This window comes from Pan troglodytes, chromosome 7, assembly GCF_028858775.2.
Source record: "Pan troglodytes isolate AG18354 chromosome 7, NHGRI_mPanTro3-v2.0_pri, whole genome shotgun sequence".
Lineage (NCBI taxonomy): Eukaryota > Metazoa > Chordata > Mammalia > Primates > Hominidae > Pan > Pan troglodytes.
In genome coordinates this window covers 51,550,427-51,686,575 of record NC_072405.2, presented here as the reverse complement: position 1 = coordinate 51,686,575, position 136,149 = coordinate 51,550,427, and the positions used below count along the sequence as shown (strand labels likewise).

General features: G+C 38.7%; 1 protein-coding gene, 2 non-coding genes and 1 pseudogene across 3 annotated transcripts; 1 reads left to right on the top strand and 3 right to left on the bottom strand.

Moving 5' to 3' along the window:
• Positions 1–10,171: 10,171 nt before the first annotated feature.
• On the bottom strand, positions 10,172–10,384 carry LOC112204332 (small nucleolar RNA U3). Its single transcript, XR_002937893.2, has one exon. It is a non-coding gene; the product is annotated as a small nucleolar RNA U3 (small nucleolar RNA).
• Positions 10,385–24,468: 14,084 nt separating this feature from the next.
• Positions 24,469–96,228, bottom strand: POTEA (POTE ankyrin domain family member A). Its single transcript, XM_001140309.6, has 14 exons — positions 95,489–96,228; positions 91,127–91,241; positions 90,802–90,975; positions 87,677–87,783; positions 86,179–86,316; positions 83,518–83,588; positions 72,148–72,218; positions 70,719–70,763; positions 69,493–69,659; positions 46,163–46,193; positions 45,744–45,885; positions 31,030–31,243; positions 26,841–26,964; positions 24,469–25,058 (listed from the first exon to the last, which is right to left on the bottom strand). The coding sequence occupies exons 1-14, from the start codon at positions 95,785–95,787 to the stop codon at positions 24,690–24,692; spliced, it is 2,067 nt and encodes a 688-aa protein (XP_001140309.5). The 5' UTR covers positions 95,788–96,228; the 3' UTR covers positions 24,469–24,689.
• On the bottom strand, positions 84,807–84,913 carry LOC112204243 (U6 spliceosomal RNA). Its single transcript, XR_002937820.2, has one exon. It is a non-coding gene; the product is annotated as a U6 spliceosomal RNA (small nuclear RNA).
• Positions 96,229–116,197: 19,969 nt separating the features above from the next.
• Positions 116,198–118,065, top strand: LOC472752 (AFG3-like protein 2; annotated as a pseudogene).
• Positions 118,066–136,149: the final 18,084 nt, after the last annotated feature.

The window sequence follows — 136,149 nt, the reverse complement described above, 5'->3', positions numbered from 1 at the left end:
AAAAAAAGCCTAAGCAAAAATAACATAGATGAAGGCACCCTATTACCTGATTTCAAATTACACTACAAGGCTGTAGTAACCAAAACAGCATGATGACGGTACAGAATTATACCCACAGGATAATGGAACACACCAGGGCCCTCATATGTACATATGTATAGAAAAAACAATCTATATAACTTGTCCTAAAATAAATTAAACAGCCACATGTAGAAGAATAAAACTGAATCCCTATACCCACCATATACAAAAATTAACAGAAAATGGATTAAAGACTTAAATTTAAGACTTGAAACTATAAAAATTCTAAAAGAAAACCTAAAAAAACCTCTTCAAGACATTGGCCTATGCAAAGAATTTATAACTAAGTCAATGCAACAACAGTAAAAAATACACAAATGGGATTATATTAAACAAAGAGCTTCTGCACAGCAAAAAAAATAATTACCACAGCAAACAGACTACCTGAACAATGGGAGAAAATACTTGCAAATTATGCATTTGACAAAGAAGTAATATCTAATATCTATAGGGAACTTAACAACAACAACAAAAAACATTAAAAAGTAGGCAAAGGACATAATCAGATATTTATCAAAAGATGACATACAAGTGGGCAGCAAGCTTATGAAAAGATGCTCATCACTAATCTTCAGAGAAGTGCAAATTTAAGCTGCAGTAAGATATCATCTTAACACCAGTTTGAATGGCTATTTTTAAAATGTAAAAAGAAAAAAAAAAAGTTGGTGAGGATCCAGAAAAAAGTGAATGCATAAACAGTATTGTTTGCAATGTAAATTAGTATCACCTAGTTGGAATCAGCTTCAGTTAAGGGGGGAAGGTTGCAGAATCCAAGGTTCTTCTCTTGCAGATGAAGCCTCTAGATAGCAGGTTTCAGAGAAAATAGATATGAATATCTCTTACCAGAGGTGTCAGACTCTCTGGAGAGACCTAGTGAGGGAGGGAGATTCTTTAGAGAATGCAAATTTCCCCAAGAGACAGACATGCAGGGCCATTTCAAAATATGTCAAAGTAATATATTTTGGCTTACAATACTTTTTCTTTTAGGGCCTGTTATTTGTCACGTGAAATTATACCACAGTCAGGTTGGAGTTGGTCTTATTGTTACAGAGTCTGTTATGTCAGTTATAATTGTAATGTTAATACTGTTTACTCGGGCCTCAACTCCAAGGATAGAAGGGTACAATGAGGCATGTCTATCCTCACTTCCCATCATGGCCTGAGCTAGTGTTTCAGGTTTGTTTGGTCCTCCTTGGCTGAGAGGTCCACTCAGTCAGTTGGGGAACTTAGAATTTTATTTGTGGTTTATATCCTGCTCTTTCTGGCAAATATTTGCAAGGCAACATCAATAGTCAAACTTTGGCTGGGCTTAGTGGCTCACACCTGCAATCCCAACACTTTGGGAGGCTGAGGCAGGTGGATCTCTTGAGACCAGGAGTTCAAGACCAGCCTGGCCAACATGGCAAAACACTGTCTCTACAAAACACACAAGAATTAGCCAGGTGTGGTGGTGGGCATCTGTAATCACAGCTACTTGGGAGGCTGACGCAGGAGAAATGTTGGAACCCGGGAAGCTGAGGTTGTAGGGAGTCAAGATCATGCCACTGCACTCCAGCCTGAGCAACAGAGCAAGACTCTGTCCCAGAAAAACAAACAAACAAAAAAGTCAAAGTTTAATTTTGTCCCTGTTGTCAGGGTGGTGCAGCTCCCTGCCCTGGAATCATTCTGTTCCTTGGTGGGGCTGCTATGACCAACAGACTTAAAGCCAAAAGGCTTATAGCCAGTTTAAATGTTTGAGGGCTAAACTCTAATTTTATCTTGTCCAAATTCCTATCTAAAGGGTCTGGGGAGTCATGTCCTACAAAACATAAATTCCCATCAGAAGGGTTTTATTTAAACTTGTATGTCATGACTTATTTTCCAACCTGACTCTAGCATAACATTATGAGACAAGGAAGAAAATCAAAATATTTTATCCCAAAACATATTTCTTTGCCATATCTTGAAACGGCCCTGCAAAGCTGTTATTTGTAGGGGAGAATTTACATCTGTAAAGAATCTCTATTAATATAGCTGGATCATTTTCTTCCAGACCCCCCCCCCCAAACGTAAAGAGATTAACTAAATCTGAATAGAAAACATTTGTCATCTATTGTCTCTAAGGGCAGGGCAGCCACTATAAGACTTCAAAAGAAATTTGGTCTCCACAACCTTTATCTTAACCTGAATATTCCCTTTCTATGAATCCCAGGTCTTTAGACAAACTCCACCAATTCTCAACCAGAACATTTTAAATTCACCTATACCTATGGTTTTATAAAATAGAAAAAGTTAGGCCCCCCAGGCTATGGTGCAGTGAGCAGGGTTGCTAGGAACACTAAGGGAAAGGAAGCCCAGAAGCCTGACATGCCTCCAAAAGGGTATCCTCAGACTTCTGGCCTCTGTGTGTGTGTGTGTGTGTGAACTAGTTGTAGAAATGGTAAAAATCAGTCTCCTCTGCAAAGTTTTAAATAATGAAAACAAGGATATGTGTGACTAGTCTTAAACTATGGCAAACCTGGTGTACTTTGTGCTACCAATTGGTCTGTGGGGGTACCATTGGATAGAATGCAGGACTAGGACCCCCAAAAGCTCGAAGTTCAAGCCAGCCCAGCAAACTGGTCATTTACAAACTTTGCTGCAGGTCCCTGAAACATTTAAAAAAAGATAAATAAATAAATATATAAATAAAGATGAGGTTTCCCTCTCATCTAGTTTTATGTCCTTGGGAGCTTGACCTTGTTACCACATGGTAGTACTTTCCTTGGTCTCCACCAACTGGAGGGCAGGAATTTTAGAGTTCATGTCATAGTTCTAAAAATTATCTTGAGCAGTTAAAAGCCTCTGCAAGTTCAAAATCTGCTGCTCTAGGCTCCTTCTGGGAAGAACAATGGAAACTACCCAATACTGTGGCTTAGTGGCTAAGGTTTTGCCTTTTTACAACGGCAACCTGGTTTCAATTCTTGGCTCAGGGAATCAGTCCATTCTGGTTTGATATCTGTGTGACCTTTGCCATTTATTGATTCTCTTTCTCTCCATAAACAACTTCTGACATCCATCTTGAATTTTTCTTTCTCCGAGCTATTTTTGGAGATTTTAGATTTTGTAAAAATTGCTTACTACCTCTTTGAAAATACCTCATCACTCGTGGTTAAGTCATAACCTTAGTTATGACTTATTGGTTTCACCTGGGAGATTAATTTTGTAAAAGTTCAAAAGCCAGAAATATTGGCTGTTTGGCCTAGGTAAAGTCAGGTAATAAGAGATTTAAAATGATTTTTTTAAAGAGCACTATAGTTAAAAGTCAGCTTAATTAAAATAGGATATCAAAGATATAGGTGTATTTAAAAGTCCTTCATGATTTTTTCTCTTCTTGGATCTCTTTTTTCTCTTCAGTCAACTCAATTGTTTTTCTCCATTTTGGCTTGCCAAACTTGATGCATGTATGAGAGGACATAAGATTAATTTCTAACAGCCTGGGACTCCTTGGGAAAAACAGAGGAGGCACCACAGACCCCATTTTGGGAAAAACCTGTTTTCCTCATGAAATCCCAGGAATTGAAAGCAGATAGATTCCTCACAAAGTCTAAGGCTAAATATATTTTTGGGGGATGGCAAATGGCAGCTATGGGGGGATATTCAGCTCTTTGCACATCTCAACCAGAGAAGCACGTTCTCGGTTACCTAGAAAGTATGGCAATGTCCCCCCACCACTGAGAAATAAGGCTCCCATAGGGATGGGCTGATCACAAAATGAACTAATTGGCTTTCTATTGCTCTGCAACAAAATGCATGGTAAGGATCATTGAACTGTCCTGCTCCATAGCATTTCTCTTTGGGGATCCAGTATAAAATGGGACCCTAAATTTTTGGGGATCTGTTTTGCCTTTCAGTTGTGCCTGTTTATTAGGTCCTAGAAACTGCATATTTTCCTAGCCTTCTTCCTCAGGGGACTCCACCCTGAAGCTAGTAATCCAACTAAGAAACTTAAAAACTGGCAAATGAAAAGTCTTACAACTACTGGGTCTACTTCTGTGTATGTGTTGTGTGTGATGTTTATAAATAAAAAAGCTCTAATTGGCTTAAAAACAATGAGTGCTTAAATCAAATTTTTTTCAGAGAAATAAAAACTGTAATGCCTTTTAGTTCACATGACTTTAGTAAGCTTTGAAAATAAAGATAGCTTTAAAGTTTATTGGTAAAATAAAGACATTTGGTCTGAATTAGGCAGATCAGATATTAGGTCTGTAAAATGCTTTAAAGTAATAAACTGCTTCCTTGAGTTTTAAAATCTGTTCAGTTTACCTGCTCTGGAGCCATTAGATTCTAGGTAATGCCTGGGGACATGTGGAGTTAGCCATGCCCCTGGCTATGCTTGAAAGGGTCAGACTTTATCTGCACTTCTGTCTGGTGTCCTAGGCTCCACACCTAGTACATAATTAAAGTCACTTACTTGCCAGATTATTCACCAAAAATAAAAATTGCTAAGGGTTAACATTGTAACATGTAATTCAGACTACTGAAAAAAGTTATCTATGGAAGCTGTGTGAGGAAAGTGAAATGTGCTTTCAGTAAAAGATTATAAGAAGGCATTAAAATGTAAATTTTTGCCTAGTTTAGAGGGTTAAAGGATTGTTTTAATTTAGATAAAATAAAGCTAAAGGTTTGAGCAAGTTGTGGAAGGTTTGTGAAAAAAATAATCTTGTAAGAGAAATACTGTGTGTGAACATATTGGTTAAATTTAAAGGAGTATTATTCAGCTTTTCCATAAATTGAACATTGGAATGAAATCACAACAGGGTTTTCTTAGAGCACTCATCTGCTCTTTAATGCAAATTTGTAAAACATTATCAGAAGTTTTTGAGAATCTCACCTTATGGTCAAACTGATAAAGACTGGATAAATTTGTCTATAAGGTTTTACTAAAAATTGGAGTTGACTTTAATAGTACACTAATGCAAGGGTGAAATTTGGCTTTCTCTTTTGAATAAGATTTTCATGTAATACTAAAGGATAATAAAAGATGTCTTTTTCCCCTCCAAATAAACTACAGGAAAAAGAGGGGAAAGACACAGGTTGCTTGAAAAGCTAAGTCATCTATCAATGAGTAAGGGCTTTTGCCTTTAAACATTTTTTGAGTTATCATTTTGGCTAAATGAATGACTTATTGTGATCTGGAATTCCATTTTATAATATCAAGTGTTTTATACCTTTAATATATTTTATGGGCTTCCCAAAATCAAATTTCAGTTTCAAAATTAAGTCTTTTTGACTTCTAACTTTGGGATGCTACAGAGGGCCCTGAAGAATTCAAAACAGGGGTAAACAGGATTATTTGACATATTAAGTTACATGGGAAATGCTGTCAAAATAAGAAATGTTTAACCTTATTCAGGTTATATTCTAATGAATGTAAATATATGTTCCAAAATTATATGGAATTTCTAAAATTCTAATATGTATAAACATATGCTATCAATTATAATTATGGTTATCATGATAAATTGTAGACCACAGAAATAACCAAATTTTCCTGTTAATTGGGTAACTATGACTATTTAACATCATTTCCACAGTTAATTGCTTAATACTGATGCAGTTTCTGAAAACTTCACAAGCCCAAAATGTCCCAGAATATGGTGTCTTTTGGGAGATTCCTGAAAGGATGGAAAGACCCTGAAAAGAGCTCTTGAATACAGATTTCTGGAAATTTTATAATCATATCATTTGGACTGTGTCAGAGTTCCTGGAACTTTAATGAAAAGACTTACTTGTTTTTAAAAGTAGAACGAAAATTAACTGAATACCAACAAAACACATTGTCAGACTTTCATGCTAAATTAACCAATACTGAAATTGTTTAAATACACAGTTTGAATGAATGCCTTGGTCTAAGTCAAATTACCTATGACAACCCTTCAGTTGTTACTGCTATAAACCTAAATTGGAGAAACAACTGGAATTCAAGACTACATAAGTTCAATGTTAAGCATGGACTCATGGAGAACCAGGACAGCTGCCTTATCCTTCCTGAGTCCATCCTTAAAGCTTTCATTATTAAAATTTCTGCATTCCATGACTTATCATAGAAAAGATAAAATGATCCAAGTTAAATATGTATTGGTGTGGTGAATTCTAAATTGCTAAAATAGTTTATGACCAATGTTTGGTTTGTCAAACTCATATTCCTGGAAGGACAATGAAAGCTTCAGATACAATCCACTACCTGATGGGCCATTTAAACATTTATAAAGGGATTTCATTGAATTATCATTTTCAGTGCGTGTTTTCTGGTTGTATTAAAGCTTTCCCATGCAAGAGAGCTGATGTTATAACAGATTATTATGCCACAGTGTATTTTCACCAGGTAAAAAAAGGTTTTTTATGATTCACTGAGATCAACACCTCTTCATAATCTAGAGCCTATAGATTGGATCTTCTGAGAACATCAGAGAAAGACTGCCCTTGACATCCACACTACAGAAAAGCTTTGGAACCTTGAACTCTGGGTTCATAATCTTACAACTAAGAAGGGTCCCTCCACAGTCTTGAAACTGTACACCCACTATAACCCTTAAGGTAAAGCTAACCAGAAAAGTTTCTCCCCAGAAGATGGCAAACTTGATGTGAACAACGGATAAAGACGGCTCTACTAACATTAGATTTTGAATATTTTTTTCCCTTGCTTATGCCTTTATGAACAATAGATGTGAAAGGGGGGGTCTGTTGTGCACACTCATGGGATATACTTTGGTGATAGATTTTGTAGCCAGTCTTATACATATACAACTTTATAACTTGAAAGCTTGTTTGGAAGTTCTACCAGGGGAGTGCAGCTACTCGTATACCCTTGACCAAAGAATGGTGCTCCTCTAACAGAGATGGTCATCCTCTTGGACTGAGCATGCAGCTTCAGGAGGGATGCACAGAGAGTGGTGAGGGAGGAAGGGAAAGTGTGCCTGGCCAGCCAGATCAGCCAAATCAACCCTGGAGATCAACTGAGTGACAGATGTCACAGCCAGATTACCCTCACATCTGGATAACCTTATTCTTTGATGGAAGATAGAGGCCAAATGTGAGAAATTTTAATGGTACGTATGTTGCCTCATAATCAGTCAGAAACAGAATATTTGTTCACTCCTCTTAACCTACATCATGGGTTTAAGAGAGCATTGGGAGGAGGCCTTCACTCTTCTAGAAGGGCATCATTTTCTCCATGGTTTGAAGTACAAGAGGGAATGATTACAAATGTATCCCTAATGATAGGTGTTATAGCAGATTCTACTGTAAAGGCTAAAGTTACACAACAGACTTTATCTTGGGAAAGTTATGCTCAATGATAGAATTGCTCTAGATTACTTACTGGATAAACAGAGAAATTATCTGTGCAGCTGCTGGCATGTGTGGCCTACAGAGAAATACATCACACCAGGTATTATATGGATTTGTAGAGTTTTAATGAAGAGACTGCTTAGTTAATCGAGCAGACTCTTTAGCTCATTCTTTTGATTTTCAGTGGTTTGGTTTATGAGGACACTAAGTAAGGAACTACTCCAAAATCTTGTTATTATCTTTCTGCTAGTAATAATAGTCTTCCTGGTACACTGTATTCTCTTTAAAATTTTGAATGTTTCCATGCAGCCATCTCTGGAATGTCAAATGATCTCTCTTCAACTGGAATGACAAGAGCTGAAACAAAATATGTGTGACCATGAGGACACTGTAACCTATAAATGGCATGCTGAGACCAGAAATCCAAAGTGATGGCAACTAAGAGTGGCACTCAGACCCTAAGTTTTGGTCACAGTCTAAATCACCTAAATGAGAACCTGACCAAAAGGGAAGAATTTTTAAACAAAGTTATGAGACGCCATTTTTTTGGACTCAGCTCATGCATCAGGCCTCAACAGACCAAACCAAACCAAAACTGAGTCACTCATCACATAAACTAAGACTTTAAGGAAACACACAGATCCTAGAATGGACCAGGTTTTGTTTTTTTCTCATATAAAAAGGATGTTCCAGCATAAGGAGGTACCCTCTACTATAACCCTTACAAAAATAAAAATAAAATAAAATAATCCCAAGTCCTTGTTCCCACCTTACAAAACCAACTGTTCCCACCTTACAAAACCCACTTCCCAGTGGGTTTCAAGACCAAGTAAGTACATACTAATAGTGACATCAATGACTAAATTTTTGTCAGTCTCTCAAAATTGAGAAGATGACCAAAGAGGGAAATTGTTAAGTTTAACCTAAAGCTGCCTCCCTACAAATGTTAAGTTTGGCCTAAAGGTTTAGGCCAAAGATTTCCCTGCCCTTGAACTATAACAAGTAAACTTGTAAACAGACTGTAGCCTACATTTGTGCCAATCACTGAGATTTGGCTAATCAAATGTAGAAACCATGTTCAAATAAAGCAAACATTGAACTGTAACCAATCCAGGTGTTTCTGTACCTCATTTCAATTTTTTGTATATCACTTTCCTTTTTCTGTCCATAAACCTTCTTCCACCACACAGCTTCACTGAGTCTCTGAGTCTACTCTGGCTCAGGAGGCAGACCAATTTGCAAATTATTTATTGCTCAATATTCTTTGAAGTTTAATTTGGCTGAAGTTTTTCTTATAACAACTTCTGTGTGTTGAGCTAGCATAATTTTGGTTTTAGTTACAAACTATAGAAATTAGTTATGTGAAACACAAACATTTTATTAAAACCATTTAAGTTAAGGAATTTAGACACTTCTGTTATTCCACAAAGTTTTTTGGTGTGTGGTCTTTTTAGTAATTTGTACTAAGATCGCTGATTTAAAACAGCTTTCTATATGTATCTGTAAAAATTTCATAACTTGGAGCACTCTACCCAGGAGGCTTTGTCACTTAAGTATCTTAATATCCTGTAAGTAATTCTTTTTTAATTTTATGGAGAGTAGGTAATTCTTTATAGTTAGGATGAATGGAAAGAACCCAGGAGGCAAAGTTTCTTATTTTGTCAGCTGTTTAGTCATGTGTGCCTGTCCTTTATTTGAAGGGGCTAAACTGATTTTATCTCTCAAAACTGGCCCTTACAGTTCCACATGCTCAATTTTTCTACATGAGTGCCTGCACCTGTAAGAAAAGGTGTTTATATCATTTTAGCAGTGGTACGTTAGCAATAAAAATAGATTGGGCCCAGTGAGATTTAAAATAGTTTTAAATTTTGGAAATACCACATAGAAAGAGAAAAGTAAGTTTTGTTGTTTTACCCAATTTTATAAGCTACATATAGAATTGGCATTTTTTTGGACAGTCTTGCTCTGTCACCCAGGCTGGAATGCAGTGGCAGGATCTCAGCTCTCTGCAACTTCCGCCTCCCAGGTTCAAGTGATCCTCCTCTCTATGCCCCCCAAGTATCTGGAGCTACACGCGTGTGCCACTGCACCTAGCTAATTTTTGTATTTTTAGTAGAGACAAGGTTTTACCACATTGGACAGGCTGGTTTCAAACACCTGGCCTCAATTAGTCCACCTGCCTTGGCCTCCCAAAGTGCTGGGATTACAAATGTGAGCCACCGCACCTGGCCCAGAATTAAAAATGTTTAAACACAAAGGACATAAGCCCTGCCTAGCTCTGACAATGACAGAAAAAAAAACCCACAGGTAGCTAAACATTTAAATTATCTAGTTTTAAGGCATAGAACAAATTATATTAAAATAGAGGAAAATGATTTAGTATTTATGTCTTTGTATACAGGCCTAGCACAGTATCACATGAAAGTATATATATAGAGAGAGAGACAGAGAGAGAGAGAGAGAGAGAGACAGGGTCTCACTTTGTCACCCAAGCTGGAGTGCAGTGGCACCATCTCCACTCACTGCAGCCTCAACCTCCTGGGCTAAAGCAATCCTACCACCTTGGCCTCCCAAGTAGCTGGGACTACAGGTATATTCCAACACACCCAGCTACTTTAAATTTTTTGTAGAGACGGGGTTTTGCCATGTTGCCCACAGGCTGATCTTGAACTCCTGAGCTCAAGTGATCCGCTTGCCTTGGTCTCCCAAAGTGCTGGGATTAAAGGTGTGAACCACCATGCCCAGCCTGGATTTTTTTTTAATTTTTTTAATTTAAAAAACCACTCTGACTGCATCCACTCCCTCTTACACTCCTAGAGGAAGTGATGCATTGCCATCAATGGCAAATGGTAGTTGCGTCAAAGCAATGCCAAAAGCGGGCTTCCCGTTCAGGAGAGAATGCTGCATCTCCTCGTGGTTTCTGGTGCTCAACACATTCAGAGAAACTTCTCTAGTAACAAACTATAGAAATGACCCATGAAAGTATAGCATTAGCAAGTTGTTTTGACTCTCATCTTCTCCCAGGTTTGAAGGTGGGGCTTTCATTAACTAGAATTTGGTGCCAGATATCAGCATTGATGTTTAAGATTCAGCAGGAGCCAGTGCTACCTTTTAGATGAGATAGAAGTACTCAGGAGTCAAAGCCCTGCAACTTAACAGCAAAAAGGTTAATTTACACTATTTGATAAAGACCCTTTTCAATGGCGCTGGAGGAGTCTCTCAGCTGATGCCCAATCGTCAGCCTGGAGAGGGTGATACTGGAGTTTATGACTTAACTGGAAGCTGTAAGAAGATTTTATGACCTTGCAGTGGTTAATTTTTATAGTTTTGATAAGCCACCAGCTACAAGTCTAAGTCAGAGACTTTATTCAGTATTTGATATTTGAGGCTGTTTGTCAAAAGATATTAGAAAACTCAAAATGTTTGATTACAACAGAATCACGGGCCATTATAAAATAATAGTTCTTCATTTAACCAGAGTGAAATGAAAAGATCTTAACAGCAATATAGGAAGTTACGTGGATGTAAGGCCCTTAACCCTGTTAAAGTTTAGTTTTGTAATAATTTTTAAAAACTAATTAAAACAACACAGGAATTATCTTAAAGTGTTTGTTGATTAGTTAACAATAAAAGAAAAAAGTAACCTTCTTCAGTGACTGTTTCTCCTTTATGGGAAGCCTATTTGGACAACCTGACAGTCAAACCTGATGAAAAGAAAACGTGAACTAGTCAGATACAGAAAGAGTATGCCCAGTGTAACATGCAAACACTATATCATAGAAGTCTTGAGCAGAATATGTGACTCTTAGCCACAGCATGGGAAGTTGCCTAATTATATTGAACACTTTGGACATATGTTGGACTGAAAAAAACAATACCCCAAAATGAAACCTTCAGAAGCACCCTCAGAAATAAAACTTTTTATTTGGCTTTCTCCTGTCCTTGTGTTCCTCAGTTCCAGTTTCCCTCAAGCCTGGCCATAGAAACTAGAATCTTCATTTTCCAGTTGGGCCCTAGAATCTGTAACTTTTTGTTCAGAGCCAGCCATAAAACTTTTAAAGTATTAATCTAATTTTTTCTTCAAATTTCTGTCTAAGAACTGGCCATAAAGAACTTATCTGACCTTCCTTGTTGTACTATAGGTTATAGGTGCCCCATAGCTAAAAGGAAGAAATGCTAACTCAGAAAGGTTTAGAAGAATCTAGACAGACAGGCCTTCTTGGATATTCCCTCAAAGTCCACTAGAACTACATTATAAACTTTTTTTCAAGCATATTGTTTACAAGGCTGTCCATAATTTGTTGAAACTAAACAATGAAAAATAGACAATTTCTCCTATATATTGGGCCTCTATTTTGAAAACTTTCATGTATATATTCAGAAACAAATCTGCCTGTCCTCTCTTTAATCAATTGGTCTTTTCTGAGTTGATTTTTAAGCTAACCTTCAGAGGGCTCAAGGCCCATAAACATATTAAGAAAAGCCAACAGTGTAGAATTAACTTATACTGGAGGAAAACATTGCCTTAAAAAAAAAAAAAACTTTTCAAGATAAAACATTTCATCATCAGGCCATAACAACAGATTTAGAATTGGAGGAAGGAAAAAAAATGCTACTGGAGTCAAGAAAAGTTGAAGAAGAGAGTTACTATCCCAGGTTTCTCAAAGGGAGAATAAGCTTAGTAAGCTGGAAGCAATGGGGTTCAGCAAAAATTAAACTTTTGAGATATTCATCTGAGAAACCTTTTAGAAACAGATTATAGAATTAAACATTAAAAAATCTTACAATTTCATTAAATTAATGCTTAAAAACATCTTGTGGTTCTAATCAATTTTTTTGTTTTCTTCTAGTGTATTTTAAAAATCAAAGCTTAATTTTTCAGAAAGGCTATTATGAATAATTTTCCTTCCATTCTAGCCAACTGAATCACACACAAAATTCTTAAAAGCATTTTCTTTTTAATGAAGCGCATTATTACACAGACCAATTATAACATGCTTAGACTTTCTGTTTTGTCCTAAACATCCTCTTTCTTAAATAACCAGCCATTTTGTTTTAGGATAAAAATCTACCATACAATTTTTTATACAAAATTATTTTCCTTGTAATCATTCCTTTTTTTTTTTTTTTTTTTTGAGATAGAGTCTTACACTGTCACCTGAGCTGGAGTGCAATGGTGCAATCTCGGCTCACTGAAACCTCCACCTTCTGGGTTCATGTGAGTCTCCTGCCTCAGCCTCCCAAGTTGCTGGGATTACAGGTGCACACCACCACACCCAGCTAATTTTTGTATTTTTAGTAGAGACGAGATTTCACTATGTTGGACAGACTGGTCTCAAACTCCTGATCTTGTCTGCCCACGTTGGCCTCCCAAAGTGCTGTGATAACAGGCATAAGCCACCGTGCCCAGCATCTTTGTGGTATTTCTTAATGAATGTATCTCTTTATAATCTCTTTATAACTTTCTTTAAATCTCTCTGTCACTTACAGGTTCCCTTTACGTTGTTTCATAAGGAATCCTTCAATAATCTTTGAATTGGACAACAATTATTTTCATTTTGTTTCTTATCATTTCTTTATTTCATTTTTATTTCTCACAATTTTTCTTTTTTCATCAGAATAAAACTTATTTTGGCACACTTTATATGTAAAATCACATATTAACTAAAATTTTGATTTTTGGTAATAAATTTTTTGTGAAAACCTAAGAAGTAAGAAATCTTTATTGTCACATCAGCATTTTATAGATGAGGACTATCTTATAATTATTTTGAAAATGTTTCCTATAATATGGTTTAAAAATTGATAATGATCCAGACATCTAATATCTATTATTTGATTTAATATAATGTTAAGATTTAACTTATATGACAAGTTCATTTATAAGCTTTTATTCTATTACATTTACCTAACTTATTATTAATAGTTTTTTTTACTGATAACTCTGGATTGAGCTGTTTTCATTAAATCAACAATATTAAATATTTATCAAAAATTACATGAACAAAAATTGTTTGGGGCTGGGTTTATAGTTTGTAACTTTGTGGCAAATTTTGACATATTATAGTAGCTAGAAGATATAAAGTAAAACCACTTGACCAGAAAATAAAAAAAAGAAAAAAGGAAAAAAACCACTGGACCAATACATCTAAACAATAATGTATGCCAACAATTGTGAAGACATCTTGAAGTTTCTTTTTAACCAAAACTTGAAAAAGTATTTGGGAATAAGTTTCTAATTTCTAATTTCTGATACAATATTTAAGAACTTTTTAAAAAGCCAATTAGAGCCTTTTCACATATTTTTGGTATTCAAACATTACATGCATAATTCATATAAATATTTAGACATATAGACACACAGAAGTAGATCTTAGGGATTCAAAAGATTTTTCATTTGCCAGTTTTTCCTCTCCACTTTAGAACATTCATCTTTTGATTACTTGTTCCCTACTGTAAACAGTTATTAGTGAGGCAATTCTAAATTTGCATTTTTAAAGAGATGACTCATGTGAAACAAGATGGAGGATTTATATTTTACTAAAGCCAAAAAAAAAAAATGGTGTAAAAGTTCAGTTAAGATGGCCAAGGAAAGCAGACACACTTAAATGTGATTTCCTTGAAGATTTTTAAAAATTGGCTTACTGGCTTTAGGCTGGAGCCTTTTAAGAAACAGGGCCAAGGAAGCATGCAGCTTCTAGGGCCTAACATGAAGGCACAGCTGTAAGGCAGAACTGATATTCAAAAATCAAGTATTTGATTTTTACATAAAATCCTCAGGCCCTGAAAAGAGGAAAACATTATGGGATGAGACAATGCCATGTTTTTAACATGCATTTCACTACATTTCCCCTGAGGTTGGTAGCCAAGAAAAGCCAATTAGCCCATTCAATAATCAGCTCATATCCCATGGTAGTCTCACTATTCAGTGGAGCATTGGGATGTTTCCATGCCTTCCAGGCAGCCAAAGGCATACAAATATCTCTTCCGATAGCCAGCCCTAAAAACATATCTCCTACCTAGCTATTACACACACCAAGGTCAAAAACTTTCTCATTATGCAAAGTGATTTTTGAAACCCTCAAAAGTCATTAAGATCCAGTAATGCAATTTAAAAAGTGAGCAGTTCAAGAGCTGCAAAAAAACTTGTCTGTTTACAACTCTTGGGATTTGATAAACAAAATCTGTGATTTCAGTGATTTGGAGAAAAAGAAGTCTGATGCCCTTTCTGTTTTAAGCAATCCCCAGTTATCAGAAATTATTTTACATCTTTTATGTGGGCATCAAGGGTGGCAAGAGAAAAAAAGGACAGGCATAAGTCAAATAAAGAGACAGAATTCAGTTGACTGAGAACAAAAACAAATATTCCTCAAAAAACAAGATCCGAAGAGAGAAAGGCCTTTTAGATACACACAAACACAAAAAAATTTATAGGTTAAAAAATATAATGTGTAAACATATTTCTAACATATATATGTACATTTATGTTTATATATAAATATGTCATATATTTATATATTTCTGACATATATGTAATTATAAATATAAATTTACATATATATCAAAGTTGCTTTTAATTAAGCTTTTAATCATGGAGCTCTTAGAAAAAACTTTTGAATCTCTTACTAACACACCATAACTCAGACAAACTGCTGTTATTTTTAAAGTAACACAAATACCAAACCAGAAAGCACTAGACAGGAACCAAACTCAAGTTGCTGTAGTGAATACGGTAGAATCTTAGCATTGGGTAGCCACCACTGCTCCTTCAGTTTGCCCATGGCTAACAAAAGATGGCCTTGTTATGTAGATGAAAACTCTTAGGTTAAAAAAAAAAAATGTTTTACAACATCATTTTTGCTAACTGGAACTTTTTTTTTTTTTTTTTTTTTTTGCAGCTACAAAAGATTTGGCCAATTCAGATGCCTTGTTCCCCACAATTTGGAACTTTCCTTTGGATTTGACCAAGTCAGGAAGAGACGACCATACTTGATGAGAGAAAAGTAAAACAACAATAATAAAACACCAAATGTAAACAAACAAGAACATTTAAGCAAAACAAACAAATGCACAATCCATATGATTAGTGACTGTTCTAACGGTAAGGAGAAATAAAAACCAGCTGATTGGTAATCTTAACTTTTAATCATTAAGGAAAATTTTTAAGACAAAATTCTAATTCAGCTACTTACTTGGAAATATGGCTCAGGCTGATGATGGCTCTCTACCATCTTACAAGAAGGAAAAATCTCACACTCACCCTCCCTGTCAGAAGCACGCTGAAACTCAAGAAAGGATGTGCCTATTCTCCATCATCATGGAAGCAGGAAAACATGCCTTCTTATTGGAAATGAGTAAAACTTCAGAAAAAAAGTCGTACAGCAAAATCAACCTTGGATCTCAACCAAATTTTGGAAGATTAAGGACTCTCTGGAGGGGAGAAACTCCCCAACCTCAGCAAATTATCCTATCGTTTCCAGCAATACAGATAGCTCAGGTTGGCTAGGCGCGGTGGCTCATGCCTGTAATCCCAGCACTTTGGAAGGCCAAGGCGGGTGGTTGATTTGAGGTGAGAAGACCAGCCTGGCCAACATGGTGAAACCCAGTCTCTAACTGTAATTGTGTTCCTTTTGCCTCAGATAGATCCTTTTGTAGTACACAAACCATATTGTCCATTTGTTCAATTTCTACTGTAAGTTGCTCATAGTGGCTATTTTCATCCACATATACACAAAACAAATATGCACTGAGTTCCTACAATGGGGAACACAGTCTACTGAGCTCTGCAGATAAAACAAACAGTAACTCTGCTCTTGTTTAGCTGTAAGTGTAGTGAAGAACAAATACAAAGAAGTGAAATTACAACTTCAGATAGATGCTGCAAGAAAACAGTTCTATGATCACACAGGATTTGATCTATACTGGGCTCAGGAAGATTTCCCTGGGGAAGAGATGGCTACACTGAGAAATGAAGGGTGAGAAGGAAGCTGTTAAGTAAAGGGGGTAGAAAAGCATTCTAGCTAGTCTATGTCATGTGCTGAAGCTCTGCAGCAGTCTGCTTCTGGCCATGATGGAGCAGCAGATACTGAGTTACCTTCTCACCTGAAACAAAACCAAAAAAGACAAAATACATAATACCACAATTTTCAAGAACAAGGATTTCAGGTAATGAAGACAATGATCCTTGTAAGATAGGAAACAAGTGAAATAAGCCTTACAAACACCCTAGCTCCCTGACTTGACAAAGTTTCCAGGCCATGACAATGGAAGAAAAAAAAACTGAGGTAGAGTCTACCAAAAACTGAGGTAGAGCCCACCAGATTCCCTGAGTTTGAACAATGAAGCCGAGAGTCTCAAAAAACCAAGGCAGACAGAAATCACAGAATACTTGAAAGGAGACAGCAGTAAAGGGAAAGAACACTGGAGATCTGCAAAAACACCCTCTTGGGTATTTATTTAGCAGAATAATGAATAGTACATTTGTCCTAGGAAACTACTTGAAACCAGGGGGAAAAAATCCTTTAAAAATTGTAAGAAACAGTGCCTGTTGCTCACAACCTACCAGGAAGAGTGTCCATTCCTCTGAATGATACTGAAAAAACTCAAGACTTCACAGGGTAAAGAATAGAGTTATCAGAAACACCTTGATTCAGGAGTGGAAAATTAGACCAAATCATAAAGCAAGACCAGAAAGATCAAGTTGTTTATAAGTCAACTGTGTCCCCAAATAAATCTCAAGTAGAGACACGGAAGATATTTTTTGAAAGAAAATTACACTAGTAGGAATTCAAATTAAAATGTCAGGACTGGGCCAGATATGGTGGCTCATGCCTGTAATCCCAGCATTTTGGGAGGCTGAGGCAGGTGAATCACTTCAGGTCAGGAGTTTAAGACCAGCCTGGCCAACACAGTGAAACCCCATCTCTACTAAAAATACAAAGAAATTAGCTGGGCATCATGGCAGGCACCTGTAACCCCAGCTACTCAGGAGGCCGAGGCAGGAGAAGGAATGGCTTGAACCTGGGAGGCAGAGGTTGCAGTGAGAGGTGATCGAGTCATTGCACTCCAGCCTGGGCAATGGAGTCAGACTTTGTTTCAAAAAACAAACAAACAAAAAAACAAAGTCATGACTGAAAACGACACTGGGTGGAAGCAAATACTGACTAGATACCAAGAAAGAGAAGATTCATAAATTTGAGACATCAGAGAATTATGCGAAAACTCTAAGCAATAATATACGTGTCCCCAAAGAGGGAGGAAGAGACAATGACAAAACATAAAGAGAAAATGAACAGAAACTTTCTAAACTTAATGAAAACTATAATTCCACAAATCCAGGAAGAATCTGGCTGGGAGAGAGGAAATGAACGTAGTAATGAATAGTAATTCTGATTTTCTTATGCCATATGTGATATGATATAATATTGTCTGAAAGTGAACTGTGATAAGTTAAAATCATACAGTACAAATTGTAATGCAACCACGAAGATAGCAAAAAAAAAAAATTAGAGCCAAAAAGCCAAAAAATGAGAGATGAAACTAAACCATAAAAGTTACATAACTAATTGAAAGGAAACCAGAAAGAGAAGGGAACAAAGAATAGCTGGGACTAATGAAAATCAAACAGCATGATGACAGATAAACTTAACTATTAATATATCAATAATCACATTATAAATGAAACGGGCCTAACAACCTAAATTAAAACACAGATTGTCAAACTATGTAGAAAGCAAGATCCTACTCCATGCTACCTATAAGAAACACACTTTAAATGTAAAGACACAAATTAGTTAAAAGGAAGAAAAAATATATCCCATAATAACCAGCCCTAAAAATATATCTCCTACTTAGCTATTACACACTCCAAGGTCAAAAACTTTCTCACTGTGCAAAGTGATTCTTGAAACCCTCAAAAGCCATTAAGGGCCGGGTGCGGTGGCTCACGCCTGTAATCCCAGCACTTTGGGAGCCCGAGGCGGGCAGATCACAAGGTCAGGAGATCGAGACCATCCTGGCTAACACGGCGAAACCCCGCCTCTACTAAAAATACAAAAAATTAGCCGGGCACGGTGGTGGGCACCTGTAGTCCCAGCTACTCGGGAGGCTAAGGCAGGAGAATGGCGTAAACCCGGGAGGTGGAGCTTGCAGTGAGCCAAGATAGGCCACTGCAGTCCGCCTGAGTGAAAGAGCGAGACTCCGTCTCAAAAAAAAAAAAAGAAAAAAGCCATTAAGATCCAATAATGCAATTTAAAAAGTGAGCAGTTTAAGAGCTGCAAAAAAACTTGTCTGTTTACAACTATTGGGATTTTAGAAACAAAAACAGTGATTCCTTGCAAAAAGAAGTCTGGTGCCCTTTCTGTTTTAAGCAATCCCCAGTTATCAGAAATTACTTTACGTCTTTTATGTGGGCATTAAGGGTAGCAAGAAAAAGAAAGGACAGACATACGTAAAATGGAGAGATAGAATTCAGTTGACTGAGAACAAAATCAAATGTTTCTCAAAAAAAAATCCAAAAAGAGAAAGGCCTTTTAGATTCACACAAATACAAAAAATATATATAACAAATTATAAACATATTTCTAACATAAATATGTGTATATATATGTTTATATATAAATATGTCATATATTTATATATTTTTGACATATATGTAATTATATTTAAATATAATTTTACATATATATAATATCTGCTTTTAATGAAGCTTTTTATCATGGAGCTCTTAAAAAAAATCATTTGAATCTCTTACTACAGCCTCATAGCTAGGACAAACTGCTGGTATTTTAAAAGTAACACAAATACCAAACCAGAAAGAACTAGACTTAGGAAACAAACTCAGGTTGCTGTAGTAAACATTGTTTGGGCAGAATCTTAGCACTGGGTGGCCACCACTGCTTCTTCAATTTGCTCTTGGCTGGCAAAAGATGGCCTGGTTATGTACATGAAACCTCTTAAGAAAAAAAATTTTTTTTTAATTTTTTCTAAGTTTTATAAAAATTATTTCTAACTGGATTTTTTTTTTTTTTTTTTTTTTTTTTTTTTTTTTGCAGCTACAGGAGTTTTGGCCTATTCAGATGCCTTGTTCCCCACAATTTGGAACATTCCTTTGGATTTGACCAAGTCAGGAAGAGATGATCATACTTGATGGGAGAAAAGTAAAACAACAACAATAAACCCCAAACATATACAAACAAAAACCGTTAAGCAAAACAAACAAATGCACAATTCATATGATTACTGGCTGTTCTAATGGCAAGGAGAAATTAAAACCAGCTGGTTGGTAATCTTAACTTTTAGTCATTAAGGAAAATTTTTAAGACAAATCTCTACTTCAGCTACTTACCTGGAAAAAGTCTCAGGCTGATGATCACTCTCTATCATTTTAGAAGCAGGAAAACATTCACACTCACCTTCCCTGCAAGCTGAAACTTAAGAAAGGAGGTGCCTGCTCTCCATCATCATGGAAGCAGGAAAACTTGCATTCCTTGTTGGAAATAAGTAAAACTTCAGAAAAGGAGTTGTACAGTAAAATCAACCTTAGATCTCAACCAAATTTTGGAAGATCAGGGACTCTCTAGAGGGGAGAAACTTCTCAACCTCAGCAAATTATCCTATTGGTTTCAGCAATAAAGATAGCTCAGATTGGCCGGGCACAGTGGCCCATGCCTGTAATCCCAGCACTTTGGGAGGACAAGGTGGGTGGTTCACTTGAGGTCAGGAGTTCAAGACCAGTCTGCCCAACATGGTGAAACCCGGTCTCTATTAAAACTATAAAAATTAGCCGAGTGTGGTGGCATGCACCTGTAATCCCAGCTACATGGGAGGCTGATGAAGGAGAATTGCTTGAGCCTGGGAGGCGGAGGTTGCAGTGAGCAGAGATCATGCCACCACACTCCAGCCTGGGTGACAGAGTGAGACTCCTTCTTAAAAGTAAAAACAAAAAACAACAACAAAAAAAGACAGCCCAGGTTGGTATCAACCAATAATGAGATTTATCAAAGGTCAGGGCCACCTTTGTAATGTTCTTCTCTGTCTTGATAAATATTTATTGGTATAAAGTCTGTTTTGTCAGAAACTAGATTGCAACACCTGCTTTTTTCTGTTTTCTATTTGTTTGAAAGATTTTTCTGCATTCCTTTATTTTGAGCCTGTGTGTGGCACTGCATGTGAGATGGGTCTCTTGAAGACAGCATACTCAAACTGGTCTTGGTTCTTTATCCACCTTGCCCCCCTATGTCTTTCAGTTGTAGCATTTAGCCCATTTACATTTAAGTTTAGTAATAATATATGTGGATTTGATCCTGTCATCATGCTGTTAGCTGGTTATTTTGCAGATTTGTGTATGTGGTTGCTTTTTAGCATCACTGGTCTGTGCACTTCAGTGGGCTTTTGTAGTGGCTGGTAATGGTCTTTTCTTTCCATATTTAGCGCTTCCTTCAGGAGCTCTTGTAAGGCAGATCTGGTGGTAATTAACTCCCTCAGCATTTGCTTGTCTGAAAAGAATCTTATTTCTCCCTCACTTATGACACTTAGTTTAGCTGGACATGAAATTCTGGATTGGAATTTCTTTTCTTTAAGAAGTTGAATATCTCTTCTGGCTTGTAAGGTTTCAGCTGAGAGATCCACTGTTTGTCTGATGGGATTCCCTTTGTAGGTGACCTCACCTTTTTTCCTAGCTGCCTTTAACATTTTTTCTTTCATTTTGACCTTGGATGTCTTTCTCGTGGCATATCTAACTGAGGTTCTCTGGATTTCCTTAATTTGAATGTTGGCCTGTCTGGCTAGGTTGGGGACATTCTCATGAATGACATTCTGAAATATGTTTTCCAAGTTGGTTCCATTCTCCTCATCTCTTTCAGGTACACTAATCAGTCATAGATTTGGTCACTTTACATAATCCCATATTTCTCAGAGGTTTTGTTAATTCTTTTTCATTCTTTTTCCCCCGTTCTTGTCTCCCTGTTTTATTTCAGAAAGCCAGTTTTCAAGCTCTGAGATTCTTTCCTCTGCTTGGTCTATTCTGCTAGGTGGTCTTGCACATGAGATGGGGCTGGTCTAACCTCAGCACTCCTTAGTCAGCTTGCCTCTCCCAGGGCCCCAGCCTGGCCACACCTGCTTACAGGGCACTCTCGGGTGCCCACACACACTACAAGAATTTTCATAATGCAATCACACATAATCACCATGTGATTTCATTATGAAAATTCTTCTAGTGTGCTTTTCAGCTCTATCAGGTCGGTTATGTTCTTCTTTATACTGGCTATTTTGTCTGTTATCTCCTGCAATGTTTGCAGTGATTTTTAGCTTCCTTGCATTGGATTACAACATACTTCTCTCACTCAGTGAACTTTGTTCCTACTCATATTCTGAATTCTACTTGTATCATTTCAGACATCTTAGCCTCAGCCCAGTTCCAAACACTTGCTGGAGAGTTGATGCAGTCATTTGGAGGAAAGAAGACACGCTGACTTTTTGAGTTTTCAGTGTTCTTGCACAGATTCTTTCTCATCTTTGTGGGCTTATCCACCTTCAACCATTGCGGTTGCTGACCTTTGGACAGAGTACTTTTCTTTTATCACATTTGATGACCTTGAGGGTTTGATTGTGGTGTAAGGTGGATTCAGCCAACTGGCTTTGTTTCTGGAGGATTTTAGGGAGCCAGTGTTCAGCTCCCAATTCCTGGACTGTGTGCTTTAACTCTGAGGAAATTGTACTGGGCCCCAACTTTGTTCTCTGGCTCCTCGAGGTTTGGGGTCCACTGCACTGAGGGGACCAAAGTGCGGCAACTGCAGCAGAGTGCTAGTGGATGCAAAAGTGCCTGCCTCCCTGTGGGCATTCACCCAGTGGTGGAGGCAAGACAGCTAGGGTGGGGACCAGGGGGCCCCTGCTGACTGTGTGTGCTGTTGCACTGGAGATAGTGTTGGTTTGGGGTGGGGTGCTGGCCAGCACGGGTCTAGGTGCCTTCTCTGTGCCCCCCAAGCAACAGTGGTCCCTCAGGATATAAGAGGGTCCCTTTTCCTCTCTGCAGCATTAGGTCAAGGGTGAGGTGCTGGTGGGGGTGGGGGATTTTTGGCTCTGTGCCTGCCAGGGCTCCATCTTCAATGGCAGTTGGTGTGGGTTGGGGTGTGTGATGCACTCCCGTGTGCTGGTAGGGCAAGTACAGCAAAACCCACCCATGTAAACACACACCAGCAAAGGGATGTAGGAAGTTTGCATATAAAGAGCTGCAGTATGTAGAGGCAATATGCAGGCTGGTCCATGGCTGTAGGGGCCACCTTGCTGCAACCCTCCATTGGTCAGACATGGTCCACTGGCATAGAAGCTATGGTGTGAGCACCCGAGAGTGCCCTGTAAGCAGGTGTGGCCAGGCTGGGGCCCTGGGAGAGGCAAGCAGACTAAGGAGTGCTGAGGTCAGACCAGCCCCATCTCATATGCAAGACTTCCCAGCAGAGATCAGGTCTCAGAGGAGAACTCTCTCAAAACTAAAGCCCCAACACAGCACAGCTGCTCTACAAAAATGTGGCCAGACTTCTTTTTTAAGCAAGTCCCTTTTTTTTTAAGAGGGGAACTCTCAGACCTGATCTCTGCTGGGCAATCTTGCACATAAGATGTGGCTGGTCTGACCTCAGCACTCCTAAAGTGCTGGGGTAAAGTGTCTCATAAGAGCAAATGGTGCCTAGAGAGATAGCTGTCCCTGCCCTTTGGGCTCCACATCAGCTGGCTTGCTGCTCTACCACTTGGCTTTTCTCCTAGGGGCTCCACCCCAGAGAGATGTGAGTTAGCAATCACTTAGTGCGATCAGCCCAGGATGGAGTGTCTGTGCTGTGGGCCCAAGCCAGCGTTCCCTGTCGGGTGATGAGCAGTGGAGAGTGTGTGGGACCCATGGGAGATGGACTGGCTTGCTCACTGGGTCAACTGCAACTTGTTGGACATGTCAATACAGCACTTAAAGTCTTTGCTCCCTTGATATTCCAGGGTAGCAAGGACAGTTCCACTGCAGGGGCAGTGGCATAGAGGATTTCAGTTGCTCCTGGAAGCTCTGTCCAGGGAATTGCTGAGTTGCTACTGGCTTGGTAGCTCCAGTGGGGTGCTGGCTAGAGACCCAGGATGGGAAGACCTGCCCATCAAGAAGATATGGAAACTGGCACCCACGTAACAGTCTGGCCACTTTTCCGTAGGGGGGCTGTGGTATGCTGGGGGTCCACTCCAGTCCCTAATTGCCTCATATTTTCCAGTGCCTGAAGGTATCACCAATGAAGGCTGTGAAAAGGCAAAGATGATAGCCTGCCCCTTCCTCTGGGAGTGCTGTACCACTGAGGTACAAACTTGTTGCCAATCTGAACACACCCGTAGGAGGTGGCTGGAGGCAAGTGGAAAAAAGTCTTGCATAATCAGGAGGAACAAGAACAGGGACTTGCTTAAAATGTAGGTCTGGCCACTTTTTGGTAGAGCAGCTGTGCTATGCTGGGGGTTCACTTCAGCTCCTCATCACCTCAGACACTCTGAAGCCCTAAGGCTGAAATGGCTGAGTTGCCCAAACAGCAAAGATGACAATCTGGTCCTCCCCCTGGGAGCTCTGACTCAGGAAGGCCTGAAACCTGTCAGCCAGAGAACAGCACTGAAGGTAGCCAAAGACCCTGGTTGAAAGACTCCACTCAGTGATAACAAATGTGGTCGGGGACTGACTTAAAAAAGAGTCTGGTCACATTTTCATAGGGCAGCTGTGCTGTGCTGAGGTACCACTTCCACCCCCGGTCAGCTTGGGCTCTCCAAAGTCTGCAGGCCTGAATGGCTAGTCGCCCAAATAGCAAAGGTGGTGACCCACCCCTCTCTCTGGGTGCTCTGTCCCAGGGGGGATTTAAATCTCTGTTGGCCAGGGAACACTGGTGGGGGTAGCTGGAGGCCTCAGCTGGGAGGTCCTTTCCAGTGAGGAGAAACAGGATCAGGGGCCTGCTTACAGAAGCAGTCTGGCCATGATTTGATAAAGCAGCTGTGCTGTGCTGCAGGATGTCTTCTTCCCCTGGTGGGTTTGTACTGTCCAAAGCCTGCAGGCTGGAATGACTAAGTTGCCGAAAAAGGAAAGATGGTGGCCTGCCCCATCTTTTCTCTCAGAGTTTATCTTGTGTGATGGACCTTAATTTTCAGGCTGTTAATTTTACTGTTAGCATTAGAGTTGCTCAGAAAGAATCTCACTGTTATCTTTTAGGTTAGATATATGAGAATTCATTGTCTCCTGTAAATAAACCTGTTCATGTCTTGTTCTCTGGAAAGAAGTCTCTTTCTGCTACCTGACTTCAGTCACAATCATGTAGAGCAGTAGCCAGTCTAAAATGACATGATTGAATTTCCATTTCCAGTGTTTCATTGTTGTGTCTTACATTCTGCAGTTCAGAACTGAGCATTTTATTCTCAGTTGTCAAAATGCTAAGCTGTCCACTGTACTGAACTACTGCTTTTGTTAGTGCTTCCTCATTCAATTGTATAGCCTTTAGAAGATTATCATTCTTTTCTTTCACACTTTTAATGTCCTCCAGATATTTCTTTTCCCTTAGCTGGTTCTGATGTTTTATTGTGTCTAGTTCTATTCTTAGCATGGCAATTTCTTCCTGCATCATGCTATTTTCATGCAAGAGTTCTTTTTCTTCCTTATGGCTAAGAGAAATCTGAGTAAACAAAGGGAAATTTTAGTTAGCACTCAATAGAGGGACATATCATAATTTCTTCTGAAATTAAAGAGTAACCTGTATGTTTGTATAATGAAAGAATTCCCATAGTGGATATTTACCTAAAAACAAGTTGGACAAAACTTCAAACCTAATAGAGTGTAAATTCCACAAATTTAAATATTTATTTAAAGATTATGAAAATTAAATCACTGGAGGATTTTTAAGAAACTCAGAATTGTAAATGCATTTCTCTGAATTACAAAAAAAAACCCAGAGGCATAAAATATAAGATTAATACATTTGACTATATTTTTTAAATTGGGTTTACACTCTGATATCTCACCTGTAAACCATACCATTGTAGGAGCCTTAGCTATACATATGTTAGGGCAGAAGCAATTTCTCAAAATTCTTTAAGTTACTTTTTCTGAAGAATGTTTTATCAATATTCTACTTTTCTAATATGTTATAGTCAGTTATGAGAATTACATTTATTCATAACTGTTAAATCTAAACATTGTACCCTTCTACATTGTACACATCTGCATCTAAGCATTGCACCTCTATGTACGACACTGAACTCATTTAAGATCACAATTCTTAAAAGAAGTTAAAAAAATATATATGCAGCTGATTGCAGTGGCTAACACCTATAATACCAGCACTTTGGGAGGCCAAGGCAGGCAGATCACAAGGTCAGGAGTTTGAGACCAGCCTGGCCAACATAGTGAAACCCTGTCTCTACTAAAAATACAAAAAATTAGCCAGGTATGGTGTTGTGCACCTGTAATCCAAGCTACTTGGGAGTCTGAGGCAGGAGAATCGAGTGAACCAGGGAGGCAAAGGTTGCAGTGAGTCGAGATCGTGCCATTGCACTCCAGCCCAGGCAACAGTGCGAGACTCCGTCTCAAAAATATATACATATTTTTGAATATATACATATATATTCAAATATACACATATGTATATATACAAGATGCAGGATTTTCTCCAGGTCTTCTGATGCTACTTCTAGTGATCCTCCACAAAATCACAGTTACTTCTGTGGTGTAAATATATAAATACAAAAGAAGCCTTTTATTTCAAAATATGAACGGTAGCATAAAACTTATAGAGCTTTTCTTAGAAATCATGAGATTATTTGCCATTGCAATAACTTATTTCTTCTTTATAATGTTTGAAACAGTAATAAGTGTGAAATAGAGGAAAATATACTGAACTCTTTCTCTGGGAACAAAATACTTATCAATAAATTATCACTCAATGTATATCATGCATGTCATTGTTTTCAAAGCTCTTTGCATTGAAATGAGAAACTACTTGGAGCAAACTGTTACTGTCCTCAAAAGTAAGGATAATGATATCCACAATATGGCCTCTGACCCAGCTATACATTTCCTACTTTCTTAGCAGTGAAAATAATAAACTGACTTCTCTATTAATATTTTTAAAAGATGAACTAATGTCCAAAAACTGGAAAATCTGTTGTTAGCAAAACTTATTTTTGATATTGGAAAGATCATCAATTCTTATGAAAAAATCAAATGCTTCTTTGGATTTAGGCCATTGTGAATGTCACTACTCAACTGTTGCAGGCAAACGGAGTTGAATTAAGAACATGGCTTTATCATGTACATATATAGACACGTGATAAAGGATATATACATATATACATATATATGTGATTTAAAAATCCTTTATACTTTCTGAAATATATAGTTGTTTTTTTAAATACATACATTTTATATAAAAGCATTTGAAAATGACTAAAGAAAATACCTCAAAATTCATTTTTTTTTCGGCCACTTCTATCTGCTTCTGTTTAGTAGTCAGAATCTCATCTTGTAATAGTCTAGCATTCTGTTCCTTGGAAAGTTGCTTCTGGGTATCATTTTGTTCTTCACTAGAAGAAATTTTAATTTTCATGAGATACTGGAGGTATCCCTAAAATGATTTACAGGCCAAGGTGGCATCATCAGATATCATTCACACAATGTATATCTGCAGATTAATCCAAGAAAAGGCAAAGGGGTCTCACATCTGTTAAGCCAGCTGTCCCCAACCATGTTGGCACCAGGGACTGGTTTTGTGGAAGGTAATTTTTCCACAGACCTGAGGTGGGGGGATGCTTCCAGGATTATTCAAGCACATTACATTTATTCTGCACTTTATTTCTACTATTATTAATAATGAAATAATTCTATAACTCACCATAATGTAGAATCAGTGGGGGCCCTGAGCTTGTTTTCCTGCTATTGTATGGTCTCATCTGGGGGTGACAGGAGACAGTGACAGATCATAAGGCATTAGATTCTCATAAGGAGTGAACAACCTAGATCCCCTGCATGAGCAACTTACAACAGGGTTCAGGTCACACTCCTATGACAATCTAGTGCCACCACTGATCTGACAGGAGGAGGAGCTCAGGTGGTAATGTGAGTGATGGAGAGGGACTGCAAACAGATGAAGCTTCACTTGCTCACCTGCCACTAACCTCCTGCTGTGTGGCCCAGTTTCTAACAGACCAGGGACTGGTACTGGTCCTTGGCCTGGGGATTGGGAACCCCTGTGTTAACCCATAATTTTCATGTGTATTTTTTGGAAACATTTTTAACTTATATTCTTGATTCCTATGTATTTTATAAGCAACTTAGACATTCTTTTGAACAAGACAGGGTCTAATATTTTGTTTTTAACATATATGTTTTTATTATACATATAATATATTACATGTTTTTATTATACATATATGTATTTAACATATAATAAAATTAATTCAAGGTGAATTAATTTTATCTGTTTATGAGACAGAGATGTGAAATAAACTAATCGTGAATCACTTTCCATTTTACTTTTATTTCATGCATATTAAGAATAAAACTGGGAAGTCCCAGGCAGAGCAATTGGGCAAGAGAAATAAAGGGCATCCAAATTTAAAAGAGGAAGTCAAGCTATCTCTTCACCAATGATATGATCTTATACCTAGAAAACCCCAAAGACTCTTACAAAACACTCCTAGATTTGATAAATGAATTCAGTAAAGTCTCAGAGGTTACAAAATAAATGAATACCAATCAGTGGCACAACTATACACCAAATACAACCAAGCTGAGAGTCATATCAAGAACCCAATCTCTTTTACAATGGCTGCAAAAGTGTAAAATACCTAGGAATATACTTAATGAAGGAGGTGAGTGATCTATATAAGGATAACTGGAAAACACTACTGAAGAAAATAATAGATGACACAGACAAATCAAAATACATCCTATGTTCATGGACTGAAAGAATTGATATTGTGAAAAATGACCATAGTACCCAAAGCAGTCTAGAGATTTGATACAATTCCTATGAAAGTACCAATGTCATTCTTCACAGAATTATAGAAAAAAGTTGACATTTATGTAGAACCACAAAAGAGCCTGAATAACAACAGACGTACCAAGCAAAAGGAACAAACATGTTGGCGTCGCATTATCTGACTTCATATTATGCTCTAAAGCCACAGTAACAAAAACAGCACCATACTGGTATAAAAGTAGATACATAGATCAATGAAACAAAATAGACAATTCAGAAATAAAGCCACTTACAACCAAATGATCTCTGAGAAAGGATACAAAAACATACACTGGAGAAAGTACACATTATTCAATAAATGGCGCTAGGAAAAAAAGATAGCCACATGTAGAAGAATGAAACTGGATCTCTATCTCTTATCATATACAAAAATTAATTCAAGATGGATTAAAGGCCTAAAACTAAGACCTGAAAACATTGACCTAGGTGAAGAATTTATGATGAAGACCCTAAAAGCAAATGCAACAAAAATGAAAATAAATAAATAAGACCTAATTAAACTAAAAAGTTTCAGCTTCAGCACCGCAAATTGATAATCATAAGAGTAACCAACAACCTAAAGAATGGGAAAAATATTTGCAAATTATGAATCTGTCAAAGGACTAATATCCATAACCTACAAGAAACTCAAACAGATCAGCAGGAAAAATACAAATGATTCCATTAAAAAGTGTGCACATGACATGAATAGACATTTCTCAAAAGACGATGAGCAAATGCTGAACAAGCATATAAAAACATGCTAAATATCACTAATCATCAGGGAAACGTAAAATAAAACAACAATGAGATATCACCTCACTGCAGCCATAATGGCCACTATTAAAAATCAAAAGACAACAGACGTTGGTGTGGATGTGGTGAAAAGAGAACAGTTATACACTGCTGATGGGAATGCAAGTTAGTACAAAATCTGTGGAGACTCTCAAAGAACTAAAAGTAGATCCTACCATTGTATCCAGCATTCTCATTTCTGGATATCTACAAAAGAAATCGTACTCTCAAAAAAACACCTTCATACGTATGTTTGCTGCAGCACAATTACAACATGAAAACATATGGAATCAATCAGTGTCCATTGACTGATGAATGGCATAAAGAAAATGTGATATATATACACATATATGTGTGTAAGTCCATATATCTATGTGTGTATATATATACATATATACATACATCTACATATACATACATGTATATATATGTATATATATACACACACACACACACACACCACAGAATACTACTCAGCCATAAAGAAGAATGAAATAATGTTTTTTCCAGCAAATTGGATGGAGCTAGAGGCCATTATTCTAAGTGAAGTAACTCAGGAATGGAACGACAAATACCACATGTTCTCATTTATAAGTGGGAGCTATGCTAGGGTATGTAAAGGCAGGTAGAGTGGTATAATGACATTGGAGACTCAGAAGAAGGAAGGGGAGAAGAAAAGTGAGCAATAAAACTACCTACTGGGTGATGGGTACACTAAAATCCCAGACTTCACCACTATAAAACTGATCCATGTAACCAAAAACCACTTGTACCCCTAAAGCTATTGAAATAAAAATAAATCAATTTAAACAGAGAGTTAAAAAAAGAATAAAACTGTATAAAGTTTCTAAAAAGTATTCTGGTTTGAGACAAATGGCCATTTCATGCTCTGTTGGTTGAACTGTAAATTAATGCAAATATTCTTTTTTTAATTTTAATTTTAATTTCCAGAGTACATGGGCAGAATGTGCAGGCTTGTTACATAGGTAAACATGTGCCACAGTGGTTTGCTGCACCTATCAACCCATCACCTAGGTATTAAGCTCAGCATGCATTCAATACAAATATTCTTGAGGACAATTTAGAAATATTGATCCAAGGCCTTTTTGAAAAACTTTCTATATTTTAACCCAAAAATTCTATATTGAAGACTTTATACAAAGTAAATAATTAGAAATGCAGAAAATGATTTATATAAAAGATATTCTGGGCTGGGCGTGATGGCTCACTCCTATAATCCCAATGCTTTGGGAGGCCAAGGCAGGAGGACTGTTGGAGGTCAGGAGTTGGAGATCAGACTGGGCAAGATAGTGAGACCTTGTCTCAATGAAAAATTTCAAAAGTTGGCCAGTCATGGGGGCGTGTGCCTACAGTCTGAGCTGCTTAGGAATTTGAGGCAAGAGGATCCCTTGACCCCAAAAGTTCAAAGTTGTAGTAAGCTATGTTTGCACCAGTGCACTGCAGCCTCAGTGACAGAGCAAAATTCCAATAATAATAATCATAATAATAATGATAATAATAGTAATAATAAAAAGTATTTCTTGCAGCATTAATTCTAATACAAAAGAATCGAAAACCCCGAATTCTGTTTGTTAAATAATGAGATTTCTATATGGTAAACTTCTCAATAGCCATTAAAATCACAATTTAAAAGCATATGCAATAAATAAAAGAAACACAGTTAAGAATTTGTTGTATTATTTCCAAGATTTTCATACTCCATAAGACCAAGACGTTTTCTCCCATTAAGCCCCAGAAAGTCAGCAATCACAATTCTCACATATATATTTAGAATAAAGAGTTAAAATATTTCTCTAAAACTAGAATGTCATACCTCGAACTGTAGCATTCTTGCTCACATTCACCTTTCTGATGAGCTAACTGTAATTGTGTTTCTTTTGCCTCAGATAGCTCTTTTTGTAGTACATGAACCACATTTTCCATTTGTTCAATTTCTACTGTAAGTTGCTCATAGTGGCTATTTTTGAGTTCTAGTAAGTGTTCATCTGAAATAACTGCATTCTGGATTTTTGATAGGCTAGCAGAATCTGCATCGGGGGGAAACAAGGTGGAAATAAAATATATGAGTAGTTTTTGGATATAAAGTCCCGTGCATTTTAACCTTCACCCATCCATACACCAAACAAATATGCACTGAGTTCCTACCATGGGGAACAGAGTCTACTGAGCTCTGCAGATAAAACAAACAGTAACTCTGCTCTTGTTTAGCTTTAGGTGTAGTGAAGAAAAAATACAAAGAAGTGAAATTACAAATTCAGATAGATGCTGCAAGAAAACAGCTCTATGATCACACAGGACTTGATCTATACTGGGCTCAGGAAGATTTCCCTGGGGAAGAGAGGGCTACACTGAGAAATGAAGGGTGAGAAGGAAGCTGTTAAGTAAAGGGGGTAGAAAAGCATTCTAGCTAGTCTATGTCATGTACTGAAGCTCTGCTGCAGTCTGCTTCTGGCCACGATGGAGCAGCAGATACTGATTTACCTTCTCACCTGAAACAAAACCAAAAAAGACAAAATACATAATACCACGATTTTCAAGAACAAGGATTTCAGGTAATGAAGACAATGATCCCTGTAAGATAGGAAACAAGAGAAATAAGCCTTACAAACACCCCAGCCCCCTGACTTGACAAAGTTTCCAGGCCATGACAATTGAAGGAAAAAAAACTGAGGTAGAGTCTACCAAAAACTGAGGTAGAGCCCCAGATTCTCTGAGTTCAAACAATGAAGCTGAGAATCTCAAAAAACCAAGGCAGACAGAAATCACAGAATACTTGAAAGGAGACAGCAGTAAAGGGAAAGAACACTGGAGATCTGCAAAAACACCCTCTTGGGTATTTATTTAGCAGAATAATGAACAGTATATTTGTCCTAGGAAACTACTTGAGACCAGGGGGAAAAAATCCTTAAAAAATTGTAAGAAACAGTGCCTGTTGCTCACAGTGTACCAGGAAGAGTGTCCATTCCTCTGAATGATACTGAAAAAACTCAAGACTTCACAGGGCAAAGAATAGAGTTATCAGAAACACCTTGATTCAGGAGTGGAAAATTAGACCAAATCAAAAAACAAACCAGAAAGATCAAGTTGTTTATAAGTCAACTGTGTCCCCAAATAAATCTCAAGTAGAGACATGGAAGATATTTTTTGAAAGAAAATTACACTAGTAGGAATTCAAATTAAAATGTCAGGACTGGGCCAGATATGGTGGCTCATACCTGTAATCCCAGCATTTTGGGAGGCCGAGGCAGGTGGATCACTTGAGGTCAGGAGTTCGAGACCAGCCTGGCCAACATGGTGAAATCCCATCTCTACTAAAAATACAAAGAAATTAGCTGGGCATCATGGCAGGCACCTGTAACCCCAGCTACTCGGGAGGCTGAGGCAGGAGAATGGCTTGAACCCGGGAGGCAGAGGATGCAGTGAGAGGTGATCGAGCCATTGCTCTCCAGCCTGGGCAATGGAGTCAGACTTTGTTTCAAAAAACAAACAAACAAACAAAAAGTCAAGACTGAAAAGGACACTGGGTGGAAGTAAATACAGACTAGATACCACAAAAGAGAAGATTCATAAATTTGGGACATCAGAGAATTATGCAAAAACTTTAAGCAATAATATACATGTCCCCAAAGAGGGAGGGAGAGACAATAACAAAACATAAAGAGAAAATGAACAGAAACTTTCTAAACTTAATGAAAACCATAATTCCACAAATCCAGGAAGAATCTGGCTGGGAGAGAGGAAATGAAAGCATACTATTCTGATTTTCTTATGCCATATGTGATATGATACAATATTGTCTGAAAATGAACTGTGATATGTTAAAATCATACAGTACAAATTGTAATGCAACCATTAAGATAGCAAAAAAAAAAAAAAATTAGAGCGAATAAGCCAAAAAATGAAAGATAAAACTAAACCATAAAAGTTACATAACTAATTGAAAGGAAATTAGAAAAAGAAGGGAACAAAGAATAGCTGGGACTAATGAAAATCAAACAGCATGATGACAGATAAACTTAAATATTAATATATCAATAATCACATTATAAATGAAATGGGTCTAATAACCTAAATTAAAAGACAAATTGTCAAACTGTATAAAAAGCAAGATCCTATTCCATGCTACCTATAAGAAACACACTTTAAATATAAAGACACAAATTGCTTAAAAGGAAGAAAACTATATCCCATGCAAACAGATGACAAAAGAAATCTAATCAGGAATCGTTATATTAATACTAAAGTAGATTTCACAACAAAAAATATTACTAGTTATAAACAACAACATTTCAGAATGATAAAATATTTAGTTATTCAAGAACACATAATCTTAAATGTTTATGTACCTTGTAACATAACGGCTTTGAAATATGAGCTAAAAACTGATAGAAGAAATTGACAAATTCACAGGTATAGTGTGAGATTTCAATATTGCGTACTGAATACATGATAAAACAAGGAGGCAGAAAATCAGCAAGACAAGAGTAGACTTGAAGAACACTATGCTTCTCAAGTACCCTTGGGACACTTAGCAAAACAGACCACATTCTAGGCCATACAATAAATCTTCATGAAAGTATTAAGTCAAAAGTATTTAAGTCATACAAAGTATGGTCCCTGACCACAAAAGAATAAAATTAGAAATCAGTAACAAAATAGCTCATCAAAATACTCAAAAATTTGGAAACAAAGTAACACATATCTAAATAATCCTAGGCAAAGTGGTGACACAAAGAGAAATTGGAAACTATTTTGAACTGAATAAAAATGAAAATACTACATGTTAGACTTTGTGGAATATAGCTACAACAGTTCCTAAATGAAAAGTTAGCACTGAATGTCTATACTGGAAGACATTCAGATCAATAGCCTTGACTTCTATCTTAAGAAAGTAAAAAAGGTCTGGACACAGTGGCTCATGCCTATAATCCCAGCACTTTCGGTGGCCTAGGTGGGTGGGTCATGAAGTCAGGAGTTCGAGTCCACCCTGGCCAATATGGTGAAACCCCATCTCTACTAAAAATACAAAAATTAGCTGGGTGCAGTGGTGCACACCTGTAGTCCTAGCTACTTAGGAGGCTGAGGCATGAGAATTGCTTGAATCCAGAGGCAGAGGTTGCAGTGAGCTGAAATCACACCACTGCACTCCAGGCTAGATGACAGAATGAGACTCTGTCTCAAAAACAAACAAACAAAAAAAAAAAGTAAGTAAAAAAGAAGAAGCTACAAAAAAAGAGAGAGCAAATTAAACCCAACAGAAGCAGAGAAAATAATAAACATCAGAACATAGTGTGAACATTTTTGTCCTCCCAAAACTCATATGCTGAAACTTAATCACAGAGGTGACGTTATTAGAAACTGCAGCTTTGTGGAGGCGATAGCTCATGGAATCCAAGCCCTAATGAATGGGATTAGTGCCCTTCTTATATAAGAGACCCCAGAAAGCCCATTCACCCCTTCTGCCATATGAAGCACACAGGGGAAATAAAGGAACATAGAAATCAGGAATTTGTCCCTCACCAGACACTGAATCTTCTGGCACCTTGATCTTGGACTTTGCAGCCTTTAGGAATGTATGAAATCAGTTTCTGTTGTTTATAAGCTACCAAGTCTATGGTATTTTGTGATAGCAGGCCAAACCGATGATGACATCAAAGATGAAACAGGAGAACAATAGGGAAAATCAATAAAACCAAATACTTTGAGGTCATCAGTGGAAGTGATAAACCTTGACCTAGCCAGGCTGATCATAAAAAAGAGAACAAATTACTAACTTCAGAGATAATTAATGTAACATTTTTATACATTCTACAGATATTAAAAGAATAGCAAGATAATAGTGTAAGCTTTATGTAACTAACCATTACAACTTAGATTAAGTGGGCACATTCCTTAAAAAATGAAAATTACCAAAGCTCAATCAAGAAGAAATAGATAATCCAAATCACCCTATATCTATCAAAGAAAATAAAGTTGAGAAACCTCCAGGCCCAGATAGCTATGCTAGTGAATTCTATCAAACAGTTTAGGCAGATGTAATATAATTTTACACAACCTCTCTCCCAAATAATAAAGAGGAGAAATACAACACAACTCATTCTATAATGCTAGCATTACCCTGAACCAAACAATGATATTACAAAAAAGAAAACTCCCTCATAAACATTGACAAAAAATTTCACAAATTTCTGAATCAACCAAGATACCTTGCAATAGGTGAGTGAACAACCTCTGGTACAGTTACACAATGAACCATTATTCAGTTCTAAACAGAAATGAGCTATCAGGTCATGAGAAGACATGATGGAAACATAAATGCATATTACTAAGTGAAAGATGCCAATCTGAAGGCTATGCACTGTATGATTTCAGCTATATGACATTGTAGAAAGGGCAAAACTATGGATACAGTAAAAAGATCAGTGGTTACCTGTGGTTGAGGAGGGCAGGAAAGGGCAGATAGGTGAAACACAAATAAATTTTAGAGCAGTAAAATTACTTTGTACAATACTATAATGATGAATATTGGTCCTTTCCAAATCTACAGAATGTACAACACCAAGAGTGCACACTAATAGAAACTATGAAATCTGGATGATTATGACATGCCATTTTGGTTCATCAGTCATATCAACTGTACCACTATAGTGAGAGATAGTGATAATGGGGGAAGCTATGCATGTCTGTGGACAGGAAGCACAGACAATCTCTGTACCTTACTTTCAATGTTGCTGTGAACCTAAAACTACATTTACACAGTCTTTTAAGATTTTCTAAACAGAATTTTGGCAAACTGAATACAAATAAATATAGGGTCTCATTTTTTTGCCCAGGTTGGTCTCAAATTCCAGCTTCAAGCAATCCTCCTGCCTTGACCTCCCAAAGTACTAAAATTACAAGCATGAGCCACCGTGTCTGGCCCCAATGATATACTTTTTAAAAGCCTACATCCTAAGAAAATAAGTTTTATTCTAAAATGAAAGGTTGGTTTAACATTAAAATATCAGTTATTCACCCCATTAAAAAACTAAAGGAGAAGAACCTTATGATTATCTCAGTAAATAAAGACATTTGATAAAATTCAACTTCATTCTTGATTTAAAAAGAAAAAAAAAACTCAGCAACCTGAGAATACAAATGAACTTCATCAGCATGATACAAAGCATCTATAATAAACCTACAGTTAATGTGTATCATGATGACAAACTGAATGCTTTCCCCATATCAGGAATGACACAATAATGCCTGCTTTCAACACTTTAGTAAGCATTGTGCTAAAGATTCTAGCCAGTGCTGTCAGACAAGAAAAATAAATAAAAGTTATCCAGGTTGGAAAGAAGAAGTAAAACTGTCTTTATTCACAACCATGATCACATAATAGGGGCAGATAAACTACAGTCTCTGGGCCAGCTTCTGGCTTTTGTAAATAAAGTTTTATTGGAACACAGCTGAGTTTATTAATGTAGGTATCCTCCCTGACTGCTCTCATACTACAATGGCAGAGTTGACTAGCTGCAACAGAGACTGCTTTGCCACAAGTCTAAAAGACTTCCTATCCATAGTAAGAAAGTAGTTTGAGAATGAAAAGATTTGATAATCTTTGTTGTATGTATAAAATCTGATCAAATCTACCAAAAAAGCTACTAGAACTAATAAGTAAGTCTAAGTTTAGCAAGGAGGGAGGATACAAAAATCAACATACAAAAATCAGCTGTATTCCTATATCCTAGCAGTAAACAATCAACTAGAAATTTTTTTAAATGTCATTTATAACTTCATTAAAAAATGAGATACAGATGAATCTGATAAAATAAGGAAACACCAAGGCTGGGCACAGTGGCTCATGCCTGTAATCCCAGCATTTTGGGAAGCCAAGCCAGGAGGATTACTTGAGTTCAGGAATTTAAGACCACTCTGGACAAAATGGTGAAACCCCATCTCTACTAAAAATACAAAACTTAGCTGGGTGCAGTGGCTCATGCCTATAATCCCAGTTACTTAGGAGGCTGAGGCAGGAGAATCATTTGAACCCAGGAGGCAGAGGTTGCGGTAGGCCAAGATCGAGGCACCACAATCCAGCCTGGAGTGAAACTGTCTCAAAAAGAAAGGAAACCCATATTTTAAAACGTATAAAATATTACTGAGAAAATTAAATTTGACCTATATAAATAGAAACCATTTCACAGGAGTCAAAAAATGCACTCTCATTAAAATGTCAATCTTCCCCCAATTAATGTATAGATTCATCACAAACTCAGTGTAATTTCCAGCACAGCAGGTTTCAAAAAAAATTAACTATCTGGGAGAGGGGTGGAGCCAAGATGGCCAAATAGGAACAGCTCCAGTATACAGCTCCCAACGTGAGACATGCAGAAGATGGGTGATTTCTGCATTTCCAACTGAGGTACTGGGTTCATCCCACAGAGGAGTGCTGGACAGTGGGTGCAGCACACTATGCGTGAGGCAAAGCAGGGTGAGGCATCACCTCACTGGGAGGCACAAGGGGTCAGGGAGTTCCCTTTCCTAGTGAAAGAAAGGGGTGACAGATGGCACCTGGAAAATCAGGTCACTCCCACCCTAATACTTTGCATTTCCAATGGGCTTAACAAATGGCACACCAGGAGATTATACCCCACACCTGGCTGAGAGGGTCCTATGCCCACGGAGCCTCACTCATTGCTAGCACAGCAGTCTGAGATCAAACTGCAAGGCAGCAGTGAGGCTGGGGGAGGGGCACCCACCATTGCTCAGGCTTCAGTAGGTAAACAAAGCTGCCAGGAAGTTCTAACTCAGTGGAGCCCACCACAGCTCAAGCAGGCCTGCTTGCCTCTGTAGGCTCCGCCTCTGGGGGCATGGCACAGACTAACAAGAGGCAGCAGTAGCCTCTGCAGACTTAAAAGTCCGTGTCTGACAGCTTTGAAGAGAATAGTGGTTCTCCCAGCACACAGCTTGAGATCTGAGAATGGGCAGACTGCCTCCTCAAGTGGGTCCCAGACTGCTGAGTAGCCTAACTGGGAGGCACCCCCAGTAGGGGCAGACTGACACCTCACATGGCTGGGTACTCCTCTGAGACAAAACTTCCAGAGGAACGATCAGGCAGCAGCATTTGCTGTTCACCAATATTCGCTGTTCTGCAGCCACTGCTGCTGATACCCAGGCAAAGAGGGTCTGGAGTGGACCTCCAGTAAACTCCAACAGACCTGCAGCTGGGGGTTCTAACTGTTAGAAGGAAAACTAACAAACAGAAAGGACATCCACACCAAAACCCCATCTGTATGTCACCATCATCAAAGACCAAAGGTAGATAAAACCACAAAGATGGGGAAAAAAGAGAGCAGAAAAACTGGAAACTCTAAAAATCAGAGCTCCTCTCCTCTTCCAGAGGAACACAGCTCCTCACTAGCAATGGAACAAAGCTGGACGGAGAATGACTGTGACGAGTTGAGAGAAGAACGCTTCAGAAGATCAAACTATTCTGAGCTAAAGGAGGAAGTTGGAACCAATGGCAAAGAAGTTAAAAATCTTGAAAAACAATTAGATGAATGGCTAACTAGAATAACCAGTGAAGAGAAGTCCTTAAAGGACCTGACGGAGCTGAAACCCAAGGCATGAGAACTATGTGACAAATGCACAAGCCTCAGTAGCCAATGTGATCAACTGGCAGAAAGGGTATCAGCAATGGAAGACAAAATGAATGAAATGAAGTGAGAAGAGAAGTTCAGAGAAAAAAGAATAAAAAGAAATGAACAAAGCCTTCAAGAAATATGGGACTATGTGAAAAGACCAAAACTACGTCTGATTGGTGTACCTGAAAGTGATGGGAAGAATGGAACCAAGTTGGAAAACACTCTGCAGGATATTATGCAGGAGAACTTCCCCAACCTAGCATGGCAGGCCAACATTCAAATTCAGGAAATACAGAGAATGCCACAAAGATACTCCTGGAGAAGAGAAACTCCAAGACACATAATTGTCAGATTCACCAAAATTGAAATGAAGGAAAAAATGTTAAGAGCAGCCAGAGAGAAAGGTCGGGTTAACAACAAAGGGAAGCCCATTAGACTAACAGCTGATCTCTCAGCAGAAACTCTACAAGCCAGAAGAGATTGGGGGCCAATATTCAACATTCTTAAAGAAAGAATTTTCAACCCAGAATTTCATATCCAGCAAAACTAAGCTTCATAAGCGAAGGAGAAATAAAATACTTTACAGACAAGCAAATGCTGAGAGATTTTGTCACCACCAGGCCAGCCCTAAAAGAGCTCCTGATGGAAGCGCTAAACATGGAAAGGAACAACCAGTACCAGACACTGCAAAAACATGCCAAATTGCAAAGACTATCAAGGCTAGAAAGAAACAGCATGAACTAATGAGCAAAATAACCAGCTAACATCATAATGACAGGATCAAATTCACACATAACAATATTAACCTTAAATATAAATGGGCTAAATGTTCCAATTAAAAGACACATACTGGCAAATTGGATAAAGAGTCAAGACCCATCGGTGTGCTGTATTCAGGAAACCCATCTCACGTGCAGAGACACACATAAGCTCAAAATAAAGGGATGGAGGAAGATCTAACAAACAAATGGAAAACAAAAAAAGGCAAGGGTTGCAATCCTAGTCTCAGATAAAACAGACTTTAAACCAACAAAGATCAAAAGAGACAAAGAAGTCCATTACACAATGGTAAAGGGATCAATTCAACAAGAAGAGCCAACTATCTTAAATATATATGCCACCAATACAAGAGCACCCAGATTCATGAAGCAGGTCCTTAGTGACCTAAAAAGAGACTTAGACTCCCACACAATAATAATGGGAGACTTTAACACCCCACTGTCAACATTAGACAGATCAACGAGACAGAAAGTTAACAAGAATATCCAGGAATTGAACTCAGCTCTGCACCAAGCAGACCTAATAGACATCTACAGAACTCTCCACCCCAAATCAACAGAATATACATTCTTTTTAGCACCACACCACACCTATTCCAAAATTGACCACACAGTTGGAAGTAAAGCACTCCTCAGCAAATGTAAAAGAACAGAAATTATAACAAACTGTCTCTCAGATGACAGCGCAATCAAAGTAGAACTCAGGATTAAGAAACTCACTCAAAACTGCTAAACTACATGGAAACTCAACAACCTGCTCCTGAGTGACTACTGAGTACATAACGAAATGAAGGCAGAAATAAAGATGTTCTTTGAAACCAGAGAGAACAAAGGCACAACATACAAGAATCTCTGGGACACATTCAAAGCAGTGTGTGGAGGGAAATTTACAGCACTACATGCCCACAAGAGAAAGCAGGAAAGATCTAAAATTGACACCCTAACATCACAATAAAAGAGAACTAGAGAAGCAAGAGCAAACACATTCAAAAGCTAACAGAAGGCAAGAAATAACTAAGATCAGAGCAGAAATGAAGGAAATAGAAACACAAAAAAACCCTTCAAAAAATCAACGAATCCAGGAGCTGGTTTTTTGAAAAGATCAAAAAAATTGATACACCACTAGCAAGACTAATAAAGAAGAAAAGAGAGAAGAATCAAATAGACACAATAAAAAATGACAAATGGAATGTCACCACCGATCCCACAGAAATACAAACTACCATCAGAGAATACTATAAACACCTCCATGCAAATAAACTAGAAAATCTAGAAGAAGTGGATACATTCATCAACACATACACCCTCCCAAATCTAAACCAGTAAGAAGTTGAATCTCTGAATAGACCAATAACAGGCTCTGAAATTGAGGCAATAATTAATAGCTTACCAACTAAAAAAAGTCCAGGACCAGATGGATTCACAGCCGAATTCTACCAGAGGTACAAGGAGGAGCTGGTACCATTCCTTCTGAAACTATTCCAATCAATAGAAAAAGAGGGAATCCTCCCTAACTCATTTTATGAGGCCAGCATCATCCTGATACCAAAGCCTGGCAGAGACACACAAAAAAAAGAGAATTTTAGACCAATAACCTTGATAAACATTGATGCAAAAATCCTCAATAAAATACCGCCAACCGAATCCAGCAACACATTAAAAAGCTTATCCACCATGATCAAGTGGGCTTCATCCCTGGGATGCAAGGCTAGTTCAACATATGAAAATCAATAAATGAACCAAAGACAAAAACCACATGATTATCTCAATAGATGCAGAAAAGGCCTTTGACAAAATTCAATAACACTTAATGCTAAAGACTCTCAATAAATTAGGTATTGATGGGACATAACTCAAAATAATAAGAGCTATCTATGACAAACCCACAGCCAATATCATACTGAATGGGCAAAAACTGGAAGCATTCCCTCTGAAAACTGGCACAAGACAGGGATGCCCTCTGTCACCACTCCTATTCAACACAGTGTTGGAAGTTCTGGCCAGGGCAATCAGGCAGGAGAAGTTAATAAAGGGCATTCAATTAGGGAAAGAGGAAGTCAAATTGTCCCTGTTTACAGATGACATGATTGTATATCTAGAAAACCCCATCATCTCAGCCCAAAATCTCCTTAAGCTGATAAGCAATTTCAGCAAAGTCTCAGGATACAAAATCAATGTGCAAAAATCACAAGCATTCTTATACACCAATAACAGACAAACAGAGAACCAAATCATGAGTGAACTCCCATTCACAATTGCTTCAAAGGGAATAAAATACCTAGGAATACAACCTACAAGGGATGTGAAGGACCTCTTCAAGGAGAACTACAAACCACTGCTCAATGAAATAAAAGAGGATACAAAGAAATGGAAGAACATTTCATGCTCATGGGTAGGAAGAATTAATATCGTGAAAATGGACATACTGCCCAAGGCAATTCATAGATTCAATGCCATCCCCATCAAGCTACCAATGACTTTCTTCACAGAATTGGAAAAAAACTACTTTAAAATTTATATGGAACCAAAAAAGAGCCCACATTGCCAAGTCAATCCTAAGCCGAAAGAACAAAGCTGGAGGCATCACACTACCTGACTTCAAACTATACTACAAGGCTACAGTAACCAAAACAGCATGGTACTGGTAGCAAAACAGAGATATAGAACAATGGAACAGAACAGAGCCCTCAGAAATAATGCTGCATTATCTACAACTATCTGATCTTTGACAAACCTGACAAAAACAAGCAATGGGGAAAGGAGTCCCTATTTAATAAATGATGCTGGGAAAACTGGATAGCCATATGTAGAAAGCTGAAACTGGATCCCTTCCTTACACATTATACAAAAATTAATTCAAGATGGATTAGAGACTTACATGTTAGACCTAAAACCATAAAAACCCTAGAAGAAAACCTAGACATTACCTTTCAGGACATAGGCATGGGCAAGGACTTCATGTCTAAATCACCAAAAGCAATGGCAACAAAAGCCAAAATTGACAAATGGGATCTAATTAAACTAAAGAGCTTCTGCACAGCAAAAGAAACTACCATCAGACTTAACAGGCAACCTACAGAATGGGAGAGAGTTTTTGCAACCTACTCATCTGACAAAGGGCTATCTACAATGAACTCAAACAAATTTACAAGAAAAAAACAAAGAACCCCATCAAAATGTGGGTGAAGGGTATGAACAGACACTTCTCAAAAGAAGACATTCATGCAGCCAAAAAACACATGAAAAAATGCTCACCATCACTGGCCATCAGAGAAATGCAAATCAAAACCACAATGAGATACCATCTCACACCAGTTAGAATGGTGATCATTAAAAAGTCAGGAAACAACAGGTGCTGGAGAGGATGTGGAGAAATAGGAACACTTTTACACTGTTGGTGGGACTGTAAACTAGTTCAACCATTGTGGAAGTCAATGTGGCGATTCCTTAGAGATCTAGAACTGGAAATACCATTTGAGCCAGCCATCCCATTACTGGGTATATACCCAAAGGATTATAAATCATGCTGCTATTAAGACACATGCACACGTATGTTTATTGCAGCACTATTCACAATAGCAAAGACTTGGAACCAACCCAAATGTCCATCAATGATAGACTGGATTAAGAAAATGTGGCACATATGCACCATGGAATACTATGCAGCCATAAAAAAGGATGAGTTCATGTCCTTTGTAGGGATATGGATGAAGCTGGAAACCATCATTCTCAGCAAACTATCGCAAGGACAGAAAAACAAACACCACATGTTCTCACTCATAGGTGGGAATTGAACAATGAGAACACTTGGTCACAGGGTGGGGAACATCACACACCGGGGAGTGTTGTGGGGTTGGGGGAGGGGGGAGGGATGGCATTAGGAGATATACCTAATGCTAAATGTTGAGTTAATGGGTGCAGCACACCAACATGGCACATGTATACATATGTAACAAACCTGCACGTTGTGCACATGTACCCTAAAACTTAAAGTATAATAATGATAAAATTTTTAAAAAAGTTAAATTTGAACTACAAAAATAATTAACAATCTGATTCTAAAACTCATGTGCAAATGCAAAAGATCCAACATAATCAAAATAACCCTTAAAAAAGAAGAAAACTGAAGGGCTGATGTCAAGATTTAGTATAAATTTACAGTAATGAAACAGTGTGATATGGGTGGAATATCTCTACAAGTGCATGGTACCAAAAGTGTTTTGGGTTTTGGAATATTTGCACATATATAATGAGATATCTCAAAAATGGAATCAAACTCTAAACACAAAATACACTTATGTTACATGCACCTTATATGCAGGGCTTAAAGGTAATTTTATGGAACACTTTTAGTAAATTTGCAGATGAAAGTTTGTGTACCTGATGTCTAGTTTGAAATTTTCTACTTGTGGCATCATTTTGGCACTCAAAAAGTTTTGGATTTTGGAGCATTTCTGATTTTGCATTTTGGATTAGGGATGCTAGACCTACATGAAGAAAGCCAGATAGAGATAGTCTCCAATTTAAGATGGTTCTACTTAGAATTTTTCAACTGTACAATGGGTTTATTGGGGTATTAAATTGATTTTCAAATTATGATTGGTTCATCAGTATAACTCTAGAAGAATATGTAGATTGATGGAATACAACAAATGGTCCAGAAATAGACCCACACACATATGCCAGCTTACTTTTCACAAAGGGACAATAGCAATGTATGGAGAAAGGACAGCATTTTCAACATATGCTGCTGGAACAGATAGATATCCACATCCATACAATGAACTTACATCACACCTCACTCATATGCAAAAATGTACACAATGTGGATCACAGATCTAAATATAAAACCTAAAACTATAAAAATTCTTCAAGAAAGCAGAGGAGAAAAATCTCTGGGACCCTGTGCTGGACAAAGACTTTTTTTAGACATGAGACAAAAGGCAAAGTCCATAATTAAACGAACAGATATATCACACTTCATCAAAATGAAAAACTTCAGCTCTTTAAAATATATTATTAAGAAAACAAAAAGTCAAGCTACAAACTGGGAAAAAATCTTTCTGAAAAAGCATAATAATGGAATGATATCCAGAATTTTTTTAAAAAACTCTTAAAACTCAGCAAATAAGAATAAAAACTATCTAATTTTTAAATCTTTATAAGCTATCCAGATTGGAAAAGATAGTTCACTAAAGAAGATATACAGGTGGCAAATCAGCACACGGGAAGATGTTCAACATTCTTAGTCCTTAGGTCAATGCATATTCACACCACAGTGACACGCACAATATGCACCCATTGGAATGGCTAACAGTAAAAACTAATAAACAGCAATACTAAGAGCTCATGATGACATTGCACAATGAGAATTGTCATATACTGCTGATGGGAATGGAATACAGTATAAATACTTAAACATTTAGTAGTTTCTTAATAAGGAGAATACAAACGGACAGGAAGAGATTTTTATGGATGATGGGCATGTTACTGCTCTTGATTATGGTGATGGTTTCACATGTGCATACGTATGCCAAAACTTATCAAATCGTATATTTTACGTACATTCAGCCTATCATATATCAGTTATACCTCACTAAAGCTATAAATTGCAGGAATAAACATCTAGGACAATGGCTAGGGCAGGGAAAAAAGGGTATTAAATGATGCAGGAGAGAGCTAGAATATTCAGATCTTAACCTAATAGCAATGGCAAGTGGTAAGCTGAGTTACAAGGAAGAGACAACATCAGATCTGAATTTTTTTAAATTAATAATTATAGTTTCAGAGTAGACCATGGTCTCAGGAAGTGGGGTAGCAGGAAAAATAGTTCTAAGGTTACTGCAGTATTCTGAGTGGGAGAGAATGGTAACCTGATCTGGGAGAAGCAGAGTCAATAAAAAGGCTGAGACTGCCCTTCACACTGAGAAAGGTACAGTGGAGTTATCATAGCTCTTTGGTATACAATATACATTATTTCTCAGTCTATTTTAATGTCAAACACGTTTCTGAGATGAGCATCACTATCACACGTCAGTGCTCTGTGGTGCAATACTAAGCAATGTGTGTGAATATTACTGTGGGATACATTAAAAGGCCTTCTACTTATGCAATGCTCCTACCGTTAAAATCCATTTTGAGTTGTTCAATGAGCAATGTAAAAGTCTCATAATTAGAGAAAAGCAAATCATAATCCTCTGATGCTATTTCTGATGGCCATGTTATGTCATCAAGGTTATCCACTGAATGTATTTGGCTTTTGACCTGTAAGATAAATAATACTGCTTCAAATGTCCTCAAAATATTCATAGAATATACCAGATGTACAGAAGTGGTATTTATTCATATTTTTATATGAGCAAAACCACAGGTGCTTCTTAAAACAACAGATTTTTCTTAAAAGGGTACCGTTATCAGTGGGTACTTGTTATTAAGCCCTTTTATTCCAACTAATTGTCTTTATTAAAAAAGGTTCTCACTTTACCTTTTATAATGTGTTTTTTTAACAATAATGTTTCAGATAATTTACTTTTTACAATACCTTGTTCTTTTCATTAGATTTCTTTTCAGGCCTGAAAAAAGAAACAATTTCTCTTAGACAAACAGTAAATACATAAAATACAAAGAATGTCCAAATCTATTATTTTATTATATAAAATCTCAGCATTTATAAGTTATTTATTCTATCCATTAAGTGTTCAGGTCATTTTTTAACAGGCAATGTAAATATAACTATTTTCCACATGGGGAATTAAACTATAAACAGAAAGAGTAACATTAAGGGAGAAAGAAAATATGATAATAATAATATCATTACAAAGAATTGAATTTAGATCAAGCTTTCTGACAGTCAAGGCAAAAGGAAAAACATGTTACTGATATTACGTGATAGAAAGACATATACCAGGACTTCTCATTGCTGTCCTTTTCAATAAAAACAAGCTTTTACTGGCACTGAAACCTATTTGGAAAACATTATTTATGTTCTTATGTGAGGGGAACCCTTTTTTAAATGATAATATTAGCTCTTTCAGGACTTATTATGCAGACACTATGCATCATTCTAAGCACTGTGCATGTGTCAAGCTCATTTTAATCATCATAACAATTCTTTGAGGTAGGTAATATTAGGGCTTCTATAAAGAAAGAAACTAGGCCCAGAAATGCCATATAAATTTCCCCAGCCCATAGAGGTGGTCAGTAATTGACACAGCATTGAAATCCAAGAATTCTCCCTCCAAAACATGTGTTTTGCAATATGCTGTGAAGGTAATATTTATATTCAAGTGTTTTTAAGAGATATGATAGCACAAATCCATATTATCATTCTGTTTTTGGCTATAACTAAAAATTTCTGATTATCATTCTGTTTTTGGCTATAACTAAAAATTTCTGATTATCATTCTGTTTTTGGCTATAACTAATAATTTCTGAATCCTGCACTTTTTTTTCACCTTTTGAAAATTGCAGTGTCTTTTTTTTATATATACATACTTTAAGTTTAGGGTACATGTGCATAACGTGCAGGTTTCTTACATATGTATACATGTGCCATGTTGGTGTGCTGCACCCATTAACTCATCATTTAGCATTAGGTATATCTCCTAATGCTATCCCTCCCCCCTTCCCCCACCCCACAACAGTCCCTGGTATGTGATATTCCCCTTCCTGTGTCCATGTGTTCTCATTGTTCAATTCCCACCTATGAGTGAGAACATGAATCCTGCACTTTTTTAAAAAATAAAGACTTTATACAGAGGCAAATTTGGAAACCTACTACTTTCAAAAAACTAAAAATTAGTTTTTAAAAGAAATTTATCAATGTCATTCATTTATTTCTTCAACTGTTTATTCATGCATTCAACAAATACTCATTGAGCATACAATATATGCTGATAACATTGCTGGCCCAGGAAAATATGGTTTTGATGCTTTAGGAGCTTATAATCCTGAAGTAATAATCTGCAATAGATTGTCAATAGTTTGCTTTTCTCAACTTCATGAACAAAATCCTTCCCTACTCCCCAGAATCTAAACAATCATAAAGTTGATACACCTGATATTTTAGAGTAAGTACCTAAGCAAATCATGGCTACTCATGATGCTACTGTCAAAGGTAGTGCAAGATGTGCAATTATGAAGGAACATTTAAATTCTATTCAGCATGGCCTAAGTGTGTGAATGTTTATTATAATTCTTTTTAAAAATCAGTGTATGACAGTTTAAGTTTTAGGTCATCATCGTCATGTGCAGTTACACTAACATGTTACGCTTCTGAACCACTTCTGAAAAAACAACTCTAATCATAAAACTATACATGAATAGAAGTTCTAAGGGCAATTAGTTTGCTAAAAATCCATAAAAGATAATGAATCAAGCTGTCTAATGCTTAGACATGCAACCAAGCAAACAAAATTACCTTTCATAACCATGTTTATTCCCAACAGTAAAAAATAAACTCTAAAAATTTCTGTTTTGAAACACAAAGAGAGAAAACTCCCTCAAATCCCACACTCTTTTTTAATTATTGCCCATTTCTATATTGCCTTTCCCAGCAAATTTTCTCTCAAGAGTTGTCTACATTCATCCACTACAGATTTCCATGGCTATCATTTGTTGAAACTGCTCCTAGTCAAAGTCACTAATCCTTATTATAATCAATCTTTCAACAGCACTGATACAGTTGAGTATTTCCAGCTTGAGGAGACTATATTATTCTATTTCCAGGAAAAGTAATCGGTGTTAACATTCCTTCCTGGAGATTTATTTTCTTTTCTTTCTTTTTTTTTTTCTTTCTTTCTTTTTTTTTTTTTTTTTTGACTTTAAAATTTTTTTAACCTTAAGTTCTGGGATACATGTGCAGAACGTGCAGGTTTGTTACAGAGGTATACATGTGCCATGGTCATTTGCTTCAGCTATCAACCTGTCATCTAGGTTTTAAGTCCTGCATGCACTAGGTATTTGTCCTAATGCTCTCCCTCCCCTTGCTCCCTCACCCCCAGGCAGGCCCCAGTGTGTGATGTTCCCCTCCCTATGTCCATGTGCTCTTATTGTTCAACTCCCACTTGTGAGTGAGAATATGCAGTGTTTGGTTTTCTGTTCCCATGTTAGTTTGCTGAGAATGATAGTTTCTCACTTCATCCATGTCCCTGCAAAGGACATGAACTCATTCTTTTTTATGGCTGAACAGTATTCCATGGATTATATTTGCCACATTTTCTTTATCCAGTCTATCATTGATGGATATTTGGGTTGGTTACAAGTCTTTGCTATTGTAAATAGTACCGCAATAAACTTACGTGTGCGTGTGTCTTTATAGTAGCATGATTTATAATCCTTTGGGTATATACCCAGTAATGGGATTGCTGGGTCAAATGGTATTTCTGGTTCTAGATCCTTGAGGAATCACCACACTGTCTTCCACAATGGTTGAACCAATTTACACTCCCACCAACAGTGTAAAAGTGTTCCTGTTTCTCCACAGGCTCACCAGCATCTGTTGTTTCCTGATTTTTTAAGGATCACCATTCTAACTGGCATGAGATGGTACCTCATTGTGGCTTTGATGTGCATTTTTCTAATGATCAGTGATGATGAGCTTTTCTTCATGTTTCTTGGCCATGTAAATGTCCTCTTTTGAGATGTGTCTGCACATATCCTTTGCCCACTTTTTGAGGGGGTGTTCCAAGATATTTCTTATAAAGGACTTATAAATTTTACCTTCTTTACCATCTATTTCACTTAAACTGCTATCATCATCTACTTGTTGCAGACCATGAGTTAGTAAATTGGCCTTCTCAAATATGGGTGTAATCACAGATCATTTTGAGGTCCGTTTTTTATTTTCATGTTTCTTACTTCATATGCAAGGCAAAAGCTCTACTTTAAAAACTCTATAAAAAGCCAATGTTTCCTAATAACTCTATTGACAATGAACAAAAAAACCACAATTTTTGTAAAACTCCAACTGTTTTCCATCTCAATGCACTGATTAATTTTTTAAATGTTTAGAAGTACAAACAACATAAAAGGAAATGTGCATCCCCTGCTTCAAAAACAAGGTAATATACAATTATAATACATTGTGTTCTGTAAGAGTTGATATATTAAAAAGTTATATTTTAGCACAAGGAAGGCTTTAGAGAAGAGGCAAAATATAAGAAGGGCCCACTAGGGAAAAACAGTGAGAGAAAACCCTTCCAGTTAGAGAACAGAATGTGAGCACAAAGATTAAGCACATGAAGTCTAGATGCTTACTAAGAACTTGAAAGGAAAAGTGTAAAATACTTGGAAGCTAAGAATAGGAGATGAATCTACACTACACTTGAATGCTATATTAAAAAGCTTGAGTCCACTGAATATCAGCAATGACTGTTAAACATGAAAATCATAATTAGATTTGGGCTATATTTCTGTTTCTAATATTCAATATAATAATGTTTACCTTTAAATACAGTTTCAAAAGTAGCTGTGGCACATAAAACATGAAAGATGAAATCAGGAAAATGTCTTGAGGGAGGGTGTATTAGTCCATTTTCACACTGCTATAAAGAAATACTGAAGACTGGGTAATTCATAAAGGCTAAGCTGCACCTTGGCCCCTTTTAGCCACAGCTGGACCTGTAGTGGCTGAATGCAGGGCAGCAAGTCCTGAGGCTGCACATAGTACCAGGGCCCTGGACCCAAACCTATGAAACCATTTTTTCCTTCCAGGACTCTGGGCCTGTGATGCGAGTGGCTGCCATGAAGATCTCTGTCATGCCCTAAAGACACTTTCTCCATTTCATGGCAATTAACATTCTGCTCCTCATTATTTATGCAAATTTCTGCAGCCAACTTGTATTCATCCATAGAAAATGTGTTGTTTCTCTTTTCTACCAAATGGTCAGGCTACAAATTTTCCAAATTTATGCTCTGCTTCCCTTTTAAAAATATAAGCCCCAACTTAAAACCATCTCTTTGTGAATGCATAAAACTGAATGCTTTCAGAATCAACCAGGTCACCTCTTGAATGCCTTGCTGCTTAGAAATTTCTTCCACCAGATAGCCTAAATCATCTCTCTCAAGTTCAAAGTTTTACAGATTGCTAGTGCAGGGGCAAAATGCTGTCAGTCTCTTTGCTAAAGCATATCAAGAGTCACCTTTGTTCCACTCCCCAACAAGTTCCTTATCTCCACCTAAGATCACCTCAGCCTGGACTTCATTGTCCATATCACTATCAGCATTTTGGTAAAAAAAACTATTCAACAAGTCTGTAGGAAGTTCCAAACTTTCCCACATCTTCCTGTCTTCTTTTGAGCCCTCCAAACTGTTAAAACCTCTGTTACTCAGTTCCAAAGTCACTTCCACCTTTTCACATTATCTTTATAACAGTACCCCACTATCCCTGGTACCAATTCTCTGTATTAGTCCATTTTCACACTGCTACAAAGAAATATCTGAGATGGGGTAATTCATAAAGGAAAGAAGCTTAATTGATTCATAGTTACACATGGCTGGGGAGGCCTCAGAAAACTTACAATCATGGTGGAAGGTGAAGGGGAAGCACACACCTTCTTCATAAGGTGGCAGGAGAGAGAGAAGTGAAGGGGATAGAGCCCTTTAAGAAACCATCAGCTCTTGTGAAAACTCATTCACTATCATGAGAACAGCATGGGGGAAACCAACCCTATGATCTAATCACCTCCCACCAAGTCTTTCTCACAACACCTGGGAATCACAATTTGACATGAGATTTGGGTGGGGACACAAAGCCAACCTACACCAGGGGGCTATCCTTACTTTTAAAATATCTAAATGTCATTATTTATATTTCAAAAATAGCAGTTTTTGATTAGTTATGATTTTGTTTGAAAATAAAACAATCTGGTAAATGTTCTTCACTTTTAGCCTCGTATTTAGTCAAAATATAAAAAGCTGGATTTGCCAGCAGAAAATTGTAATTACTTTTTAATGAGGTAAACATGCACAAGAATATCACTATTATTGTACAAAGAAGAAAGTGAACAAGAAAAGGAATTTAAAAAGAGAGAATATCACTATCATACACATCCATGAACTGACAAAGAGATTAAAATCTCCCACTGGAGTTTATGTTAGGACTTGAGCAAAAGCTTCTAAAAATACTGAAAACAAAAACAAAACCATTATTTTTAAGAAATAAATTATACAGAGAACTCTTCTGGTTAAGACAAGACTATGTAGCAAAAAAAAAAAAAAAAAAGGACTTCCTGAGAGCTATTATTAACCAATTCATCTTGAAAAAACTTTAAAATTAAGTATGCAATTCTGGAATATAAAATAGTTTCATTTTGAAAATAGTTAATGGAAGGCAACCTTTAAACAGCACAAACTTAGAAAAGAACTGACCTGTAGCCATGATAACAAGAAGCCACCCAGGGCAAGTTCTAAATCTAGTCAATCGATCAATGACCGCTGCCCTTGCTTGCCCACCAATATCAATGTGAGCAGCTTGCTTCTGAAAGACAGCCAAGCAGCAGCAGCTGCTCCATCAGAGCAGACAGTGCCTGATCAGTACACCTCTTATACAGCAAGCAAAAAATTCCAACTCTGTTTTTTTATTTCAAATGCTGAAGTTTCATAATCCGTTGGAAAGAATTTGTAAGTCCATTAAATTTACCACCCTAATATTTTTCAGATAAAATACCAGTAAAGTTTGCAATTCCTCTGATGCATTTTACCATAATTAAAATTATCATGATTACCAGTAAAATAATAAATGGTGAATAACCACAATATTGGGATTTTCTCCCTTAATGAAAAAATATTAAGAATGTAGCTTATTATAAAGAGCCAAAAGAATTTATGCATATAATTACCAGGCTAAGTTGTTAGAGTGAACCTTGTCAAACATTTTGTAAGTGAGAATCAATCAAATGTAATATACCCACGAGTATTTGTTAGGTAGATACATCCGATATGCTAGGCCTTTTTCTAGGCACTGAGGATATGGTAGTGAACAATAAAAATCCTATTCATGAGAATGAGATAAACACACAACAATAGACAGATAAGGCAAAATATACAGTATGTTAGAGGAGAAAAACTAAAGCAGGAAAATGAAATAATTATGTGTTTGAGGGGAAGGGTGGTGGAAAAGTTGGGATGGCCAGAAAGGTCCCTGCTGAGAAAGGGGATTTTTAAGTAAAGAACTGAAGAACACAAGGAACTGCCAAGTATAGAGGTGTGCCTGGAGTCGTTCAGCAAGAGGGATAGATAAGGAATAGCGAGAAGTTCAGTGTGGCTGAAGCAGAGCAAAGGAGAGAAGTAATAGAAGTTTAAGCAGGAGAGAAAACATGCTAGATGGTGTACTGCCTTTTAGTTATTAGGAGGAATTTTGTCACATACTCAGAGTGAAATAGAAGGCAATCAGAAGGGTTGGGGCAGAGGAATGACACAATTCGACTTATGTTTTACCACTGAGTTAAGAATAGATTTAAAGGAAATTTTTTAAAAACCAGGACTATCCATTACCAGTCTATGACACTCATCTAGACTACAGATGATGGTGGCTCAGATGTACAAGATATGACTGGCTTCTGGATATATTCTTCCAGTAGACCTGACAAGATTTACTGATAGATTGGATGTGAGGTATAAGAGAGAAAGAAAGATGAGTCAAGAATGACACCAAGGTTTTTGGTAGAGCAACTGGAAGAGTGGCCACTAACCAAATTAGGAAAGACTGCATGAGGTGTAGATTTCAGGAAGGGCACCAGTAGCCCAATTTTGGATCTGGCAAGTGTGTGATGCCCAATAGCCAACCAAAAAGAGATGTCAAGTAGGCAGGTTGATGTAGAGATCTGGAATTAAGGTGAGAGGTCTGAGCTGGAGACATACATTTGGAAATCACTAGCATATACACATTAGAAAAAGTCATGAGGGCCTGGGGTGCTGGCTCATACCTTAATCCCAGCACTTTGGGAGGCTGAGGTGGGCAGATCATCTGAGATCCGGAGTTTGAGAACAGCCTGGCCAACATGGAGAAACCATGCTGCTACTAAAAAGACAAAAATTAGCCAGGCATGGTGGCAGGTGCCTGTAATTCCAGCTACTCAGGAGGTTGAAGCAGCAGAATTGCTTGAACCCACAAGACAGGTTGCAGTGAGCTGAGGTTGCACCACTGCACTCTAGCATGGGTGACAGAGTGAGACTCCACCTCAAAAAAAAAAAAGTAATGAGAAAGATGATTAGGGACTGAGCCCTGGGAAACAACAATGTGCAAAAGGTGAAAGATGAGGAGGAGCAACAAAAACAGACCATGATGAATGGACTACGAAGGCAGGAGAAAAAGCCTGAGGGAGTGAGGTCTTGAAAACCAAGTGAAGATGCTGTTATGAAGGAGATATCCTCCACTGGGTCAAATACTGCTGATAAATTGAATAAAATGAGACGTAAGAAAAAATGCCTAGATTTATTACAGAATAAAAGTTGTGATAATCTTGAGAAAAACAACTTTGGAGGAGTGCTGAAATTGAAGACTACTGAAATAAGATCAAGACTGAATGGAAAGAAAATTTCAGTTTGTGAGTGCAGACAGTTCTTTTAAGGACATCATATTTAGGAGTCATGACAGTGAATGATGTAATTTTCTTCCACAGTCATGGACTAGTGATAGATAAGAAATAGTAGTTTATAATTTTATATAAATGGTGCAGTTTTCAAATTTTAAGTAACAATTATATATTTTAAAGGTTATAAAAATTATACAAAATGGCATTTAAACATGCCAGACCAAGGTATTATATTCTTAAAATTATAGAACTAAAATATTACGTTCCAAGATGGCCAAATAGGAACAGCTCCCATCTGCAGCTCCCAGCGTGATTGACACAGAAGATGGGTGATTTCTGCATTTCCAACTGAGCCTCCACTGGTGATATGCAGGCAAACAAGCTCTGGAGTGGACCTCCAGCAAACTCCAACAGACCTGCAGCTGAGGGACCTGACTGTTAGAAGGAAAACTAACCAACAGAAAGGAATAACATCAACATCAACAAAAAGGACATCCACACCAAAACCCCATTTCTGGCCACTGACATCAAAGGCCAAAGGTATATAAAACTACAAAGATGGGGAGAAACCAGAGCAGAAAACCTGAAAATTCTAAAAACCAGAGCGCCTCTTCCCTCCAAAGGATCGCAGCTCTTCACCAGCAACGGAACAAAGCTGGCTGGAGAATGACTTTGATGAGCTGACAGAAGTAGGCTTCAGAAGGTCGGTAATAACAAACCTCCAAGCTAAAAGAAGATGTTCGAACCCATTGCAAGGAACCTTGAAAAAAGATTAGATGAATGGCTAACTAGAATAAACAATGTAGAAAAGACCTTAAATGACCTGATGGAGCTGAAAACCATGGCATGAGAACTACATGATGCAAGCACAAGCTTCAATAGCTGATTTGATAAAGTGGAAGAAAGGGTATCAGTGATTGAAGATCAAATTAATGAAATAAAGAAAGAAGACAAGTTTAGAGAAAAAAGAGTAAAAAGAAATGAACCAAGCCTCCAAGAAATATGGGACTATGTGAAAAGAACAAATCTACGTTTGATTGGTGTACCTGAAAGTGACACGGAAGAATGGAACCAACTAGGAAAATATTCTTCAGGACATTATCCAGGGGAACTTCCCCAACCTAGCAAGGCAGGCCAACATTAAAATTTGGGAAATACAGAGAACACCACAAAGCTACTCCTCAAGAAGAGCAACCCCAAGACACATAATTGTGAAATTCACCAAGGTTAAAATGAAGGAAAAAATGTTAAGGGCAACCAGAGAGAAAGGTCAGGTTACCCACAAAGGGAAGCCCATCAGACTAACAGCAGATCTCTTGGGAGACTCTACAAGCCAGAAGAGAGTGGGGGCCAATATTCAACATTTTTTTTAAGTTCTAGGGCACATGTGCACAACGTGCAGGTTTGTTATGTATGTATACATGTGCCATGTTGGTGTGCTGCACCCATTAACTCATCACTTACATTAAGTATATCTCCTAATGCTATCCCCCCTCCCCCCACTCCACAACACGCCCCAGTGTATGATTTTCCCCTTCCTGTGTCCAACTGTTCTCATTGTTCAATTCCCACCTATGAGTGAGAACATGCAGTGTCTGTTTTTTTGTCCTTGCGATAGTTTGCTGAGAATGATGGTTTCCAGCTTCATCCATGTCCCTACAAAGGACATCAACTCATCATTTTTAATGGCTGCATAGTATTCCATGGTGCATATGTGCCACATTTTCTTAATCCAGTCTATCATTGATGGACATTTGGGTTGGTTCCAAGTCTTTGCTATTGTGAATAAAGCTACAATAAACATACGTGTGCATGTGTCTTTATAGCAGCATGATTTATAATCCTTTGGGTATATACCCAGTAATGGGATGGCTGGGTCAAATGGTATTTCTAGTTCTAGATCCTTGAGGAATCGCCACACTGTCTTCCACAATGGTTGAACAAGTTTACACTCCCAACAGTGTAAAAGTGTTCCTATTTCTCCACATCCTCTCCAGCACCTGTTGTTTCCTGACTTTTTAATGATCACCATTCTAACTGGTGTGAGATGGTATCACATTATGGTTTTGATTTGCATTTCTCTGATGGCCAGTGATGATGAGCATTTTTTCATGAGTTTGTGGGCTGCATAAATGTCTTCTTTTGAGAAGTGTCTGTTCATATCCTTTGCCCACATGTTGATGGGGTTGTTTTTTCTTGTAAATTTGTTTGAGTTCTTTGTAGATTCTGAATATTAGCCCTTTGTCAAAAGAGTGGATTGCAAAAATTTTCTCCCATTCTGTGGGTTGCCTGGTAAGTCTCATGGTAGTTTCTTTTGCTGTGCAGAACCTCTTTAGTTTAATTAGATCCCATTTGTCAATTTTGGTTTTTGTTGCCATTGCCTTTGGTGTTTAAACATGAAGTCCTTATCCATGCCTATGTCCTGAATGGTATTGCCTAGGTTTTCTTCTGGGGTTTTTTAAGTTTCAGATTTAACATGTAAGTCTTTAATCCATCTTGAAGTAATTTTAGCATAAGGTGTAAAGAAGGGATCCAGTTTCAGCTTTCTACATATGGATAGCCAGTTTTTCTAGCACCACTTATTAAACAGGGAATCCTTTCCCCATTTCTTGTTTTTACCAGGCTTGTCAAAGATCAGATGGTTGTAGATGTAAGGTATCAACATTCTTGAAGAAAAAAATTTTCAACCCAGAATTTCATATCCAGCCAAACTAAGCTTCATAAGTGAAGGAGAAATAAAACCCTTTACAGGCAAGCAAATGCTGAGAGATTTTGTCACCACCAGGACTGCCTTACAAGAGCTCCTGAAGGAAGCACTAAACATGGAAAGTAACAACCAGTACCAGCCACTGCAAAAACATGCCAAATTGTAAAGATCATAGATGCCAGGAAGAAACTGCATCAACTAACGGGCAAAATAACCAGCTAACATCATAATGACAGAATCAAATTCACACAAAACAATACCAATCTTAAATGTAATGGGCTAAATGCTCCAATTAAAAGACACAGACTGGCAAATTGTATAAAGATTCAAGACCCATCAGTGTGCTCTATTCAGGAGACCCATCTCACATTCAGAGACACACATAGGCTCAAAATAAAGGGATAGAGGAAGATCTACCAAGCAAATGGAAAGGAAAAAAAAGCAGGGGTTGCAATTCTACTCTCTGATAAAACAGACTTTAAATCAACAAAGCTCAAAAGAGACAAAGAAGGCCATTACATAATGGTAAAGGGATCAATTCAACAAGAAGAGCTAACTATCCTAAATATATATACACCCAAAACAGGAGCACCCAGATTCATAAACCAAGTCCTCAAAGGCCTACAAAGAGACTTAGAATCCCACACAACAATAATGGGAGACTTTTAACACCCCACTGTCAATATTAGAAAGCTCAACAAGACAGAAGTTTAAAAAGGATATCTAGGACTTGAACTCAGCTCAGCACCAAGCAGACCTAATAGACATCTACAGAACTCTCTACCCCAAATCAACAGAATATACATTCTTCTCAGCACCACATTGCACTTTTTCCAAAATTGACCACATAGTTGTAAGTAAAGCACTCCTCAGCAAATGTGAAAGAACAGAAATCACAACAAATGGTCTCTCAGACCACAGTGCAATCAAATTAGAACTCGGGATAAAGAAACTCACTCAAAACCACTTAACTACATGGAAACTGAACAACCTGCTCCCAAATAACTACTGGATAAATAATGAAATGAAGGCTGAAATAAAGGTATTCTTTGAAACCAATGAGAACAAAGACACGATGTACCAAAATCTCTGGGACACATTTAAAGCAGTGTATAGAGGGAAATTTATAGCACTAAGTACCCACAAGAGAAAGCAGGAAAGATCTAAAACTGACACCCTAACACCACAATTAAAAGATCTAGAGAGGCAAGAGCAAACAAATTCAAAAGCTAACAGAAGGCAAGAAATAGCTAAGGTCAGAGCAGAACTGAAGGAGATAGAAACATAAAAAGCCCTTCAAAAAATCAAAGAATCCAGGAGCTGGTTTTTTGAAAAGATCAACAAAATTGATAGACTGCAAGCAAGAATAATACAGAAGAAAAGAGAGAAGAATCAAATAGATGCAATAAAAAATGATAAAGGGGATATCACCACTGATCCCACAGAAATACAAACTACCATCAGAGAATACTATAAACATCTCTATGCAAGTAAACTAGAAAATCTAGAAGAAATTGATAAATTCCTGGACACATATACCCTCCCAAGTCTAAACCAGGAAGAAGTTGAATCTCTGAATAGACCAATAATAGGCTCTGAAATTGAGGCAATAATTAATAGCTTACAAACCAAAAAAAGTCAAAGACCAGATAGATTCACAGCCAAATTCTACAACAGATACAAGAAGGAGCTGGCACCATTCCTTCTGAAACTATTCCAAACAATAGAAAAAGAGGGAATCAACCCTAACTCATTTTATGAGGCCAGCATCATCCTGATACCAAAGCCTGCCACAGACACAACAAAAACAGAGAATTTTAGACCAATACCCTTGATGAACATCGATGCAAAATCCTCAATAAAATACTGGCAAACCGAATCCAGCAACACATCAAAAAGCTTATCCACCATGCTCAAGTGGGCTTCATCCCTGGGATGCAAGGCTGGCTCAACATATGCAAATCAATAAATGTAATCCAGCACATAAACAGAACCAAAGACAAAAACCACATGATTAACTCAATAGATGCAGAAAGGGCCTTCGACAACATTCAATAGCCCTTCATGCTAAAAACTCTCAATAAATTAGGTATTGATAGGACGTATCTCAAAATAATAAGAGCTATTTATGACAAATCCACAGCCAATATCATACTGAATGGGCAAAAACTGGAAGCATTCCCTTTGAAAACTGGCACAAGACAAGGATGCCCTCTCTCACCACTCCTATTCAACATAGGATTGGAAGTTCTGGCCAGGGCAATCAGGCAGGAGAAGGAAATAAAGGGCATTCAATTAGGAAAAGAGAAAGTCAAATTGTCCCTGTTTGCAGATGACATGACTGTATGTCTAGAAAACCCCATCGTCTCGGCCCAAAATCTCCTTAAGCTGATAAGCAATTTCAGCAAAGTCTCAGGATACAAAATCAATGCGCAAAAATCACAAGCATTCTTATACACCAATAACAGACAAATGGAGAACCAAATCATGAGTAAACTCCCATTCACAATTGCTTCTAAGAGAATAAAATACCTAGGAATCCAACTTGCAAGGGATGTGAAGGACCTCCTCAAGGAGAACTACAAACCACTGCTCAATGAAATAAAAGAGGATACAAACAAATGGAAGAACATTCCATGCTCATGGATAGGAAGAATCAATATCGTGAAAATGGCCATACCGCCCAAGGTAATTGATAGATTCAATGCCATCCCCACCAAGCTACCAATGATTTTCTTCACAGAACTGGAAAAACTACTTTAAAGTTCATATGGAACCAAAAAAGAGCCTGCATTGTCAAGTCAATCCTCAGCCAAAAGAACAAAGCTGGAAGCAACATGCTGCCTAACTTCAAACTATACTACAAGGCTACAGTAACCAAAACAGCATGGTACTGGTACCAAACAAAGATACAGACCAATGGAACAGAACAGAGCCCTCATAAATAATACCACACATCTACAACTATCTGATCTTTGACAAACCTGGCAAAAACAAGAAATGGGGGGCCAGGTGTGGTGGCTCATGTCTGTAATCCCAGCACTTTGGGAGGCCAAGGTGCACAGATCATGAGGTCAGGAGATTGAGACCATCCTGGCTAACATGGTGAAACCCCATCTCTACTAAAAAATATAAAAAATTAGCCGGGCGTAGTGGCAAGCGCCTGTAGTCCCAGCTACTTGGGAGGCTAAGGCAGGAGAGTCATGTGAACCCAGGAGGCAGAGGTTGCAGTGAGCTGAGATCACGCCACTGCACTCCAGCCTGGGTGATAGATCGAGACTCCCTCTCAAAAAAAAAAAAAAAAAAAAAAAAAAAACACAAGAAACGGGGAAAGGATTCCCTATTTAATAAATGGTGCTGGGAAAACTGGCTAGCTTATGTAGAAAGCTGAAACTGGATCCCTTCCTTACACTTTATACAAAAATTAATTCAAAATTGATTAAAGACTTAAATGTTAGACCTAAAACTATAAAAATCATAGAAGAAAACCTAGGCAATACTATTCAGGATGTAGGCATAGGCAACAACTTCATGACTAAAACACCAAAAGCAATGGCAACAAAAGCCAAAATTGAAAAATGGGATCTAGTTAAACTGAAGAGCTTCTGCACAGCAAAAGAAACTACCATCAGAGTGAACAGGCAACCTACAGAATGGGAGAAAATTTTTGCAATCTACCCATCTGACAAAAGGCTAATATCAAGAATCTACAAAGAACTCAAACAAATTTACAAGAAAAAAACTAACAATCACATCAACAATTGGCTGAAGGATATGAACAGACACTTCTCAAAAGAAGACATTTATGCAGCCAACAGACACATGAAAAAATGCTCATCATCACTGGTCATCAGAGAAATGCAAATTAAAACCACAATGAGATACCATCTCACACCAGTTAGAATGGTGATCATTTAAAAGTCAGGGAACAACAGGTGCTGGAGAGGATGTGGAGAAATAGGAACACTTTTATACTGTGGATGGGAGTGTAAACTAGTTCAACCATGTCGAAGACAGTGTGGTGATTCCTCAAGGATCTAGAACTAGAAATACCATTTGACTCAGTCATCCCATTACTGGGTATGTATCCAAAGGATTATAAATCATGCTGCTATAAAGACACATGCACACGTATGTTTATTGCGGCACTACTCACAATAGCAGAGACTCGGAACCAATCAAAATATCCATCAATGATAGACTGAATTAAGAAAATGTGGCACATGTACACCATGGAATACTATGCAACCATGAAAAAGGATGAGTTCATGTCCTTTGCAGGGACATGGATGAAGCTGGAAACCATCATTCTCAGTAAACTATCACAAGGACAAAAAACCAAACACCGCACGTTCTCACTCACAGGTGGGAATTGAACAATGAGAACATTTGGACACACCGTGGGGAACATCACACCCTGGGGCCTGTCAGAGTGTGGGGCACAGGGGGAGGGATAGCCTTAGGAGAAATGCCTAATGTAAATGATGAGTTAATGTGGGCAGCAAACCAACATGGCACATGAATAACCCATGTAACAAACCTGCATGTTGTGCACATGTACCCTAGAACTTAAAGTATAATAATAAAAAAATTATACAACTAAAAGACCCCGTGAACATTTCTAGATTATATAAGCTGATTATCATTTTGTTCATGCTTATAAATAAAGACCAAGGGGGGTCCCAGGCCAAGATGGCCAAGTAGGAAAAGCACCAGTTTACAGCTCCCAGCATGAGCGATGCAGAAGACGGGTGATTTCTGCATTTCCATCTGAGGTACCGGGTTCATCTAACTAGGGAGTGCCAGACACTGGGCGCAGGACAGTGGGTGCAGCGCAACATGTGTGAGCCGAAGCAGGGTGAGGCATTGCCTCACTTGGGAAGCAGAAGGGGTCAAGGAGTTCCCTTTCCTAGTCAAAGAAAGGGGTGACAGATGACACCAGGAAAATCGGGTCACTCCCACCCGAATACTGTGCTTTTCCAAGGGGCTTAAAAAACCGCGCTCCAGGAGAATATCTCCCCCACCTGGCTCAGAGGGTCCTACACCCACAGAGTCTCGCTGATTGCTAGCACAGCAGTCTGAGATCAAACTGCAAGGTGGCAGTGAGGCGGGGGAAGGGCACCCACCATTGCCCAGGCTTGCTTACATAAACAAAGCAGCCAGGAAGCTCGAACTGGGTGGAGCCCACCACAGCTCAAGGAGGCCTGCCTGCCTCTGTAGGCTCCACCTCTAGGGGCAGGGCACAGACAAACAAAAAGACAGCAGTAACCTCCGCAGACTTAAATGTCCCTGTCTGACAGCTTTGAAGAGAGTATTGGTCCTCCCAGCATGCAGCGGGAGATCTGAAAACGGGCAGACTGCCTCCTCAAGTGGGTCCCTGACCCCGACCCCTGAGCAGCCTAACTGGGAGGCACCACCCAGTAGGGGCAGACTGACACCTCACACGGCCGGGTACTCCTCTGAGACAAAACTTCCAGAGGAACGATCAGACAGCAGCATTCGCGGTTCACAAAAATCTGCTGTTCTGCAGCCACTGCTGCTGATACACAAACAAATAGGGTCTGGAGTGGACCTCTAGCAAACTCCAACAGACCTGCAGCTGAGGGTCCTGTCTGTTAGAAGGAAAACTAACAAACAGAAAGGACATCCACACCAAAAACCCATCTGTACATCACCATCATCAAAGACCAAAAGTAGATAAAACCACAAAGATGGGGAAAAAACAGAGCAGAAAAACTGGAAACTCTAAAGAGCAGAGTGCCTCTCCTCCTCTAAAGGAACACAGTTCCTTACCAGCAATGGAACAAAGCTGGATGGAGAATGACTTTGATGAGTTGAGAGAAGAAGGCTTCAGATGATCAAACTACTCCAAGCTACGGGAGGAAATTCAAACCAAAGGCAAAGAAGTTTAAAACTTTGAAAAAAAATTTACATGAATGGATAACTAGAATAATCAATCCAGAGAAGTGCTTAAAGGAGCTGATGGAGCTGAAAGCCAAGGCTCGAGAACTACTTGAAGAATGCAGAAGCCTCAGGAGCCAATGCGATCAACTGGAAGAAAGGGTATCAATGATGGAAAATGAAATGAATGAAATGAAGTGAGAAGGGAAGTTTAGAGAAAAAAGAATAAAAAGAAATGAACAAAGCCTCCAAGAAATATGGGACTATGTGAAAAGACCAAATCTATGTCTGATTGGTGTACCTGAAACTAAGGGGGAGAATGGAACCAAGTTGGAAAACACTCTGCAGGATATTATCCATGAGAACTTCCCCCATCTAGCAAGGCAGGCCAACATTCAGATTCAGGAAATACAGAAAATGCCACAAAGATACTCCTCGAGAAGAGCAACTCCAAGACACATAATTGTCAGATTCACCAAAGTTGAAATGAAGAAAAAAATGTTAAGGGCAGCCAGAGAGACAGGTTGGGTTACCCACAAAGGGAAGCCCATGAGACTCAGCAGAAACTCTACAAGTCAGAAGAGAGTGCGGGCCAATATTCAACATTCTTGAAGAAAAGAATTTTCAACCCAGAATTTCATATCCAGCAAAACTAAGCTTCACAAGTGAAGGAGAAATAAAATACTTTACAGACAAGCAAATGCTGAGAGATTTTGTCACCACCAGGCCTGCCCTAAAAGAGCTCCTGAAGGAAGCACTACACATGGAAAGGAACAATCTGTACCAGCCACTGCAAAATCATGCCAAATTGTAAAGACCATCAAGGCTAGGAAGAAACTGCATGAACTAATGAGGAAAATAACGAGCTAACATCATAATGACAGGATCAAATTCACAAATAACAATATTAACTTTAAATGTAAATGAACTAAATGCTCCAATTAAAAGACACAGACTGGCAAATTGGATAAAGAGTCAAGACCCATCAGTGTGCTGTACTCAGGAAACCCATCTCACGTGCAGAGACACACATAAGCTCAAAATAAAGGGATGGAGGAAGATCTACCAAGCAAATGAAAAACAAAAAAAGGCAGGGGTTGCAATCCTAGTTTCAGATAAAACAGACTTTAAACCAACAAAGATCAAAAGAGACAAAGAAGGCCATTACTTAATGGTAAAGGGATCAATTCAGCAGGAAGAGCTAACTATCCTAAATATATATGCACCCAATACAGGAGCACCCAGATTCATAAAGCAAGTCCTGAGTGACCTACAAAGAGACATAGACTCCCACACAATAATAATGGGAGACTTTAACACCCCACTGTCAATATTAGACAGATCAATGAGACAGAAAGTTAACAAGGATACCCAGGAATTGAACTCAGCTCTGCACCAAGCAGACCTAATAGACATCTACAGAACTCTCCACCCCAAATCAACAGAATATACACTTTTTTCAGCACCACACCACACCTATTCCAAAATTGACCACATACTTGGAAGTAAAGCTCTCCTCAGCAAATGTAAAAGATCAGAAATTATAACAAACTGTCTATCAGACCACAGTGCAATCAAACCAGAACTCAGGATTAAGAAACTCACTCAAAACCGCTCAACTACATGGAAACTCAACAACCTGCTCCTGAATGACTACTGGGTACATAACGAAATGAAGGCAGAAATAAAGATGTTCTTTGAAACCAACGAGAACAAAGACACAACATACCAGAATCTCTGGGATGCACTCAAAGCAGTGTGTAGAGGGAAATTTATAGCACAAAATTTCCACAAGAGAAAGCAGGAAAGATTGAAAATTGACACCCTAACATCACAATTAAAAGAACTAGAAAAGCAAGAGCAAATACATTCAAAAGCTAGCAGAAGACAAGAAATAACTAAAATCAGAGCAGAACTGAAGGAAATAGAGACACAAAAAACCCTTCAAAAAATTAATGAATCCAGGAGCTGGTTTTTGAAAGGATCAACAAAATTGATAGACCGCTAACAAGACTATTAAAGAAGAAAAGAGAGAAGAATCAAATAGAAGCAATAAAAAATGATAAAGGGGATATCACCACTGATCCCACAGAAATGCTAACTACCATCAGAGAATACTACAAACACCTCTATGCAAATAAACTAGAAAATCTAGAAGAAATGGATAAATTCCTCAACACATATACCTTCCCAACACTAAACCAGGAAGAAGTTGAATCTCTGAATAGACCAATAACAGTCTCTGAATTTGTGGCACTAATCAATAGCTTACCAACAAAAAAAAGTCCAGGACCAGATGGATTCACAGCCGAATTCTACCAGAGGTACAAGGAGGAACTGGTACCATTCCTTCTGAAATTAGTCCAATCAATAGAAAAAGAGGGAATCCTCCATAACTCATTTTATGAGGCCAGCATCATCCTGATACCAAAGCCGGGCAGAGACACAACCAAAAAAGAGAATTTTAGACCAATATCCTTGATGAACATTGATGCAAAAATCCTCAATAAAATACTGGCAAACCGAATCCAGCAGCACATCAAAAAGCTTATCCAACATGCTCAAGTGGGCTTCATCCCTGGGATGCAAGGCTGGTTCAATATATGCAAATCAATAAATGTAATCCAGCATATAAACAGAACCAAAGACAAAAACCACATCATTATCTCAATAGATGCAGAAAAGGCCTTTGACAAAATTCAACAACCCTTCATGCTAAAAACTCCCAATAAATTAGGTATTGATAGGATGTATCTCAAAATAATAAGAGCTATCTATGAAAAACCCACAGCAAATATCATATGAATGGGCAAAAACTGGAAGCATTCCCTCTGAAAACTGGCACAAGACAGGGATGCCCTCTCTCACCACTCCTATGCAACATAGTGTTGGAAGTTCTGGCCAGGGCAAATAGGCAGGAGAAGGAAATAAAGGGTATTCAATTAGGAAAAGAGGAAGTCAAATTGTCCCTGTTTGCAGATGACATGTTTATATATCTAGAAAACCCCATTGTCTCAGCCCAAAATCTCCTTAAGCTGATAAGCAACTTCAGCAAAGTCTCAGGATACAAAATCAATGTACAAAAATCACAAGCATTCTCATACACCAATAACAGACAAACAGAGAGCCAAATCATGAGTGAACTCCCATTCACAATTGCTTCAAAGAGAATAAAATACCTAGGAATCCAACTTACAAGGGACGTAAAGGAACTCTTCAAGGAGAGCTACAAACCACTGCTCAATGAAATAAAAGAGGATACAAAGAAATGGAAGAACATTCCATGCTCATGGGTAGGAAGAATCAATATCATAAAAATGGCCATAGTGTCCAAGGTAATTTTTACATTCAATGCCATCCCCATCAAGCTACCAATGACTTTCTTCACAGAATTGGAAAAAACTACTTTAAAGTTCATATGGAACCAAAAAAGAGCCCGCATCGCCAAGTAAATCCTAAGCCTGCTACTGGTACCAAAACAGAGATATAGATCAATGGAACAGAACAGAGCCCTCAGAAATAATGCTGCATATCTACAACTGTCTGATCTTTGACAAACCTGACAAAAACAAGAAATAGGGAAAGGATTCCCTATTTAATAAATGGTGCTGGGAAAACTGGATAGCCATATGTAGAAAGCTGAAACTGGATCCCTTCCTTACACCTTATACAAAAATTAATTCAAGATGGATTAAAGACTTAAACGTTAGACCTAAAACCATAAAAACCCTAGAAGAAAACCTAGGCATTACCATTCAGGACATAGGCATGGTCAAGGACTTCATGTCTAAAACACCAAAAGCAATGGCAACGAAAGACAAAATTGACAAATGGGATCTAATTAAACTAAAGAGCTTCTGCACAGCAAAAGAAACTACCATCAGAGTGAACAAGGAACCTACAAAATGGGAGAAAATTTTCCCAACCTACTCATCTGACAAAGGGCTAATATCCAGAATCTACAATGAACTCAAACAAATTTACAAGAAAAAAACAAACAACCCCAACAAAAAGTGGGCAAAGGACATGAACAGACACTTCTCAAAAGAAGACATTTATGCAGCCAAAAAACATGAAAAAATGTTCACCATCACTGGCCATCAGAGAAATGCAAATCAAAACCACAATGAGATACCATCTCACACCAGTTAGAATGGCAATCATTAAAAAGTCAGGAAACAACAGGTGCTGGAGAGGATGTGGAGAAATAGGAACACTTTTACACTGTTGATGGGGCTGTAAACTAGTTCAACCATTGTGGAAGTCAGTATGGTGATTCCTCAGGGATCTAGAACTAGAAATACCATTTGACCCAGCCATCCCATTACTGGGTATATACCCAAAGGATTATAAATCATGCTGCTATAAAGACACATGCACACGTATGTTTATTGCAGCACTATTCACAATAGCAAAGACTTGAAACCAACCCAAATGTCCAACAATGATGGACTGGATTAAGAAAATGTGGCACATATACACCATGGAATACTATGCAGCCATAAAAAAGGATGAATTCATGTCCTTTGTAGGGACATGGATGAAATTGGAAATCATCATTCTCAGTAAACTATTGCAAGAACAAAAAGCCAAACACCGCATATTCTCACTCATAGGTGGGAAGTGAACAATGAGAACACATGGACACAGGAAGGGGAACATCACACTCTGGGGACTGTTGTGGGGTGGGGGGAAGGGAGAGGGATAGCATTAGGAGATATACCTAATGCCAAATGATGAGTTAATGTGTGCAGCACACCAGCATGGCACATGTATACATATGTAACTAACCTGCACATTGTGCACATGTACCCTAAAACTTAAAGTATAATAATAATAAAATAAAATAAAAATAAAGACCAAGGAATACCAAAAGTTTCAAGAGGAGTATTTCTTGCTTGATAAAAATCAGTGAAATCTAGGACAGTTGATACTCATCACAAATACAAAGTAATTGATCATAGTAAAATACTGAGTCCTATTAACAGGAATAAAATAGGAGAAATGCAGAAAATAATCTTATTTTATAAATGAAATTTTAAAAATTTTATGAAGTATAATTACATGAATTACATCAATATAAAAATTATATGAAGTCACTTGAAAACTATGGTGAGGTGAATACTGAAATATATTCTTTTTTCAAAGGAAGGATAATGTCATGCATGCAGGACACTTACAAATAAGATTCACTGCATTAGCAACACCTTCCTTTTAGCACAAGGGTCAGCAAATTAACACTTGTGGGCCCACTCCAGCCCACTGCCTGTTTTTTTAAGTAAGGTATCTTGAAACACAGCCATGCTTATTTACTTTATAGTCCATAGAGTCAATTATCTGGGTGTGATATTGCACACCTGTGGTCCCAGCTAGTAGAGAGACTGAGGTGGGAGGATCACTAGAGCCCAGAAAGTTGAGGCTGCAGTGAGCCATGATCACGCAAATGCACTCCAGCCTGGGCAACAGAGTGAGACCCTGTCTCAAAAAAATAAGTACATATAGTCCACAAAGATTAAAATATTTACCAACTGGCTCTTTACAGAAAAAAGCTGGCCAATTCCTGTTATAGTAGATCAAAGATCCTTTGATGTATTTAAACTAGTTTTATCCAATATACTGAAATGTTTACATAAAATACAGATCCCCATGTGCAATCTCTTGGCAATGTTCAGTTGAGGGTCCAATTATTTCAGCACTCAGGCACTGACAACCATAAAGGGAATAACTAGCGATCTTGTTGCTAACAAGGTACAGTGTCAACATAGCATGTAGCTTCCATTTGCAACACAGCAGATACTACAAGAATTCTAACAAAATTGTCTTAAGATGGGTCAGCAAACTAAATGCTTTAAATACATGTTAATTGTGAAATAATCAGTATACTCTAGATTTAACTTCATTTTAAAAAACTGATTGCATACTATATTATTTTCTGAGCTATTTCCTATTGATAAGGATTTGGACTAGCTCCAACTTTTTGATATAATTATGCTATAATAAATGTCCTTATACATAAGTATATATGTAATATATCTATACAAATATCCATAACATACATATATTTTATATCCTTACTGTTATATATGTGTGTGTGTGAATATGCTACTAAATTAACACTCAAAATGTATTTACCAACAGTGTATGAAAATATCCTTTTCAGTGAGTCCGTTTCCTCTGCAGCAACACAGATGGAGCTGGAGGTCATTATCCTAAACAAACTAATGCAGGAACAGAAAATCAAATGCCACATATTCTCACTCATTAGTCAGAACCAAACAATGAGAACTCATGGACACAAAGAGGAGAACAACAGACAACTGCGGCCTACTCGAGGGTGGAGCATGGCAGGAGGGAGAGGACCAAAAAACTACCTATTGGGTATCATTCTTATTATCTGACTGATGAAATAATCTGTAACCCCACTCTCCATGATACAGTTTACCTATGTAACAAACCTGCACGTGTACCCCTGAAGCTAAAATAAAAGTTCACTAAAAAGAAAAGAAAATGCTTTTTCCCTCACATTTGCCAACACTGGTTATTTTTCAAATAAATTAATGACTGGAAAAAATGTAACTCATTGTTTGCTGATTTTCATTCTTCTGATTACCAGGCAAGGCTGAATATCCTAGGAAAAGTATAAAATTTTTTCATCATGAATATTAGTCCAAATTCGGATTCGTTTGATAGCACATAGTTATCTCCTGTTAAATGTTGCCATAGGCTTACCTGTGATACTCTTCAATCTCTGTGTTAGGAAATTGCTGATTTTCATGTTTTCTGCTCTTTCCTTGTGGAACTAATCCACCATCACCATTGCCAGCAGCAGCACCATCAGTCAGGTTTTCTGATAATCCCACATTATTACTTCCATGCTTCTGCATTTCTTCTTCAACCTTGAGTGGAAGTTTGATATTAAGGACGGTTATTGCTTTATTGAATAAAAAGTACCTTTTTGTTTTAATTGATCTTATCATTTGACTCAGTTTGTCATAATTTTAGTCATTAAAAATATTTCACACTTAAATTTGATCATATATACAGAACTGTTACCATATAATTTTAAGATGTAATTATTACATCATTAGTATATCATTAAAATTTTTGTAAAGTTTGCTTTATTTCTCTTTGAATGAATAGAACAGTTTTCCAAAATTTCAAAATTTCCAAAATTTCAAAATTACATTTTGTGCTTTTATTCTCAACCACTCTTCAGAATCTAATATAAATATTCACCGTATTTGACTTGTGGGAACACACAAATAAAAACACAAAGATGCAAAATGTGTCTTCTTCCATCTTTACAACCTGGATTTTCCATTAAGCAGTCAGATTTAGAGGATGAGACACTGTGGGGCTCCAGGAATAGAAAGGAAGATTTCCCTTTCCTGCACTAAAATATTCTTCTCCCCCACTGCCTGTGATCATTGCTTTTTCATATGGTTGCTGGGATATCAAAAACATGAAAGTGCTCACTGAAACATGGGAACCAAAGTTTCCCACAACACAAAAAGCAGAATAAAACTGCTGAGGTGCTAGCATGGAATTCCAGTAAATGAGATGCTCCCCAAATTTCACATTCAGCAGCCATAAAACTTTCTAGCTGGAGGATATACAGAATAAGAAATTATCTTCTTTAGCCATATTATCTATTGATAATCAGACTAATACCAAGAAAGATAAAATGATTGATCCAAAGCTCCTAAAGTAGCATTACGTAGCATTTTTGGCACCATTCAGGATTATTCCATAATAATGAAGAATATTTCTAGGGTTTGTCTCTCTTTAAAACTTAATGTACACAACTCAGCTTTCTGAGTTAAATACTAAATTTTTCACTGATGATTTATGCTACTTACATGATAGAATCATACATACCTAAACTTATTATACTTTGTTAAACAACATAATGTAAAAATCTAATTCAACAGAAACATTTGAATATAAAGGTATACCTCTCTATCGCAATCCTTATTTATGTCTGGTTCTTGAGTCACTTTCTGCAGATGCAATTATAGAAGGTTAATTTGCTTGTTGTATTTCTCAGATGTCTGCTCTTTTGGTGTACATGTTTTTAAAATAATTTTATTCTTAAGTAATCAAGTATGGACAATAAAAAATTAGAAAATAATTAAAATTAAAATGTACCTGTTAAAATAATTAAAGAAATAATAATTAAATAACTAAAATGAAGAATTAACATTTTATTCTATGTTTAGCTACTGCCACATCACTGGCTTCTGACTAAAACATAAAAAAATTCACCTTAGCCAAAGAAAGAAGAAAAACATGAACCGGAAAACTTAACTTTGTCACCTTTTATTTGGATTAAACTTAATTCGTTATGTGTTAAATCTACCAAAATGAATTAGCAGGTAATTTGTAGGGTTTTTCTCACTTGAAAAGATTTTACTTCACCATACCTTAAGTAGTGAGCCCCTACAGTGCATTTAGGTGGTTTTTTAAAAGATTACTAACTGGAGTGTAGGCACACTTTAAATTATTAGGAGCCAAAATCAACACCAAACAGAAAGAAATGCAAATTGTTACATTTTAATTGAAATTATGTACTGTAATATGATCATGTTATGTATCTAGACTATCGGCTTAAGTCCAGTTCTAATATATTCTAATGTGTACTAATGACACAGGATAAAAATTTTTAAATAATATGTACTGATGTTCTGCAACTGAAATGTTAGAATGTTACTGTGTTTGTACACTAACAACAAAGGTCTCATTCTGCAAGATATGATTATTGTAATAGGCAGTTGGGTTGATTTTAAGACCTGGTTCTCTCCCTGAACAGAAACCCTGAGGTCAGTGAGAGACCACAGGTAGAATTCATCTTTAACCTTGGCATCACTGACTGGCAATATAAAACTGCAGATTTTCAAACACTGGCCATGATTACTCCTTTGCCATGAATCCAGCTCGGGGACCATCACTGCTACATTGTTCATAATTTCAATTGCTTGATAATATGATCCAATAATTGATGTTACTTTCTTTATCATGTTAGGGTGTTGTAAAAATAAAAGATGTTCTGGATTTGTTTTGCCTCTATTCCAAAGGGAAAGATTAGCTATAAGCCAATCAAGAAGGCAGATAAGAATATTTTAAATAAGAATATTTTAAATTTTATAGTGGGTTATAATCTTTAAGTTAAATATCAAATATTAAATTAGATTCTATTGATTCTTCTGTTAATAAGGTCACTAAATCTATTAAAATAAATTTTAAGAATCTATTAAAAAATTATTTTAAAAAATGTATTGATTATCAAAGCCTAGTCTGAAAGGTAATTTCATTTGGACTATCTACTATTATCAAAGCAAAGAAAAGAACATTAAACCAGAAATTTAAATTTAAAATTTTACATGCCTCATGCTGGCTATTTTCACTTCCTTTAAGCCTTTGTGGCTCTTCCTCTGATGTCAGCTTTAAGTCTTGTTCTGAAGTGAAATCCATATATTTGGTTAAAATGAACCACTTAGAACAATTTAAAACTATTGTTTTTATAAAAATAGATTTAAGACATTTCATTTCATAAATTGAGCACTTAAATGAAGCTTAATCTTTCATGAAATAGTTACTTAAGAAATAATTCTCCAAAACTTCAACAAACCACTTGGGGAGATACTAGAGTCCACCAGATTGAGGACATACAAACATGTCAAACATTCACTCACAAATTCATCCACCCAACGTAAATGAACAAAACCACTAGGAACACAATATTAAAACACGGTAGAAACATATAAGGTAACACAGTATACTGTTCTCCACTTCCTAATAGTACCTTATAAATGATTTCCAAAATCACTGCTGACACCTTTATTAGTGTACAATGTCTTCCTAATATTTAAATGTTTCCCTCCACTATTCTGACAATTTTTTTTCACCTTTTAAAACAATGCTATGTGAAGTCTTCCTTGATTCTGCATGTCTTTCCCCAGATAAACAGGTACCTCCTTCCTTGAGGCTGCCTTAATACTTTACTTATTTTTCTACTGCATCTTTACCATCTCAAATGTACATTATTGCTCCACATGTCTGTCCCCTTGGCTCCAAGACTGTAGGGGACAGTCTTGCACATCACCTTTGTATAAACATTCTTTATTTTACTCAGCAATTTTTTACTGAGTCCTGCTACATACATAGTAGGCATTAGGATTTAAAAAGAATGAAAATAAAGCATGTCAGGGATGGTTTTCTAGAAATCATGGCCAAGCAGAGACTTAAATATTGAGGCTAGCCATATTACAAGGGGTAGAGGGCAGGAAAGGGTGGCAGTATGCCAGGAATCAGCAAGAGAGGGAGTAAGGTGTGAAAGAGTGAATGTATTTGCCTACAAGAGAAGGATCAGTGAGTAGGGCATTGCAGGCAGCTCAGTAATGCCAGAGAAAGGGCACATGGGGAAAAGGGCTAAAGATGGAGAGTGAGGCAGAAGTCTGATTATGAAAGCATTCTGTGTAATTTTAAGATGCTTGGACATTAATGTTGAAGAGTGGTCCCTGGTCCTATCTGCATTAAATACAGATCACTTTAAATGCCAAAACCAATATTCCTGGTGAACCATTATTCATTAACACAAGGTGATAGGTAGCTCATGTGGACACAGCTGAGATGATACTATGTAGCAAATGCTCAATAATTCTTATGAACAGTTGGAAATTCAATTCTATAATAAAGTCATCTAAATTATAAGAAATCACATAAAATTTGGTTTGGGAAGGTGCTTTCTAAAGTTATAGTGCATATAAATATAACTAATAGTTGTGAATTCAGAGCTGTGAAAATAAAGCAAAGAAACCACATTGTGTTTGAGTCAGCAATCTTTAGATTTCTATCCAGTTTTCCTATCTAGTCCCTAAATCCTAAATATAATCCTGGCACTCACTCTCAAGTTTATGTTAAATACTAGCCTATACACACAAAAAAAGTTCTTTCTCTTACTTCTTTTTGTTATTTATATGTTGCTTTAGTCAAAGAACACAAAAATGCCTTGCTAAAAAGGATTCTGTTTGGTTGCAGGTTGCAAGAGGGGAAGAAACACAAAGTATATTTTGCCAAAAAGTGATTTTTTAGAAGTCAGAACTATAACACGAAGCCAAGCAGAGGCACTCTAGGACTGAATTTGCTGTGCTTCTTTAATATGTTCCTTGGCCTCTTTGTTTTCTGGCAGCTGTGACTCACACAAGTCATGGAGAGTATCATTCTCTAAGAGAAACACAACTCCAATTCATCTTTATCTATTAAGTTCATCTCTCCCAATTCTGTGGATGCTGACTTTCAGTCATTGATGGTGATACACATGGAAATTTATCATCAACTTTCAGATTCTTGGATCTTTGACAAGTCTTATTACTGAGAGTCAAACTAGTAGGATGCCAGCTATAAATGCTGATATTCAATGACCTATTCAAAAATCCTATATGAATATCCCATTAAACATGCACAGAAAAATAATTAGTCATTCCTCTTGAGCTGCTGCTCTTTGCTCTTCTGTATTCACCAGAAAATTTCCTACTCCTTCCTCATGTTCAGGTTAAATAATAGTGTACAACCTGGAAACCTGTGAATCATCTGATTCACTTTTCTCATTCAATAGTCACTAAATCATATTGACTATACCTCTCTTCTGCTTCCATTTTATATTCCCACTGCCACTGGGAACATAAACATTTACAAAGTGGCTTTTATTTTTTTTAAAAACCCAGCTGTTAACGTTATTTCTTACATGAAAAAAATTAAAACAAAACAAATGAAAAAGGCATAACAACAAAAAAAGGCCAACATTTTAAAATGAATAACTGAGAGTCCTAACTTTATTTATTTCACGATGGATGGGTGAAAACATTATAATACATTGATACTAGTCCAAGGACATGTGACAAGGAAACTATAGCTGACTACAGCAAATCTTCCTTTGTCTCCTGGTTTCTTTACATGGTTACCTTCCATCAATCCTCTATGAGGGGCCAGAAAACTATAGGCCACAGGCCAAATCCAGTCTCCCTTATGGTTTTCTAAATAACATTTTATTGAGCTCCGGTCTACAGCTCCCAGCGTGAGCAACGCAGAAGACAGGTGATTTCTGCATTTCCATCTGAGGTACCGGGTTCATCTCACTTGGAAGTGCCAGACAGTGGGCGCAGGTCAGTGGGTGCACGCATCGTGCACGAGCCGAAGCAGGGAGAGGCATTGCCTCACTTGGGAAGTGCAAGGGGTCAGGGAGTTCCCTTTCTGAGTCAAAGAAAGGGGTGACGGACGCACCTGGAAAATCGGGTCACTCCCACCCGAATACTGCGCTTTTCTGACCGGCTTAAAAAATGATGCACCATAAGATTATATCCCGCACCTGGCTTGGAGGGTCCTATGCCCATGGAGTCTCGCTGATTGCTAGCACAGCAGTCTGAGATCAAACTGCAAGGCGGCAGCGAGGCTGGTCGACGGGCGCCCGCCATTGCCCAGGCTTGCTTAGGTAAACAAAGCAGCCGGGAAGCTCGAACTGGGTGGAGCCCACCACAGCTCAAGGAGGCCTGCCTGCCTCTGTAGGCTCCACCTATGGGGGCAGGGCACAGACAAACAAAAAGACAGCAGTAACCTCTGCAGACTTAAATGTCCCTGTCTGACAGCTTTGAAGAGAGCAGTGGTTCTCCCAGCACGCAGCTGGAGATCTGAGAACAGGCAGACTGCCTCCTCAAGTGGGTCCCTGACCCCTGACCCCCGAGCAGCCTAACTGGGAGGCACCCCCCCAGCAGGGGCACACTGACATCTCACATGGCAGGGTATTCCAACAGACCTGCAGCTGAGGATCCTGTCTATTAGAAGGAAAACTAACAAACAGAAAGGACATCCACACCAAAAACCCATCTGTACATCACCATCATCAAAGACCAAAAGTAGATAAAATCACAAAGATGGGGAAAAAAACAGAACAGAAAACCTGGAAACTCTAAAAAGCAGAGCACCTCTCCTCCTCCAAAGGAACGCAGTTCCTCACCAGCAACGGAACAAAGCTGGATGGAGAATGACTTTGACGAGCTGAGAGAAGAAGGCTTCAGACGATCAAATTACTCTGAGCTATGGGAGGACATTCAAACCAAAGGCAAAGAAGTTGAAAACTTTGAAAAAAATTTAGAAGAATGTATAACTAGAATAACCAATACAGAGAAGTGCTTAAAGGAGGTGATGGAGCTGAAAACCAATGCTCGAGAACTACGTGAAGAATGCAGAAGCCTCAGGAGCCGATGCAATCAACTGGAAGAAAGGGTATCAATGATGGAAAATGAAATGAATGAAATGAAGTGAGAAGGGAAGTTTAGAGAAAAAAGAATAAAAAGAAATGAACAAAGCCTCCAAGAAATACGGGACTATGTGAAAAGACCAAATCTACGTCTGATTGCTGTACCTGAAAGTGACGGGGAGAATGGAACCAAGTTGGAAAAAAATCTGAAGGATATTATCCAGGAGAACTTCCCCCATCTAGCAAGGCAGGCCAACTTTCAGATTCAGGAAATACAGAAAATGCCACAAAGATACTCCTCGAGAAGAGCAACTCCAAGACACATAACTGTGAGATTCACCAAAGTTGAAATGAAGGAAAAAATGTTAAGGGCAGCCAGAGAGAAAGGTCGGGTTACCCTCAAAGGGAAGCCCATCAGACTAACAGCGGATCTCTCGGCAGAAACTCTACAAGCCAGAAGAGAGTGGGGGCCAATATTCAACATTCTTAAAGAAAAGAATTTTCAACCCAGAATTTCATATCCAGCAAAACTAAGCTTCATAAGCGAAGGAGAAATAAAATACTTTACAGACAAGCAAATGCTGAGAGATTTTGTCACCACCAGGCCTGCCCTAAAAGAGCTCCTGAAGGAAGTGCTAAACATGGAAAGGAACAACGGGTACCAGCCACTGCAAAATCATGCCAAAATGTAAAGACCATCGATAGTAGGAAGAAACTGCATCAACTAACGAGCAAAATAACCAGCTAACATCATAATGACAGGATCAAATTCACACATAACAATATTAACTTTAAATGTAAATGGACTAAATGCTCCAATTAAAAGACACAGACTGGCAAATTGGATAAAGAGTCAAGACTCATCAGTGTACTGTATTCAGGAAACCCATCTCATATGCAGAGACACACATAGACTCAAAATAAAAGGATGGAGGAAGATCTACCAAGCAAATGGAAAACAAAAAAAGGCAGGGGTTGCAATCCTAGTCTCTGATAAAACAGACTTTAAACCAACAAAAATCAAAAGAGACAAAGAAGGCCATGACATAATGGTAAAGGGATCAATTCAACAAGAAGAGCTAACTATCCTAAATATATATGCACCCAATACAGGAGCACCCAGATTAATAAAGCAAGTTCCGAGTGACCTACAAAGAAACTTACACTCCCACACATTAATAATGGGAGACTTTAACACCCCACTGTCAACATTAGACAGATCAATGAGACAGAAAGTTAACAAAGATACCCAGGAATTGAACTCAGCTCTGCACCAAGCAGACCTAATAGACATCTACAGAACTCTCCACCCCAAATCAACAGAATATACATTTTTTTCAGCACCACACCACACCTATTCCAAAATTGACCACATACCTGGAAGTAAAGCTCTCCTCAGCAAATGTAAAAGAACAGAGATTATAACAAACTATCTCTCAGACCACAGTGCAATCAAACTAGAACTCAGGATTAAGAATCTCACTCAAAACCGCTCAACTACATGGAAACTCAACAACCTGCTCCTGAATGACTACTGGGTACATAACGAAATGAAGGCAGAAATAAAGATGTTCTTTGAAACCAACAAGAACAAACACACAACATACCAGAATCTCTGGGACACATTCAAAGCAGTGTGTAGAGGGAAACTTATAGCACTAAATGCCCACAAGAGAAAGCAGGAAAGATTGAAAATTGACACCCTAACATCACAATTAAAAGAACTAGAAAAGCAAGAGCAAACACATTCAAAAACTAGCAGAAGACAAGAAATAACTAAAATCCGAGCAGAACTGAAGGAAATAGAGACACAAAAAACCCTTCAAAAAATTAATGAATCCAGGAGCTGGTTTTTTTGAAAGGATCAACAAAATTGATAGACCGCTAGCAAGACTAATAAAGAAAAAAAGAGAGAAGAATCAAATAGAAGCAATAAAAAATGATAAAGGGGATATCACCACTGATCCCACAGAAATGCAAACTACCATCAGAGAATACTACAAACACCTCTACGCAAATAAACTAGAAAATCTAGAAGAAATGGATAAATTCCTCAACACATACACTCTCCCAAGACTAAACCAGGAAGAAGTTGAATCTCTGAATAGACCAATAACAGGAGCTGAAATTGTGGCAATAATCAATAGCTTACCAACCAAAAAGAGTCCAGGACCAGATGGATTCACAGCCGAATTCTACCAGAGGTACAAGGAGGAACTGGTACCATTCCTTCTGAAACTATTCCAATCAATAGAAAAAGAGGGAATCCTCCCTAACTCATTTTATGAGGCCAGCATCATTCTGATACCAAAGCCAGGCAGAGACACAACAAAAAAAGAGAATTTTAGACCAATATCCTTGATGAACATTGATGCAAAAATCCTCAATAAAATACTGGCAAAACGAATCCAGCAGCACATCAAAAAGCTTATCCACCATGATCAAGTGGGCTTCATCCCGGGGATGCAAGGCTGGTTCAATATACACAAATCAATATATGTAATCCAGCATATAAACAGAGCCAAAGACAAAAACCACATCATTATCTCAATAGATGCAGAAAAAGCCTTTGACAAAATTCAACAGCCCTTCATGCTAAAAACTCTCAATAAATTAGGTATTGATGGGATGTATTTCAAAATAATAAGAGCTATCTATGACAAACCCACAGCCAATATCATACTGAATGGGCAAAAACTGGAAGCATTCCCTCTGAAAACTAGCACAAGACAGGGATGCCCTCTCTCACCACTCCTATTCAACATAGTGTTGAAAGTTCTGGCCAGGGCAATTAGGCAGGAGAAGGAAATAAAGGGTATTCAATTAGGAAAAGAGGAAATCAAATTGTCCCTGTTTGCAGATGACATGATTGTATATCTAGAAAACCCCATTGTCTCAGCCCAAAATCTCCTTAAGCTGATAAGCAACTTCAGCAAAGTCTCAGGATACAAAATCAATGTACAAAAATCACAAGCATTCTTATACACCAACAACAGACAAACAGAGAGCCAAATCATGAGTGAACTCCCATTCACAATTGCTTCAAAGAGAATAAAATACCTAGGAATCCAACTTACAAGGGATGTGAAGGACCTCTTCCAGGAGAACTACAAACCACTGCTCAAGGAAATAAAAGAGGATACAAACAAATGGAAGAACATTCCATGCTCATGGGTAGGAAGAATCAATATCGTGAAAATGGCCATACTGCCCAAGGTAATTTACAGATTCAATGCCATCCCCATCAAGCTACCAATGACTTTCTTCACAGAATTGGAAAAAACTACTTTAAAGTTCATATGGAACCAAAAAAGAGCCCACATCACCAAGTCAATCCTAAGCCAAAAGAACAAAGCTGGAGGCATCACACTACCTGACTTCAAACTATACTACAAGGCTACAGTAACCAAAAAAGCATGGTACTGTTAGTAAAACAGAGATATAGATCAATGGAACAGAACAGAGCCCTCAGAAATAATGCTGCATATCTACAAATATCTGATCTTTGACAAACCTGAGAAAAACAAGCAATGGGGAAAGGATTCCTTATTTAATAAATGGTGCTGGGAAAACTGGATAGCCATATGTAGAAAGCTGAAACTGCATCCCTTCGTTACACCTTATACAAAAATCAATTCAAGATGGATTAAAGACTTAAACGTTAGACCTAAAACCATAAAAACCCTAGAAGAAAACCTAGGCATTACCATTCAGGACATAGGCATGGTCAAGGACTTCATGTCTAAAACACCAAAAGCAATGGCAACGAAAGCCAAAATTGACAAATGGGATCTAATTAAACGAAAGAGCTTCAGCACAGCAAAAGAAACTACCATCAGAGTGAACAGGCAACCTACAAAATGGGAGAAAATTTTCCCAACCTACTCATCTGACAAAGGGCTAATATCCAGAATCTACAATGAACTCCAACAAATTTACAAGAAAAAAACAAACAACCCCATCAAAAAGTGGGTGAAGGAGATGAACAGACACTTCTCAAAAGAAAACATTTATGCAGCCAAAAAACACATGAAAAAGTGCTCATCATCACTGGCCATCAGAGAAATGCAAATCAAAACCACAATGAGATACCATCTCACACCAGTTAGAATGGCAATCATTAAAAAGTCAGGAAACAACAGGTGCTGGAGAGGATGTGGAGAAATAGGAACACTTTTACACTGTTGGTGGGACCGTAAACTAGTTCAACCATTGTGGAAGTCAGTGTGGTGATTCCTCAGGGATCTAGAACTAGAAATACCATTTGACCCAGCCATCCCATTACTGGGTATATACCCAAAGAACTATAAATCATGCTGCTATAAAGACACATTCACACGTATGTTTATTGCGGCATTATTCACAATAGCAAAGACTTGGAACCAACCCAAATATCCAACAATGATAGACTGGATTAAGAAAATGTGGCACATATACACCATGGAATACTATGCAGCCATAAAAAATGATGAGTTCATGTCCTTTGTAGGGACATGGATGAAATTGGAAATCATCATTCTCAGTTAACTATCGCAAGAACAAAAAACCAAACACCTCATATTCTCACTCATAGGTGGGAATTGAACAATGACATCACATGGACACAGGAAGGGGAATATCACACTCTGGGAACTGTTGTGGGGTGGGAGGAGGGGGGAGTGATAGCATTGGGAGATATACATAATGCTAGATGACGAGTTAGCAGGTGCAGCGCACCAGCATGGCACATGTATACATATGTAACTAACCTGCACAATATGCACATGTACCCTAAAACTTAAAGTACAATAAAAAAAAAGACTAGAAATGAAACAGTTTCTGTGTGGTTATGTAAGATGTTATGCCTAAAAATCCTATTAAAAATGCCAAAAGTGAAAAAGAAAAAATAACATTTTGTTGGAGCTCACTCATTCCTATTTGCTTACATATTATCCATAGTTGCTCTCACACAACAGCAGGGTTAAGTAGATATGACAGAGACCACATAGTCTAAAATATTCCCCACCTGGTCATTTACAGAAAAAGCTTGCCAACCCCTGTTTTACAACATTACCGAAAGGCCTTAATACTCTAATTTAATCTTGTGACTCCCCTGCTCAAATTTCTCCAATGAGTCCCTGCAGCAAACATTGCTGGCTCCCTTATTCTTTCTTATTCCTTATTCTTTCTTGCAGAAGAAACACAAGTCTACTGAGACAGTATTCCAATCCCCCTCCTCAGCTTCAGAAAGAGAAATGATTATTCTAAGCTAATCACATATTTACATTTGCTTTTCCAGTGCCTGGTTTAGGGATAAGCATGTGCTGTGACCTAGCCAATAATATGTTACAGGAAGTCCACTGCATGCTTCTAAGGTTTCTCCCTATTTAAAAGACACGTGTGAAGAAAAGCAGCCCTTGTGATGTTGTGTTGTGAGAACAAGATGTTTAGAGCTGTTGTGGATTAGCCAACCATGAAAGGAGACATGAAGCACAGCTGAAAGAGGGACAAGGGGAACTCTAGTATATCACTGAACAACCAAAACAACTCTGGTTCCTACTGTTTTAGCCACTGCTCATCTAGTATTTGCAGTCCAAAGCATTCTACCTCACTGGAAGATATTGAAGGTAAATTTCCCGTGGCCCCCAGAATAAGACCTACTCATTTCAATAGTATTAAAAAATCTATCATAAACTTGCCTTAGCTAAGTATTCACCTCATTCCCAACCTCTCTTATCTCACACTTTTTGTACTAGCAAAAGTGAACTGCTCATAAACCCTACAAAGTTCACTTAAGCATCTTGTCTTTTGCACTTGCTGCTCTTCCTCCCAACAGGCAATGTCATTTCATGTTCCTTCTGCCAAACATCATTCTTCTACTTCTTTTTTTTTTTTTCTGTTTCTTACCCCAAATTTATTATCCTAGAATTATTCCTTTGTATTTGGAGAGCGCCATACACTCGTTTGTAGAAGATGTTGGGTTGAATGAAATTTCTATTTTCCTATTTTATACAGCATGAAAAGGTTATCAATCTCAAATAGTGATAGTGCTCTGGAAGGATCGTAGAAAAATTCTACTCACTCTGCATGCTTACCTTAAATCCTACCTACTTTTTTTTAAAGCTTTCATTCCTCATCACATATGTCTGGCACATAATCAATATAATATACAATAAATCATAATTATAAGCTTCCAGTGGGCATCTAGCACACAGCAAGCACTGAATAAGGTAGGAACATAATAAAAATGACAATGATAGTGACAAACTCCTGTCTGTATTTTTAATTGTTTCTGTTCTCTAGCATTAGAAAAATGCTTAGTACCTAAAAGACATTTTATAGTTATTTGTTAAGTGGACAAGTGAAAACATAAAAATATTTTCTTTGTAAATTCTGTTGAAAAGGCAGAGAAATGAAATAGAGGCAGCTGTATTCTATTATGAGCACCTTAAAGATCAGAACTACATCTATTCCATCTTTGTCTCCTGCAATGTACACAACCTAACTTACAGAAGCTCTTTGATAAACATAGGGTTAAATTAAAGGTGTCCTTATAGAGTCTGGATTGTACAATGCATTAGGCGTCCACATTCAGGTAGCATACTAGCATTTTTCTTACTGTGAAACATTTTTGTACTTTTATTATAATCTGCTGAGCCTAGAGTTGGGCAATTTGTGTATTTATTATGACAATCTTTTGGCGAATGGCAGCAGATTTTGTTCTAACAAATTTTGTTCTAACAAAATTACTGTTATCATGACAATTAACCAGCAGGTAGAAGAATACATCTTGTTCCAACAAAGTAAATCTGTCTCTTTCAATTTCAAATTAGGAGGAATGAAGTCAGTAATAGTGAGACTTTGTTGGTACAAGCATAACCTGTGCTTCGCTCTTCTTTTGTGATCAAAACTTCCTTACTTTTACCTTTTTATCTGTGATAGGACCACCCAGATCAGGCATCCACAACTCCCAGGCCATGGACTGGTACCAGTCCATGGCTTGTTAGGAACCATGCCACAGAGTAGGAGGTGAGAAGCAAGCAAGCCAGGGAAGCTTCATCTCTATTTACAGCCACACCCCATGACTCATATTACTGCCTGCTCTCCACCTCCTGTCAGATCAGTGGTTGCATTAGATACTCATTGGAGCATGAACCCTGTTGTGAACTGCCCATGTGAGGGATCTAGGTTGTGTGCTTCTTATCAGAATGTAATGCCTGATGATCTGTCACTGTCTCCCTTTGCCCCCAGATGGGACATCTAGTTGCAGGAAAACAAGCTCAGAGTTTCCACTGATTCTACATTATGGTAAGTTGTATAATTATTTCATTACATATTATAAGGTAATAATAATATAAATAAAGTAGCATAATAAATGTAACATGCTTGAATAATTCTGAAACCATCCACACCTTCACCTAGTCCATGGAAAAATTGTCTTCCACAAAACTGGTCCCTGCTGCCAAGAAGGCAAAAAGGTTGGGGACAACTGACCTAAAGTAATTCACTATCAGAAGTCTTACCTGGATTGCTATTTCCAGAAGAGTTTTTTGGCATCTGGTTTTCTTTATAGTCAGAAAGTAATTGGCAAATTCTATGTATAAAAATGTAATAAATAAAATTACTATTTTAATACTGATATGAAAATGCTTACCAAATGCAAAAATTCTCTGAGTATTTCAAACAATATCAGAATATCAGAACTTAACAATATTATCCCATACAGTTCTGTGTACATTCTACAAACCTCTCATTAAGCTTCTAATTAAAGAAGAAAAAGTAAGGTGAAATACTCATAAATCAAGGGCATTATGACTCAATAAACTAACTTGCATTAGCTTGACATAATAGAAAGTGTCCCAACTCTGCATAAGGCCTAGCTCCATAATGAACAGCTGATCCATACCTATGCCTAAGTGCTCAACTTGTTCTTGGACAAGTTACTTCTCTTAGGCTCAGTGTTTTCTTCTACAAAGTGAGGACTTCGCTGCCTTATTTCACTAGGTTGTTATTTCTACAAAGTGAGGACTTTGCTGCCTTATTTCACTAGTTGTTATTTCACTAGGTTGTTACAAAGACTTAACAAGATAACATTTTTTAAAGGCTCAGAAGAATAGTAAAGCAATGAAATAATCTATTCCTAAACTTTATACTGAAATTATCTCAGAATCCCAAATAAAACCCAATGTATATTTTGTTCATAGGCCCTAATATGCAAATGTTGTAATTTTCAGGAAATGTTAAGTCCTAATTTTCCTTATTAGTTGTCCTACTCTTTATGGCTTATAATTCAAGGAATCTCAAATATTTCATAGTTTGTAACTAAATTTATTCATAAATATCTCATTAAAGTAGAAAACATGATTGCCCACTATTACAGAGTTTACCAATCACAACAAGGGCAGAAAATCCACTGGATGTCAACACCTGGCTTGGACCAATGATCCTTCTCTACAGACTCAAACTCTAAACCAGCAGATGTTTGTTAGGATGATGCTTCATCTCCGTGCTCATCTCCAGCTGACATGGGAGACCAAAACCCTACTTTTTTTTTTTTTTTTTTTTTAGGTTCCATGAAGAAGTTGTAAGTTGACCTTCTTGAATTTTCAAGTCACATGCTGGCAATATATTTTTCACACAACACCCCACACATTATTCAGCTCTGGGGTCATCTCTTAGACCACCTTACGTGAATATTTTTGTAGCAAAAAAATCACAATTTCAATATTTAGGTGGCACCCATTTTGCTTTGATTCACACCATTTCCTTGGAGCTAGTCAGAAAATAGTCAAATGACCTTCCAGTGACTGCACAAAACTTGGAGTCTTTCAAAAATTGGTTCAGCCTCCTTATGCAGGCACCATGCTAATTTTCTTTGTATTGTTCCAATTTTAGGATATGTGCTGCCTAAGCAAGCACAAAGCTCTACTTTTACACATGGACAGTGATGAGTTGTGGACAAGGTTTGGCTCTAAGTCCAACTAACCTACTTGAGATCCTGAGAAATCTCTTCAATATCTTCCAGTGAGGTAGAATTTGAAAATATTTTTAAATCTTGAGGAAGAGATGCAAGTAGCTTGGGAGATTCTCATTATTATGGAAAATGGATCATTCAAGGGGTCAACTACAACTGGGTGCTCATTGCTCTGGGGAAGGTTAATATGGGACTTTCTACTGTCTAAGGTACTATACATGATATAAATGTGCCTCAGGGTACAGATATGGTAGCAAAGAAGAATAAACAAACACTGACCTCTTTCTGCCACATTATTTGAACCTCTCTGACAGTTTAGAACAAGCCCAGCTAATATCTGCTAGAGAAAAGACCAACATGGGACTCAAAGGATCTCTTACCATGACAGTCTCAGTTAAGTGTAGGATAACATGTGGGTTCCACATCAGGTTTTGAATGTGGGTGGAAGTGTCAATTTGCTCACTCTGTGTGTGGATAAAGCCAGGATGCTAAGCTGCCAGAGCAGGGTGCTGGTGCTTTGGGAACAATGGCTGAGCACATAGGCATAGGTATGTGAATGTAAAAAATTTTATAACTTTGAAGTCCATGTATGGATCACCATGAAGACTTGAGGGATTTGAATCAGTAAGGGCATCTTGATGTCAAAGGTCAACCATTACCAGGCAGCAGGACCAGTTTCAGTGGCAACGATGCAGCAACAGAATCAACAGAAACAAAAGAATGATTAAAATGTCCTTTTTTTCTCCTCCTTATGACTTGAAAAAAAGGACGGTCTTCCTTGGACTTAGTGAATCCCTTTGGTTCTCAAAAAATTCAGGGAGTATATAGGAGACAGTCCCCAGAAGACAGTACAAGACTTTCTCCTAAACTGGACATTTCAAGACCCAAATAACTAACTAGAAAAATTAAAGATATGGCACTACTTTTTATCCCATGCATAGGTGTTATACATGGAATGAAATGAACAATGTTGGAATCTCTAAGGATAAAGGTCTTAAAAGTCCCGAGATAAAGAATCCTGCACCCGTTGGTACTTCTAACTAGTCTAGTTTTTTGTTTCATTTCTAGCTGATGCAGTGGACTAACTCATAGCCACTCTAAAACTACCTGAACCAATCTATCACATCTCACCGGATATATAAGATGCAATCATTATAATTATTTTAAACCTCCATGTAGTTTTAACTAGACTTTTAATGTAAACACTTACATATTATGATGACTAGAAACCGCATAATCTTCAGCAGTTTGTCCAAATACATCTTGAGAAAATACATCAATATTTTGCTGAAGTAGAAGACTAACTATACTTGCTGATCCACAACGTACAGCAAGTATGAGGGCAGTTCTAAAATAATATAGAGATAATTTATCCCTTAGGAACTTTAAGTGATTTTAAAAACTAATTCAATATACTTTACCAATTTAATATCTTGCGTGTCCATGCAGAATTAAACATTTACATGTACTAAAAGACATAAGCATCTTGGGTGCTCAAGTGTTCATCTTTATAAAGTACCATCAAGGTTAAAAGGAAGGGACAAAAAGGAAACCTCTTATCTCAGTGGGGTATTGCATAGTAGCAGCTACTAATTTAAAGGCCTTTGATGGGCAAGAAACTGTGCTAGGGCTGCTTATCTGAAGTAGACAAAGATTTAAGTGAAGATTTCTTCCCAGGTCCCTAGACTGATACACTGTAATAGAAAACAAGCTAGGGATCAGATAAATAAGAGCTATCTGCATGCTGAAAGCAGTAATAACAAATGGTAAGAATAGTGGTCATAGTAGTTTCAGTTAATGAATACCAATAAGCATCTGCTAGGTCCTGAATTAAATGCTATAAAAAGATATATATAAAGATTATATATATATATATATATATATATATATATCTTTCTTACTATGCACAGCTAACTTTGAAGGATATATTCTCCTCCTTTTCATACATGACAACATATTTGGTGGTAAATAACATTCACACTGTCACACACCTAGCAAGTAAGAAAGCTAGGAATTAAACCCAGTCTTGTGTGAATCTAAAGCCTAGCTCTTTTCTCTTTATCACCCACCTATGGCTTGCCTTCATGAAAGGGAAAGTGTATCCACTTAAGACTATCTTCGCTCCCTCTCTCCATACTAATTAAAAATAAAAACATCAAAATACACTGGAAATAAAAAGGGAAAAAGCTGATGAACCCACAGTATGTGGGAATAGCAATTGATTGTCAAGTAGGGATAAGCTAACATTAATATTCTTTAAAGAAAGCAACTTAAAGCAGAGTTATTCAAAAGATAAAATGATTTGCAACTCCTATTTATGTTTAATATAGCATATTTAGTGGAAAACCATATAAGAAGCAGAGGTTAAAAACTACTAGAAAGGGTTAAGAAGTTCAAGACTGAGTCATAACTGAAAGTTAAAGTTCACACTTTCTAAAACTAATATGAAATCCCTTTAGCTAACATAAGAACATACAACCAATAACATCACATAACAAATAACATCAGTCAATATAATAAAATGAATCCTACTAAAACTGTTCTTTATGTTGCCCAGTCTAAATAACTGTTTTTTTCTACTTAACTGATTTGTGTTGCTGCTGATCACTATGTCCCAATAAGTATAAGTTAGTATTAATTTAATATTTATGACTTGAGTGACTGCTATCAATCCAGAACAACACAGAGATTAAAAGAAATAACTATACCTTCCAAACCTATCAAGCGCATTTAAATTAGCTTTTTTCTTGATTAAAAATTTCACCATTTGCTGTTTTTGTCCATGTACAGCAAGCAAAAGTGGTGTGAGGCCACCCTGTAAAACAATAGAAACCAAAAACAATATGTAACTGAAAAAATTATATATTTCTCAACTGAATTGGAAACTTTACATAAAGATCCTATGGACTTATACTCATAGAAAGTAAATAAAATGTAGTTGTTTCCTTCTCACTCTTCTGTGCTTTCCCACACACTGCTCCTTCCCTTGGAAACACCCCTCCTCTGCCTCACCACATTAACACTGGTCATCTTGAAAACTCACTTTAAACATTTACTGGTTTCAAGAATCTTTGCCTCTATCCCAGCATTTGTGACATGGTATTATTGGATGATAATAATTTTTCCCATCTAAACAAAAATCTTCTTGAGGGCAGGGTCTGTATCTTTTATCTCTATATCCTCAAACCCTGTGACAAATTGTTGTGTATAAAGCAAGAATTTGCATGTAAAATATTTCTTCAGTTTCAGATGTTTTACCCAAAAAACCAAGCTCCAATGTGCAGTAAAAAATTGCTATTAAGGCTCATACTGCCCATTTCAAGAATTTTTCCCATATTTATTCATTTGAAATCTATTTATATTTAATTTTCCTGATTGTTAACTAAATAATCAGTTCATAGGACTGCTGAAACTAAATTAGCAGAATTCCTGTGTGTATTCTTAATAACTGCATGGTTTTTAGTGTTTAATACTACCATCCTGATTATGCCAAAGTTCTACAAACTTAAGAGACATACTGGATAGTCCATAATATGGCTTTAATTGACAAAAACGGTTTAGAATTTGCTAAAATTTTAACTGAGAAAACTCTGCTCTTAGTAATGACTTACTGACTTAAGCACTTGAATAACAAAGAGACACAAAATCCTGAGAGGGCCAGCCTCTACTTATTGAAAGAATACTCACTGCAAATTTCTAAAGACCTTCTGAATGGCAGTGAATAACTGATGGTAGGAAGGAAAAGGTATTATTCTGTAAGCTGATAGATACTACCAATAATATTCATTTTAATGTCCCAACCACAGAGAAGAAAGTCAGACTAGGCTAGGCATGGTGGCTCACAACTGTAATCCTAGCATTTTGGGACACTAAGGCAGCTGAATCGCTTGACCACAGGAATTCAAGACCAGCCTGGGAAACATGGCAAAAAACCCATCTCTACTAAAAAAATAAATAAATAAATAAATAAATAAAATAAAAACTGGAGGTGGGAGGACCACCTGTACTTGGGGAGGTCAAGCCTGCAGTGAGCTGTGATTGCACCACTGTGCTCCAGCCTGGGAAACAATGTGAGACCCAGTCGGAAAGAAAGAAAGAAAGAAAGAAAGAAAGAAAGAAAGAAAGAAAGAAAGAAAGAAAGAAAGAAAGAAAGAAAGAAAGAAAGAAAGAAAGAAAGAAAGAAAGAAAGGGAGAAAGAGAGAAAGAGAGAAAGAGAAAGAAAGAAAGAAGAAAGAAAGAAGAAAGAAAGAAAGAAAGAAAGAAAGAAAGAAAGAAAGAAAGAAAGAAAGAAAGTCAAACTAATGTTGGAAAGGAAAGATTTAAAGGAATTTGCACATATCCAACTCCAACTCTTCTAGAGATGTCTTAAGTTTCTGAGATATGAGAATTTACATATTACACTTATCTATTCAGTGGTTCTTAAGCAGAAGTGTATCTGCATTTTAAGGAATTTGTTGTTGTTGTTGTTGTTGCTGTCATTGTTGTTACAGACATGGTCTCATTATGTTGTCCAGGCTAGATTCAAACTCTTGAGCTCAATCAATCCTCCCACCTCAGCCTCTCTAGCAGCTGGGAGGGAGGCACCCATAACCAGCATGTCTGCCTTCAAGGAAACATTTTTAAATGGACATATCCAGGCTTTATTAGACTTACTGTATCAAAATCTTCAGGAGAGGGTCTAGGCTTGTAGATTATTTTAAAATGTTCCTCAAGTAACTGAGATGCACAATTCTAGTTGAAAACTAGTGCAACAGACAATTACTTCAGTCTCATCTCTCACCCACATGGCCAATTCCCTTTATCATTTGAGCTTTTGGCCAAAAAAAAGGAAAGAGTGAGAGACTCATTTGCTGAAAACACCACTTAATTTTCCTGGATGGGGTTAGAACAGGGCCTAGTAAACTCAAAATCCAACTTGATCTTATTACTTATAAGCTCTTTATCTCCCACCTTCCCATCAAGACATTCTAGATTTGAAAGCAGAGTTTAGACTCTATCTAAGTGGCCATTTCTACCAGAATAGGATAATAAGTCAAATAATTCCCTGATATTCCCTCTGCTCAAGGGTTTCCCATTACATTACCACCTATTCACTGCCAATCTGCTTCCTCAGAGGGCTCCTAAAATTAATCTCTAGGCAGTTTACAACCCACTAACTCCCTCTCCCAAACTAAAAAACTGTCATTCTCTAAAACTGAAGAGAACCTTGTTTCACCACGCAAAGGAAAGAAATGAACAAACAACAAAAAAAAGCCCACACACACAGAATCTCTTCATGGTCTTTTTCCTCCATTACCTAATTTCCAAATTGGCCTCGATATTTCTGATTGCTCTCCTTTTCATTTTCTATTTCTGCCTTATCAGCAATCAGAAATATCTTAAGCCTTGCCACTAAAAGATACATCACTTCATATCTATTACTTTTTTTTTTAGGAACTTGCCAAAGCAGCAAGATTTCTATTCACTGAAACATGTTTTAGTTTTCTTGGAGTTTTAATGAAAAACTTGCTTCCAGGGCAAATTTTGTCATTTTACATTGATTAGGGAAAAGAAAACCTGGAAGGGAAAAATTGAAAAAAAATAAGTATTACCTTTTACAAATTCAGTTTTTTCAAAAAAATTTTACCACAAGTGCATAGAAAAAGCTGTACCTGCTGATGCCTCTTTAAAAGTAACAATATTTAAAATTAAATCTTAGATAATTAAGTCATTTCAAAATATTTTCATTCAGGTTATGCTTGAGCTTCCAAATATGGCAAACTGACCCTTACACATGGCGATGTTAAAACAAATGTATTTCAGTATTTTGAAAATAAAATTCGTAGATCTATACCTTGTTTTTTGATTCAATGTCAGCACCGTATAAAAGCAGTGTTTTGGCCATTAATTTATCTTCATTGTAGACTGCATAGTGTAGAGCAGTATTCCCATACATATCTGGAAGATTTGGATCAGTGCCATGTTGTAGCAACATTAACGCACATTCATCCTCCTGGCATTGTACGGCCTGTCAGTATTAGACCAAGAAATCAATTGTAAATCCTAGAAATTCAAAATAAACATTCCACAGATTTCACCAAGTTATATTTACATGAGAAAACTCATTTTTTTAATTATCTTAAATCTACCTCATGCTGATATAGTTGGCTACTGCATACCTTTATCAGAGCTGTCCTCTTTTTGCTGTCAAAGACATGAAGTTGACATTGTCTGTCCAGCAGAAGTCTTACTACTTCTGAATTGCCATTGGCACAGGCCAAGTGTAGAGCAGTCCTAAGAGAGTGAGAGACTTTTTAGGAAATTGTAATGCACTATCTAAAGCCATACCAATGACTCATGTAATTGCAAATGCTGAATAGCATGCTATTCCTGCCTTCAAAACAAATATTTAATATTCCTGTGAAGAAAGCACACTATTTATTACCTCTTATTCTCACTGTGTTAATGAAAGAGCAGAGTATCAGAACAGAAAGAGCACAGCCCTTGGATTACACTCAACTTGAGCTGGAAAACTGTTTTAAGCTCTGTCACTTCCTAGCTGTTGCTTAGTCTTTTTGTGTCTCAATTTCCTCATCAATAAAATGGGGATGCAAAAAATAGCTTTCTCACAGAAAACCACTATAATGCTTAAATAAGACTCTACACAAAATATGTAGAATAGTTCCTAACACAAATAACAGCTCAATAATTGTCAGATATTATAATTTGTATTAATACTACTACTTAATGAAGACTATTTGAAATAAGTGACATGATACAATTACACCTACACTTTGAGATATGTCTTAAAGATTACAGATAACATTGTATTTTATTGATTCTAAGATGTTCATTGTCTCCATGTTTTCACATTTCTTACACTGGAGTACCGCTTATAATTCACGATTTACTATAATTGGTGACATTTAAATAACTCTCTTCTTGTGACATAAAATAATGGGGCATCATAAAATCTATGGTGCCTTACATTAAGTAGAATATGGTATCTATAACAGGTCTGGGGCAGTTCTGGTCAGATGACTGACATTTAGATGAATTTTAGTTCTTAAAAGAACTACGCATTAAGAGGGCTGAGGTGAAAACAAAAACAAATTTCTAAAATAAACTAATTCTTACTTTGGTTTTCAAAAATCTTTAAGCCAAAGAAAATGTGGAATTCAAATGAATAGGTGTAGCTAATTTTTTTCAATACTTAGATTTGTAGAATGTATGTAAATCAGATATTTACAATCATTAATATTAGGATTTAAGATTGTTATAAATTTTATTTTTTTAAATGAATTTATGAAACTATTTGTGGAATTTTTTTTCAACTTTTATATTCAGGGGTACATCTGGGTACATCTGCAGGGTGTGCAGGTTTGTTACATAGGCAGATGTGTGCCAAGGGCATTAGTTGTACAGGTTATTTCATCACACAGGTATTAAGCCCAGTACCCAATAGTTTTATTTCCTGCTTCTTTCATTCCTCCCATCCTCCACCCTCTAATAGGCCCCAGTGTGTGTTGCTCCCCTCTAGGTGTCTGTGCATTTTTACCATTTAGCTCCCACCTGTAAGTGAGAACATGCAGTATTTGGTTTTCTATTCCTGGGTTAGTTTGCTAAGAATAATGGCCTCCAGCTCCATCCAAGTCACTGGCAAAGGACATGCTCTTGTTCTTTTTCTATGGCTGCATAATATTCCATACTGTTTAAGTACCATGTTTTAGTTCTTAAAAGTCCTAAACTAGTCTTTACCCATGACTGTTATAAATTTTCAAAAAGGCAGTTAAAGTTTACATTTTATTATTTTCTACCTTCCGAAACGCTTTTGTTTGAAAGGAGGGAGGAAAAGCGTCAACTGAGATTAAGTCCTAACGGTCCAATTTTAAATCTCTCAGTTTGCTCAGGCCTGGCAGGGAAACATGAAATTTTCAAAGATAGAAGGATCCTGAGAGATAGTAGAATATGCCTGCCACATAATAGGTGTCTGGCTTATGTTTGATGAATAAATCGATTGAAAGAATGGATAAACACAGCTGAAGAATTCAATATTTTCAAAGAAAACTCCTGTATAGTACAGCAATACATTTGCAATAGTAATAATCATTTATATTTGCTATTTTAATTTTCATATATAACTAAAATAATTAATCCATACTTCTTACACATGTTAATCTATATACAATGAAAAGATAATTATATAATAAAATGTATACACAATAAAATCTACAGTAACAGGTAAACAGATTCCCTCTACTTCTGAAAAGAATGAAAGTTCACAGAAGAGGCCAGGCATGGTGGCTTACCCCTGTAATCTCAGCACTTTGGGAAGCCGAGGCAGGCAGATCAAGAGGTCAGTAGTTCGAGACCAGCCTGACCACCATGGTGAAACCCCATCTCTACCAAAAATACAAAAATTAGCATGGCGTAGTGGCGCATGCCTGTAATACCAGCTATTCAGGAGGCTGAGGCAGGATAATCACTTGAACCCAGGAGGCAGAGGTTGCAGTGAGCCGAGATCGCACCACCGCACTCCAGCCTAGGTGACAGAGTGAGACTCCGTGTCGAAAAAAAAAAAATTCACAGAAGATACGCATCCACAGAAAGAAAAATAAATAATAGAATGTGAGAAATTAGTTGTATCTATGCAAATAGCATATTCCTTCTCTTCCGAAGGATTATTTCATTACTAGTGAAACTTAACTAAAACTTTTCTGATGTTCATTGCAGAAATCGCAGATAAGATAAAGGGAAAAACTTCACTTACAATACAAATCCCCAGAAATAAGTTTTATCATATTTTTGACATATTTTCAGCTAACACAAGAGCAGATTCTGTTTGCGTATAACTGATTTTTTTCTCACTTGATATATACCTAAGTACATCTTTGCATGTCAACATATCTCTGTATCTATTGACACCCTCAATGGTTACATATTATTCCATCATATGGATGGACTGAAATTTGTTCATAAAATCTTTACATGAGTTCTTCTCAATACACTGCTATTTAAGCAATACTAAGAAAAGCAGATGTATCTATTTCCAAAAGATATTTCAGTATAATGGAATTGATGGGTAAAAGGCATATACATTTTTTAAATGTGGTTCTTACCACCAAAATGTCTATTTGAAAAGTCACAGCAACTTAAACCTTAAGAAGCTGTGTAAGTACCACTGTTCTTCATCCTCACAAACTTTGTGGATAGAAACAAAATTTCATTCCTCTTCTAACTTAGATAGAAAAGAGTATTTCATTTCTCTTCTAATTTAAATTCCTTCTCTTATCAGGAACACTATGTTCTCCTATGTGCATAGGTCACTGGTAGACATGCAAAAAAGTACTTTGCCCAATTTTAAATTGAGCTTATTTTATTTAGTTGTCTTCTTGTTGATTTGAAAGAATTCTCTGTAAAATGAAAATACATGTTTTGCAAGTGTTTTGTCCTTTGTTAATGTTTTTCTTATTTACAGGGTGTTTTAATTTTTATTTTACCAAACCACCCTTCAGAATACTTGCTTTTGAGGTTCTTAGGTCTTCGTGAACATAAAATATATCTTCATATAAAAATAGACATTTGTGTTTCCTTCTGGTATTTTTCTTAATTTGTATATTTAAAATTTTTAATGTATACCCCAGGAACTTATTTTTGTGACATAAAAAATCTAGCTAGTTTTCTCCAAACAGCAAGCATTTCATTTATGAATAATTCATCTTTTTATACTACTATGAAACATCACCACTATCAAGTTCTAAATTCATATATTTGGATATTTCTGGATTTTGTATTCTGTTCTATTTATTTATGTCTTTTGAGCTGTTAGTAAACAATTTGTGGAAATAGCACATGCACATTTTGATATCTGGAAGAGCAAGTCTTTTTCCATTCTGTCACAAACATTTATCACAATAGTAAAAGACATCATGTGTAATTTTAAAATGTTAAAACTTTACTATTTTTATTTGGCTTGGGTAAAAGTGAAAAGTGATAAACACAAAAGAGCTCACATCTTAAGAAAAATAAATCTTCCTATTCAAGGACACGAACCATCTTCCCATTTCAGTTTCCTTCTAAGGTTCCTCAGTAAAGAACATATTTACATAGGGGTACATTGATATAAAATGCATATTGGATTTTATCTGAAGAATATTTAATCTCAGAAGTTGATATATTATGGGACTTAGTTCTCATTATACTCCTTTCTATAATGTATATAACATTGTTTTAAAATGTGTACATTAAAAATAATCTGCTGCATCGACTTAACTTTGAGAGTTAAATCACTTTAAAACAGTCTCTTAAGTGTTCCATAAGGGAAATTATTATGGGATTGGAAATCAACTAAAGTTTTGTTTTTGTGTTGCTGCTCATAAAGAGGCCTGTGCCCCGACCTCTCTGAAGTATCCACACACCGGGTGGCGTGGGACCTGAGGAGGCAAGAAAGCCAGGGCGCCCCCCACAAACACACCTACACGAGGGCACGTCCCACCCCATCCCCCAAGGTCCCGCCTCCTCCCAGCCCCAGGCCCGGTTACCTCTTCTTCTTGCCCCTTTTGTTAATGCCAGGGCCCCTGAGCATGACGATGAGATCCGCTCTGGGGACTTCACCCCACCAGGCAGCTCTGTGGAGCTTGCCCAGATCTTCTCGACGGACGTGATACCTTGGCTCCGTGAAGGCGCTGTCGTCGTGGTCTCTCCAAGCACCCATGTTGTTCTTGCCGCTTCCCCTGCAGCAGGGGAAGCAGCAGCAGCACCACTTGCCCATCTTGCCCCTGAAGCCAAAGGGCTTCTTCATAGGGGAGGCAGCCAGCTTTGGAGAAACCTCAGCCACCATCTGCTTTCAACAGCCTGGTAGTAGCGAGCAGATGGTGTCTGTCAACAAGTTTCACCAAAAAGCGGGAAACTACGAGTTTCCAATCTGTTAGGGGAGAAAGGTCAATCCCAGCCAAAACCCCGCCCTGGGAGAGGCCACGACCCCTCCCCCACCACCAACTGGGGAGATCCCACGTCCCCCCACCACCCGGGGAGAGCCCACGCCCCCTCCACCACCCAGGGAAAGTGCACGCCCCACCGGTGAAACACCCAGCCCAGCCAGGGGAATGCCAAGCCCAGCAAGAAAAGGTCAAGCCCAGCAAAGGAATGCCAGGGTAAAGCCAATGCAAACGAGGACCACCAAGCCAAGCGACTAACGCCAAGCCAAGCCAAGCGAGGCGTGCCAGCCGTTACGCGGGCGTGCGCGTGCGGTGTGCGCACCGTGCGCACCTCGGGCGGCGTCACTGCACGTGGCACAGACAGTGGCCGACGTTTGCAACCCGCGTGGGCAGGTCCTGGCGCCACAAATGTCAGTGACAGCCTGTGTTACTGCCAAACTTTGTGAGAGTTGGCCAAGCTTTTAGGCCATTGAGGAGAGGCCGCAGGTGGGAAAAAGCCTGTTGTAGCACGCTAGAGCGCCTGGAACTTGAGGACGCTGACAGCCTCCTCTGAAGAAAGCCCCCAAGACACTCGTGGTGGTGCTGTTGTGGCTGGCAGCAGCTGCAGCTCAGAGCGGTGGGCTGGCGGAGCTGCTGCAAATGGCCTCAAAATCGCGGAGCACAAGCCGCCCATGGAGCCCAGGGCCTGCCTGAGGCGCCTTTGCCACCGGCTCCTCCTTGGTCCGCACCCAGAACACCGGACCATCAGCGACAGGGCACTCGGGGGCCACAGGATCGGGTACACTGCGACATTTCAGTTCACATTTGTTGCGTTGACTTGAATGTGACACTATGGGGATTTGGTCCCAATAATGCCAAGGAGAAATTTCACCAGAGGCTTCCTATGCTACAAATTCCTTCTCATCAGGCTCTCAGCAAGCACCTTAAATTACTGAGAACAAAAACGTTCCCATAGCGGCTCCTCCTGGAGGCAGCTGTGCCAGGAGGGCAGGCTGCAAGGTGCTCAGTGTGGAGACTCTGGAGGCAGTGGGGCTGGGATCTGCCCTGCAGGCCCCCGTGCCCGGATGCTGGCCAGGGGTCTCAGAGGCAGAGAGCACCAGCCATGCGGGACTCAGGTGGCATGCATGAGGCATCAATGAGATCGTTCACAGAAACAAACACGACATGGAATCACCCTAAGCATCCATCAGCTGACACACAGATAATGGGGTGGAACATGAACACAGCAGCGATGTTCATCCTTAAACAAGAAGCAAACCCTGCTGTCTCTGGCAGCAGGGCTGAACCCTGAATGCATGGTATTAAGTGACATAAGCCAGATGCATGAAGCCGAGCACCCTAAGATCTCACCTACCTGAAGACACTCAAACTTATGGGAGTAGAGAGTGGAAGGCAGGCTGCGGAGGATGGGGCTGAGGGACAGAATTGAGAGAGGTTGGACAAAACGTACAAAATTTCAGACAAGGAGGAGGAGCAAGTTTAAGAGCTCTTTTGCACTTCATGGTGGCTACAGGTAATAGCAATGTATCATATTCTTGAAAATTGCTAAGAGTAGATTTCATTGTTCTCACAACAAAAAACGTGAGGTAATGCATATGTTAATTAGCTTGATTTAGCTATTCCACAAAGTATTCTTATTTCAAAACATCATATTGTACACCTTAAATATATATTTTTGTCGACTAAAATTTATGAAACTAAATAAGTACTTGAAAAAAGGGGCTAATCCCATTGCTGAGCTCAACTAGCAACTGCTTCATGGACCTGGCTATGATTGATCATAGTAACAAGAGTATCTTGACAGCCCCACCCACAGCTCCAACCCCAGCTCATCACGGCAGTCGGTTTCACTGGGTAGAGAAGAGAAAGCCGCCCAGAAAGCGCGGAGACCACTCACACCTTAAATCCATCTCAGAGATCCCTGGAGACTGACAGGAGCTATAAATCTCCAGCTATACAGGGCAACCAGTATTCACAGCCCCATGCTGTGATTTTTCAGACATTATATTTAAAGTCATTGTGCAACAAATACACACAAGAAAACAATGACCACGATTGAGGTCAACAGTGAGCTTAATGTTCTCAGGGACTGTTTGTCCCAAGAATAAAGTCGCTCCCTACTGAATGTAACATGAACATGTAATATCAATTTAAAGGCATATCTTGTATAAAATAATATACTTTATTTCTATACAATTGAGTTTCAAGCTAAAGGCCACCTGGAAGAAGAAAAATTACATAAAAATAAGACGATAAAGTGTGATTAGCAGTAGGAATAAAGAGTAAGTTGCAATAAGTTTAAGTTCTTTCTACATTTCTAATGTTTTGAAGCTTTGTCTGCTCATTGGAACACAGAGAAGGGACACAGATCTTACACATGCTGGCATTAAATGGTATTATATCAACACACATGGCACATTGTGGCTGCCTGTCTTGTTCTATGTGAGATGTGTAGAGGGTGGATTTTCAGAGTTAAAAATTTCAAGAGATAACACGGTTTTGGTTTTTTGTTTGTTTGTTTGAGACAGAGTCGTTCTCTGTCACCAGCGGGAGTGCAGTGGCCCAATCTCGGCTCACTACAACCCTCCTCCTCCCAGGTTCAAGCGATTCTCCTGCCTCAGCCTCTGCAGTAGCTGGGACTACAGGCATGCACCAACACGCCTGGCTAATTTTTGTATTTTTAATAAAGACGGGATTTCACCATGTCGGCCAGGACGGTCTCCATCTCTTGACCTCGTGATCCGCCCGCCTCGGCCTCCCAAAGTGCTGGGATTACAGGCGTGAGCGCCCGGCCGACATAACACTTTCTACTTCTTATTTTACTTAGTACTTTTGAAAGGATTGTAGAATTTTCTTATAGATAATCAGTATCTACTTATACTGAAACAGTTATAAAGAAAATTTGTTCACAACATGTATTGCAAGAAATCCCATGTAAATAAATCAAACACTCCTCCAATCTTCAGAACCCAACCTCTCCCCCTGGGATGCATCAAGGTAATCCAGGACCTGCTGGAGTCAGGTCCCTTAGTTCCCCCGACCGTGAGGAACTGGCCCCAGCCTCGCCCACCTCCCTGGTTACTCCATGGCGGTGGAATGGCCTCCGTAGGAGAAGCATGGAGTGGAAACACACCACGTGCATGGTGGCGCGAGCTGCCGAAAGACCGCACGCCTTGTGATCCTGAAATCTGGACTCCCATTGAGGATCTGCTCCTGGAGTAAGGACCTTCAACGGGCCAGGTGACCTCTGGCCCTGACTTTCCTCTTCTATGCATGAGACATGGGACCAGGGGGTCGAGGAGAAGCCTCCCATCCAACCACACACTTGCAACCTCGCACAGGCACCAAACGGCTGCATCTGCTCTGAGTGCTGATAGCAAGAGGCAGCTCCTGGTGTCCAGGTGAGACTAGAAGCAAGGACGGTGCGGTCAGAGGCATCGAACGGACGAGTGTCTCCTGCACATGAGATGCTGACCTGGAAAGATCGCCTAGCGGCAAATATCCGGGTCACAAGGGAGCTACTCCAAGAGCAGATGCCCTGGACCCTGAGTCTTGCCACTCCAAGAACATAACTCTCAACTAACACAGGCCTCAGCATCACGTTTCTATTTCACCAAACCAAGTGAAAGAAAATCAAGTAGATGGAGGGCATGTTGTTGCCATAAAGCAAAGCGACCAAGAGTGCCATAGACTTGGAGGAGTCTCTGTGAAACCACCGAAATCTGTGACAGGTCTGGGTCTGAGTATTAGGGGAAAAAATCCATTTCTCTAAAATAAAAACCGTAACTCAACTCAAGCCCTACAAAGTGGAGTTGTTTATTGTTAGTATTATGAGTCCAGAGGGCACTTCCCTCAAGGAGCAGAAAACCAGAGCCCATAATTAGCCTGCCAACTCTCAGTGAATAAACAAGGGCCTTTAAACTCTAGAGAACAGGGGATTCCCCTTTCAATAGTGTTATGGATTTGCTGCAATCTCATTCACCCTACTTGGATTTTCCTAGGATTTTCACCTCCTTTCCTGGCACCCAAAGCCATGAATTATGCTCCCACATCACCTCCACGATTTTTCTTTATGTCTGCCTCCTGCCCTCGGAAGCATCCCCTAATTTCCCCTCCAGCCTGGAGGTCTTCCCGCCTCCCTGAACTGTCCCAGGCAGGTGGCTGTATTTGCCACGTCCTGAACAAGCATTTTCTGTTCCACATACACCACCAACAAATTATAATATTTATAGATAAAAGATCACTCAAATTGCTTTTGAAGCAGTACATTAAACTTAAATGTGCAGTTACAGTTCAACATTTTCTAGAGTAAAACTGGAAAGCATAATAAAATGATATATTTTGATTAGAACTGAAAAAAGCATACTAATGGCAATGCTTGATAACAATTCAAGTCTATTTTTGAGATATACAAGTATAAGCCATGCAAACATATTTAAACACATCTTGCCTACTATATATAATATGTTAAGTAGCTTGCAGTATGTAAACACTATCGACGACAGTGTATTCAGTGTAATTAGGCTACAAAAACAAACATTTAACATAATATCTAAATTTATGCTTGAGAAAGGCAAGATGAAAACAAAACCCAGAGGAACACCAGATTTCTTTGCAGTCTCTTTGAAATAGATGTCAATATTTGTCAAAATACAAATTGAGCCACAATATTTGCCTTCAGGGGATTGGGAATCCAGAGGTCCAGAGTAGGGTGAGGACAAGAAGGGAAGAAGATCTTTCTCTATTGATCTTCACAGAATACACAGTATTGGCGCTTGATGTAAGTTTAGCCTTAGCCTACACAAATTAATTGGCCTGGTGATTAGTCTTCTGTTGATTGAGAGTTTGGTTCACTATACTTCTTAAATGTCTGGGATGCTTATGGACCATATCATCTGCTAGGTATTTCAATGGGTGGCCCAATAATTCAGTAACATCTGTGATTTAGTGGATGTTTGAAATGCAACTTCTACAGGGTTTTTAACCAAAACTCCGCTAAGCCATTTTTATTCATTAGGTGAACTCTGGGACCTGTTTGTTAAATTTATTTTTGGGTAATTATGACCAGACTTAAACTTGGGATAGATGTAAAATAACCAACTTTTTTTGACAGTAGGAATCTTTTTTAGCCTGTATTTAATATTATCACATTTTTCTCTAGTAGGGTAGCATTTTATATGTCTCTTGAGTGTCCTACAAATTCTCATTTTTAATGGTGTGTTCATGGTGTAATTGATGTGTTATTGCATTGGTACTCCACACGCTATTATAAGGTTTTAGGATTATAAACCATTAAGCTCCTGTATGCTCGGCTCAGTGCAGCTTCAGTTTCTGTCACTTGCAAATAAGAGTCCTAATATATGAGAAATAAAAGACAAGAAGATAAGACAAGGAGATAGATTAGATGAAGGTAGAAATATAAAAGGATATGTATGAAATTAGAAAAAAGATTAAGGTAAAAATTATGGAGTTTAATAAAGGAAAGATCAGGATATAAACACATCATCAGTATATGAAGAAATATTTCAGGATAAAGAATGAAAGAACAAACAAGATAAGTTAAATAAAAAAAGAGGCAAGAATGAAAAAGGGCAGAAGCAACAATCAGAAATATGCATGTGGAAAAGTGAGTTAAAGGTAAAGAAAGCTCTCATCCCTTAAAGTAAAGAAGGTTTTTGGTACCAGTACAAATTATTAAGAAGTTGAGTTTTGGAAAAAAAGAAGAAAAAGGAGGAGTTGATGAAGGAGAAGAAGAAATAATGCAAACTTCTAGATAGAAAAACAACAATCACAAAGATTACCACTATCAAAAATTATCTACTAGAAGAAGGGAAGGCAGGGATACCCTCCATGCATTGAATACTAGGAGAGGAGGGAACCATATCTCCAGGACTCAGAATTGGCACACAAAAAGAGGCCAGAGAAAGGAAACATTGTTACCTAATAACTGCATGCCTAGCAAAGTTATTGTTCCATTGATAAGATTATAGGAGCAAGGAATTAAATAAACTTATCTCCTATAGTTTTCCTTTAAAAAAATGTACCTTTGAGAATTACACAAAAAACTATGATGAATTTCAAAGAAGCAGGAATAAAACAAGTAGTAGAAAGGTTTGTGACAAGCATTGGAACCATATAAACATGTAATTATATGTAGATTAATGGTTATAGTCATAAACGCTTTCCAAAACAAAGCTAATTAAACATGATTTAAGAAGACATGTATATTGATATTCATAATTATGAAATTTAAAAATGGGTCTGCTAGTTCAAGATAATTTCAATTAAATAAGGGAGGAAAGTGAGAAAAGATCATGGGAGAAATATTATTCAACTGGCAAATTCTCCATAGGAATAATCAACAATTACTTCTTGAGGTTGATAAAATATATTTTGGCAATAAAATTAATTTCAGAAGTAAAAACAACATTTGTAAACACCAAATCTCCAAAATGCTGAATAAAGAATTGAAAGTGTTGTTCAAACATTTACAAGATAGAAGATAAAGTACAGTAAAACTGTTTGAAAACAAATTTATTCATGAAAAAAGTATCAATAGTGACATTAACTATACAAGTGTTTTCCTTTTGAATGAAAAAAATATGGATGATCAAACCAAGTCAAGAGATAAAATTGAAAAGTATTTAAGTCATTGAGTCTTACACCAAAGAGATTTAATGTGTGCTTTGGGATACAGCAGGAAACAGAACAAGCAGCAATCCCAGCATTCTTGGATCATACATTTTAGGGGGAGCCAACAAACAACAAACATCATAAATATCTAAAATATTTTAAAAGTTAGAAAGTGATAAGTGATATGAAGGAAAATAAGGCAGATATCAAGGGGTGGGGCTGAGTAGAGGGGAAGCATAATCTGTATTACGATGGACTGGAAAGTTGTCACTGTGAAGCTGTCATTTGATCAAGACTTGAAGGTGAAGGAGTGATCAGATAAACGGGAAAAGTGGTTCGGGTGGAGGCATAGCCTGTTCAAAGGCCCTATGGTAAGATTATGCTTGGCAGTAATGTGGCTAGAGTAAGGGTGGTGGACAGCAGAGTTGCAGGAGGTGAAGTCTCAGATGGGGTGGGGTCTAATTTGCCAAAGGCCTTGTCTTTATTCTAAGTGAAACAGGAGGCCCAGGGGCATGCAAGCAGGCCAGTGACATGACCTGGCATACTTTTTTTTTTTTTTTTTGAGACGGAGTCTCGCTCTGTCCCCCAGGCTGGAGTGCAGTGGCGCTATCTTGGCTCACTGCAAGCCCCGCCTCCCGGGTTCATGCAATTCTCCTGCCTCAGCCTCCGGAGTAGCTGGGACTACAGGCGCCCGCCACCACACCTAGCTAATTTTTTGTATTTTTAGTAGAGACGGGGTTTCACCGTGTTAGCCAGGATGGTTTCAATCTGCTGACCCTGTGATCTGCCCGTCTCGGCCTCCCAAAGTGCTGGGATTACAGGCGTGAGCCACCGCGCCCAGCCTGTTTCCTGTTCATTTTAAGGAAACCTACTAAATCCAGTTAATATTAAAAGGACAGCACTCATTAAGAAATTTCTTTATGGCTCCTCTGAATACTTAAATGCCTTACTACAGTTATCAAGTTGACATGTTTTTAATTCATATAAGGTATATTGGATATATTGAAGTATATATTGTACCACAAAGACTTGTTCATATATTTTAAAATGTCAATGCAGAAAATATATGGTGGAGCCTTTCTTTAAAGTTGAAATACAGTATTATTTAAGTCTGAAAGGTTAAAAAGCTTTCTTCATCTTACATATGTTCTTCCACTGTGACTTTTTAGTTGAAGACTAGTAAATTAACTTTTAGTTAGAAGATGCCTACTGCTCTTGTTGTTTGTTTGAATCAGTGGAGCACAGAGACACATAAAAACTGTGGGAAGAGACTGGGGTAAAAATATCAGTTGGTATCTGTTTTAGATATTTTGAGTTTTGCTTTTTTATGCCTTGAATATTTTATTTCAAAAAGTATCTGAAGCAAATTCTAGACTGAACTGCTTCTTAGACCTCACTGTAAGAATGTTTTATTCAATGTCTCATTTATGATAGATGTGCAAGCTGCTCATTTTTTAACAGCTTTTTGCATGGGATAGGAGAGTGTCTATTCTAATACATCAGCTATTCAAAAGCAAGAATTTTAAAAATAAGATAAATGTAAAGTTGTTTTACAAACGATCCTGTTAATTAAACCGCAGACACTGTATATCCTTCTGCATTCTTTGACCAAGAAAAGTTGCTGGAGAACAAAAGAAAAAAGAAGAGGACATATCATTCAGACATAGATTATAGTTACATAAAACTTCAGATACTTTGAAGAAAGTCATCCACATCAGTGGGGAAGAGATGGACTACGCAATACTGTTAAGAAATGTTCTTCATACTTATTATTATTTTTTCTTGCAACAATTTTTTAAAACAATTTCAACTTTTCTTTTAGATTCAGGGAGTACATGTGCAGGTTTGTTACATGGGTAGATCACCTGACACTGAAGTTTGGGATATTAACGATTCCATCACCCAGATAGTGAGGATAGTACCCAGGTTAGTTTTTCAATCCTTCCCCCACTCCAGCCCTCCTCCCTCTATTAGTCTCCAGTATCTATTGTTGCCATCTTTGTGTCCATTAGTACTCAGTATTTAGCTTCCATTTATAAGTAAGAACATGCAGTATTTGGTTTTCTGTGCCTGTGTTAATTGGCCTAGGATAATGGCCTCAAGTTGCATCCATATTGCTACAAAGGACATGACTTCACTATTTCTTTTGGGTGCGTGTAGTATTCCACAGTGCATATGTACCACATATTCTTTATCCAATCCACCACTGATGTAACCTAAGTTGATATCCTAAAATTCATGTGGAACCAAAAAAAAGCCCAAATAGCCAAAGCAATCCTAAGCAAAAAGAACAAAGCTGGAGGTATCAGTATCATATTACCTGGCTTCAAACTATATCAAAAGAGCGTGGTGCTGGTAAAAAACAAAACAAAACAACATGGCCCAGTGGAACAGAGAACCAAGAAATGAAGCTGCACACCTACAGCCATCTGGTCCTTGACAAAGTCAACAAAAATAAGCAATGGGGAAAGGACTACTTATTCAATAAATGTTGCTGGGATAGCTGGCTAGCTCTATGCAGAAGAATGAAACTAGACCCCTGACTTTCACCATATACAAAAATTAACTCAAGATGGATTTAAGATTTAAATGTAACATCTCAAACTCTAAGAATCCTAGAAGAAAACCTAGGAAACATCATTCTGGTCATTGGCCTTGGGAAAGAATTTATGAGTAAGTCCTCAAAAGCAATTGCAATGAAAACGTATATTGACAAGTGGGACCTGCTTAACCTGAAGAGCATCTGCACAGCAAAAGAAACTATCAACAGAGCAAACAGACAACATACAGAATGGGAGAAAATATTCACAAACTATGCATCCAACAGAGGTCTAATATCCAGAATCTATAAGGAACTTCATTCAACAAGCAAAAACCAAATAAGCCCATTAAAAAGTGGACAAAAGACAGAAACAGGCACTTTTCAAAAGAAGACATACAAGCGGCCGACAAACACATGAAAAAATGCTCAACATCACTGATCAAAGAAATGCAAATCAAAATCACAATGAAATACCATCTCACACCAGTCAGAATGGCTACTATGCAAAAGCCAAGAAACAATAGATGCTGGTGAGGCTGGGGAGAAAAGGGAACACTTACACACTGTTGGTGGGAATGCAAAGTAGTTCAGCCACTGTGGAAAACAGTTTGGAGATTTCTCAAAGAACTTGATACAGAACTACCATCTGATATAGCAATCCTATTCATAGTATATATCCAAAAGGAAATAAAACATTTTACTAAAATGACACATGAAATGTTCATTGCTTTGGTATACAGAAAATAATTTGTACCTTCAGAAGCTGGATTCCAAATAAATTTGAAAAGTAAAATACATAAAAATAACAAATAACCAAGGTTAATAAATAAAGCAAGAGAATAAATTTAAAAACTGTGTATTTAACTACCTAAAAATGAAAAAATAGATGCATCTACAAAAAATCAAAATTGAATGAAACAACAGGAAATATTTATGCTATATAAAGCAATCATGCAATCAAGTAGAAAAATTGTTATGGACACGGCAAGTTGATGAAACACATGGAAAATTTCCACATACTGTTAACAAGCACATGGGAAAAGTTTAATTACAGTAATAGTCTAACATAAAATTGTATAAATATTTCCAAAAAAGGATAACACATTGCTGGTGGATATCTGATAAACTAGTGTCAATGATTGCTGGGCAGAAAAAAAAGATGTTCCAATTCTGTTGGAAAACAATTTAGCAACACGTTATCAATATCCCTTGACCTAGCATCTTTTTACCTAGTTTTGATTAGGCTGAAATTTGACTTAATTTTGCTTTCAAAATAAATTCTAAGAAAATTACCCAAAAATGGCTCATGCCTGTCATCCCAGCCCTTTGGGAGACTGAGGCGGGCAGATCACCTGAGGTCAGGAGTTTGAGACCAGCCTGACCAACATGGAGAAACCCCGTCTCTACTAAAACTATACAGTTAGCAGGGCGTGGTGGTGCATGCATGTAATCCCAGCTACTTGGGAGGCTGAGGCAGAAGAATCGCTTGAACCCGGGAGGCAGAAGTTGCAGTGAGCTGAGATCGCACTACTGCACTACATACAGCTTGGGCAACAAGAGCAAAACACCGTCTCCAAAAAAAAAACAAAAAAAAAAAAAGGAAAAAAAAGTAAATTACCCAAAAATATGGGGAAATTTTTATGTACAATAATGCTCATAATGACAAAAAATTAAAAACCAAGTGGCCACAGGTATTAGAGAATGGGAAATGAATGAGAACAGTATAGAATATTATATTGTCACTACCCATGATGTTGACAAGGCACCTTCTATAATATGAGAAAATTCCATCACCAAAGTCTAATTGTTGCATGGGGACATTGGGTTCTCTTTCTTCCCTTTCTGTTTCTGCCCGTCTGTTTCCCACATTGTCTAACATGATCCTGGGGGACTTCTAGAACAGGAATATACTTAGTTGTGAGGAGGAAGGAAGCCAGCGCCAGTGTGTATTCTTGTGTGTGTCAGCGTGTTCCCGAGGCCAGGCAGCCTGGCAGTGGGAGGACCTAAGGTGAGTAGATCCAGTGTCAGCAGCAGAGTGAGCTGTGACGAGTGTTTCTTCTCAGGCACTCCACTGAAGCGAAATGTTTTGAGATAGCTCTTCGAATCACGGCAATCAAGGCGTTGTTCTGAGACCGGCACTGGAATTCCACCTCGGGCTCTCTCTCACCACCATGAGTGCTTTGGGTCTGGCTGTGATGTGTGCGGCTGTGTAAGGACCTGTGGAGGCGGATCCAGCCGTCATTCTTTCCCACACACCTTTGATCCGCTAAAGGGAGACTGCAAAGCCCATAGCCAAGGTACCCAGGCAGGGAGAGTTTCAGAAGGTGGAGCGGGAAGCGGGATGGGTCCCGGGCCGCTTTGCTAAATGAGTAGCAGCTAATTGGGCCTGTTAGGATCAGCAACTAGCTTGGGGCTATTCAGAGCTACTGACAGGGCCACCTTTGTCTCTGAACCAGGTCTTTATTGAACAATAACAGTGCCGCCAGCCAGGGAGCAGTCCCTGCACGTGGCCTGCTGAGCTCTCCGTGGATGGGATGACGGCGCCCTCCAGCGGGGAAGCGCAGCGTCGCCCGCTAGCTCAGGGCGGCATTCAGCAGGGACTCCCGCAGAGAAATTTTATTTCCCTTAGTCCCCATTATCAAGTTGTTTCTTCAACTAAAAATTACAAATTGAAAAACTAAGGGTTATATTTTGCTTTCAGACAGTGAAGGGAATATTTTAAAACTTCACTTCAGAAATGATCTACCAGTGTTGTTTTAAAGGTTAATAAGAGTGAAGTTTGGAAAATAAAACTTAGAAAACTCATCTCTGGGAAGTTTAAAAATTTTCCTCGTGCTTTTGATAGTTGAGAAGAAAATGTGTGCATTTCTGTGTCAGATCCTTAACCTTTTTATTTCTTCTTATTTATGTATTTATTTATTTATTTATTTTGAGACATAGTTTCCCTCTTGTCGCCCAGGCTGGAATGCAATGGGGAGCTCTCGGCTCACTGCAACCTCCACCTCCCGGGTTCAAGTGATTCTCCTGCCTCAGCCTCCCAAGTAGCTGGGATTACAGGCGCGCCCCACCATTCCTGGCTAATTTTTGTATTTTTATTCAACACGGGGTTTCACCATGTTGGCGCCAGGCTGGTCTCGAACTCCTGACCTCGAGTGATCCACTCTCCTTGGCCTCCCAAAGTGCTGGGATTACAGGCCTGAGCCACCACGCCCTGCCTAAGCTTTATCTTTAATACTTATACAGACATGTAATTTCTTAAGTGGGTTCATTATTACTTTTTGCTCACTTTTCTTGTCACATCTGGACCTCTTTTTTGCATCTTACTACCTTAGAACCACCATGAAATTAAAGTCTCGCTATTAAAGGAGCAGAAACAGTATTCTATACTTTTGTTATCTATTGGTAACATATTGATTAAATCGTATAGGCTTTTTAAGTAGAAAATACAGATAATCAATGTAAATGTTAAAACTACATAATCCTAATACCCAGAGGCACTACTTCATTGTGCTTATCTTAAGAAGTGAATTGATAATAGTAATATAAATTTTGGAGGACTGTTATCTAAAAACAGGAAAAAATACTTTTATCAACTAATACAAATGAAGAGATTCTTATAATTCTAATTGTAGTCAGTGAGACCTGTCTCTGTATAAAACATTTTCTAATGTTTAGAGATTAAGTCCTTCTGAGTAAAAGAAAAAGTAGAAAGAGAACAATATGGAAGGCAAAAACCTCCCTTAAAACATAGCCATGCATTTCAGAGTTAATACAGTAATTACAATAAATTCAAGCTTCTGCAAATTTTGCTTTGATAGCAACAAAATAATAAATATTCTCTAACATTCCATTTCTAACAGTGTGGGCAAATGCAGAACACTAAAAAAAAATTATTCTTGAAGATAATAATTTTGCCATCAGCACATGCCCTCAGTTACACAGTGTAACTCATTTTATAATATGCCTATTTCTCTAGAGGTCATGTATGAAGAAATCTCAACATTCCAGAACATAGTCTCTGAAACTAAAAACAAAAGTTGTTAAACGACAACTATCTGCCAAAAAGTCCATTTGCGTTACTTGATAAGAGAAATGGTGCCAGCCTTAGACCATTACCTAGATGATGATGAGTAGAACGACAGAAGATTCCAGCAGAAATAGAAAAACCTTTACAACATTCATCCTAATCTATTCTAAGTCATCAAAACAACAGTTCATGGTAATTAACACAAGCTTCACTGGCCCACCTAAAAATTACAGTAATATTCATAATGACACCCTTGAGTCAGCAGGCAAAATATGTCTGAAGTACTCTAGTTAAAAAAATTAACAAAACCTATGATGCAATTTGAAGATGTTCATAAATGCATTAAAATGGCATTTTTGACACAAAAGATAAACTTACATGGGTCGCCCCCACAGAATAAAGGCAATTCTGCTATAGTGAAACTATTTTAATTAGCTCAGTCAACAAGTACTTGAGTACTTCCTATGTGGCACTAGGTGCCAGGTACTGGGATACAGCAGCAAATAAAACAGATGAAAACGCCTGTCCACAAGGAACTTATATTTCAGTGGAATGTACAAAACAATAAGGGCGGTGTCTATTTATTTTTCCTTGTGTTGTGAAAACTCAGAGGTCTTTAAATCAGTGATTTTACTCTCACCTGATAGATGTAAAATAAGCACAAATGGAAGAGTTCTTAATCCTTTGTTTTAAAATCAAATTTTGACCCGTCTCTTTTAAAATACAATGCTAGAGGCAGTAAACAAATACTTCTTCATCAAAAATTCATAACTCTTCATCAAAAATTCAGAATATAAAAAAATTCAAAAGCTAGAGATTTTTCTCTAAGTTTAGAAATTGAGGTCCCTTTTTTTTTGAAAAAGCACAGACAGCATTGTATTGGAATGGTGAGATTATGGGTATTTTTCTGGTTTACTTTCCAATTTTTCTGTAATGCTATGCATATTCAAAAATGAAGAAAAAGAATGGACTTTTAAAGAATGCTTGTTCATTCACAAGGTCACTACCAAGATAGTTAACTCGTAACTTCTACCTAAAGAAATGAGTTCCACATTATGAAAAGTTAAAGAGAAAATGGTAGACATGGCCACATAAACACATGTAAATGACCTGCACACTTGATGCCTATGTTTGTTACTCTTTCCCTGGACTTAACAAACAAAGCTCACAGGGTATTTTGAAACTCACGATTTTATCACTGCATTATATGTTTAATACATGTTTTTATCTTCATTATATTTTCTTTCTCATTTTCTAGAATATAGCCGATTTTTTAGTTAGGGCAAGGGTGACAGTCTAGGGGGGATTTCAGTTGTACAAATATATACAGGAAAGTTTGAGTGCTTTTACTTCAACAGAAAAGAAGAAGAGAAACATTATTTGGAAAATTTAATCTATGTGTATAGAAAATTCAAATTCTCAAACTCTGTCTCTTGCTCTGTCTCTTCTTTCTTCATTGTTTTTTTAGCAGCATAATTGTGTCTTTTCAGACAATTGCTGAAACTACTAAATATTTAGCAAGTATAACTTTGCCAAGAAGGAGTTTGAGGCTATGTAAAACATCAAGATTCCGGGGAAAACGAATAAAAATTTTAAAAAGATAAAAGTAAATTTAAAAGCGAGCACAGACATAGTCACTATGTGCTTCAGTCCCTTCAGGCCGCCATAACACAACACCATAAACTGGGTGGCTTCTAAGCAGAAATGCGATTTTCGCTGGCGCCCTGCGCAGCCGGCTCCCAGGTGGCGGCGCCGAGGGCTGGAGGCGGCGGCTCCGGAGGCCGCAGGACATGGCGGAGCTGCGCTGAGGTCGGGAGCCCTGGCTGGAGGCCGCGTGGCGCCGTGGGTCCCGGGCCTAGCGGGAGGCCTGTCCCGCGGGGACACAGTGCGAGTCGAGCTGCTCCGCCGCTGCAGCTGAGCTTCCCGGCCGCCACCGGACTCGGACGTCCCAGTAGAAAGATGGTTCCTGCCCTGAAGAAGCTGGTGGGGTCGGAGCAGGCCCCGGCGGGGACAAGAACATCCCCTGCGTGCTGCAGGCCAGGAGCTGAGGCCACGGAGGCGCTTCGCCGAGGCGTGAAAACATAAAGATGGCTATCCGGGAGACGGGCCACCCGCCCCACCGCGCTGAGGCACGGTCCGCAGGGCAAGCATTTGGTGGAGGTGGATATCCCCACGCAGGGATCCAGGCCACAGCATCTACGGGAACCACCCCACCACTGAAGACGTCTTGAGAGTTGAAGTCTCGGAGGTAGTGGAGGGTGGAAAATGCAAACAGCCAGACCAGCGCTTGCAGGTGGAGAACAACCCAAGGAGGCGGAGTCCAAAATGGGCCTGGATGCAAGTTCCTGGACGTGCCCAAGAACTGCCACCGGCTGGCCAGGTGATCCCCATCACCAAGCAGTGCGCCTTCAAGTGCATTCTCCGGAGCTTCAGAAAGTGCTGCCCACGCGCAGGTGTGCATCCTGGGGACGCGGGACAGGAGCCAGTGGGAGTCATCCTGCTGAGGCCGCTCCTCCTGTTCCCCTCCGCCGAGTCTTCCAGGAAGAACAGCTCGGGCCTAAAGCACCTTCACGAATTTTTCAATATTCCATTTTTGCAGTTTCAGAGAGAGAAAAAGCAGTTGGAGGTGGACTCCACGCTGGAGGAGCGGTGGTGCAGCAGAAGACTGAGGACCAGAAGCATTGCACTTTCCTCCACATGGGGGGTCCCAGCCGCAGCTCCGCGTCCCCGCTGGCGGCCAACAGGCAAAGCCGGTCCTTGGCCTCCCAGGAGCCAGTGACGCTTCTGAGCGCAGTGTCCACCCGGAGCTCCAGACCCCCTCACCCCGCCCGCCCCCACAGCGGCCCCTCAATGCTCCATCAGCCTGTCCCCCGTCCGCCACCGTCCTCTTCGTCCTCAACATCCCAGGGTCGGAGACCCTGCCGGCTCCCACATGCCGCTGGGGCCCGTCTGGTCACCCCGCCCCACCGCGCAGCGTCACCTCCAGGCTGTCTGGGACAACGCGCGGCCAATGCAGCCCCTTCACCTCCAGAGCTGGCCCCGGCTGCAGAAGCCTCAGCAAAAGTCCAGAATGTGGAGGACTTGGTTCCCAGCACCCACCTGGACTCCATCTTCCTGGCAGAAACGGCCACCCACCCACCCCCAGGGACACGAAGAGAATGGAAGCCAAGGCCACAGTGGAACAGCCACAATATGGGGAGGCCCTGGGCGAGAGCCACACCCCCAGAAACCCTGGCAGGTCTCCAGGACGACATGGGCCTCAGAGCCCAGCACCACAGGAAGCCCCTGCCACCCTCGGTCCCCAACCCCAGTCAAAACATCACTCTTTCCAGGGAGGAGGAACAGGGGAGGTGGCAGGTCCCTCAAAAGGCGCTGTCCGGGCTACCCAGCAGTGGGCAGAGCCAGAGACCACATGTCCTCCACAAAGGCCTAGAGGCCGAGGAGCGGGCAGCTCCAACCAGGGCTGCACCTGGGCTCCCAGGCGCTCTCAGAAGCGGGGCAGGCCCAGGCCCCTGCCGAGGGCCCCTCTCTCAGACCCGAGGAGGGAAGAAGGAGCAGGCATCTTTGTCAGCGACCCTGAGGGGCCCACCGCTGCTAAATGCTGTCCTTCTTCATGAATGAACCCAACTTTAAGAGAGAAGCGTGGGACACACAGTGGAGGGTGGATGTTTCCCGTGCCAGACAACATCTCTGATGTGATAGGAGGACGAGGGCCCTGCCCAGCAGCCCCCGCAACCCAGTCCTACCTCCTGGCCTTCAGACAGAAGCTGCTCAGACCTCAGGGCTGGGGCTGGAGGAGGCAGACCCCAAGGAGAGCAGCAAGGAAGATTAGGAAGGCAAATTCCCTCCAAGGACCGGGCCAAGAAAAAGGCAAAGAGGAAGGAAATGCTGTGAAGAAGAAGAGCAAATGCAAGAACAAGCACAAGGAGGAGGGCAAGGAAAAGAGGAGGAGGAGGGGAAGCAGGAGAAGGAGTGGGAGGAGGAGAGAGAGGGGAAGCAGGAGGAGGGACGGGGGAAGGAGGAGGAGGGGGAGGAGGAGGAGACGGAGGAAGGGAAGGGGGAGGAGGAAGAGGGAGGAGGATGAGGGAGGAGGAGGAGGGGAGGAGGAGCAGGAGGAGGGGGAGATCAGAAGGAGGAGGAGTGGGAGAGGAGGAGGAGGAGTGGGAGAGGAGGAGGAGGAGTGGGAGAGGAAGAGGAGGAGGGGGAGGGCAAGAAGGAAATGAGAATGAGGAGGAGGAGAGGAGGAGGGTGAGGAGAAGAAGGAGGAGCACAAGGAGGAGGAGGAGGTAGAGGAGGAGGGTAAGGAGGATCCGAGGAGGAGGAGGATGCAGGCTCTGTGCAGCAGCAAGAGGAAGGCAGCCAAGATCAGGGGCCCTTGCTGGGGACCGGGTCCCCAGGCAGCTGCCACCCTGGGGGGATGACTAAGGGAGGTCTAGTTCTGTGAGGGCAGCTGGCCGCTCTAGGGGAGGGAGGGAGAAGCTTGCCTGCCGCTGACCAGGGAGGCTTCTGCCACTGAGTCTACCCTTGCCTTTGCTGGCAATCCTACCGGCTGTTCTGTTTGCCCTTTGCTGCTGTATGTGCCAGGCCTCCAGGCCGGGCATAAGCCTGCTGTGCAGGGAAGGATGGGCTAGCTGGGCCTTCAGTAGACAACCTGGTCCTCTCGGCAGAGATGCCAGTCCCCAGCATTTCTCAGAGGTGTGACTGAGGCTGAGGAGGGTCCCTCTGGGGTCTGTTTACAGAGGCCAGGAGACCAGGCAGGGACCACCTGGCTGTGCTGTTGTGCACAGCCCTGGAGCCTGTTTGCCCTCCCGTGCCACCCAGGGCATAGCATAAAGCCTCCGCTTCCAGCTGTGAGCCCTGAATACAGAGGTGCAGACCTGCAGGGGAGGCAGCAGCACCTGCCCTGCAGGATGGCCCAGGCTCCCACTAGGCAAGGCTGGGAGAGAGGTGCTTCCCAGGGAGGGCTGGTTTTCCCATGGTGGCCGAAGCTGCACCTCTGCTCAAGTGAGCACCTCAGCTCAGGTGAGTGCCCAGGCAGAAGCTGGGAGGTGCTACTCCTCAGACACTCCACTCACACCACGAAGCTCTTTAAAAGGAAGAGAAGAAAAGAAAGTATTTCTGAGCAGTCCTACAGGCTTGGAAGTCCAAGATCAGTGGAAATTTCTATGAGGATTTAGTAATTTTTGCTAAAGCTGGGTGTATTTTTTGTATATTTTGTACAGATTTTGAAGTTTTCAGAAAGATGGGGTCACCAGGGTCTTTTATTCTAATTATTCTAATTGATTACAGTTACATCTTTCAGAATTATTTTAACACTTTATCTTCTAATTGGTATATATAGAAAAATGAGAGTACATTGGCATATTAATGTACTTCTGAGAAACTCTGGAGGAAGTCATCACAAAGCACACCACATTTTTAACCTGTTTCAAACAGTATAACTGTGTGTGTGCATTTAAATGCAGCACTTAATGTTCAGTTTTTTCAAACACAGAGGGGAGTGGAGACAAACTTTTACAACCACCCAGTGTCCTTTCCATTCCCTGCACAGTGTCCTACTTGTTCTGCCTGTCATAATGAGGAACTAGGGTAAGGAGACAGAACGGTCATGGGCTTAGGAGCTGCAGAAAATGAAGAAAAATCTTTTATCATATACAACAATGTCACCAAAACACATGACATCTTTTCTGTGTTAGCTGCAATTACTGATTGCCTAGAAGACATCCAAAGCATGTAGGATATTTATTTTGAATTCTTTATTGATAAACACAATATTAACTGTAATAGAAAAAAACCCTTTTTCTGTTTTTGGACATGATAAATGAGTTAAAGAAACAGACAAGTTAAAGAATATCATGGCTTTACCCTTCTCATGCTGGAAGCAGTTTTTTTTTTTCAAATAATGAATCACCTCTCTGCGTATTTGTTGAATTTTCATTTATATTAGATATCCTATTTATATGCCCTATTAAGTTCAATTTATCAAATTAAGTTCAGAGTTCCAATTCAATAAAAATAAGATTTTGTTTAAAATAAGCTAAATATATTTTCTAAAATTAGTCATTGAAGGAGGTGTCAGAGAGGGGAGATAAAAGGATTTGAGCCATGGGTGGGCAGAAGGGAAACCCAAAGTTTTTCAAGCAAGAACTCAGGGATTTGAAGCCATGAGTCACCCAAGAACAGAGTGATGGAGGCTATTAGCCTACAGAGATTAGAGGCTTCACTCAAGCCACATTTTTTTTTCTCCTAAGGAAGATCATAGTCATTGATAACTCACAACCTTAACTTCAATCTGGCCGTAAAATGAAGAGTGAACCACTCAGGCATCGCTTCTTTCCATCATGCAATTTTGAAGATGTCTGGATATTTTTAATTTAATACATACTTATAGGAGTTAAACTTAGAAAAAAACCAAAAGTCAAAATTGGCCTGATTTCTAACTGAAGATTTGTCTGACAACTATTTAAAACACAAATAAAAATACTCTGATAAGAATTGTTTTTTGATTAACCTTTGTTTTTCTCAAAGGTGATATCCATGATGATATGATTAGGGTCTGTGTCCCTGCCCAAATCTCATGTTGAATTGTAACCCCCAGTGTTGGAAGAGGGGCATGGTGGGATCAAGGGGGCACATTTCCCCCTTGCTGTTCTCATGATAATGAGTGAGTTCTCACAATATCTTCTAGTTGTTTAAAAGTGTGCGTCCCCTCCTTCTTCTCACTCTTTCTTCTAATCCCGCCATGTAAGATGTGTTTGCTTCTCCTTCACTTTCCCCAGTGAATGTAAGTTTCCTGAGGGCTCCCCAGTCATGCTTCCTGTACAGCCTGCAGAACTGTGAGTCAATTAAACCTTTTTTCTTTATAAATTACCCAGTCTTAGGTAGTTCTTTATAGCAATATAAGAACAGACAAATATAGAAAATTGGTACCAGAGAAGTGGAATATTACTATAAAGATACCTGGTTGAGAGCTTGCGCTCTGCAGTGAGCCGCGGGCGCACTTCGCTGCCTGGCGGCCTCTCCCGGAGTGGAGCCCGCTTCCCGAGGCAGCCCGTTGTCGCCTGCTTGTGCCTGCGCAGCGTCCCAGGCCAAGAGGGCCACTGCGGTAGCCATGGCTCGCTGCTGCTTGCAGCTGTGGGGCCGGATCCGCTGCTGGCCCCGCGGCCTAAAGCAGCTCTTCGTGCATGGCAGGCATGGGCCCTGGCGAGCAGCCCTGCCTTCGGATGCTTTATGGATTTATTACAACTCAAGCAAGGGCCAGCAGAAATTCTCTGTTGACAGATGTAATTGCTGCTTATCAAAGATTCTGTTCTCGACCCCCAAAAGGATTTGAAAAATACTTTCCTAATGGAAAAAATGGGGGGAAAAATGCTAATGAACCTAAAGAAGTTATGGGACAGAAAAAAGAATCAAAGCCAGCTGCTACCACACACTCTTCTGAAGGAGGAGGTGGTGGCGGTGGAAAACGAGGTGGCAAGAAAGATGATTCTCACTGGTGGTCCAGGTTCCAGAAGGGTGACTTTCCATGGGACGACAAGGATTTCAGGATGTTCTTCGTCTGGACTGCTCTATTCTGGGGTAGAGTCATGTTTTACTTCCTGCTCAAGAGATCCGGGAGAGAAGTCACTTGGAAGGACCTTGTCAATAACTATGTTTCAAAAGGAGTAGTAGACAGACTGAAAGTTGTCAACGAGCGTTTTGTTCGAGTGACCTTTACACCAGGAAGAACTCCTGTTGATGGGCAACACGTTTGGTTTAATACTGGCAGTGTGGACACCTTTGAATGGAATCTGGAAACTTTACAGCAGGAATTGGGCGTAGAAGAAGAAAATCGGGTGCCTGTTGTCTACATTGCTGAAAGTGATGACTCTTTCCTGCTGAGCATGCTGCCCGCGGTGCTCATCATTGCCTTCTTGCTCTGCACCATCCGAAGAGGGCCTGCTGGCATTGGCCGGACAGGCCGAGGGATGGGCCAACTCTTTAGTGTCAGAGAAACCAAGGTCTTAAAGGATGAAATTGATGTGCAGTTCGAAGATGTGGCTGTGAGGAGGCCAAGCTAGAGATCATGAAATTTGTGAATTTCTTGAAAAACCCAAAGCAGTATCAAGACCTAGGAGCAAAAATCCCAAAGGGTGCCATTCTCACTGGCCCTCCAGGCACTGGGAAGACGCTGCTAGCTAAGGCCACAGCTGGAAAAGCCAATGTCCCTTTCATCACCGTTAGTGGATCCGAGTTTTGGAGATGTTTGTTGGTGTGGGCCCAGCTAGAGTCCGAGACTTATTTGCCCTTGCTCGGAAGAATGCCCCTTGCATCCTCTTCCAATGTGGTGGGAAGGAAGACAGGAAAAGGCAACTTTGGAGGGCAGAATGAGCAGGAGAACACACTCAACCAGCTGCTGTGGAGATGGATGGTTTTAATACAACAACAAATGCCGTCATTTTGGCCAGCACCAATCAACCGGATATCCTGGACCCTGCGCTGCTTAGGCCAGGGTGTTTCGACAGGCAAATCTTTATTGGACTACCAGACATAAAAGGAAGGGGTTCTATTTTCAAAGTTCACCTCCGACCACTAAAACTGGACAGTACCCTGGAGAAGGAGAAATTGGCAAGAAAACTGGCATCTTTAACTCCAGGGTTTTCAGGTGCTGATGTTGCTAATGTCTGTAATGAAGCTGCGTAGATTGCTGCGAGACACCTGTCAGATTCCATAAATCAGAAACACTTCGAACAGGCAATTGAGCAAGTGATTGGTCGCTTAGAGAAGAAAACGCAGGTTCTGCAGCCTGAGGAGAAGACCGTGGCATACCATGAAGCAGGCCATGCGGTTGCCAGCTGGTATCTGGAGCCCACAGACCCGCTTTTAAAGGTGAAGCAGGGTGGCTGCACTAGGCAGCCAGTGCACGCGAGCAGCTGCTCGCTGCAGTCACTCAAGAAGCAAGCTACACTCCCGCAAAGGAGAAAGAAACAAGATATTTAGAAGGCTTTAGCCAAAACTTCTGGTAACTTCTGGTAACCATGGTTGCACAAACTGTCCCATAGATAAATATAAAATTTGGACAGAAAATCATTATTATTTTTTTTTTTGACACGGAGTCACTCTGTTGCCCAGGCTGGAGTGCAGTGGCGCCGTCTCGGCTTGCTGCAGGCTCCGCCTCCCGGGTTCACGCCATTCTCCTGCCTCAGCCTCCCGAGTGGCTGGGGCTGCAGGTGCCTGCCAACACGCCCAGCTAATTTTTTGTATTTTTAGTGGAGACAGGGTTTCGCCGTGTTGGCCAGGATGGTCTCGATCTCCTGAACTCGTGATCCGCCCACCTTGGCCTCCCGAGGTGCTGGGATTGCAGGCGTGAACCACCGCCCCCGGCCCAGAAAATTATTTAAAGGGACCTCAGAGTGTCCAAAAGCAGGCCAGAGCTGGAGGAGAGTTTGCTCCTATAAAGCAGCAGCTGTAGTGGGTTTGAACTGGGAGCCTGTGGCTCTCTTGCCTAAGGGTTTTTCATAATCTCCATACTAGAGTGGTGTGAGACATAGGCTTTACTCTCCTAAGGTGGTAGAGGAGATAGTCTGGAACTTGAAGAATACTGGAAATTTAATACGAAAATCCCAGAAGCGAGAAAACTACCAAGAGGTGAGGCCCGAATCTGAGTAGGAACTGCCCAAAACCCAGGCCGACCACTAAACTACACGTTCACAGTGGCGATCCCAGAAAGCCTGGCAAAAGGGTAAGCAGAGACCAAAGATAAATCTACCCCTGAAAGACAGGGGGGAACCACGTGAGATTTTTACGTTTTCTGCTTTTCAACTGAGGGCATTTCCCAAACTGCTGCAGCACAGATGACAGAAAGCAGCTGCCTCCCTGCCTTACAATGGGTATCAAGGTCACTGGGAATTGAGGTGGGCCAGGAATTGAGGTGAAGCAAGGGAACCATAGAGAAGACAATATTAGAGTGTCCATAAAACATCCTAAGGAACCCACAGAGAAGCCACTAGAACTAATAAGTAAAGTTAGCAAGTTTGAAGAATTCAAGGTCAGTATACAAAGACCAGTTGTATTTCTGTGTATTAGCAGTAAACAATTGGAAAATGAAATTTTAAAAATTCAATTTCATTAGGAATTTCAGTAGCATATAAAAACTTGAAATATGGAGGAATAAATTTAAGAAAATATTTGTAGGACATGCACATTGAAATAATAAGACCTAAATAAAAATAGAGGTAGACTTTGCTCGTGGAGTGTTACATCAGTTCTCCCCAAACTAATTGATAATTTCAGTGCAATCTATTGTAATTATAGCAGAATTTTTTTGTAGAAATTGAGAAGCCGAATCTAAAACCGATATGGAAATACAAATGAGTAAGAGTAGCCAAAACAGTGTAAGTTACTCACCCCAATATTAAGACTGTGTGCAGCTACAGCGATGAGAATGTGGTGCTGGTAAGAGGACTGGCACGCAGGCCATTGGGGTGGAATGGAGCCCAGAAAGCAACCCACACACTTTTGGTTAATTGATTTTCAACAGAGGTACCAGGATAATTCAAGGTGGAGGAATTGTCTTATCTGCAGGTGGTTCTGGCAACAGAGTAGTCACAGGAAAAACAGTGAACATTAACTCTTGCATCGTATGCAAAAAATTAATTTGAAATAGAGCATGAAAACTAAAACCATAAAACTTCTAGGAGAAAATACAGGTAAAAATCTTTGTGGTCTTGAGTATGCAAAAATTTCTTGGAACACAAAAGAAAAAGTTGATAAGTGGGATCTCATCAAAATTTAAGACTCTCTTTCTTTGAAAGACAGTTAAGAAAATAAAAAGGCAAGCCACACCCTCTGAAAATACTTACAATACATATATAGGACAAAGGACTTGTATCGAGCATATAAAGAACTCTTAGAACTCAATAATAAGAAAACAAGCAACCCAGTAAAACAATGGGTGAAAGATTTAAACACGCATTTCACAGAAGGTATATGGGTGGGCATTAAGCACACACAGGGTATAATTATTCATCAGGAACATGCAAATTCACCCATAATGAGCTCTCTGAACATACTTGCTGGAAAGGTTAAAATAAAAAAGAGACAGTCTTCATTGTTGATAAGGATACAGAGCAGCTGAAACGCTCACATGTTGATAGGAATATAAAATGGGGCAGGGTGCATTGGCTCACGCCTGTGGTCCCAGCAATTTGGGAGGTCAAGGCGGGTGGATCACTTAAGGTTAGGAGTTTGAGGCCAGCCTGGCTGGCATGGCGAAACACATCTCTTCTACAAATGGAAAGGTCAGCCAGACATGGTGGTGAACGCCTGTGGTCCCGGCTGCTCAGGGGACTAAGGCAGGACAATCGCTGGAACCCGGGAGGATCACTTGAACCTGGGAGGCGGAGGCTGCGGTGGGCAGGGATCACACCCCTGCACTCCAGCGTGGGGGACAGAATGAGACTCTGCCAAAAAAAAAAAGGAATGTAAAATGGTACAATCATTTTGGAAAACAGTTTGGCAGATTCTTGTAAAGGCAGACGAACACTTCCATGTGACCAAACAATTCGACTCTTATTTCCCCAAGATAAGCAAAAACCTATGTCCACGCAAAGACTGTTACTACTTTATTTATAATATCAATAAACTGAAAATAATCCTGACATCCATCAAGAATGAAATGGATATTTGGTATGTTTGTAACAGTGGAATGCCACACAGCAGTAAAAATGAATGACTATTAATACACACAGCAGTATCTGTGGATCTCAAAAAACAGGAAAAGAGACAAAACATATGAAGTATGTGCCATACGATTTCATTTATTTCCAATTCTAGAAGCTAACGAATCCATAGGGACGGAAAGCATATCTGTGGTTGCCTGGGGTTGGGTGTGGAGGGAAAGACTCTCTAACAAGGGGTACAAGGGAACTTTCTGGGCATGATGAGAATATTCTGTATTTTCATTGTGGCTTGAGGTTATGTTTGTCAAAACTCACTGAACTCTACACTTCAAATGGGTGCATTTTACCATATATGTCATGTCTCAATAAACTGAATTTTTGAAAAATTAAAAAAACCACATACCTGAAAATTTGGAAATGACTTGGAACTGGGTAATGGGAAGAATTTGAAAAAGTTTGGAGGGCTCAGAAGAAGATAGGAGGGTGAGGGAAAGTTTGGAACTTCCTCGTGACTTGCTAAATTGTTGTGACCAAAATGCTAATAGTGATATGGACAATAAAGTCCAGGCTAAGGAAGTCTCAGATGGAGATGAGAAACTCATTGGAAACTGGAGAAAAGGACACTCAGCTATGCTTTGGCAAAGAGACTGGCAGCAATGTGCCCTGCTCTAGGGATCTGTGGAATTTTGAGCTTGAAAAGAATGATTTAGGGTATCTGGCAGAAGAAATTTCTAAGCAGCAAAATGTTCAAGATATGACCTGGCTGATTCTAATAGCCTATGGTAATATGCATAAGTAAATAAATTATCTAAAATTGGAAATTATATTTAAAAGGGAAGCAGAGCATAAAAGATTGGAAAATTTGCAGCCTGACCATGTGGTATAAAAGAAAAACATGATCTTATGTGAAGATGGCCGAATAGGAACAGCTCTGGTCTACAACTCCCAGCGTGAGCAACGCAGAAGATGGGTGATTTCTGCATTTCCGTCTGAGGTACCGGGTTCATCTCACTAGGGAGTGCCAGACAGTGGGTGCAGGTCAGTGGGTGTGCACACCATGCGCAAGCCAAAGCAGGGTGAGGCATTGCCTCACTCAGGAAGCGCAAGGGGTCAGGGAGTTCCCTTTCCTAGTCAAAGAAAGGGGTGACAGATGGCACCTGGAAAATCGGGTCACTCCCACTCGAACACTGTGCTTTTCCGACGGGCTTAAAAAATGGCACACCAGGAAATTATATCCCGCACCTGGCTTGGAGGATCCTATGCCCACGGAGTCTCACTGATTGCTAGCACAGCAGTCTGAGATCAAACTGCAAGGTGGCAACGAGGCTGGGGGAGGGGCACCCACCATTGCCCAGGCTTGCTTAAGTAAACAAAGCAGCCGGGAAGCTCGAACTGGGTGGAGCCCACCACAGCTCAAGGAGGCCTGCCTGCCTCTGTAGGCTCCACCTATGGGGGCAGGGCACAGACAAACAAAAAGACAGCAGTAACCTCTGCAGACTTAAATGTCCCTGTCTGACAGCTTTGAAGAGAGCAGTGGTTCTCCCAGCATGCAGCTGGAGATCTGAGAACAGGCAGACTGCCTCCTCAAGTGGGTCCCTGACCCCTGACCCCCAAGCAGCCTAACTGGGAGGCACCCCCCAGCAGGGGCAGACTGACACCTCACACGGCCGGGTACTCCAACAGACTTGCAGCTGAGGGTCCTGTCTGTTAGAAGGAAAACTAACAAACAGAAAGGACATCCACACCAAAAACCCATCTATACATCACCATCATCAAAGATCAAAAGTAGATAAAACCACAAAGATGGGGAAAAAACAGAGCAGAAAAACTGGAAACTCTAAAAAGCAGAGCATCTCTCCTTCTCCAAAGGAACGCAGCTCCTCACCAGCAATGGAATGAAGCTGGATGGAGAATGACTTTGACGAGTTCAGAGAAGAAGGCTTCAGACGATCAAACTACTCTGAGCTACAGGAGGAAACTCAAACCAAAGGCAAAGAAGTTGAAAACTTTGAAAAAATTTAGATGAATGTATAACTAGAATAACCAATACAGAGAAGTGCTTAAAGGAGCTGATGGAGGTGAAAGCCAAGGCTCGAGAACTACATGAAGAATGAAGAAGCCTCAGGAGTCGATGCGATCAACTGGAAGAAAGGGTATCAGTGATGGAAGATGAAATGAAAGAAATGAAGCGAGAGGGGAAGTTTAGAGAAAAAAGAATAAAAAGAAATGAACAAAGCCTCCAAGAAATATGGGACTATGTGAAAAGACCAAATCTATGTCTGATTGGTGTACCTGAAAGTGAAAGGGAGAATGGAACCAAGTTGGAAAACACTGCAGGATATTATCCAGGAGAACTTCCCCAATCTAGCAAGGAAGGCCAACATTCACATTCAGGAAATACAGAGAACGCCACAAAGATACTCCTCGAGAAGAGCAATTCCAAGACACATAATTTTCAGATTCACCAAAGTTGAAATGAAGGAAAAAATGTTAAGGGCAGCCAGAGAGAAAGGTCGGGTTACCCACAAAGGGAAGCCCATCAGACTAACAGTGGATCTCTCGGCAGAAACTCTACAAGCCAGAAGAGAGTGGGGGCCAATATTCAACATTCTTGAAGAAAAGAATTTTCAACCCAGAATTTCATATCCAGCAAAACTAAGCTTCATAAGTGAAGGAGAAATAAAATACTTTACAGACAAGCAAATGCTGAGACATTTTGTCACCACCAGGCCTGCCCTAAAAGAGCTCCTGAAGGAAGTGCTAAACATGGAAAGGAACCGATACCAGCCACTGCAAAATCATGCAAAAATGTAAAGACCATCGAGACTAGGAAGAAACTGCATGAACTAACAAGCAAAATAACCGGCTAACATCTTAATGACAGGATCAAATTCACACATAACAATATTAACTTTAAATGTAAATGGACTAAATGCTCCAATTAAAAGACACAGACTGGCAAATTGGGTAAAGAGTCAAGACCCATCAGTGTGCTGTATTCAGGAAACCCATCTCACGTGCAGAGACACATAGCCTCAAAATAAAAGGATGGAGGAAGATCTACCAAGCAAATGGAAAACAAAAAAAGGAAGGGGTTGCAATCCTAGTCTCTCATAAAACAGACTTTAAACCAACAAAGATCAAAAGAGACAAAGAAGGCCATTACATAATGGTAAAGGGATCAATTCAACAAGAAGACCTAACTATCCTGAATATATATGCACCCAGTACAGAAGCACACCCCACTGTCAACATTAGACAGATCAATGAGACAGAAATTTAACAAGGATACCCAGGAATTGAACTCAGCTCTGCACCAAGCAGACCTAATAGACATCTACAGATCTCTCCACCCCAAATCAACAGAATATACATTTTTTTCAGCACCACACCACACCTATTCCAAAATTGACCACATACTTGGAAGTAAAGCTCTCCTCAGCAAATGTAAAAGATCAGAGATTATAACAAACTATCTCTCAGACCACAGTGCAATCAAACTAGAACTCGGGATTAAGAATCTCACTCAAAACCGCTCAACTACATGGAAACTGAACAACCTGCTCCTGAATGACTACTGGGTACATAAGGAAATGAAGGCAGAAATAAAGATGTTCTTTGAAACCAACGAGAACAAAGACACAACATACCAGAATCTCTGGGACGCACTCAAAGCAGTGTGTAGAGGGAAATGTATAGCACTAAATGCCCTCAAGAGAAAGCAGGAAAGATCCAAAATTGACACCCTAACATCGCAATTAAAAGAACTAGAAAAGCAAGAGCAAACACATTCAAAAGCTAGCAGAAGGCAAGAAATAACTGAAATCAGAGCAGAACTGAAGGAAATAGAGACACAAAAAACCCTTCCAAAAATTAATGAATCCAGGAGCTGGTTTTTTGAAAGGATCAACAAAATTGATAGACCGCTAGCAAGACTAATAAAGAAAAAAAGAGAAGAATCAAATAGATGCCATAAAAAATGATAAAGGGGATATCACCACCGATCCCACAGAAATACAAACTACCATCAGAGAATACTACAAACACCTCCGCACAAATAAACTAGAAAATCTAGAAGAAATGGATACATTCCTCGACACATACACTCTCCCAAGACTAAACCAGGAAGAAGTTGAATCTCTGAATAGACAAATAACAGGAGCTGAAATTGTGGCAATAGTTAATAGCTTACCAACCAAAAAGAGTCCAAGACCAGATGGATTCACAGCCAAATTCTACCAGAGGTACAAGGAGGAACTGGTACCATTCCTTCTGAAACTATTCCAATCAATAGAAAAAGAGGGAATCCTCCTTAACTCATTTTATGAGGCCAGCATCATCCTGATACCAAAGCCAGGCAGAGACACAACCAAAAAAGAGAATTTTAGACCAATATCCTTGATGAACATTGATGCAAAAATCCTCAGTAAAATACTGGCAAACCAAATCCAGCAGCACATCAAAAAGCTTATCCACCATGATCAAGTAGGCTTCATCCCTGGGATGCAAGGCTGGTTCAATATATGCAGATGAAAAAATGCAATCCAGCATATAAACAGAACCAAAGACAAAAACCACATGATTATCTCAATAGATGCAGAAAAGGCCTGTGACAAAATTCAACAATCCTTCATGCTAAAAACTCTCAATAAATTAGGTATTGATGGGACGTATCTCAAAATAATAAGAGCTATCTATGACAAACCCACAGCCAATATCATACTGAATGGGCAAAAGCTTTAAGCATTCCCTTTGAAAACTGGCACAAGACAGGGATGCCTTCTCTCATCACTCCTATTCAACATAGTGTTGGAAGTTCTGGCCAGGGCAATTAGGCAGGAAAAAGAAATAAAGGGTATTCAATTAGGAAAAGAGGAAGTCAAATTGTCCCTGTTTGCAGACGACATGATTGTATATCTAGAAAACCCCACTGTCTCAGCCCAAAATCTCCTTAAGCTGATAAGCAACTTCAGCAAAGTCTCAGGATACAAAATCAATGTGCAAAAATCACAAGCATTCTTATACACCAACAAGAGACAGACAGCCAAATCATGAGTGAACTCCCATTCACAATTGCTTCAAAGAGAATAAAACGCCTAGGAATCCAATTTACAAGGGATGTGAAGGACCTCTTCAAGGAGAACTACAAACCACTGCTCAAGGAAATAAAAGAGGATACAAACAAATGGAAGAACATTCCACGCTCGTGGGTAGGAAGAATCAATATCGTGAATTTACAGATTCAATGCCATCCCCATCAAGCTACCAATGACTTTCTTCACAGAATTGGAAAAAACTACTTTAAAGTTCATATGGAACCAAAAAAGAGCCCGCATCACCAAGTCAATCCTACGCCAAAAGAACAAAGCTGGAGGCATCACACTACCTGACTTCAAACTATACTACAAGGCTACAGTAACCAAAACAGCATGGTACTGGTACAAAAACAGAGATATAGATCAATGGAACAGAACAGAGCCCTCAGAAATAATGCCACATATCTACAACTATCTGATCTTTGACAAACCTGAGAAAAACAAGCAAAGGGGAAAGGATTCCTTATTTAATAAATGGTGCTGGGAAAACTGGCTAGCCATATGTAGAAAGCTGAAACTGGATCCCTTCCTTACACCTTATACAAAAATCAATTCAAGATGGATTAAAGACTTAAATGTTAGACCTAAAACCATAAAAACCCTAGAAGAAAACCTAGGCATTACCATTCAGGACATAGGCATGGGCAAGGACTTCATGTCTAAAACACCAAAAGCAATGGCAACAAAAGCCAAAATTGACAAATGGGATCTAATTAAACTAAATAACTTCTGCACAGCAAAAGTAACTACCATCAGAGTGAACAGGCAACCCACAAAATGGGAGAAAATTTTCACAACCTACTCCTCTGACAAAGGGCTAATATCCAGAATCTACAATGAACTCCAACAAATTTACAAGAGAAAAACAACCCTATGAAAAAGTGGGCAAAGGACATGAACAGGCGCTTCTCAAAAGAACACATTTATGCAGCCAAAAAACACATGAAAAAAATGTTCACCGTCACTGGCCATCAGAGAAATGCAAATCAAAACCACAATGAGATACCATCTCACACCAGTTAGAATGGCAATCATTAAAAAATCAGGAAACAACAGGTGCTGGAGAGGATGTGGAGAAATAGGAACACTTTTACACTGTTGGGGGGACTGTAAACTAGATCAACCATTGTGGAAGTCAGTGTGGCGATTCCTCAGGGATCCAGAACTAGAAATACCATTTGACCCAGCCATCCCATTACTGGGTATATACCCAAAGGAGTATAAAACATGCTGCTATAAAGACACATGCACACATATGTTTATTGTGGCATTATTCACAATAGCAAAGACTTGGAACCAACCCAAATGTCCAACAATGATAGACTGGATTAAGAAAATCTGGCACATATACACCATGGAATACTATGCAGCCATAAAAAATGATGAGTTCATGTCCTTTGTAGGGACATGGATGAAATTGGAAATTATTCTCAGTAAACTATCGCAAGAACAAAAAACCAAACACCGCATATTCTCACTCATAAGTGGGAATTGAACAATGAGAACACATGGACACAGGAAGGGGAACATCACACTCCGGGGACTGTTGTGGGGTGGGGGGAGGGGGGAGGGATAGCATTGGGAGATATACCTAATGCTAGATGACGAGTTAGTGGGTGCAGCGCAGCAGCATGGCACATGTATGCATATGTAACTAACCTGCACATTGTGCACATGTACCCTAAAACTTAAAGTATAATAATAATAAATTTAAAAAAAAAAAGAAAAACATATCTTCTGATGAAGAATTCAAGCCAGCTACAGAAATTTGCATAAATAAAGAGGAACCAAATGTTAATAGCCAAGACAATAGGAAAATTGCCTTGAAGGAATTTCAGAGAACTTTGTTGCCATCCCTCCCATTACAGGCCTGGAGACTGAGAAGAAAAGAATGGTTTCATGGGCTAAGCCCAGGGCTGTGCTGCCCTGTGCAATCTCAGGACACTGCTCCCTGCATCCAGATTCAGCTAAGGCTAAAAATGTCCCAGATATGTTTCAGGCTGCTGTGCCAGAGGGTGTAAGCTGGAAGCCACTAGGGCTTCTATGTGGTGTTAAGCCTGCAGATGCTCGGAGGCTGAGGATCTAGGAGTATCTGCCTAGATTCCAGAGGATGTATGGAAATGCCTGGATGTCCAGGCAGAAGTCTGCTGCAGGGGCAGAGCCCTTATGGAGAATGTTTGCTATGGCAGTGTAGAGGGAAAACGTGGGTTGGTGCCCCCCACAGAGTTCCCACAGGGGAACTGCTTAGTGGAGCTGTGAGAAAAAGGCCACAGTCCTCCAGTCCCCAGAATAGTAGATTCACCATCAGCTTGTATTGTGTGCCTGGAAAAGCCACAGGTACTCAATATCAGCCTGTAAAAGCAGCCATGTATCCTGCAGATCCACAGGGGCAGAGCTGCCCAAGGACTTGGGAAACCACTCCTTGCATCAGCATGTCCTGGATGTGAAACATGGAATCAAAAGGGATTACTTTGGAGCTTTAAGATTTAATGACTGTCCTGCTGGGTTTTAGACTTGCAAGGAGCCTGTAGCTTCTTTGTTTTGGCCAATATCTCTTTTCTGAAATGGGAGCATTTACCCAATGACTGTACCCCCATTGTATGCTGGAAGTAAGTAATAAGTAATATCGATTTGATTTTACAGGCTCAGGCAAAAGGGACTAGCCTTATCTCAGATAAGACTTTGAACTTTGGACTTTTGCATTAAGGCTGAAATGAGTTAAGATTTTGGAGGACTGCTGGGAAGACATGATTGTATTTTGAAATGTGAGAAGGACATGAGATTTGGGAGGGGCCAGGGCAGAATGATATGGTTTCAGTCTGTGTCCCTACCCAAGTCTCATGTCAAATTGTAATCCCCAGTGTTGGAGGAGGGGCTGATGAAAGGAGATTGGATCATGGGGGCAGATTTCTCCCTTGCTATTCTCCTGATAGTGAATTCTCATGAGATCTGGCTTTTAAAATGTGTATATCATCTCCCCCTTCTCTCTCTTCCTCTTGCTCTCACAATGTAAGATGTGTTTGCTTCCCCTTCACTTTCTGCCATGATTATAAGTTTCCTGAGGCCTCTCTAGCCATGCTTCCTGCATAGCCTGAGAACTGTCAGTCAACTAACCCCCACTTTTTTTAACAAATTACCCAGTATCAGTTAGTCCTTTATCATAATGTGAGAATGGAATAATACACGTGGTGAGGAAGAGGAGAAAAAATCAGATTTTAGGTTTTACATTTTACATATGTATCAAATATATTTTCTTCAGTTGATAGCTTTATAATATTACATTCTGTTTCTTGGCCATGCATGGTGTTCACATCTGTAATACCAGTGCTTTGGGAAGCCAAGGTACGAGAATTGCTTGAGGCTAGGAGTTTATGACCAACCTAGATGACACAGCCAGATCCAATATTTACAAAAAAAAAAAAAAAATTTTAATGAGCCAGTTGGGGTAGCACGCACCTGTAGTCCCAGCTACTCAAGAGGCTGAGGCAAGAGGATCACTTGAGCTCCATAGTTCCAGGGTACAGTAACCCATGATTGTCCCACTGTACTCCAACACCTGGTTGACAGAGTGAGACCACAATCTCTAAAATCAAAAAAAAGTAAAAATTAAAAATAGGTACTATTTTTTGAAAGCATTAATAAACTTTAGATCCTGAATATTTATTAGTGAATATCTAAGTACCATAGTTACTTTTATCCTAAATAGAATTTTAGAATATTTTCATATTTTGTATTTTCTTTTATAGTTGTCGATATTATTTAGAAAAAGGTTAACTTGTGTTACCATCTTCAATGCCTGCTATCACTGTGCAGGAAGATCAAACTCTATTTAACCAGTGTCTTAACTCTCACTGAAAGAGCTGGTACTGCCTTATCTCAAAGCACAGAGACGTGAAAGACTGGTACAGGTGGAAACCAACTAGATCTGAGGGATTTTTAGTCTTTCCTGAGCTTGAGGAGGAGACTAGGAGCAAGGTAGCAGAGACTGGTGTCTTCAAGAAAGGAGATGAGAGTCTCATTCCTGACAGCAGCACCCAAGGGCAGACAACTGGCCTGAGCACTCCACCACCCCATCTCCTAGGTAAGGCAAAGGCCAACCCAGTGCCCACTGTGGACAGAAGCCATGGAGCACCCCTGATTTTCTTTTTCTGCTAACACTTATACCTCAAATTCCTATTCATATTTGGATCATTTCTATGCAGGATATGAGAACACAATGTAAGCAACTGAGACTGAACTTACTAACATCCAAGTAAGCTAAGTCTTAGAACTAATTAATTTATGGCTTTATAGAAATGTGACTTTTTCAATGCAAATTGTCTTCATTAAATTTTATGCACACTACACTTCAAACAATGAAGTGTACTACAGAGAGTTATCTAGGAATCCATTTTCCCCACAGTTGAGACATGTAGTTAACACTTACATAAGTAAATATAACTTTATTCCCCCTGGGATAAACAGTTCTTAAACAGGATGTTAGAAAACAAACCTAACAGTAACAGAACAAATTTGATAAGTAACAGAACAAATTTGATAAGTAACTTTATTCCCCCTGGGATAAATAGTTCTTAAACAAACCTAACAGTAACAGAACAAAATTGTTATGTCAAATTGAGAAATTCTGGCCTTGCATGGTGGCTCACATCTGAAATCGCAGCAGCACTTTGGGAGGCTGACAGGTGGATTGCTTGAGGCAAGGAGTTCGAGACCAGCCTTGCTAATATAGCAAAAACTCGTCCCCACTAAAAATACAAAAAAATCAGCTGAGCTTAGTGGCACATGCCTGTAATCCCAACTACTAGGGAGGCTGAGGCACAAGAACTGCTTGAACCCAGGAGGCAGAGGTTGCAGTAAGCCTAGATCGTGCCACTGTACTCCAGCCTCAGTAACAAAGTGAGACCCTATCTCAAAAGCAAACAAATAAAGGGAGAAATTCTGTGAATCCACAGGCACTATTAGCATAATAAAAATGAAGGCCAAAGGTATAAGGAGATATTTTATGTGTATATTCTACATATCTATAGTATTCAATAAATGATAGGCAATCAAGTAGAAATATAGAAAAAATATTTTAAAAGGCTCTTTATAAGATGGGATATTCAAACAGCCAGCATAAACACAAACAGATGCTCAACTTCATTACACACAAAAAATGCAAAATTAAATATAATATTTCTACACACTCATCCAAATGTAAATATTTTTTAAAAACATACAATGTGTTGGTTTGGAAGTGGAGTGACTGGAATTCACATATACTAGAAGTACTTGTATAAATTTGAAAAATATAAATTTGAAAAACTGCTGGCAATATCTACTTTACATGTTCTATGACCCAGCAATTCCATTCTGAGAAATATGCCCTAAAAATGTGTACATGTTTCCAAAAAATGTTAAATATTATTATTGCAGCACAATTAGCATCAACCCTACTCCAGAAACTCCTCAAAGGTCTGTAAATAGGAAAATGGATAAACAAAGTATCTATATTCACATGGACTGCAATAAAGCTATGAAAATAAATGACCTGTAACTATTCATAACAACATGAATGAATTTCACAAAAAATCATTTGTAAAAAGAAGGCACAAAAGAAAACTTACTGTATCACCCCACTTGTGAGAAACTCAAAGCCTGAGAAATCCAATCTAGAAATCTAATTAGAAGTTAGGATGTAGCTATGGAGAGACACGGCGATGAGTTTGGTGGGGAGGCTCAGTGCTGTTTCTTAATCTGTGCTGCTGTCACAGGTGCCTAACTCTGTAAAAGCTCTTTGAGCTGCACCCTTGTAATTAGGCATTTTTCTGTATTTACATTTTGCTTTAAGTTCACTTTAGAAAATAATTATATTTTTAAAAGTAAGATAATTTAAAATTATCTTGGCTTCTGCTTTCTGCTATGAGCAGAAATCTACAATCTACAAATCTACAAGAGAAGATTTGTTTTATAAACTTGGTGTTTATAAATTATAAAAAGATTTACATTTACTTCCATTTTGGACACTCTGAAGTGCTGTTTTCCATCAGTATATTTTAATCAAATATAATTCAATAATACACTGTTCAGTATTCCTGGAGAATGAAAACAGGGAGATACTACCTTCTCATAAACTGTCTAGCTGGTGAACCCCAGCGTATTCTCTCTCAGACATGAGAGAGAGTAAGAGAGACAGAGAATATACAAGCTCCTACCATGTGTTCTCTTCTGTAATATTCAAATCAAAGTTTGACTTGATTTGATCTAAGCCTTATTAAGTGGAATGGTGCTGACTGAGCAAATTCAGAGCAGAATGTGAAGGAAAAGTATTATAATGATATACATCCTGTTTTAGCCTTGATAAAACATTTCAAATCCGCCACCTGTACAAAATATATTTCTATATTTTAGTTTTTCAATTTGTGGAAGATCTGTATATTCTAGATAGGAAAGCCATCAGCAGGACCAGAGACTTTGAGCTTTGGAGGGCAAGACAAAACATTTTATACAAACGGTTTTCTTAAGCAGATTTTGACAGCTTTCCACTCCTCTAAAAGAAATTCTTCCTTTCTTCCATATTTTTTCTTCCTTCCCTTCTTCCTTCCTCACTTTCTTGTTTTCTTCCTTCTTTCCTTTTTTTCTTATTTTGTTTCTTTCCTGCTTTCTTTATACAAACTACAGGAACTATTTCAAAATCAGGATGCTACTTTACTCTAAGAAAAATACAAATCCATACTATTAAGTAAGCAGTCTGTAAGTCCTCTCAGTATGTGACCAGAGCAAGGAAAAAAATAGATGAATTTTTCGTAAAAGCTCCATCAAAGTATAAAAACTTCTTAAATCTTCCTGAGGCATCTGAGTCCTCAAGGACTGTTTTTGTCCTTCTTTTCTCTCAAATTGTGGGCATCAACTTAGGTAGTCTTTGTCACATTTATTCAAAAGGTTTTTAGAGAATTTTGTCAATAACACAGGGACATCTAACTTATACATTACAATTACTTTCATAATAATAAACTACCATGTTCACTTTATTTTGTTTGTAATTTCATGTTTTCAAATTTGACATGCAAAAAGCCCAATAGAAAGTGGAGTAAGCAGGGAACGACTGGGGAGAATAAATACTTCTCTATAAAAAATGCCTTATGAAACAATTTATTTAGTAAGCTTCACACAGGTAGTTGCCATATGATTTAGTTAAGGTGTTTTCATTTACCAGTGACTAGAAGAATGCTTCAGTTGTAAAATGTTAGCTACATCTGTATTTCACATTTTTATTTTATAATATACATATATCAGTATCCTCATTGTGTATAGGCCTATGAAAATACTTCTCAGAGGTACTTGCATGTAGAGCTAGAGCTAGAAATATGACTAGAATTGAAACTGCTTTCTGCTGTCTCCTAGATCATGCCTCCAAGGGTAGTGGGAGGCCTCATCTGCTTTTACTTTGAAAAAAGAAAATCTCTAGATTTTTGTCTATCTTTAGAACACAATGTACAGAACTCAGCTTTCAACTAAAGAATCAAATGCTAAATTTTTGGCTGAGGGGTTATGCTACTTATATGACAAAATCATACATGTCAAAACTTAACATATTTTAATAAACAACATAATGTAAATTCTGATTCAACAGAAACATTGGAGAGTGGTGATTTTTTTTAATATGTGAAAGTATATGTATTTGTTTCCAAAAATATTTAAAATGACCATGATGGAATAATAAGTTTAAACAGTTTGAGTCAAACAGATAAACTTGCATGCATGAAAGCACATTAAACAGACTTCTTTGGATGGGAATATTTGTTGCAACTCTCAAGGCAAGATATATTTTTATGTCTCTTCTCAGTCATTGCTTCCCTCCCACTGTATTACCATTTTATCATTTAAATAAATGTAATTTGTCTTTAAATGAATACAGAAAAAAGAATCTAGAGCTTATTTCTTTAGCAATTTTCTTTATGCTTATCTGGTTCAGAAGATCACATGGTATATGGCTAAATTAGTTTCCCAGCCCATAAGCCACTTGAAAGACTAATAGTGAGACTTGGGTTAAGTAATGAACAAAGATTACGAGAATATTTCCAGAAGTGTCATTTAGATAGCAGCACTAATTTACTTTGACACATAATTACACATTTAGATAACCACAGTGTAACCATACACATGAGATTTTCTTGAGTAGAAAACCAGAATGAATCAGATAACTTATAAAAAGAGAAGCAGCAAGTGAACCTCTGTCATTTTGTAGTTAAACTTTCTCTTTCTTCAAAGCCAGGGACTCTACTTGTAACATGCCCACCTCATTCTTAAACCTTTGGATATCTTGCTGTAAGTCTTCTTCTAGATATGCTTTTGATGTTCTGTCACTACAGGGTGGAGAATAACTTCTAATTCATGTTTTATGCTTTTATAGTTATTAACAGTGGGACTGTCATATGTAGGTCCCTGAAACACACTTGCCAGTCATCTTTAAGCTTTAGAAGAGCCTCTAAGATCCACGTGAATTGTGGAACAAGCGCTGTATTGGTTTTCTATTTTTATAAGTGTCTGCAACAGCGGAAATACTGTGGCTTTCTATCTGTATCACATGATAAATTTCTTTGGAGTGGGCAAACCACAAATCAAAAAGACTTTTTGGATCTCTAGACTGAGGCCAATGTCTAATGTCTAATTTCCAATCAGTGGTATTTTGGTTTATATTTTTTATCACTTGCATTATCAAACTCTGGGTTTTCTTTTATTTCAACTGTAACTACTGGGCTCCTTAATTTTTCATTTTCTGTATCATTTCAACCATTTTCTTCATCGCTGTTAGAAACAGGCTATGGTCTGTTTATAACTGTTTGTTATAATTTTTATAGTCTGATTTGTTTTCATTTGAATAAAGCTTAGAAGATGACTGGCAAGTTTGTTTGAGGAACCTAAGGTATAAATGCAATGACAAGACATGCTTGAAGAATGAACAGACATTCCTTCTGTTCAGGCAATGCCTGGAATACTACAGTTAGACACTCCAGATGCATCTGCTTCCTCATGATCAGGGATATGATTCATCAGATTAGAGGGCACTCCCTTTAAGTTTGTCCCTCTTTAGAGTTACTATGTACGAACGCTTCCTCAGGACAAACAGTAATTTTGAATATTTCAAAACTTTCACCAATCTTCAGTTGAACGTTTTTAAAATGAATTTTAAAGGAAGCCCTGAATAGACATTTCCTCTTTATCACAATTCTTACTCAGTTCTTGTTCTCGAGACATTTTTTTGCAGGTGGAAAATTCATTTGCTTGTTTTGTTTCTCAGATGCCTTCTCTGTCAGAGTGCATGTTTTAAAATTAACTTTATTCTGAAGTAATCAAGTATGAGCAAAGAAAAATTATAACATAATTAAAATTTAACTGTGAAGCTTATTCAATGTTTTGCTACCCCTAAGCTACTGGATTATAACTAAGAAGTAAAAACTAATTTGCCTTGGTCTAACACAGGAGAAAAACATGAACCATCAAGCTTAACTCTCGTTGTTTCTTGGGACTAAATTTAATTCATTATGAGTTAAATCTACCAGAAATAGGTTCACAGAAGATATGTAGTATTATAAAAGCTTTCTCTCTTTAAAAGACTTTTACCTCAGCATACCATAAATAGCGAACCCCTACAGTGAATTTATACTTCTAAAGATTAACTGTAGGGTAGGCAAATGCCAAATTATTAGAAGCCAAAATGAACACCAATTAGAAAGAGAAGAAAATTTTTAGATTCTACTTCAAATGCTATACTGTAATATGATAGTGTTATGTATCTAGATAGATTATCTGCTTATATCCAGTTCTAATATATTCTAAGTTCCACTAGTGACAGTGGACTTAAAATTTTTAATAACATTTACTATTTATGTTAAAATAAGAAAGTTTTTGTTTGTATCCTAATACCAAAGGTCCCATTCTGGAAGGCATGATTCTCTTAATAGGCAGTTGGGTTGATTTTACGACCCAATTCTCTCCCTGAACATAGACACTGAAGGCAACCAGAGACCAAAAAACAGAAGTCTTTAACCTCAGCCACTAGTGACTGGCAACATAAAACTGCAAAGTTTGGGCCACTGGCAATGATGAGTCCTTTAACATGAGTTGAATTCAGTGGCCATCACTGTTAAATTGTTCGTAATTTCTCTTGCTTAGTAGCACAACTCAATTTTTGATGTTACCTTCTTTATCATGAAGAAGGTTATAAAAATAAAAGAGCAAAGAGACTTCTGGAAATTTCTGGCCTCAATTCCAAGGGTAAAGATAGCTATGAGTTACTACAGACTGTAAGAATATTTTAAATTTTA

Excerpts from the sequence above, each read along its gene's own strand:
- POTEA (XM_001140309.6), bottom strand. The coding sequence starts at position 95,787 with ATGGTGGCTGAGGTTTCTCCAAAGCTGGCTGCCTCCCCTATGAAGAAG. Across the intron at positions 86,317-87,676 it reads GCGCTTGATAGGTTTGGAAG|AACTGCCCTCATACTTGCTG; the intron begins GTATAGTTATTT and ends ATATTATTTTAG. Across the intron at positions 25,059-26,840 it reads AAAAAAAAATGAATTTTGAG|ATTTCTCTTAGCCATAAGGA; the intron begins GTATTTTCTTTA and ends TTGTTTACTCAG.